Source organism: Numenius arquata, chromosome W (genome assembly GCF_964106895.1).
Source record: "Numenius arquata chromosome W, bNumArq3.hap1.1, whole genome shotgun sequence".
Lineage (NCBI taxonomy): Eukaryota > Metazoa > Chordata > Aves > Charadriiformes > Scolopacidae > Numenius > Numenius arquata.
The window spans coordinates 20,498,650-20,642,828 of NC_133615.1; the positions used below are offsets into that span (position 1 = coordinate 20,498,650).

Below are 144,179 nucleotides of genomic sequence, written 5' to 3' on the forward strand. Positions count from 1 at the left end.
GAGGGCCACAGAGTGCTGGAGCACCTCTCCTATGAAGACAGGCTGGGAGAGTTGGGGGTTGTTCAGCCTGGAGAAGAGAAGGCTCTGGGGACACCTTATAGCAGCCTTCCAGTGTCTGAAGGGAGCCTACAAGAAAGCCTGAGAAGGACTTTTTACAGGGGCATGTAGTGATAGGATGAGGGTTAATGGCTTCAAACTGGAAAAGAGTAGATTTAGATTGGATATCAGGGTGGTGAGGCACTGGAACAGGTTGCCCAGAGAAGTCGTGGATGCCCCATCCCTGGAAGTGTTCAAGACCAGGCTGGATGGGGCTTTGAGCAACCTGGTCTAGTGGGAGGTGTCCCTGCCCATGGCAGGGGATTTGGAACTCAAAGATCTTTAAGGTCCCTTCCAACCTAAACCATTCTATGATTCTATGGTATTCAGCATTATTGTTTTGGCCTCTGCTTGCTTTATGCCTTGTTCTATCCTTTTACATACCAATTAGCTACAGCATAGGATCAACTGAACTAATACATACATAACCACCAAAGTTGTTAATCTCAGCAAGTTGTTCTTCAGTGCTGTCTTAACCAACTTCCTAATCATCCTTCCGTGTCTAGCAGCCATCCCCCCCAGTCAAAAAGTTTTTTCTCTGGGTATTTCATGCAGTATCTGAAGTGTACCTCAGATTTTATGTACATCCATTTCTATTCTCTGATCTTGGTCTGCATATGTACAGGAAATGGTGTTAACCAGTGTACATGTACCTTTGTTGAGGAATGAGCACATAATTTAATGCCATTCTGTTTTGCAGGGCTACCTAAGATGCTTGTTTTACCTCTAACTGTAAGGCTGAAACAGCATTACCCATCTCTTCCATTACAGTAGATATATTTACAATAGCCCTTTCTAATTGTGGTACTCCTAGCCAGAGGAGGAATGCTTGTGCAAACTGGTGGAAGCCAGTTTGTCAAATAACAAGTGGATTTTTCACAGAGCATTTTATACTTTGTTTGGTATGCTGGGGCAAGTTGTGCCCATCATTCTAGATGAGGTCTGGATGTATTCAAATGCCAAGAAAAGCAACCAACCCATCCTAATGTACAGGTGTTAGTCCAATTAACAGGCCTTATAGACCTTAGAGCCAAATATCCCTCATAATTCTTTATTCCTCAAGGTCTTATCATATAATAATTCTTATGCATTAGTATATGACCAGTAATAATATAAATCCAAATGCAAAATCCCAGAGCAAACAAAGCTACAATTTCTAAAAACAATCAACAGGTTCAGATGATAATAATAGTGTCATCAAAGTCTATTTGCAAAGTTATAGATTGTACTTCTGTTGACATTTGATCAAAGGAAGATCATCCAGCTCTGCTGTGATAGGTGATACACTCTGCATTGGGTCTGAAGATGGTGTGACCCTGTTACACTGGGAAACGTGGATCCAGTTGAGCAGCCCTTAATATAGACCTAGTCTCCTGGTTTCAAGGAGTGACAGATTGCAGTGGTGGGTTCTGGTAAAACTTCTGGTAAAGCTTCTTTCAGCTGTGTGTGGAAAGTCCTTAAACATTTCATCAGTACCTGACAATATTTTAGAAGAACATTATCTGTTTTAAGTTTTACTGTATGGGAGTTAAGGGTACTGTGTAAGGCATTCACATGGGTCTGCCCATTAAAATCTTGTGAGGTAGGGAATAGGCCCCTATTTTCTATTCACATTGCTTCTCTCATACATCAGTGGGAGAGGTAACACATCCAGACATTTCAGGACAGTTTCTGCAAAATTTTTGCCAATTTGGTTTTAAAATCAGGAGCTTTTCCTCTCTACAGCCCCACTGGATTGGTGGTGATGGGCAAAATGACATTTTGGTTCCATTTATAGGGCTGCACAAATTTTCTGCATTACTTGTCCAGTAAAATGGATCCCCTTATTGCTATCTAGTATTAGGGGAATACTAAACCCAGGAATTAGTTCTCTCAGCAATATTTTTGCAACAATTGTTTCATCTGCATGTTTACAAGGACAGGTCTCCATTCTGAGAACATATCTAAAATGATAAAGACATACTCAAAATTACAGCATTTAGGCATCTGAATAAATTTGCAAATTTACAAATGGTCCCGACAGTTTAAGGTGTGCAGCTATATTTGTCTTCTCCTTCTGTCATATTATTTTGTTGAAGAGATGTCCTAACAATATGAAGATTCAAGAATTTGAACAGTACTTTTTTTAGCGAGCTTCAGTCATTTACACCTCATTTCTGACAAAATGAAAGCCCCTTCCTGATTGTTCAAGCTATAGAACTATTTAACTAAATAAAAATGTGTGTGAATTATACAAATCTTAAATTTATGTGGACTACTTAAAAGAAAATGAAATAATATTTACAGTTCTTTAATTTTCCTTTTTCAGTATTAGCTGTATCTGCAGATATACCAACATTTTAATGATGTAGTCATTAGCTCAGTGACTTCACTAAAGCATTCTATTACTCCCATCCTATTCCAAAATAATGTTGAGAATAGACAAATAATTGAAAAATATGTGCACAAGAAAAATTTGGAGCAAACCAATCCTGTCATAGACCTGCAACCATCCCCCCTTTGCTGGTGTAGGCCACTGAATGGGTCACACAAGCAAAGGCAGGTATATCTGTTATTCTTCTTGCTGTACTCCCAAAGCCATTTTGCCTTCAGTTTGCAGGGAATTGTAAATCACTCCAGCCAGGCTCACAGCAGGGTATTTCCTGCCTCCTTGGGTAAAACTACTCCTTGTAGTACAATTAGTGTGAAGTGGTCAAGTGAACTAGAGCTTGAAACCAGGATGGGAGAGAAGAGGGTTTTTTTTAAGCAGTGGGAGAGTTTCCCTACCTCTTCTCAGGAATATCTCCTAGGGAGAAATCCCTGAGCACATCACAGGAGTGTGAGCAACTCCACCTTCTTCAGCCTTAAAAACGTAATCTCAATCAGTGCTGGTTGAATAGTTAGTTTAGCTCGTATTCAGTATGAACCAAAACTTTTAAAGCAAAGTTTCTGCTGCTTTGGTGAATGAGCCTGGTATCCCTGGCTCTCCGGTGAGAGGGTCAGCCCCTTCCCTCCGCCCCCATGCTGACCCCCACTCTGCACCGAGTGCTGCTGCCGAGGCTGCCTTTAGCGCTGACATTCAAGATGGGGGGGGGCGTGCAGGACTGCACCAAAACTTGTCGTTGTTGAGATGGACAAACGACACGGACAGCACTCTTCTGAAGTTCAAGCAGTAACAGACTAACCTTTATTGCCACACGTACTTTCTTATATATTCTTTCTTAACACGTGTTCTTTTACTATTGGTTACATATTGTCATAACAATATATCATTGGTTAACTTTTGCAAACATCAAAGCTACTCCTTATCTTGTCAGTCTCCAGCTGGGTCCTTAAAGTTGTTTACTTCTCAGGATGTTTTCTACTCCCTTCTTTCTCAAGGATATACTTCAATATCTGCAAGGTCAATTCCTGACTCCATACCCTCAATCAAGGTGTCCACGGACCCACCGTAGTCCCCCACAATTCCCCCTTTTTGTATTTGTGCCAAAAAGATTGCCTTCATCATCCACTGCAGGGCCCTTTGCAGCAAGGAGATGACACATGGCAACATTAATAGCACAATTACAACAATCAGTAAAATAACTAATCCTGTTCTTACTACCAACAACAACCATCCCGACAGTCCCCATCCACTAAACAGTCTGTTCAACCAATCCCATCCATTATCGACTTGCAGCTTTTGTACTCCTTCCTTCAACAACTGTATGCTTTTATGAATTGATTCAGAGTGATCTGACAAGTTCATGCAACACATTCCATCAATATCCTCGCATCCATGTCCTTGAGCTAATAACAAAAAAATCTATCGCCGCTCTATTTTGTAGCGTGGCATGCCTGAGTCTACATCTAATAGTAAATTGCTTGTATAATTAAAATATAAACAATAGTCCATTTTTATAGATCCCAAAAGCTCAAGCTCTTGAGGTTCCAAAGGCACTTTAGGCAAATAAGGCACCCATGCGTCCCATGTACTAACCAACGACTCGTTTTGAAAAGTTGCTTGTGCTTCATGTGGTACCGGCCACTTGTCCACTGGAACACCAACAAGGCATGTAGTAAACAGATTCTCTGGTGATGCAGTGGCCAGACATATGGAATCTTGGCCAGTCATGTTGGCTAGAGTGATCCATACGTTGGTCCTTGTCTGCGTTGGCACCCAAAATGCGTTGACTACGGCACACATCATGAGGAAAATAACACGTTCCGTGCAGGCATCCATTGCGGCCCGTGATCTGTGGAAACACAAGCATAACCTCTTCCCCAGGTTAATAGCTCATGCGGACCCATCCATTGACCCGTACATAGATCCCGCACTAACACCTTTGCCCCTGGACCCACCCCCTCCTGAGTTACCAGGGAATTGAAATGGCGAAGGATGGGTGGTGTTGGGGTCGGAGAATCATCAGAAACCTGTAAAAAATTTAAAACATACGTAGCTTTGGCCAATCGTGCATCAGGTGGTTCACCCAATATTCCCCCTTTTTGTTTTTGGAGGAAGCGCTTGAGTGTACCGTGGGCTCGTTCTACAATGCTTTGTCCTGTGGGAGACTGGGGAATTCCAGTAACATGGGATATCCCCCAAAGCTGCAAAAATAATGTGACTTTCTGAGACACGTAAGCCGGGCCATTGTCTGTCTTAACTTGTTGGGGAACACCTAAAATGGAAAATGCACGTTGCCAATGGCGGATGACATCATGTGCAGATTCACCAGTATGAGCAGTGGCCACAAGAGCTGATGAAAAAGTATCTATAGAGACATGCACATATTTCAAATGCCCAAATTCGGGTACGTGCGTAACATCGGTCTGCCAGATCTGCAAGGCACGGAGGCCGCGAGGGTTGGTGCCATAGTAAATAGGGACATGATGGCCCTGACAATCAGGGCATGCAGCAACAATGGCACGCGCCTCAGAATTGGAAATATGAAATTGGCGTTTCAGGGCCCGATAGCCCTGATGGTAAAAGCGATGTGAAGCTATTGCCTGTTTAATATCGGGAACAGGTCCCAATGCCATTGCGGACACCAAAGCATCTGCTTTTGCATTTCCTTCCACTATAAAGCCCGGTAACGTAGTGTGACTTTTAATATGTATGACATAATATTCATAGTAACGTTTCTGAATTTCCAACCATAATAGCTTCAGAACCCCAAACAGTGTTTCATTAGACACATGCCCTAACACAGCTTTATCCAATCGTTGTACCAGTCCAGCTACATAAGCAGAATCTGTTATGATGTTTACTGGGCCAGGGAAGCTTTGAAACACTATGGCCATCGCTCTAAGTTCAACCACTTGTGGTGAGCCTTCTTGATGTTCAATTTTATGCTGCCATTGTGGTCCATCTTTCCAAACGATGGCCGCTTTTCCTGTTTTCCCTGATCCATCCGTAAACACCGTGGGTCCCTCTACTGGATCCAATTGACTCAATTGTTTCTGACCAAATCTCACCTGACTTCCTAGTTTGACCAATGGATGTGAGGGCAAATGATAACTTATTTGCCCTGTATAATTCATCATGGCTGCTTGTAAGGCAGAGCTGTTGGCCATGCACCATTCAAAATAATCACCCCGTACTGGGAGTACAATTTTTTCTGGGTCTCTCACCATTAATTCCATACAGCGTGTCCTGATTTTTATAATTACTTGAGCCACCAGCTCAAAAAGGCCAGGGGCTGTCTTTTTTGTTTTATTTGGCAAGAAAACCCACTCCAAAACATGTAGAGAATCATCCCACTTCTCATGCCATTGTGCAGTCATGGCAAAGGGTACCAACTGGTCAATCAAAATGATTGCCTGGACAGGCACTGTCAGTTCAATTCTCCATACATGTTTGCTACTAATTGCTCGCTCAATGTCTGCAATTGCTTTTTGTGCACCTACCGTCAAGGTGCATGGGGCAGAAATATCTGTGTCTCCTTGCAGTAGTTCAAATAACGGTTGCAATTTAGAAGAAGGAAGCCCCACGTAGGGTCGAATCCAATTAATCATCCCTGCTAATTTTTGCACGTCATTTAATGTTTTCACTTCCACTTGCAATTGTATGGGTTGTGGCATCACCATTTGAGTTAAGACTTTCATACCTAAATAAAGCCATGGTTGCTGCCGTTGCACCTTTTCAGGCACAACAATCAGTCCATATTGGCACAGAGATTCCCGTGTTTTGTTCTCCATCTCAATTAACTCCTGTGGAGTTGCTGCAGCTAACAGAATGTCATCCATATAATGATAGCAATAACCTGATGGGAACAAAGCACGTACTGGACTCAATGCCTTTGCCACGAACCACTGGCAAATTGTGGGTGAATTTTTCATACCTTGCGGTAACACCTTCCAATGATATCTTTTTGCAGGTTCCATATTGTTTACGGATGGTACAGTAAAGGCAAATTTTTCCATATCTTGATCTGCTAAAGGAATCGTAAAGAAACAATCTTTCAAGTCCATTACAACAATTTCCCATTGCATCGGAATCATGGTGGGAGAGGGTAATCCAGGTTGTAAAGCTCCCATGGTTGCCATAACCTTATTAATCTTCCTCAAATCATGTAACAATCTCCATTTTCCAGATTTTTTCTTTATAACAAACACAGGGGTATTCCAAGGGCTGTGTGAGACCTCTATGTGTCCTGCAGCTAGCTGTTCTGCTACAAGAGACTGCAGGGCAGTGAGTTTTTCTTGACTGAGGGGCCACTGATCAACCCACACCGGTCTTTCAGTTAACCATCTTAATGCCAGAGTGGGTCGAGAAATGCCCTGCAATACAGTGACCCCTACTGAAAATCCATTGTTATCCGTACTCCCCATTGTCCTAAACAATCCCTTCCCCACAAATTTAATGGGGCCGAGGTCACATAAGGTCTCACCGTAGCCCTTTGACCTTCAGGATTAACAATCGTAATCGGTTTGGCTGATATTAGGCTAGTCGCAACTCCTCCAAGTCCTGCCACCCCCAAGGTGTTTGAGGCCAAAGGCCAAGTATTAGGCCATTCGCGCAGTGAAATGATAGTCACATCTGCCCCTGTATCGAGTAACCCAGTCAGTTTCACCTGATCGGGGGTAACGCTGTTCATCATGAGTATACAAATAATTTGCAGCCGTTTCTCTGACACTGTCTGAGACCAAAAAACAAGTGGTTTTCCTGTTGATCCAAATCTGCTGTCACAGCGAACAACCCGTTCAGTCCTGGGGACACAACTCATAAATGGCACAAGTTGAGCTAAGCGTGTTCCTTTTTCTATTGTTACCGGTGGGGTTACTGTTGATACTATAGCACAAATGTGTCCTGTATAATCGGCATCAATAACTCCCACATGCACCATGAGTCCTTGTAGGGTGGTACTTGATCTTCCTATTAGTAAAGTTTTTGGGTTTGTTTTTTTTTTTTAAAGAAAAAATAATATTTATTTGCAATACAAACAAAGTCCCAATATTGGATCAGTATATATAGAGTCACTAATTTTCCTTCATAACTCAGAAAGCAGAACCATTCCTCACTAACAAGCTCTCATTTGTACTAATCAGAAGATGCATCTTTTTTCTTTTTTTTTTTTTTTCCTTTAAAGAAGAAAAAATCCCTGAAAAAATAAATTCCTCCATGAGGTAAGATGCAATTAGGATATTCTCAGTTTTCTCACTCGCAACCGTACTTACTCTCATTCTCCTTTCCAATGACCCACGATCCCAACATTGTTGGAAACAAAACCCAACGAACAAACAAACAGAAAACAACCAGAAAACAAGAAAGAGAAGCTCATTCCAACATTCTGGTAACATCTTTAACAAAAAGAACAGTTTCAGGATGTGACAGCATCAAACATTCCTCCAGATGGAGATTTTTTTAATTATTTTTTTCTTTTTCTTGAAAAAAGTACAAAAAACTGGATATTTAGAAAAAATCCGTCTTTTTTTTTTTTTTTTTCCAGTTACATGAGAGTTAAAGTGGACGGGGAGGGGGGGAGAAAGGAGGGACTACATTGCAGCCAATAAAGAAATCGCCAAATCCGTTCTGCCCTCCTCCCAGAAATTATTACCACTTCCTCCCCCTCCCGGCTCGGGGACTCGGATTCTCAGGGACTACTTCCTCAAGCTCATTTTGTCCTGTCATAGGATCATCCTCATCAGCATTACTGTCCGAATCCTCTGGCAGAGGTGGATACAAAAAGGGGTTAAGCGATGGCCGTGCCCTTTGTTCTTCCACAATCGGCGGAGCAGAGGGTTGCACATACTGTCTTGACTTAGATACAGGGAGTCCTTCTTGCAGCCATATATATCCCAAATCTGCCGCTTGTTTATGTGAGCCTTTTGTAGCTTCTATCTGTTCTCGGGGCAGCACATACTTATACTTTTTCTCTTTTCCTTCCAATTTATTATCAGAAAGCCGCGCCCCCCCCCTCCCCCATCAGCACACCCCCGTCTTCTTTTTTGGTAACAGGGGGTTTTAGGACCGGGGGTTTTGGGATCGCAGATGGCTCCGCCCCTTCTTCTAAGTCCGGCCCGGAAGGATCAGGCGACTCATTTTTTCCCACCGTTTCTGCCTGCTCCCTCTGCTCTTTAAACCCTTTCAAAGTCTCTAGTAGCAAGCGCCACGTTGTTAGTAGTTCAGTCGCTTCCCTGGAGCCTCTCGTGGCTCCATCAAACAATTTATCACCCAAGTCCTTCCATTGAGATACACTAAATGCTGTGACAGTGGTAACTTCAAAGCCTTGTCTTTTGCCCCAGGGCAACATTTTCCGTAAAGACAACTTGGGGAGGTCCACGCCCCGCCGTTTCAAAAGCAACTTCCACGTAGAGAGTATGATACCCTCTTCTTCGGACAGGTTCCCTCCCATGTTCCCAGTAGCTCACCTTTCCAGGTGTCTTATTCACGATCCGGATCAACAGCAGCTCTCCCCGCCGCTCTCAGCTATACTGGGCTCCGTCTCCACAGGTATCTCCAGCCGTCCTTCTTCCATGCAACATCACGTCGGGGTCACCAGATGTCGTTGTTGAGACGGACAAACGACACGGACAGCACTCTTCTGAAGTTCAAGCAGTAACAGACTAACCTTTATTGCCACACGTACTTTCTTATATATTCTTTCTTAACACGTGTTCTTTTACTATTGGTTACATATTGTCATAACAATATATCATTGGTTAACTTTTGCAAACATCAAAGCTACTCCTTATCTTGTCAGTCTCCAGCTGGGTCCTTAAAGTTGTTTACTTCTCAGGATGTTTTCTACTCCCTTCTTTCTCAAGGATATACTTCAATATCTGCAAGGTCAATTCCTGACTCCATACCCTCAATCAAGGTGTCCACGGACCCACCATAGTCCCCCACAAAAACTGTAACCTGGCTGGTCCCTTTCCCGGATTGTTGTCGTTCTTAAGGGCAGAATCTTTTAAGGACCCCAGAAGGATCCCAGCTCCTTAGGGGAGGAAAAGGTTAAAAAAGAACCACAGAATCAATCATATATCTCCTTGGATAAGGGATTTACCTGAGCATCCTTGGAGACAAGGATCTCTTGTGCCACTGGCAATCAAACTGGCTGACCCTGGATGTACTGTCCAGCTATCTCATGTTTACAAACACGAGTGTAGATAGATACACGCAGATCACTCATGATTTATCTTTATACACAAAAGTTCATTAAATTCATAATTGCAGGATTTCATCTATCATAGCAGTCTCTCAGGGCAGGAAAGATGGTATGAAATTCATTGTGGTTCGTGCCCTCAGGTAGCATGTCCACCTCGAAGAGTTTGCTGGACACCACTTGATGAAGTTAGCTCAGGTTTCATCACTACTACATTATCCTGAAAAACACTTTTTAAACACTGTTAGTATTATATAGCAATTAACATCACACAACTCAAAATTGAGTATTCTCACCACGGGTTAAATTTCCTTGAGGTACACATTGAACTTCTCTATTCTTCCGCATCACCCACCAAGTACATCCAGGTCCTTGAGCAAAAACAGTCCCACAAATGGGTTTGCCTTTGCCTGAAGCAGGAAAACCCAAACAGTTTTCCCTAAGGTATTCCTTTCACGCACCACAGAGACTTTATCCCCTTCTACATTATGTAAAAGGTCTGATTGAGCAGGACCAGCCCTGGTGTTAACTAACCAGGTAGCTTGTGCTAAAGGCTTCTCCCAGTTTTTAAAGGATTGACCACCCATTGCTTTCAGGGTAGTTTTTAACAGTCCATTGTATCGTTCAATTTTTCCAGAAGCTGGTGCATGATAGGGGATATGATATACCCACTCAATGCCATGTTCTTTGGCCCAATTACTTATAAGATTGTTTTTGAAATGAGTCCCATTGTCTGACTCAATTCTCTCTGGAGTACCATGTCGCCACAAGACTTGCTTTTCAAGGCCCAGGATGGTATTTTGGGCAGTGGCATGGGGCACGGCATAGGTTTCCAACCATCCGGTGCTTCCTTCCACCATTGTAAGCACATAAAGCTTACCCTGGCGGGTTTGAGGGAGTGTGATATAGTCAATTTGCCAAGCCTCTCCGTACCTGTATTTCAACCACCGACCTCCATGCCACAAAGGCTTTAACCTTTTAGCTTGCTTGATTTCGGTGCGTGTTTCACAATCGTGGATAACCCGTGCAACAGTGTCCATGGTTAAATCCACCCCTCGGTCATGAGCCCATTTGTATGTTGCATCTCTTCCTTGATGACCCGAAGTGCCATGGGCCCACCCAGCTAAAAACAGTTCACCTTTATGTTCCCAATATGTCTGTCTGAAAAATCTTAGCTGCTTGGTCCACTTGCTGATTGTTTCGATGTTCCTCAGTGGCTCGACTCATAGGTACGTGGGCATCTACACGGCACACTTTCACGACTACTTTCTCTAGCTGGTCAGCAATATCTTGCCATAATTCAGCAGCCCAAATGGGTTTACCCTTGTGCTGCCAGTTGCTCTGCTTCCATTCTTTTAACCATCCCCACAGAGCATTTGCCACCATCCATGAATCAGTACAGAGATAGAGTATTGGCCACTTTTCTCGTTCAGCAATGTCTAGGGCCAGCTGGATAGCTTTTACCTCTGCAAATTGACTCGATTCACCCTCTCCTTCAGTAGCTTCTGCAACTCGTCATGTAGGACTCCATACAGCAGCTTTCCATCTTCGATGCTTTCCTACAATACGACAAGATCCATCAGTGAACAGAGCATACTGTTTCTCATTATCTGAGAGTTCATTATATGGTGGGGCTTCCTCAGCACGTGTTACCACCTCCTCTGGTGGCATTGTGAAATCTCCGCCTTTGGGCCAGTTTGTGATCACTTCTACAGTTCCTGGACGATTTGGATTTCCTATTCGAGCTCACTGTGTAATTAAGGCAACCCACTTACTCCAGGTAGCATCGGTGGCATGATGTGTAGAAGGAACTTTACCTTTGAACATCCAACCCAACACTGGCAATCGGGGTGCCAGGAGGAGCTGTACTTCAGTACCAATTACTTCTGAAGCAGCTCTAACTCCTTCATATGCTGCCAAGATTTCTTTCTCAGTTGGGGTATAGTTGGCCTCGGAGCCTTTATAGCCTCGACTCCAAAATCCCAGGGGTCGACCTCGAGTTTCCCCTGGTCCTTTCTGCCATAGGGTCCAGGTAGGGCCATTATCTCCAGCTGCAGCGTACAGCACATTTTTAATGTCCTGTCCTCTTTGGACTGGTCCAAGTGCTACTGCACGCACAATCTCTTGTTTAAAATTTACTCAAAGGCTTGTCGTTGCTCAGGACCCTACGTAAACTCATTTTTCTTTCGAGTCACTTCATAGAGAGGTTTCACAATCTGACTATAACCTGGAATATGCATTCTCCAGAAACTCACAACGCCTAAGAAGGCTTGTGTTTCCTTTTTGTTAGTAGGTGGGGACATAGCTGTTATTTTATTAATCACCTCCATCGGGATCTGGCGACACCCATCTTGCCACTTAATTCCCAAGAACTGGATGTCTCGTGCAGGTCCCTTGACCTTACCTCTTTTCATAGAATAGAATCATAGAATCATAGAATCATCCAGGTTGGAAGAGACCCTTGGGATCATCGAGTCCAACCATCTACCCTACACTACAAAGTTCTCCCCTATATCATATCCCCCAACACCACATCTAAACGTCTCTTAAACACATCCAGGGATGGTGACTCAACCACCTCCCTGGGCAGCCTATTCCAATGCCCGACCACTCTTTCTGTGAAAAATTCTTTCCTAATCTTCAGTCTAAACCTACCCTGCTGGAGCTTGAAGCCATTCCCTCTCGTTCTGTCATTAATTACCTGTGCGAAGAGACCAGCACCAACCTCTCTACAGTGTCCTTTCAAGTAGTTGTAGAGAGTGATGAGGTCTCCCCTCAGCCTCCTCTTCCTCATACTAAACAGTCCCAGCTCCTTCAACCGCTCTTCATAAGATTTGTTTTCCAGGCCCTTCACCAGCTTCGTTGCCCTCCTCTGCACTCGCTCCAGCACCTCGAGATCTCTCTTGTATTGAGGTGCCCAAAACTGGACACAATACTTGAGGTGTGGCCTCACCAGTGCTGAGTACAGGGGCACAATCACCTCCCTACTTCTGCTGGTGGGTTTTTCACAGCAAAACCTGCTTTCAGAAGCATTTCAATTACTTTCTTACCTTTCTTGAAAGCTTCTTTTGCTGTATTACCCCACACAATGATGTCATCAATGTATTGCAGGTGTTCTGGAGCTCCACCCTTCTCCAGCGCAGTCTGGATCAGTCCATGGCAAAAAGTAGGGCTGCGCTTCCACCCCTGGAGCAGTCAATTCCAGGTATATTGGACACCCCTCCAGGTGAAAGCAAACTGTGGCCTGCACTCTGCTGCCAAAGGAATAGAGAAAAAAGCATTAGCAATGTCAATTGTAGCATACCACTTGGCTGCCTTTGATTCCAGTTCATATTGGAGTTCTAGCATGTCTGGCACAGCAGCACTCAGTGGGGGTGTAACTTCATTCAGGCCACAATAGTCTACTGTTAGCCGCCAGTCTCCATCAGACTTTCGCACTGGCCATATAGGGCTGTTAAAGGGTGAGCGAGTCCTGCTGATCACTCCTTGGGTCTCCAACCGATGAATCAGGTTCTGAATGGGAATCAGGGAGTCTCGGTTGGTGTGATACTGTCGTCGATGCACTGTGGAAGTAGCAAGTGGTACCTGCTGTTCTTTAACTTTCAGCAGTTCTACCACAGAAGGGTCATCTGAAAGGCCAGGTAAGGTAGACAGCTGTGTAATACCCTCAGTCTCTACAGCTGCTATACCAAAAGCCCACCGATACCCTTTCGGGTCTTTGAAATGCCCTCTCTTGAGGTAGTCTATGCCAAGGATGCACGAAACATCTGGGCCAGTCACAATAGGATGCTTCTGCCATTTATTCCCATTCAGGCTCACTTTGGCCTCCAGTACAGTCAGTTCTTGAGATCCTCCTGTCACTCCTGCAATAGTGACTGATTCTGTCCCTCTATGATTCGATGGCATTAGGGTACACTGTGCACCAGTGTCCACCAGGGCTCTATACTTTCGTGGCTCTAATGTGCCAGGCCATCGAATCTACACAGTCCAATAAACTCGGTTATCCCTCTCCTCCTCCTGGCTGGAGGCAGGGCAACCCTAATGTTAAGGACAGCATCTCCAATTCCAAGGTGAGTTCCTGTCTGGACAGGGGCAGTGCATACTCTGAACTGGAGCAGCCATATTCATGTAACCATCCTTTCTTCTGTTTGCTTTACCTTGCAACTCAAGCACTCGTGACTGTAGGGCTGGAGTAGGTTTTTTATCCCATCTCCTCATGTCCTCTCCATAATTGCAGAGGCAAAGCCACAGGAAACCTCGGAGCGAGTCCTGTTTCCCTTTGGTTGGTCTCATAGGAGGGCGTTTTTTCTTAATGGCTGCAACTTTGGTCTTAGCCACACCTTGCGTTTGAGCAGGAATTTGAGCCTGAGCTGCAACTTGGGTCTGAGCTGGGGAAGAGTAGGATTCTTTCCCAATCTCAGAAAGTTTTTCAAGCAGTTTGTGAAAAATTGTCTCATTTTGCTCAACTATTGCCTTGGTCATTTTCTCCATTGTCTCATTCTGTGTTTTAGCTATGTTCTCTATTGTTTCAGTCATTGTCTTAGTTTGTGTCTTGCTTATATTCTCTATTGCCTCAGTCTGTGTCTTATTTTGTTCAGCCATCTTCTCAGTTTGTTCAGCCACTCTCTTAGTCAGGTTTTCTATTGCTGCAACACTGATGGGACGAGATAGACTATCTTCATACTGTCGTACCCTATCAGCGACCTCATTTACAGTTGGTGTATCGGTATCAGATCCTCCCCAGACCATTGTTGACAAAGTGTGGGAATACACTGATGGTGCACTCTGCACAAACTTTCTCAACAAAGATCATTTGCACGGCATTTCATCAGGGTCTATAATCAATTGCCAGTTGCCATAAATCACTTCTCGAACAGCCAGTTCTCTCAGGTACTTAATACCTTTCTCCATGCTGGTCCATTTGCTTGGACGGCATTGGATATCATCCTTAAAGGAATACCTGCCCTTTACGGCTGATAGCAGTCGCCTCCGGAGACTGAGAGTGTTTGTCTTTCTCCCAATTGCTTTATCAATACCTCCCTCTTTGGCCAGATTTCCCAGCTGGTTGGCCTCTCTACCATCTAAGTCTATGGAATTAGCTCCATTGTCCCAGCATCGGAGCAACCAAAAGAAAAGAGGCTCCCCATCATGACAAGTAAAATCCTTCCTCAGATTTCGCAAATCCTTTAAGGACAAAGAGTTAATAATTACATCTACATCTGAGGCATCATCCTGTATTGACGCTGGCTGAGAAGGACCCTCTCCCCTATCTACCTGAGAAGGAGCTGCCCATTCTGTTGACTCTGCTGTCAGAGGGTGCTTTCCTTTACACTAGAAGGACCCTCTCCTTGATTTTCATCAGAGGAACCCTCTCCCATGCTCTCTGTCTTGGGCACGTCTTTGTCGTAAGGGGCAGGGGACCGAGCTGACCTCTTTTTCTGCTTCCTGGTCACCAGAGCAACTTGTGCTGGTTCTGCTGGCGCTGGGGTAGCGGCAGCGGCAGTGTTCGGTTTGGGAGCTGGAGCAGTGACAGGGCTGGCTGTTGGGGCTGGAGCAGCCGGTGCAGCTGCGGGCGGGGGAGGGGCTGGCGATAGAGATGTGGGGGGTGAGGGCGGTGGAGTCGCTTTTACCGCCGGCTGCTGAGTGACCGGGGCCGGGGCCCGGCTGGGGCCGAAGCCGGGGCCGAAGCCGGTGCTGGTGGAGGTGCGGGCCTGGCCGGTGCCGGAGCCGGAGCTGGTGGGGGAGCAGCCGATGCCGCTGGGGCCGGTGTCGGCGTGGCCAGGGGCGTTGATTCCGCCGGGGCCGGAGCCTTGGCTTGTGCCGGTGGCTGTGGGGGAGCAGCCGATGCCATTGGCACTGGTGTCGGCGTGGCCTTGGCCTTTGCCGCTGGCTTGGCTTGGGCCAGGGCCGGGGCTTGGGCTGGAGCCAGAGCCGTAGCTGGGGTTGGTTCTGTTTGTGTCTGCACTGAGACTCTCCATGGGGCTGGGGCAGCAACTGTTTGCGTCCCTGCTGTGACTGTCGCTGGGGCTGGGGCAGCAACTGTTTGTGTCTCTGCTGTGGCTTTTGCTGGGGCCGTTGTCTGAGTCTCTGCTATCTCTGATTCCACCCGTGTCTGAGTAGCAATACTGCATGTCACATAATGCTCACTTCTGCACCGATACTTAATAGTAAATACTGCCTGCATTACATTCAGTAAAATCGACAGCACTATCATGATTAAGTGACAGTAACAATAATCACAATAATTCTCCAAAGAGCCCACGGGTTTTCCATCCCCTAATTCCGTTGGTATTACTGTGGGATAATCACTAGAAGGCACAGTAAACTTTCCCCAGCTAATTAACAACAGAATCCATCACGTGATGCCCAAGATATGCAGGTATCATAGTAATCCAACTGATCACATTATACATCTGAAGGCAAATCCACACGAACATAGCATGCTTGACCCACCGCATCCAAACACAAAAAACAAATAAACCCTTCAATATATTTGGCCAGTTAAGCACCACTACATCAATTAACTTCATACAAAGCTCTCTAAAAATACCATATACAATATTCTGTAGGAATGACATGATGTAAGCTGTTGGTTCTCCCTGAGCAAGCTGGAATTCAAACTATTCAGGCAATCTTATCAGAGCTCGGGTCATGCCATAGTCGAGCCCCACATTGGGCGCCAATAAATCTGTCGTGGTTTCGGCCGAATTTACCAAAACCAGACTGACAGATGGCCCTTTGTCACGGACGGAGTGATTAACTTCACTAGTTAGAGTGAAGTAGTGAAATGTTTATTAAGGTGAAACAGTGATTTAACAAAATCAGTAGTAAGTGTGATAAAACCAGTAGTAAATGTGATAGTGTTTTACGAGACTTGATGGCAAGGTACACTCTATTATTTACTGCGTAGAGGACAGGGTCAAACAAGCTGTCAGGGAGACCCTCCCATTGAGTCACGAGGTTCAGAAAGGACCCCCTTGCTTTCTAAACTACTTCTCAGAGAGGAGTCTAGGTGCGGCTGGATCCAATCCTAGTCCCAGACTTGGTCAACGGTTTATGTCTAAAGGATTATATATGCGCAATCAATCCTTTATATTACTTAGCTAAGATGTCAAAGTTTAGCATGCTATTAGTCACTTACCGAGAATCTGTTGCAGCAAGGAATCTCTCAACCTCGAGGAGTAGAACCTTAAGCGAGCGTCCTCACAAAAGGGGAGATCCTGGCGTGCAGCCCGCTGCCATGCAGGAGAGCTCAAAGGGCTCTTGGGCTGTCCACTATTTATACAGTAAGATAATTGACCTATAGTCATATTCTCATGGGAACAAAATTTCTAGGTCCCCACTCCAGACAGTATTTTGACTGTTGCCAGCCATCCCCCAAAGTCCAAGTGCAAGTTATCACAACTGATGTTGTGATGGCCATGGTGGCCAAGGCCCGAGCAGGAGGTGGGGGTGGGGGGGGAGCGGGGGGGGGGAGCAAAACAGGGAGAGCACACCGCCACACCCTCCCCCCCCTCCCCCCCTCAAAAGAGAGGAGAGAAAGAGATAAGGAGATTTAGAAGTTTAGAATGAACTAAACTACTTTAATGAAGAATTAATATTAAAATAAAAATAAAGAAGAAAATAATGAAATAGATACAATATATACAAAACCGTATCAAGCTCTCAGGATGACAGTCACGTCACCGGCAGGCACTGGGGAAGTCCCAGACTGAACTCAGTGACGAATGGGAACCAGATTCCAGCTCTGGAGTCAGGAACACATGGATCGGGATCAAAGGCAGATGAACAGACAGAGTCCTCTCTGGACGTCGGCCATCGAAGAAAGAGAGTTGACCCTTTGATCCCTCAGCTTTTATACTGAGCATGGGGCAGATGGGATGGAATACCCCAGTTGGTCAGGTTTGGGTCACCTGTCCTGTCCACTCCTCCCCACAGATGTGACCCCTCTATGTTTTTTCCATTTCCGACCCTCTAAGGGGGCAAATAACGAAATTGGCTGACCTTGGTTGTTATAGCAATAAGTATAAGCAAGGGCCTCTCTGCATACTGTTCCTTGGCATGGAGCACAAACATTGGTCTTATCATTCTGAGAACGAGCAGTTTTCTCCACAATATACCATTAATTTCAGACAGTTAGAAGAGGCCTAGCTAAGATGTAAAATTATAGAACAGAAAATTGGTTCTGTTTTACTTCAAACTCCTCTGCGATGGAGACCGGCTCCAGGGCAGGTAAGACTGCACTCAGAGAGGGGATCTGTAGCTAAAAAGGCCGACGGAAAGCTCTTTTGGGGGCTTTTTTTGACGCCGGGCAAAGCCTCCTCCTCGTGCGGGGGGCTGACAGCCGGTGGGTGGGCTGCTGACTAAGGCTGGGCGGAGCCAGCGCCTCCCGCAGTTCATCACACCGCCAGCTTATAAGGAGCCCCAGGGAGAGCAGAGGCTAGCTTCTGCCCACGAGCAGAAACCAGTGCTTGGGTGTGTGTCCTGGTCAGTGCCTCACGTGGCGGAAACTTGTACGGCCAGGTCCTGGGCCTCTGCCATTGTACAAGGTAAGTTCAGTTCCTTTTAGTAGTCAGACGACTAGCACATTCATTCCAACTGACCCTTCCACTGTCTCTTGCTTGCAGACATCCAGCTATGGTTAGAACTAGGTCAAAGGCTATGGTTAAGAAAGCTGTGGGCACCCAGACAGAGGCCCCACACAAACACGTGGGTGTCCAGGCCTCTGGCTGCAGGGAGTGCCGGGGCCTGGCCCTTGCCATGGAGGGGAGTGGGGACAACACCTGTGTCAGATGTGAACAGGTGAATGATCTCCTCAGCCTGGTGGTTGAGCTGAAGGAGGAAGTGGAAAGGTTGAGGACTATCAGGGAGTGCGAGAGGGAGATCGACTGGTGGGCCCACTCCCTGAGAGTAAGGGAACATGTTGAGGCCTCACACACACCAGAGGACCCCCTCCCCACTTCTCACCCGGCATTAGAAGGGGATCTCAGAGAAGAGGGGGAATGGAAACAGGTCCCTGCTAGGCGAAGCAGGCAAATCCCCTCCCTCCCCCTCCCACCTCCCCAGTTACCCCTGCAGAACCAGTACGGAATCTTGCAGGAGGAATTGGCTGTTGGAGAGGAGGGTGGTACATTTAGGCAGGAAGTGCCAGAAAGACCAAGTCGCCGTAGACCTGGCATCACAACTAGTTCCAAAAAGAAAAGCAGAAGGGTCATCGTTGTGGGTGACTCTCTATTGAAGGGGGCGGAGGGACCAATATGCCGTCCTGACCCGCTTCACAGGGAAGTCTGCTGCCTCCCTGGGGCACGGGTCAGGGATGTGTTGGACAAAGTTCCTACTCTAGTCAACCCTTCTGATTATTACCCCCTGTTAGTATTTCAGGTGGGCAGTGATGATGTGGGAAGAAGGAGCCCAAAATCAATTAAAAGAGATTTTAAAGCCTTGGGAAGGGTGCTTAAGGGATCGGGAACGCAAGTTGTGTTCTCCTCTATCCCATCAGTGGCTATTATGAGTGAGGAAATTAATAGGAAGAGACAGCAGGTCAATTCGTGGCTTCGGGACTGGTGTTATCGACAGGGCTTTGGGTTTTTTAATCATAGGTTGCCATATGAGACACCTGGCATGCTGGTGGCAGGTGGGATGTGCCTGTCCCAGAGGGGGAAAAGAATTTTGGGACAGGAATTAGCAGGACTCATTAACAGGGCTTTAAACTAGATATGAGGGGGGAGGGGGGGATAACTGGGCCTGTTAGGACTAAACTCAAGGGAAACACGCCAGGGCTTGAGGGATGGTGGACTAGCAAGGACTCTTACTCTACCAATTCATTTCAGAGAAGTGATAGACACCTAGAAATTATGGAAACACCTGAGAGGGGCCTGGTAGGAAATGGGGCCCACACTCACAAAAAGATGTTGAAACCATTAGATCGTCTGAAGTGCATCTATACCAATGCACGCAGTATGAACAACAAACAGGGGGAGCTTGAAGCCATGATGCACCAGGAAAACTATGACATAGTGGCTATCACAGAAACGTGGTGGGATGCCTCACATGACTGGAGTGCCACAATCGAAGGCTACAAGCTCTTCAGGAGGGATAGACAGGAAAGGAGAGGTGGTGGAGTGGCTGTGTATGTTAGTGAATGCTATGAGAGCTCAGAAATTAAGTGTAGTGATAACAGGGTCGAGAGTGTTTGGATTAGGATAAGGGCAAATAAAGGTGATATCGCTGTGGGAGTCTGCTATAGACCTCCTAACCAAAGCAGTGAGGTGGATGAAGCCTTCTATAAGCAACTGGGAGAAATATCGCAGTTGTTTCCCATTGTTCTTGGGGGGGACTTTAACCTCCCCGATATCTGCTGGGAATACAACACGGCAGACAGGGAACAATCCAGGAGGTTCCTGGAATGTGTGGAGGATAACTTCCTCATGCAGCTGGTAAGTGAGCCGACCAGGGAAAGTGCCCTCCTAGACCTGCTCCTTGTGAACAGGGAAGAACTTGTGGGGGAAGTAAAGGTTGGAGGCCGTCTAGGGCACAGTGATCATGAGATGATTGAGTTCTCTATCCTTGGAGAAACAAGGAGAAGGGTTACCAAAACTGCCACCTTAGACTTCTGGAGGGCAAACTTTGACCTGTTCAGAAGACTGCTAGACAAAATCCCTTGGGAGGATGCCCTTAAGGATACGGGAGTGCAGGAAGGATGGACATACTTCAAGATAGAAGTCTTAAAAGCACAGGATCAGGCTGTCCCCGTGTGTCGAAAAACAAGTAGGCGGGGTAGGAGGCCAGCCTGGCTAAATAGGGATCTCTTGCTGGATCTCAAAAACAAAAGGAGAGTCTACAACCTTTGGAAGAGGGGGCAGGCCTCTCACGAAAACTATAAAGAGGTAGTGAAGCTATGCAGGGAGAAAATTAGGAGAGCCAAAGCGCAGCTAGAGCTCAATCTAGCTACAGCTGTTAAGGATAATAAAAAATGTTTCTATAAATTCATTAACAACAAAAGGAGGATTAGGGAAAATCTCCCTCCTTTATTGGATGCAGAGGGAAACATAGTCACCAAGGACGAGGAAAAGGCTGAGGTGCTCAACGCCTACTTTGCGTCAGTCTTTAGCAGTGGAACTAGCTGTTCCCTGGACACCCAGCCTCATGAGCTAGGAGACAGGGAGGGGAAGCAGAATGAGGGCATCACAATTAAAGAGGAAGAGATCAGTGACCTGCTACGCCGTTTGGATGCACACAAGTCTATGGGACCGGATGGGTTACACCCAAGAGTGCTGAAAGAGTTGGCAGACATGCTCGCCAAACCGCTTTCCATCATTTACAGGAAGTCATGGCTAACTGGGGAGGTCCCAATGGACTGGAGGGTGGCAAATGTAACACCCATCTACAAGAAAGGCAAAAAGGAGGATCCAGGAAACTATAGACCTGTCAGTCTAACCTCAATACCAGGGAAGGTCATGGAGCAGGTCATCTTGAGTGCCATCAAAACCCACATAATGGGCAACCAGGGGATCAGGCCTAGTCAGCATGGGTTTATAGAAGGCAGGTCCTGCCAGACGAACCTGATCTCCTTCTATGACAAGATAACCAGATTATTGGATGAGGGAAAGGCTGTTGATATTGTATACCTGGACTTTCGAAAAGCATTCGATACTGTCCCCCATACAATTCTTGTGGAAAAACTGGCTTCACACGGCCTGGATGAGCATACGATCCGCTGGGTCAAGCAATGGCTGACTGGAAGGTCCCAAAGAGTGGTGCTCAATGGATTTAAATCCAGCTGGCGGCCGGTCACAAGTGGTGTGCCTCAGGGCTCAGTGTTAGGACCATTTCTGTTTAATGTCTTTATTGATGATCTTGACAAGGACATAGGGTGTATCATCAGCAAGTTTGCAGATGACACCAAGTTAAGCAGGAGTGTTGATTCCCAGGAGGATAGGGAAGCTCTACAGAGAGACCTAGATAGATTGGATCATTGGGCCAAAATCAATGGCATGAGTTTCAACAAGGGCAAGTGCCAGGTTCTGCACTTGGGCCACAACAACCCCGTGCATTGCTACAGGCTTGGGGAAGTGTGGTTGGAAAGCTGCCTGGAAGAAAGAGACCTGGGGGTTCTAATTGACAAGCGGCTGAATATGAGCCGGCAGTGTGCCCAGGTGGCCAAGAAAGCCAACGGCATCCTGGCTTGTATTAGAAATAGCGTGACCAGCAGAAGTAGGGACGTGATTGTGCCCCTGTACTCAGCACTGGTGAGGCCACACCTCGAGTATTGTGTCCAGTTTTGGGCACCTCAATACAAGAGAGATCTCGAGGTGCTGGAGCGAGTGCAGAGGAGGGCAACGAAGCTGGTGAAGGGCCTGGAGAATAAATCTTATGAAGAGCGGTTGAAGGAGCTGGGACTGTTTAGTATGAGGAAGAGGAGGCTGAGGGGAGACCTCATCACTCTCTACAACTACTTGAAAGGACACTGTAGAGAGGTTGGTGCTGGTCTCTTCGCACAGGTAATTAATGACAGAACGAGAGGGAATGGCTTCAAGCTCCAGCAGGGTAGGTTTAGACTGAAGATTAGGAAAGAATTTTTCACAGAAAGAGTGGTCGGGCATTGGAATAGGCTGCCCAGGGAGGTGGTTGAGTCACCATCCCTGGATGTGTTTAAGAGATGTTTAGATGTGGTGTTGGGGGATATGATATAGGGGAGAACTTTGTAGTGTAGGGTAGATGGTTGGACTCGATGATCCCAAGGGTCTCTTCCAACCTGGATGATTCTATGTTTCTATGATTCTAAACCGGGACACCAGGACAACCAATTCCTCATCCACTGAACAGTCCACCCATCAACTCCATCTCTCTCCAATTTAGAGACAAGGATTTTGGGGGAGACAGTGTCAAAGGCCTTAGAGAAGTCTGGATAGATGATATCCGTAGCTCTTCCCTTGTCCACTGATATAGTCACTCCACCATAGAAGGCCACTGGATTGGTCAGGCAGGACTTGCCCTTGGCGAAGCCATGCTGGCTGTCTCAAATCACCTCCCTGTCCTCCCTGTGCCTTAGCTTCTAGGAGGATCTGTTCCATGATCTTCCCAGGCACAGAGATGAGGTTGACAGGTCGGTAGTTCCCAGGGTCCTCCTTTCTACCTTTTTTAAAAATGGGTGCAATGTTTCCCTTTTTCCAGTCACCGGGGACTTCACCTGACTGCCATGACTTTTCAAATATCATGGAGAGTGACTTGGCAACTACATCAGCCAGTTCCCTCAGAACCCTGTCATCTTGTCAGGTCCCATAGACTTCTGTATGTTCAGGTTCCTCAGGTGGTCATGAACCTGATCTTCTCTTTTAGTGGGAGGGACTTTGTTCCCCCAGTCCCTGCCTTGCAGTCCATCCACTTGAGAGGTGTGGGAAGAGAGATTGCCAGTGAAGACTGAGGCAAAAAAAGTGGTTGAATACTTCAGCCTTCTCCTCTGTTGTTACTAGTTTGCCAGTCGCTGCGCCTTAGCCTTCCTGACCCCATCCCTACACACCCGGGCAGCATCCCTATACTCTTCCCAGGATACCTGCCCTTTAGTTTGACCAGCAGGTCTCAACTCAGCCATGCTAGTCTCTTGCCTTCCTTTCCTGATGTCTTACACCTGGGGATTGAGAGTTCTTGCACTCTATGGGAAACATTCTTAAAGATATGCCAGCTATGTTCTGCTCCCTTGTCCCTGAGGGCAATTTCCCAGGGGGTCCCATTGACTAACTCCTTGAAGACCTGGAAGTTTTTTTTCCTAAAGTTCAGGGTCCTGACTTTACTCTTCCCCTGACCCATATCCCTCAGGACTGCAAACTCCACCAGTGCATGATCGCTGCAGCCCAGGCTGCCTCCCATCTTGATGTCACTGATGAGCTCGCTTGCATTGGTGACCAATAGGTCCAGTATTGCATCTCCTTTAGTAAGGCTGTCTATTACCTGGCCTAAGAAGTTATCCTCAATGCATTCCAGGAGTCTCCTGGATTGCCTATAGCTCACCATGCTACTTTTCCTTGTGTAACAGATCTTCTCACATTCCAGGGACCAGTATGCAGAGAGCTTAGCCTCTGGGCCTCTGCCTGCTTTACAGCCAGTATAGCATGGCTCAATAATTGTGGTGTTCTGTTGCTTTCAGTAGACCCTGAATATACTCTTTCAAGTGAATGTTACACATTTTGTTTGCAAACTCTAATGATTTGGGCATAATTGCAAAAGGAGCAGTCCCTTCCTCATATAGGGGTTCTGTACCTACCATTCCCTGCTCGCAACAACAGTTGTTAAGGAGCAGCCAAGTCCTGTGGACTTTGCTTTAGGGGCATCTCACCTCTTGCAGCTTGCTAGGGCTTCTGCTTTTCCCAGATCTGAGCATAAATTCCCAATAGACACAGCTATGGTCAACCATCAATAAATCAACAAAGAAGGAAGAACAGTGCTTTTACAGTGTCATGGACCATGCAGCCACTCGCGCAGTTCTTGCCCTTCCCCCAGAAGAGCAGGGAGAAGAGGGAGAAAAGGAGGGGAAAGGGAAAGGAAAAAAACCACCTTGTGGGTTGTGATAAAAACAGTTTAATAGAACAATAACAGAAAAGGAAAATAACAATAGCAACAATAAAATAATAATAATAATAATAATAATGACACAAATCACTCTCACCAGTCAGTGAATTGGTATCTTCCTGAGCAGTGATCACAAGTTGTGTGTGTCCCCCCCCTGTCCTGGCTAACTCCATTTATATACTGAGCATGATGTCTATGGTACAGAATATTCCATTGGCCATTCCATCGTTCTGTCTATGCTCCTTATCAGCTTCTATGGGAAGCTGAAAAAAGTCCTTGAAAAATATAAACATCACCTGGCAACAACTATAACTATGCATTGTTGACGTTCCTTTCGTACCAAATCTGAAACACAGCAACCACTAGAAAAAAAATATAAATTAACTCTTCCCAGCTGAAACCAGGACATACCACATACGCATATAAACATGGACAGGAAAAATGTCCTGATCCTCCTCTTACTCTCTGGTGAATCAGACTCAGTGCTGGCCAGCAGATCTCATGCATTCATTCGCAAACATCTCAGATAGATAGATTTTGGAATCCTTGGCTTATACTCACAAACAAGATGCCAGATACTTCAGTATATCTGCATACTGTTCACCTGGCACCCTGAAACAAGTGTTAATTTTAACCAACTGGGTTACAATCCCAGTTGCTTGTTTGCAAATGCTACAACGCTCTGCATCTGACCATGCTATGAGGATATACTCTTATTTTTGGGAAACACTGATTTCTCTCACATCACACAGACCCCACATACACTTGACACAATCATACCTAATACAGAGTTCCATGCAAACACTTGTTCCTGTTTATATGTCCTCACCACAAACAAAACAAAATTCTGTGCAAATAACTGTACTCAGCCTATGAATAGACAGGGTCTCAAACAAGCATGCCATGGGCTGGGGTCCAACTCAGATTGTCAAAACACAGTATGTGAAAAGGCTTGGGTTGCATGCTCAATACACAACAAAAAAAATTCCCACAAATGCATTCAGCATGCAAAAGAATAGGATTCCCTGCAAACATTAAAAAAGGAGAGTTCAATACCACTGATACTTAATATACAGAAGAACAAGATTGCTCAGCATCAGGCAGACACTCTTACCTTTGTGACCTTTGGTTAAGAATTCAGGCATTTAGGGGTAAGGTAGCAAGAACAGAACCACACCACTCAGTGGCATGAGATTTGTTGAGTGTGATGAGTATAGTGGGGGGATAGTGATTTCTAGCCTAAGATTTCTCTTCTATGATGTGCTTGTACTTCACACTTGCACCAGTCTAGGCCGCTCCCTCTCTGGTCCAGTTTAGATAGGCACCATGGACTGTGGGGAACTAGACACCCATTCTGATTACTCGATTTGTCTGGATCCTTGTTGGTGGCCCTGCCATTATGTGTAATACACTATGGGCTCAGATTTCTGTGTGGTGTTGGACCTCTGTGTATTGATGTACCCCATAAGGGCCTATAGTCTTCACTGTTTATTGCTTTTGAACTTAGGTGTTTGGCCTAAGCTGCTGGTGGCCTCATTGGCTGCATCACCCCACACCAATATCTTTGATTTACTCCATATCTATGGCCAATTAGCAGTTGTTTACCTGGATTGCTGTCTGGTCTCCTGCCCTAAATGTGCTCTAAGGATGTAAAGTTATTAAGAGTTTATCTGGGCTGCTTTGTTTCTTTCCTCTGCATGCCTAAACTGTTAGAGCAGAGCAGATATAGCCCAGAGATTTTGAGTAAGTCTTTTCCATAACAGTTACAGAATATTTGAGGTTGATAGGCACCTCTGGAGTTCGTCTAGTCCGATCCTCCCTGCTCAAAGCAGGGCTAAATAGAGCAGGTTTCCCAGGACTGTGTCCAGTTGGGTTTTGAATATCTCCAAGGATGGAAACTCCACAACCACTCTGGGCAACCCGTTCCAATGCTTGACTGTCCTCGTGGTGAAAAAGTTTTTTCTTGTATTCAGTCTGAACCTTTGTTGTTTCAATGTATGCCTGTTAGCTCTCATACTCCCACCATGCACCACTGTGAGGAGCCTGGCTCCATCTTCTTGATGATCTCCTCATGGATATTGGCAGGCTGCTGTTAGGGCCCCCTGAAGCCTTCTCTTTTCCAGCCTGAACAAGCTCTGTTCCCTCAGCCTCTCCTCATAGGGCAAGTGCTCCAGCCCCCTGACCATCTTCTGCTGAACTCACTCCAGTTTGTCAATGCCTTTCTTGCATTGGGGGGGGCGATTTGGGCCCAAAACTGAATGTTTGTCGTGGTTTAGCCTCAGACAGCAACAAAGAACCACACAGCTGCTCTCTCACCCCCCCACAGCCGTGGAGGAGAATCGGAAGAAAAAGGCAAAACTCGTGGGTTGAGACAAAAGCAGTTTAATAGAACAGCAAAGGGAAGAAGAAAACAGCAACAATAACACTGATAGAGGAATGTGCAAACGTGATTACTGTACCACCACTCACGAACTGGACCAGGATGCCCCAGCCCACTCCCAAGCAGCGACTTCCTGCCCCCTCCCCCGGCCAGCTCCTGGCTATAGACTGGGCATGGCGTCACATGGTATGGAATACCTGTGTCCCCTGCCAGATCCTGGGGAAAATTAGCCCTATCCCCACTGGAACGAGGACAACATGGTAGTCTAGAGGTGGTCTAATGAGTGTTGAGTAGAGAGGAAGAATAATTTCCTGCAATTTACTGCTTATGTTCCTTTTAATCCAGCCCAGGATGTTGTCTGCCTTTGCTTGCCAGGGCATACTGCTGGTTCATGTTCAGCATTGCTGTCTGCCAAGCCCCCCCCAGGGCCTTTTCAGCAGAGCTGCTCACCAGCTGGTTGCCAGGGTTTCTTCCTTTGAAGAAGCATTGACACGGATTTAAACAACAGTGGAAGAAAACCTATTGCATGCCAATAACTATCCAGTTGGAGAAGCACATGAAGCCTCTGCTCAAACATATTTAAGAAAGAAATCGGCAGCTATGGACAGTTGTATACCCTCTTGGGGGGGACTCTGTGCCAAAAGGGGGGATACATACACCCCTGAAGGGATTGTGACCTGTGGGTGACCCACAGCAAAGCAGGTATGCTAATAGAGTGACAGGAAGAAACTCTTATGCATATGACCTCAACCTACTATGCTGCTTATTGACTCTCTACTCCCTAGTGTCAACTTTCTGTAATTTAGCCATGGGTTACACCTGGACTGTCTCCAAGTGCATTATCTAAGGAAATTAGCCAGAAGATATAAGACATGCAAAACAGTAGGAGAGAGAGATGCTGATTTGCTGTGAAGGTGTGCCAGTACATATTGTGTATTTCAAGTAGATCTACAAAAAGATTGGGCTGCTTAACAAAGGTCACCAATGGAGGTGATGTTTTCTAACAGAGTAATGGTTTGCCAAAGGAAGCATTAACAAGTGCTCAGCACTAAAGAAAGGTGCTTGATCAGAAGTTACCAGCTAGTAGCACTAAACTGGCAAAATTAAAAGCTATGTGCCAAGCTGCCTGTGATGCTAGAACAGTCAGTGAGTTTAAAGGTGACTGCCATGGACTGGGATCCCAAAACCTGGGATGATGAACTTAAGGACTCTGATGATGAATAAAAGCAGAGTCCTATCAGGCAGCCCCAGTTACAGCAATTAGGCAGACCTATGATAATTGAAGTACCATTCTCTAGAATGTGACCACACAGAATGTGTCCTTTACTCAGAGCAAGATTAAGGATATATAGAAAACTTACAGTCACTTCTATGAGGAAACACCCTTGTAGTGGCTATGGATGTGCTGGGAAACTGGATCCAGCAGGATACAGCTGATGGCTCGAGAGCAGGTTTCTGGGGAGTTTGGTGCCTATGCCACTTGTAAACATTCCCTTGTGAAACAGAGGTGGACTTTGGGCTTGGCCAATATTGAGCAATAGCCCAATCCTGTTGATCCCATGAATGTGATATCCCTGTGGAGGGACTAAGAAGGGGGTAATTGTGCAGAAAATCCTGTTGCCAGAGGTCAGTGTTCACAAAGGAGACAGAGGAGTCCTGGAAAGACTTTATTCAAATAAAGGGAGAGTCCACTGGGGCATATCCCTGTGGGGTCTCAAATTGCTGGAGGACGCAGCCTCCGTTTTATCCTAATTCCCCAGCTGCATGTAACCCTCTTCATTTCCCCATTGGCTGAGGTACTTGGAAGGTACAGACTTCCCGATCTGCCTATTACATAACAGTTTAACTTTTGCGGTTTTTCAGTTGTCTAACTTTTGCATTTTCAGTTAATTCCCCTATTTTTCGGTTATCTCACTCCTGCAGCTTCAATTAACTCTCCCATTTTTCGGTTATCTCACTCCTGCAATTTCAGTTAACTTCCCCGTTTGCGAAGACACTCTTATTCCTATCTTATCAGTCTTTAGATCAAGAGCTACTGCTTGCTTACTTGTCTTGGTAACTGCTTAAATTATTTCTTTGTGACAAATGCCTTTAAGAAGTAAAAAAAATATTGCTTAACTGTTCCAGAGGCACTTCAAATCTTGCATATGCTCTGTATTCTACTACTTCAGCTTATTAATGTTTTTCTCTGCTTTGAGACAATCTGGAACAGCATTCTATAACTTGCTGTACTCAGTCCAAGAAGGCTAATTGGAGATGATCTCTCTAATAAAGATTAAAGCTAGCCTCACATTATGATATTGATATTCACTTAAATGCTCTTCTAATTTATCTTTTTTTCTTTGGAAACGGACTTCTTAATAAGCATAATTTAAACGCCAGTCTGGCAATTCCAGTGGTCAAAATTGTAGGTATCTTGACAGCTGATTTAAGATACAATCTATAATAAGCCCAGGGGAAAAAAAAAAGTAAGCTATCAGTGAATAATTGTGTGGTAAAAAAACAATCAACAAAATAAAATTTCCTTAGCTTAGGCTTTGATACTAGTAATTTTATTTACAATGCTTAAGCTGTAACTTCAGTTGGTGAGATCAAACATATTTATTCTCTGTACGACTTGCTATTTAGGATTTATTCGTGTCATTTTTATCAATTTTGATCCAGTCTGTGTGTGAAATCCTTTGTTACAGAGATGGTCATCTGTGGAGGCTTGCAAAGATTTTTGTCTTCACCGCTTTTCGTTAGCTACTACTTTGTGTTATAGCATTGGACAACCTTTCTATGGTGGTAGATATATGGTATCAAGTTCCTCTCAAGTCTATTGGTGCTGTTTCTTCTGTTGGCAAGACTTTATTGCTAAGGAAGGCCTATTCCTTTCCTGAGCGGAAATTGCTCATACGTTTTCTTTCTTCTCTCTTTTGCTCTCTGATTTGCACCTGAATCGTGTTTTTTAAAACTTAAAGCTAGAGCAAAACAGAATAGAAATTGGGACTTCCAATTGGAAGAAAATGTGAACATTAATGGGGGGTGACTTAATTCTAGATCTGTTTCTTTTTTTAAGAATAAAGGAACTTGTGGAGATTGGCTATGTCAGGTGCAGGATTCTTTCAGTTCCTTTTTCCTCAGATAGAGGGGGAGATGTGGGCAGGCAATGAAGGGACCTTTTATCCTGTATCTTAGATTGGCTTCTTTGTTGACTGCATGCTAGCTGTATATCAAGATGTCAATAAGTACAGGTTTAATGTTTTAAGGGATAAGACAGGCACTGCCTCCAGCTGCTCCAGCTCAGGACTTCCTCCTACCTGGTGGCTGGAGCCCAGCCCATTGTTCCCAGGGACCAGGGGACTCTGCCCAGGCTGAGGGACGCAGCTGCCACTTTCCTGTTTGCAGGTTCAACCAGTAGCAAAGCTGAACACATATCCCAGAAACACAGACACACACAGACACAGGATACATGCAGGACACTGACATGGCCAGTTACGCAGACTCCCACAGGCAAGATGCTGCCTTCAAGAGCGCCTACATATAGGACTTGCATAAAATGTAAGCACAGGCAGCCAAGTCCCCTTCCTCCTTTTTGACTGTCAGTGATAGGAGTTCATTAGTGAAGGCACACAACACTCTAGATTCACAAGCACATGCGCACTTGCAGATCCCCCGATTACTGGCACAGCTCCTCTGTCCGTCCCGTACCCCTGCTTTGATCCCAGGCCCTCTTACCTGCTTCATGAGTCCCCTACTCACTGGCTAGTCCAGCTTGATGCTCACTAGCAAAAATGCATGCACTCTCACACACTCATTCCACATGCACTCCACACTCACAAGTCCCCCTGGGCAGACCAGCATGGACCCTTGCCTGCCTGATACCCCTGCCCAGACCCAGGGCTTCCTACTAGCCATCTAATCCAGCTTGAAGTTTGCTAGCAAATGCACATGCACGCACCATCCACACCAGTTTTGGGGAAGATACAGACGCTTTGCCTGTACCCAACTGCCAGTGCTGAGCCCCTCACTCATCTCACTCACTCTGGTCCCTCCCAGTAGCTGTTTTTCAGGACACTGAATGGGAAATTCTAATTTTAACAGTTCAGCAGTGGTAATTTGTGACTGAGGAATGATCTGGCATGGAGAGCAAGAAGGCCCAACTACAAGAAGGGGTTAATCTGGCTGAAAGCAGGAATGCCAGAGACAAAATGACTCCTTGCAAGGGACTGAAGTTTCCCTTGGTGATGAGGTAAGAAACAACTGCAGCATTGTCTTGTAGCCATCCTGGAATGGGAGCTCAGGGGCCCAAGCTCAGGGGCCACCTCTGGGCTGCTGCTGGGGGATTGACCCAGGGCCAGTCTGAGGTGCCCCATGTAACAGCTCAGGGGATTGGTTCTGCTGCAAGTGTATATATGGAATCTGCTCGTGACACATCTTTGCAGACTCCTTGTAGAACTGCTTATTAGGCCCCTGCCTAATGCATTGTTCATTAACACTGTTCCCACCCCAGTGGCTGGCAGCCAAGATTGCCACTCACTCTAGCAGCTGGCATTGAGCCTCCCACTCGCTACAGTAGCTAAAAGCACAGGTCTGGGGCACCTACACCCCTAGTCGGACTTCCCCAGTAGCCCACTCAGTCCTCTCATGCCAGTTCCCCCCAATAACTGGCACTGTGGGCACAAAGTCTGTAGGACTCTCCCTAGAGAGCTGTGGCCCCTCCAACTACTAATGCCGAGACCCTCACTCACTCCAGTAGCTGACACCATAGACGCAGGGTGCCCCCACCCCCAGTCTGACTCCAGTAGCTGGCACCAAATCCACTCACAGAGTGAGACCACCAATAGCTGGCACTTAGTCCTTAAAGCACACATACACATGGGATAGAGTGAGATGAAGCAAAGAGATAGTTAAGAAAGGGTTTAAATAAAAGCTAGGACAGACTGCACTGTGATGATCAGGAGCAGGGTCAGCCAGACAAAGGCCCAGACCCTTTTATATGCCTGTCTCCCTGCCCCCACTCTTCCCCCTGCACATCCCTTCATGGGTTTGCACAGCTCTGTCGATTCCCTCACCCCTCCCAGGCCGGGATCCTCCCTAGTTTACAATCTTATCAGCTGCAAAATCCAGGTTGATCTTCCTGGAAGTGGTGCCTGTAGTTTCTTGACTAGTTTCATCAATTAGTGTGACTGGTGAGGTTTGTTTCTTGTTACTGTCTCTGTGTTTGTTTTGTCAGGTCTCTGCCTCTGTATATTTTGTTTCTGGTTTCCCCATTTTTCCCTTAGTTTCCCAGTTGACCAGGTCTCCAATCAGATAGCCTTCCTGGAATAAACCTCCTCACACTCTCACATTCTCTCATTAATTAGTGGAACTGACTAGGTTTGATTTTTCTCGCTGCCTCCCTTAGCATTTGTCGGTCAGATTTGTGTCCCCATATGTTCATATTTATGGCTGCCTCCTTTTATTTTCACTTGTTGCATTGAAAAAGGTCCTTGACCAGATAACCTTAAAGGAGCAGACATTCTCCTTCCACATACCCTTACATAATGGTATTTGAAATAAGAAATTTTTTTTGGCATTCATTTTAATAATTAGATTACCTAAATTATTTTCTGAAGTTGTTATGTGAATTTAAGGCTGCTAAAATGCTTTTTACCTGTTGTAAATACATATTAAATGGGGTAGAGTTTAACTGCAGGGGCATTTGAATAATTTGTTTTCAGTAAGTTGTTAAATTTGTAAATATAACAAATTCTTATCTTTTTATTCCTAAAGATATTTTTTCAAGCACTATACAAAGATGTAGAGATGTTTCTCAGATAAATCACCTTTTTCTAAACTTAACCTCTACAGTTTCAGCAGTTTATTTCATTTACTGCCGCACATAATGAATGTGCTTTTGAACATTTACAGCAAGAGTCAGTCTGCTACTGATTAATATTACTGGAATTAGTACCCTTTTTCACTACAGAAATTTATATCCTGGTTACAGCAAAAATAAGTTTAGAAACAGTGGGGAAAATGAAGTCTGGCATGTGATTTGCTTCTATAGTGTGTGCCTTAATGACTCAAATACAGTTTGATTTCAATTCAGTGCCATTTGTATGTTCAGTTCCTTATAGTTTCATATACATCTATGAAATTAATAATATAATGTTTTCTATATTGTATGTGGGATCATCAGTAGACTCCGATTTCAGTTTGCCTTCCTGAAAATTTCTAGGTTTTGTTCAGTTTTTCTGTCTGGCTTAAACCTATGTGTAAACGATCAATGAACCCTTAAAATGGAAGAAGGCTCAGAGGAGATGGGCAAGGGTGATGTGCTCATGAAGCTCAGAAAAGAATGTAGAAAGTGTAAAAGAAGCTGAACTTAGCTCTACGCAGAGGGAAACGGGGCTGTGGTGGTGGTGTGTTGGTATGTTCTTTGTTTTAGATAAACAGCTATATCATTTGAGTGGGTGAACTGGTTGTGTAAATGGCCTTCCCTGAGTTAATAGAGAGTATTATCTTCCTGATCCAGCCAGACCAGTGGGCAGGGTGGGAGTGGGGGGTGCAGGGATGGGGATGTATACATGGCTCAGCCCAACATCCAGTATAAAAACTGAGCAAACAGCAAAATTAACTTTTCAGAGAGCAATGGTCTTGATCTGGCTTCAACCCACGTATTCCTTCCCAGTGACTGGGGAGACACAGCACTGTGATGGTGTGCATATAGAGACCGATAATGGAAATCACATTTGTATTGTGATCCAACTGTTTATTTCAATTACTATATTGTGCTTGTGTTGTGATTTCAGTATATTGCTGCATCAATGTTAAATCGAAATCCCATATAATGCCAAATATCTTCAAATAAGTAAATTTGATATTAAACATTAAAACCTCCTCTTGGGGAATATCTAAAAGAACCTAGTCAAGGAGTATTGGACTATGACACTATGAGGGTCTTGTTCAAATAATTCAGCATTTTATTGGTCAAAAATACATATCTTTTTGCAATTTTTTTCTTTTATTAACAAATTTGACTTTCCCCCCCCCCTTAAGTTGTGAGGAACCATGAGTTGTAAGCCATTCAGTAGTGGCACCAAGTTTGATCTTTGGCTAGCTGTGATTCTGTTGTAAAAACAATGTTGCTATCGGTTGCCATGGACATGGATGTGATGTCACAAGCATAGACCAATATAAAGTTCCCTCTTGGTGACAATATTATTGGAGTTTCAATAGAATTTCAATAATGTTTTATACTAGTTGGGGTCAGAAACATGACTGCTGCAGTTAGTAGGTGTCATGGTATCCCTGCCATAACCAGGACATTATCCACCCCTTATTCTATACCATCTATGTCATTCCCAGATCTTACACTTTCCAATTAATCACCACCACTGTTACTGTAAAATCCAGTTGAAAGAAAACCCTCTAAGACTTGTTTGAAGTTTTAGAAGGCAGGCATTCTTTATTACAGCGCTGGATGCATGGGGGATCACTCCTCCTAGCATGCATGCCGTATGTTATACAAAACACAGCTTTTATTAGGCTATCACATACATATACATATAATTTCTCTGAATGGTTATACATATTCATTTAGATTCTCAGAATTAATTTACATAGTCCCCTCCTATAAAACGTGGTCAAGTCTTGGTGGTCCCTCTGGTGGTCTTCAGTGGCCGTAGACCCCAAAATCTGTGGTGACCGCTCGGTGAACTCAGTCTGTCTAGCCATATATGGTTCTTCTTTGGCTTGCAATATGTTTCAGTTCCCATTCCTAAGCTCCTGTTTCTGAGTTCCTGTCTTGCTCTACTAACTTGAACAATGCTCTAATTTTGTTGATTCTGTATCAACTCCCCCCTTTTCTTGAGAATTTGGGCTTACAAACCCAATGTCTCAATACCCAAAATTGATTCTCATACACATTTGACTGCAACTACAACATTGGTTCATAATACAAGCTAAAATACAAATACAAATTATAACTATTACAATCACAGAAGATTTTTTAACCATGTTCAGTTAGGTAGCTATGAGGTTAATTTGTGCCATAGTTCTTCGAATCCCCATGACGTATCATCTTTGGCTACTTCGTGCAAGATTTTAGTCTGTTTCTAAATTTCTGCCAGATCTGCGGAAATCCTGCTGCTCTGGTCTACATACATGCAACAGCTCATGTTGATTACTGTACAGACACCTCCCTGGAATGGTCCTTTCCATTTTTCAGTCAGTGGTTCTGAATCCCAGGATTTGATGTAGACCCAATCTCCAGGCTGGAACGGGTGTGCAGGGGTATCGAGCTCCAAAGGTCTGTCTGTTGCCACGTATTTCTGAAGTTCCTGTAGAGTTTTTCCTAAGGATAGCAGATAGCTATTTACATCCATTCCTCCCCTGATATGAGTGATACCCGGTATATGCAGAGCTTGGTAAGGCCGTCCATACATTAACTCATATGGACTCATATTGTTTTACAATATCTGCAATAAAATGAAACCCTTGATCTGATGACATTCCTAAAAGAACACAGAATCTTGGAATAATTTCTTTTAGCAATACTTTAACTACTTCTCTTGCTTTATTGGTGCAACAGGGAAAGGTTTCTGGCCATCCTGTAAAAGTATCTATTAAAACTAGGATATATCAATACCCCTCTTTCCTTGGTAATTCGGTAAAATCTATTTGCCAATAGTCCCCTGGAGAATTCCCTCCTTTTGTTACCCCAAATACTAATTCATTACTGGTATTAGGATTATTCCTGCGGCACTACTTTTCCCTGTTTTTCATATTTCTATACACATACATCTATAATTCCATTAGTCTATGGGCCATCACTCTAAAATGTCCATTGAGTTTATTTAATTCATGACTTTGGGCTCCATCTGCTAGAACAGTCTCTCAGGGCAGGAGAGATGGTATGTGATCCTGGACTGCTGCATGTTGTATTCGGAGCTCACGGCTGGTGTCTCTAGCATAGTCCATGCCCATGGTCTGCAGGTTGAAGATGTCGATCTTGAGGAAGTTGCTGGGCGCCAGTCGCTGAGGCCAGTTCTGGTCCCATCACTGCTGCATTTGGTTTCATGAAAGACCATCTGTCATTAGTTTGGGTGGTTCTTACTGTATTGCCATTGATACAGCATATAGCAATAGCTATCGTGATGACATACAGTGTCAGGGTTATTTACCAATTAACATCATACAGTTTGATTTATTGGCTATTCTCACCCAAAATCAGATCCACATGAGGTACACATGGGACCTCCCCATCCTTCTGCATCACCCACCAAGTGCACCCAGGTCCTTGAAATACCCTTTCCTGAGGTAGTCTATGCTGAAGATGCATAGGGCTTCTGGGCCAGTCACAATGGGGTGCTTTTGCCACTCGTTTCCAATTAGGCTCACTTCAGCTTCCAATACAGTCAATTCTTGGGATTCCCCTCTCACTCCAGAAATACAAATGGGTTTTGCCCCTTTATAGCTTGATGGTATTAGGGTACACTGTGCACCCCTGTCCACTAGAACCTTATACTCCTGTGGGTCTGATGTGCCAGGCCATCAAATCCACACAGTCCAATAAAACTGGTTGTCCCTTTCCTCCACCTGGCTGGAGGCAGGGTCCCTCTAATCCTGGTCGCAGTATCTGTTACTCACTTCTTGCAGAAATCACTTGGAAGTTCCTTCAAGAAGATTGGAAGTAAGATCAGAACTGACGTGCGGAAAGCAGACTCCACAACCTGTGGGGTTGTAAAGTAGGTATGTTTATTCAGCGCCAGGCAGCACGGGGGGTCACCCCACCAAAATCGTGCGCACCCACCGCGGCAGTTAGCTTAGGATTTATACAATCAGATCTTACATATTCAAGGGGCGCCTATACATATCCATAACCTTTCCCTGAAAAGGCGGTCTTTATTACAATGAGTTACGAGAAATCATTTCCATGGTCTCCGCCTTTAACTCCTCCCCGTTGCACATGCGCAGTGTCTCCTGGTGGTCGTGGGCCGGGGTCTCGGGGATGAAGGTCTTCCTTGCTGTGTACCTCTCGCTTTTAATGTTAATGTGTTGCTCCAGGCCACGGGGTTGGGAAACCAGATGATCACTCTGTATACCAATTGTTCCCTTATCTCCCATCGAGGCTTACGTGACCACTTTATGGTTTCAACACATCCTTTCTTTTGCCTAAATACCTTATCAATGGCTTAAGGCGATGGATACACAGCTTAAGCCAAGCAATGGCCCTGCCATTAACCCTTGAGTGTTATCTCCCTTATCAGGCCTTCTATTCTGTCTGAGGAACTGCCCGCTGGAAACTGGAGGGGCACTTTTCCTGGAAGGATCCCCTTTTGTGATTGTTCTTCCTTGCAACTAACTCACTCGTGCCTCTAGGGTCGGGGTAGGTTGTCCATCTCCATGTTCACGCAGGTAGAACCACAGGGTGCCTCGTGGTGTGTACCCTCTGTATTCTCTCTCCTGAGCAGAGAAATGCCTACTCTTAATAGCTGAGATACTGGCCCATACAGGTGGGGAGTAGGACATGTTCTCTTTGAGTTGCTGGACTTTCCGGGGCAGTTTCTCCACAGCCAAGAAAAGAGGGGAAGAGAGACTTTCTTTGTATCGCTGGAGTTGGGCAGCCACCTTATCTACTGTTGGTCCCTGTTTGCCTTTCTGTTCCATCACTGCCAATGAGTTGGCATACAATGATGGTGCGCTCTGTACTAACGTCTGCCACGGGCCTTGTGCATTGGACTTCATCAGGATCTGTGGGTAACTGTGCATTGTCCAAGTCATAAAAAAACTTCTCCCACACAGCTAATTCCCTCAGGTACTGGATACCTCTTTCCATGGTGGTCCACTTGCTCGGATGACATACATCATCTTCACTGAAGGGGTACCTTTCCCTTAGGCCTGACAGGAGTTGCCTCCAGAGGCTGAGGGCTTGTGTCTTTTTCCCAGTTGCCTTGTCAATGCCCCCTTCCCTAGACAGGGATCCCAGCTGCCTGGCTTCCCTGCCCTCTAATTCCAATCTACTGGCCCCATTATCCCAGCATCGGAGCAGCGAGGTGACAATGTGCTCACCTGGAAGTCGGCTGAAATGTTTTCGCATATCCTGCAGCTCACTCTGGGATAGGGATCAAGTGGTTCTCCATCTTCCTCCTGTTCTCGTGATGGCCCTGGTTCATTGTCATCCCTTACTAAGCAAACTGATTTCTTGGTGTATTTCTTCTTCTGGATAGGGGCAACTGATACTAGCACAGGTTGGTTTTCTGGTTCAGCTGCAGTGCCTGTCGCAGGGGTTGGAGTAGCTGTGGTGCCTGTCGGTCTAGTTTCTGTCTCTTTCCCCTGAGGGTGTTGCATAATATCAAGCAGTGTTTGGTACATACTGGCCAGAGATAGGTTGTGCCTCTGGAATAGCCAAAGCATTTTCTTTTCAAATATTCACTTTATCAGGCTCCTGTAGTTGTTCAGGGATAAAGTCCCAAACCACTGGAGGTGAGAAATTCTCTAGATACCTGCCCATCTTCTCCCACATGTTGTGCCACCCATGACTATCCATCCTTGGGGCAGATCTCTGGGTGTAGTCTTAAATAGTTGTTTAACTCTAAACAAGACCTGAAATACATTCAGGAGACATAGCAATCGGAACATGCTGGTTTGAACATTCTCAAAAAGAATGTGAAAATTCTCAAAAGCTGTTGTACCTGGCCCAAAGGAGAAAAGGGAGTCGAAAGAGCTGGGGTAAGTATCCCCCTCTGTTTCCCCTATAGATTGGGTGCAATTATTAAATGCCAAGAGATGGTGCCCGAGGTATAGGCAAGACAGCAATATTGCATAAACATACTGACATAACTGCATAAACCGCATGTTATCATATCATAAATGGATATTACACACAGGGCTGCAAAATGATAATCCTGATCCCTCTCCCAGAGGTGATAAACGTCAGTGGTTCAGTGGTAGAATTTTCGCCTGCCATGCAGGAGGCCCGGGTTTTTCATCCGAGTCCGCCCCCTGCGTTGATTCTGGCCAAGAAGGACCCTCTCCTGGATCTGCTTTAGAAGGACCTTCTCCTGCATCTTCATCAGAAGAATCCTCTCCCATGCTACCTGGCTTGAGCTGGTCTTTTTTGTAAGGGAGAGGGAAACGAGCTGACCTTTTCTGCTTCCTGGTCACCAAGGCAACTTGTGTTGGTTCTGTTTGTACCAGTTCTGATGGAATTTGAGTAGCAGCGGTAGTTATTGTCAAAGCAGCTGAAGTAGTGACAATGCTTATTGTCTAGGCTTGAGCAGCTGATTCCAGTACGGGTAGGGGAGGGGCTTGCGATCCAGGTAGGGGTGTGTGGCTGGTGCTGGTACGGGCAGCAGAGTAACTTTTACCGCAGGCTGCTGAGTGACTGGTGCTAGGATGGGCAGGGGCGTGGCCTGTGCAGGTGGGGGTGTGGCCTGTGCCGGTAAGGACAGGGGCGCGGCTTCCACTGGTACGGGCGGGGGCGTGGCCAGTGCCCGTGCCTGTGTGGGAGTGGCTGGTGCTGTAAGGGGCGGTGGAGTAGCTTGGAGAGTGGCTTGTTCCTGTATGGGTTTTGGATTAGCCCATGGGATTTGAGTAGCAGCAGCAGTCACAATACTCATTCCTGCACCGATGTTTAACCCAAACCCACCCCTGCAACACATTCAGGAAAACCAACAACAAAATCACGATTTTATGAAAGTAACATTTGTTTTCTAAACAGGCCAAAAGGTTTCCATCCCCTAGATCTGATGGTGTCACTTTGGCATAAGCATTAAAGGGAGAAGTAAACTTTCCCCAGGTAAAACCGAAATTGTAATTAGTAATAGAAACCATCACGTGATGCCCATGATATGCAGGTAGAACTGTTATCCAAGCAATCATATTACACGTCTGAATGCCGATCCACACCAAAATAGCACGTTTAAACCACCACATACAAACACAAAGAGCAAATAAACCATTCAAGATATTTGGCACGTTAAACAGCATTGCATCAATTAAATTCAAACAAAGCTCTCTGAAGGCACAATATATCATTTTGCTCAAGAACAACATGATGTGAGCTGTCTGTTCTCTCTGAGCAAGCTGGAATTCAAACTATTCAGGCAATCTATCAGAACCCTGGTCGAGCCCCACTTGTGCCCCACATTGAGTGCCAGTAAATCTGTCATGGTTTGGGCTGGATTGGCCAATGACGAGACGACAGATGCTCTCCCTCACCTCTTGCTCCGAGGAGAGGAGGGAGAGAGATAAAGAGATTTATGAGTTTAGAAGGAACTAAACTACTTCAGTGAAATATTAATAATAAAATACAAAGAAAATAATGAAAAAGATACAATATATACAAAACCATATCAAGCCCCCAGGATGATAATCCTGTCACCGGCAGGCACTAGGAAAGTCCCAGACTGGACTCAGCGATGGACGGGAACTGGATTCCGGATCTGGATTCAGGAATGCACGGATCAGGATCAAAGTAGATGAACATAAAGAGTCCTCCTTGGACGCCACTCTGGCCATTAAAGAAAGAGGCCTGACCCTTTGATCATTTTGATTTGTTATAGCAATAAGTATAAGCAAGAGCCTCTCTGCATACCATTCCTTGGCATTAACTATAAACATAGGTCTTATCAATCTGAGAGCAAACAGTTTTCTGCACAATATGCTGTTAATTTCAGAGAGTTAGAAGAGGCTTAGCTGAAAGTAAAATTACTGAACAGAAAGTTGCTTCTGTTTTATCTCAAACCAGGACACATAACTGCTTAAACAGTGATGTTACCATATCATAAGTTTATATTACACAGGACTGCAAAATGATAATCCTGATCCCTCTCCCAGAGGTGATAAACAGCATCGCAGGGAGTACATAGACCATGTAAGAATTTGCATAACACAGCCATGCAAACAAACAAAGCAACATTGTGACCAGCAACTATTTAACTAATATAATAAATGCATATAACAAATTCATTTTAACACGCTCTGTCACATTCAGTGCAGAGCTAGTAGTGCTTAGAGAGTGCTTTCTTTGAAGTGTCTGATTATTGGAACAAAGCTGCTGTTCTGGGTAATTAATGTGAGAATATGACATCTTTCAGAGGGATGTTGTGTCTTTATTTACAGAGTCAAATTACCTCTCTTGCTTATCTTCTCTCCCATTTATGGCATCTTATGAAATGTGGTGTGTGAGTTTTTTATTTATTTTTGAGATGAAGCTTTTTTCTGTCCTTTTTGTGAAAGCCTGGAAAGAAAAATCAGAAAGACCTTGTGTCAGCCTGATGGTAATCCTCCACTATGTGTCCAGTTCTGGGCTCCCCAGTTCAAGAAGGACAGGGAACTGCTGGAGAGGGTACAGCAGAGGGCTACAAAGATGATTAGGGGCCTAGAACATCTTTCTCATGAGGAAAGGCTGAGAGACTTGGGTCTTTTTAGTCTGGAGAAGAGAAGACTGAGGGGAGATCTGATCAACGCCTATAAATACTTAAAGGGTGGGTGTCAAGAGGATGGGGCCACTCTTTTTTCAGTGGTGCCCAGTGACAGGACAAGAGGTAATGGGCACAAACTTGAATGTAAGAAGTTCTGATGCACGGAAACAGACTCTACAACTCCCGAAGAGTTATAAAGCAGGCATGTTTATTGCAGCGCCGGGTGCAAGGGGGATCGCTCCTCCAAACTTGCACACAGTATCCTAAAACAAGCGTCTATTTAGAATACAAAATCATACATATTCATTAGTATGGGCTGAGTTATTACAATTAGTTCTAAGAGTGGGCATCGTTATTATAATTATTTCCGGAGAGTCATTATCATAAGTCTCCTCCTCTTGCCGCATGCACACTGTAATCTGGTGGTCGTGGGCCTGGGTCTTCTGGAGGAAGGCTTGTAGTCTTCTTTGCCGTGTACTTTTCACCTTTGGCTTAGAATGCTGAGCTGGCTGGACTCCAAACTGCTGAACTGGTCCCTACCAGATGGTTAATTTACAAAGACAATTGTGTTCCTCCTTTGTGTGTAGGTTGTTCCCATTATTTTATATGATGTGCTCACAGCTCAAGGCTACTTCAGACATCTGCTGAGCTGCACTAGATTGCACTAACAACATTTAACTGTTTATTCCCCAAATCAGTTCCATCTGAACATGAGGAGGAACTTCTTTACTTTGAGGGTGGCAGAGCCCCGGAACAGGCTGCCCAGAGAGGTGGTGGAGTCTCCTTCTCTGGAGACATTCAAAACCCGCCTGGACACATTCCTGTGCAACCTGCTCTAGGTGGACCTGCTTTGGCAGGGGGATCGGACTAGATGATCTCCAGAGGTCCCTTCCAACCCCATATGATTCTGTGATTCTGTAATGTTACTGAGAGAAGAAAATTTCATTTTTCACTTGACTTCCAGTTATAAAGGCAGTGGTCTTATAAAAGACCAAATGTTTGTTAAGTAGTTAAATGAACGCATGTGATTTAAAAGCTTATTTTCCACTGAAGGTCACTTAAACCCCAGTAACTTAAGTGTTACTCAGTTCCACAGTTTCATAAGTAAACCTCCATACACTCTTAGGAATTAATATTCTGAATAAATGAGAAACATTTTTTTTCTTCGGAAAATTAAAAAGTGAAATTAAATTGGAATGATTAGGGAAGGGACAACTAGAAATGGAAGTTTTTTAAAAAAATAACTTGTTTGAGTGTAGGATGTGTGGGGTTCTGGGGTTTTTGTTTTGACTTGATTTTGTGTGGGTTTTTTTTAACATGTTTAGGATTTAATAACCTAAGCTGTTTTACTTTGGAAACTTCCATTTTGGAAAAGGAAAATGTTGAGGACTTCAAAAGGTCTATAACAATATTTTAAATAGGTTGTATCTTTTTAATTTTTCAGAGCTGTACTGGTCAGTAATGATGTCTGTCTCTTGTGTCCTTGTATTTTGAAAATGATCTTGCATAATATGGCTTCAAAATTTGGTCATGTGTTTTTTGGATGTTGTTTTAGCTTTGACTGTAATACATATTGTGGTATTTGACAGTTTAGTTGAGTTGAGGTATAGTCTTCATACAGTTGAATTTTTATTTCTTCCCTGTATTGGGTTTACGTGGTAAGGTTGGAGGGGTGCTCTGAAGGGGAAATTTAAATTGTAACTGCTCAGCAGTGGTAATTTGTGACAGAGGAATGATCTGGCATGGAGGGCAAGAAGGCCCAACTACAAGAAGGGGTTAAACTGTCTGGAAGCAGGAATGCCAGAGACAGAATGACTCCCTGTAAGGGATCAAAGTTTCTCTTTGGGATAACAAACAGCCACAGCATTGTCTTGTAGACATCCTGGAATGTGAGGGATCACTCAGGGGCCACCTTTGGGCAGCAGAGCTGTTGCTGGGGGATGGACCCAGGGCCAGGCTGAGTAACATGTAACAGGTCAGGGGATTGGTGCTGGTGCAAATGTATATAAGGAATCAGCTCATGACCCATCTTTGCAGACTCCTTGTAGAACTACTTATGGTGGTAGGACTCTGTCCAGTGCATTGTTCATTAATATTTTTTTAATATCTATTTAAGCACAAACATATTTATTTGCTTTAAGGGGTACAATAAAAATTCCTTAACACCATTGTGAGAAGAGGCCAGAAGCTGCCCCGTGACAGTCACAGCTTGCTTCAGCCAGCTTGGCAACAGATCCACCTTAGGTGAAAGCTGATGGTGCATTTGTGAAAACATATTTAAGAAAGAGAAAAACGTTGCACAGCAGAGTGAGGAGTGAGGACAAAAGTGTGAGAAACACTGTGCAGAAAATCCCCTAGCCAGAGGTCGATGTTCACAAAGGAGACAGAGGAGTCCTGCAGAGACTTTATTCAAATAAAGGGAGAGTACACTGGGGCATTCCCCTGTGGGGTCTCTCAATTTTCCGGAGGATGCAGCCTCCATTTTATCCTAATTTCCTGGCCGCATGTAACCCTCTTCCTTTCCCCATTGGCTGAGGTACTTGGAAGGTACAGACTTCCCCCGATCCGCTTATTAACTAAAAATTTAACTTTTGCAGTTTTATAATTGTCCAACTTTTGCATTTTCAGTTAATTCCCCTATTTTTTGGTTATCTCAGTCCTTCAGCTTCAATTAACTCTCCTATTCTTTTGGCTATCTCCAGTAATTTCATTTAACTTCCCTGTTTGTGGAGACCCTCTTATCCGTATTTTATCACCTGTTTGTGAAGACACTCTTATCCCTGTCTTATCAATCCCTCCTCTTTTTTTATTTTAATATTTGTCTTCACAAAGTTTAGCCACAATTAATTGGATCTTTTCTTCTTGACTTATTTTTGGTTTTGGAACTATTTGCAGAGACATCATCTTTTGTCCCCTTATAGCTAATTCTGGGTCAGTGGGCACAGCTACTACTTGCATCTTTCTGACTACATGCTGAATGAGCTGCATAAAACAAGGTATCATACATGGTGCAGAAATCAGAGCTGCTACTGCACAAAGAGAGAAAAACAACATGCATTTAATCCATGGTCCACCAGGCAACCACAAGAACATGTCTAATTCCCATCCTTTCCAGGTTTGAACTGGCACATGAGCTAGTTTTCTCATTCCTGTTGTTATCTGTTTTACTACCTTCCTGTTATCATCGATTTGTAAGCAACAGTTGGATTCATTTAATTTTCCACAAACTCCCCCTTCTTCTGCTAGTAAATAATCTAGGACCATTCGGTGTTGGAAAATTGCATTCCTCATTTGAGAAGATTGGTCTGCAAGAAGGTCAAGAGCCTCAGCTGTCTGGTTAATTATAATTTCAAAAAGGGCTTGCAGTCTAATTATCCTATTTAAATTATAAATGGGGTCTCTTGCTCCAGAAATCACCTCGTGGGGATTCCAAGTTGCTGGTCCATAATACTGTATAATTTGTTCAGGTGGCCATTGGTCTTTTCCCCATGATTGGGAACTACCTTTAGTTAGGGATTTATCAATTGATCATCATTCTCTTATCAAATCATCATACACATTAACCCCTAACTCGTTTCCTTGAACTTGTGGTAATAAGAAAAATAATGGTCTAATATATCCTATATAACATATCCCTGACCAATTTGCAGGTAACCTTCGGTAGGCATGTTGCCCACAAATCCAATAATGACCCTTCAAAGCCCAAGTCCCATTAGCCAGTGGGCCTTCCCATGTCTCATTATCACGTGGTATTTCATAGTATAGAGTATCTTTTGATCCCAACGGTCCTCCTGCTATACTTAAATCACCATAGGAATCGCAATAATCACATTCAAAGGCTCCCGCATCTGGGTGCCATTTACAGTTACACCCCCTATCATTCTTAGTTCGATTTGTAGCTGACCAAAATTTTCTAAAATAGGTTCTAGTTCCATTTGAGTTTTGCCAGGCCCATTGATAAACCCTTATTACATGATTTTTGCTAATGGTATTGTCCCGCTGACAAGCCAGGAATAAGGAATCTCTAAACCCCCATTTTCGCGTAATTTCTCTCGCAACTGCTTTACATCTGCTGTGCCAAGGTTCTTTGAAAGAGCACTTTACCCAGGTGCCATCTATAAGCTTTACATGTGTTTGGTTCCATCTTCCTTGGTATCTAAAGCAATTATAAGATCTACAATAAAGATCATAACAATCCATTCCTGGTGACAAAGTTCACTCACATTCGCTTTTCCCTACATATTTCCCTCCTGGCTTGGTTCTATTCAGACAGTAATTTCCTTTTCCTGGGTACTGTATTTTCCATGCACCTCCTTCTTCCTTCCAGAAACCAGTTCCATTATGCATTATACTTAAGTCACTCACCCACCATTTAGGCTGGACAGGCTGGGCTACCCACAGCCAATCTTCAGCTCCTCCTGAACTTCCACAGACCCAGCAATTACTGAGGTTGAAAGCTTTGGCTACCTCTTCCCCTAGAATCAAAAATTGGTTTTCCCATCCCAGACTTTGATTTTGCCAATAATACAGAAACATGATCATTACTAAAAATTTCATCTTGAGCTTATTATCTTTCTACGCTTGATGTGGCAAGTGAATATACAGAAACAATTCAGTTAGTGTCTGCTCACCACTTGCTGGAAGTTCAAATAAGGGAACTCCTTTCCTTATGGATCTATACCGTGGATCATTTGGGTAAACACATGGAACTCTTCCCGAGGTCTACCCGATGGCTACTAGTCTGATCCACTCCTAAATTTCAATTTTCCACTTTTTCAAATCAAGGTCTAGTATGGCATGTGCTTCCACTGCTCAATGCCTACTGGGTTGCAGCCAGTAGCAGAGTTCAGAATTTCTTGTTGTGGCAAACACAGAGGTCAATCCAGTCTTGCCCTTGATTTTAACTTATCAAATGCTACTAATAGGGTCTTTTTCTATGGAAGGTTAGCCGCAGTTTCCCCTCCTCTTCCTCTAGCTCCGAAGTCCAGTTTTCCGGGGCCTTGGATGTCTTGACTCGAGTATGATGAGTCCACCCGTGTTTGGCTGTCTTAACTGCTGTTTCTGTGGTTAATAACACTTGGTACGGTCCCTGCCACTTTGCCATGAGTGGTCCTTCTTTCCACTCTTTAATTAGGACCCAATCTCCCGGTTGGATGCTGTGGACAGCAAAGTCCAAAGGCAGGGTCTGTGCCAGCTGGGCTTCCTGTCGAAGAGATTTCACAAGAGACAGTATCCTGGCCACATATTGTTTCAAGTATACATCACTTATTTCTACCTCCCCACTAGGTTGAGAGTTAGCAGGGTAAGGGATTCCAAACATTAATTCAAAGGGGGATAATTGAATATCTCCTCTGGGTTTGGCCCGTATTCTAGGTAAAGCTAATGGTAGAAGATGTATCCATGGCATTTTGGTTTCCAAAACTAATTTTAGAAGATGCTTCTTAATTTCCCCATTCATCTTCTCTACTTTCCCTGAACTCTGAGGATGCCATGGAGTATGTAAATCCCATTGTATTCCTAAGGCCACCATAACCCCTTGAAGAATTTTTCCAGTAAAATGAGTTCCTCTGTCTGAATCTATTGTCTCCACTATTCCATACCTAGGAATTACTTGTTCCAAAAGTACTTTACTAACTGATCCTGCAGTTGCTGAAGCAACTGGAAATGCTTCTGGCCACCCGGTTAGCTGGCATACTATTACCAAAAGTAATAGTATTAAATTAAAATTAAATTAAAATTTAATTAAATCTTCCTGCTCGGGGCATTTCAGTAAAATCCACCTGACATCGTTGGAATGGGCGTACAGCCCAAGGTTGCCCTCCTCTAGCAGCTTCCCTTGTAACCCAATTATTGACCTTAGCACAAATTAAGCAACCCTCAATTGCTCCTTTTGCTAAAACAAAAAGACCCAAGGCAGCATACATTTTGAGGAAGGCTTCTGCTAATCTTCGAGAACCCCAATGACTCCCCTCATGTAAAAAAAATGTTTTAATATTTGCAGGGCCAAGGCCTTCGGTACCCATTGTTTACTGTTCTTTGTAAACCAATTATTCTCTCTTTTTTTCTGCTCCACTATTTTTAATTCTCTCCAGCTCCTCTGGTGGAAAACACATCTTCTCTGGCAGTGGTGGAGTCACTGGGAGCAAAGGGAGGATCCTAGATACTTCTGGCAAAAGTGCTGCTTTCCAGCTTCTTCATCTGCCAATCGATTACCTATTGTCTCTTCTGAGTATCCTGTCTGATGTCCCCTGGGATGTATTATAGCCACTTTCTTTGGTAAATTCACCACCTCCAATAGGCAAGTAATTAAACCTTCATGAGCTAATGTTTTTCCTCTACAGGTTAATAACCCTCTTTCCTCCCATAATTTTCCAAATGCATGAGCCACCCCGTATGCATATTTTGAATCTGTAGATATGTTTACTGTTTTTCCTTGATACAATTCACAGGCTCGTATTAATGCATACAATTCTGCAGTCTGTGCTGACCATGTGGAGGGTAGCTTCCCTCCTTCTTGCAGTTCTCTTCCTTTTACCACAGCATATCCTGTAACTCTTTTTCCTTCTATTACCCTTGAGGACCTGTCAATAAACACATTTTCCCCATTTGGCCAAGGTGTATCCCTTAGTTCTTCCCTAGCCCGAGTTTGAAGATCTATTACTTGAATACAGTCATGAATTTCCTCCGGATCTCCTCCCTCAGGACCAGCTAAACAGGAGGCCGGATTAAACCCTTCCCCGCTTCTTAATTCTAAATCCTCTTGTTCCAGTAAACAAGTTTCGTATTGTAATAACCTAGCACTGGTCATCCATTTAGAAGCTCTTTCAGTTAACAAAGCTTTAATTTGGTGTGGTACTTCAACAATGAGAGCTCCTCCTGCTGTCAGTTTTTGAGCCTCGGTTACCATTAAAGCTGTAACTGCACAATTTTGTAAACAATGGGGCCACCCCCTGGCTACAGGATCTAACATTTTAGAAAAATAGGCCACTGGTCTTCGACTGCCCCCGTGTTCTTGCACTAGAATCCCTTTAGCATGGGATATATATACATATAATTCAACTTCTTTTTCCCGGTCTGGAAAGGCTAGAGCCGGAGCTTTGGTTAACTTGTTCTTTAACATTTCAAAGCTCTGCTTCCCTTCTGGTGTCCATACTACAACATTGGGGCTGTCTTGCATTAAGAGATCATACAGGGGTCTGGCTAAAGCAGAAAAGTCCTCAATCCAGATCCTGCAATATCCTATTAGTCCCAAAAATTGTTGCAGCTCCTTTTTAGTCTTAGGTAATGGCACCTCTACAACCCCTCGAAATCTTTTTGGATCAATACACCACAAACCTTCAGTCAAAGTATGTCCGCAATATTTAACTTTCTGTTCCACTAGTTGTGCCTTCTTTTCAGATACTCTAAGCCCTTTCTTAGCTAGAAAATTAAGCAATTCCACAGTGGTCTCTTCCACTGCCTCCTCTTGTTCTCCCATCAGGAGTAAATCATCTACATATTGTAACAACCTAATCCCTGGGGGCGGAGTAAATTCTCTCATTATTTCTTGTAAAGCTTGCCTGAACAGAACCGGTGCTTCTGTGTATCCCTGTGGAAGGACTGTCCACGTCAATTGTTGCTTCACTGTTTTCCCTGCTTCTTCCTGTTCCCACTCAAAGGCAAAATATTGTTTACTACCCTCTGTAAGTGGGCATCCCCAAAAAGCATCTTTTCAGTCAAGCACTGAATAATAGTGGTGCGAGGAGGGAATTTGGTTCAGGATAGTATAAGGATCTGGAACCGTAGGATGCCTTGGTTTAATAATCTTATTCATTATTTTTAAGTCTTGTACCATTCTATAGGTTCTGTCCGGTTTCTTAACTGGCAGGATGGGAGTATTATAGGGAGACATACACAGCTCCAAACGACCTGCCTTTAGTAAGGACTCAATAATGGGTTGCAGTCCCTTTCTTCCATCTCTTGAAATAGGGTATTGCTTTTTAGAGACCACTTGCCCAGGCTATTTCAAAGTAACCTGAAGAGGTTTCATATCTAATTTTCCATATTTCCCTGGGACTGCCCACACCTCTGGGTTTATTTTAGCATAAGCTTTATCAGACAATTTGCACAAAGTCGCAACAGTACTCGCTTCTTCGTCACCCTTTATGATATTAATCTGCATCCCCAGTTTAGCCATCAGGTCCCTCCCCAATAAATTGCAATCACAATTAGGAACAAACAAAAATTCATGCATCTCAAACTTATCTCCTATATCTATTAATAGCGGCTGGATGAAATGTACCTGCTCATCCTTTCCACTTACTCCTCGGATAATTAGAGATTCTCTTGACAACTGTCCCCCCTTTGGCACAAAGTTTAAAGTAGATCGAGAGGCTCCAGTTTCCACTAAAAAGTGTACCTCCTCTCGATTTGGACCCACCCGACAGGTTATCAAGGGCTCCAAGGTGGTGGGTCCCTGGAATAGTGGGAGCCCCTGACACCCCTAGCAATCCATTTCCATCAACCAGTGGATTTCCTCCTCATTAGAATCCACCTGCCTCCGCGGACACTCTCTCTTCCAATGTCCTTCTTTCTTACAAATAGCACACTGATTTATTCCCAACCGAAGCCTGGGCTGACCTGAACTCTTGCCTCCTGGGTTTTAGGCACCCTTGGTGCTTCATATTGTGTTCCCCTTCTAGTTCTAGATGGGGGCATAATCTCTTGCTCATCCTTCCCTCCACTCTTGTCCTCTTTAAGAGGAGCTGTAGGGATGGTTTCTCCCTGATTTCTCTCTTGATCTGGGATTTGGGGGTATAAAGGCCCAGCAGCTACTCCTGGGTCCCCTGGGGGACCTGGAGGGGCTCGGTGATAGGGTGGGGGAAGACACTGAAGAACATCCCATGTCTCCTTCTCTGTCCCCTTTCCCCCCCATTTCCCGACTCTCCCTTATTTCTTCTCCCTCTGACCACATAAATTCCTGTCGGCGGCGCTCTTAACCATATTTCCCCACATGCTTTTTCAAGGAGTCCTTTCTCAGAATCATTCAAGTACAAGCATAAACATTGACAAAGACTAACATCATCTGACCCAAGAGGAGGCCATCTAAAACCTTTTTGCAAATTATATTCAGGCCAGATAAAATAATAAAACTTTACCATTGTTTCCTTAGTTACTTCTGGGTGAATGTGTAGATCTCCCCAAGATCTTAACATTCTCCCCAAGGGACTTTCCAGGGGTATTTCGGGATCGTCATCCCGGTTGTTGAGACCCATTCTCGACTTTCCCTTACTGCCCTCCCTGGGCATCCTCCCTCTTTTACTCCCCAAATTTCCCATAGTACTCACCGGTGAGGTTTCCAACGGTCTATTCCTGCAGACCTCTTCACAGACCCCTGCGGTCCTTTGCTCATCTGTCTCCTGAACAGTCTCGGGTACCCAATCAGTCATCCAGTGCTGGCAGCCGTCGAAGGGAACTGATCACCAAAATTCTGGTGAGGTGCGCCATCAGCTCTGTTCGTTGTCCGCCATCCCTGGAAGGTGGAAGGATCCCGGACGAGCCTCCATTTGTGCAGAAAGAGTCCTGCAGAGACTTTATTTGAATAAAGGGAGAGTACACTGGGGCACTGGTGAGGCCACAACTGGAATACTGCATCCAGTTCTGGGCTCCCCAATTCAAGAGGGATAGGGAACTACTGGAAAGAGTCCAGCGAAGGGCAACGAGGATGATTCAAGGATTGGAGCATCTCCCTTATGAAGAAAGGCTGAGAGAGCTGGGACTCTAGCCTGGAGAAGAGAAGGCTGAGGGGAGACCTTATCAATGCTTATAAGTATCTAAAGGGTGGGTTGAAGGAGGATGGAGCCAGACTCTTTTCCGTGGTTGCCAGTGAGAGGACGAGGGGCAACGGGCACAAGCTGGAACATAGGAGGTTCCACTCAAATATGAAAAGAAACTTCTTTACGGTGAGGGTGACAGAGCACTGCAACAGGCTGCCCAGAGAGGTTGTGGAGTCCCCTTCTTTGGAGATTTTCAAGACCTGCATGGATGCAGTCCTGAGTAACATGCTCTGACATGCTCTGGGCAATCCTGCTTCGGCAGGGGAGTTGGACTAGATGATCTTTATGGTCCCTTCCAACTCTAAAAAATTCAGTGAAATTCAGTGAAATTCCCCTGTGGGGTCTCTCAGTTTTCCAGAGGATGCAGCCTCCATTTTATCCTAATTTCCTGGCCGCATGTAACCCTCTTCCTTTCCCCATTGGCTGAGGTACTTGGAAGGTACAGACTTCCCGATCCACCTATTACATAAAAATTTAACTTTTGCAGTTTTATAATTGTCCAACTTTTGCATTTTCAGTTAATTCCCCTATTTTTTGGTTATCTCAGTCCTTCAGCTTCAATTAACTCTCCTATTCTTTTGGCTATCTCACTCCGGTAATTTCATTTAACTTCCCTGTTTGTGGAGACCCTCTTATCTGTATTTTATCACCTGTTTGTGAAGACACTCTTATCCCTGTCTTATCAACACCAAAGTCAGAAAAGAAGGAGGGGGAGGAGGTGCTCCAGGCGTCGATTCCCCTGAATTCTGTGGAAGTTTTAGAAGAGATCACTGTGAAGCAGATTGTTTCCCTGCAGCCTGTAAAGGAGACCACTGCAAAACAGATATCCACAGTGCAGCCTGTGGAAGACCCCATGCTAGAGCAGGTGGATATTTCCTGAAGGAACTGCAGCCCATGGAGAGCCTATGCTGGAGCAGGGGAAATGTGTGAGAAGGAAGGAGCAGTGGAGAGGAACTCTTATGGACTGACCTAAATACCCTTTCTCTGTGAGAGAGCCACTGGCTCTTACCTAGATGTCATTGGTGCTTCGAGTGCAACTGATTGAAGGCAGGATTTTTAAATAACATTCTGTTTGGGCCTAATTCTTTCTCTTTGTAAATCAATGATAATTTTACCACAAATTTCAATGCAAACAATGAATTATTCTTGGAATGGATTTTTCTAATCCCTAATGTTATTATCATCTTCATTTTATTTTTTGTTTAATCCATGCTTAAGATTTAAAATTCTTCAATGCTGCTGTTCTTTTTAGTGTTTCCTTAAATAATATATATTTCTCTAGTCATCTGTTTTGTGGGGATTCTCATTATTTATAATGCACGTTGTAAGAAATCTTCAATGTCTCCACAGTTCTTAGGAATCTTGGATGAGAGACATTGCCCTGTCACTGGAAGGTTCTTATTAACATACTTTCACTTTTTCAGTTAAAAGAAAACACACACACACAATTATCTAATACTTCTTTTGATGCAAGTCTAAATCCATGAGCTACTTTTTGCTTTTTGTTTATATGAAGTCCTAGAAAGCTCAGTCAGTTTTGTGTATGGTATCTTTACCTGTTCAATAAAGTTTTTATGTGATTTCTTAATTAGTATTTTTATAAAATCATAGAACATTTTAGATTGGAAGGGACCTTAAAGATCATCGAGTTCCAACCCCTCTGCCATGGGCAGGGACACCTCGCACTAGACTAGGCTTTGCTCAAAGCCCTATCCAGCTTAATCTTAAACACTTCCAGGGATGAGGCCTCAACAACTTCCCTGGGCATCCTGTTCCAGTGCCTTTTGTATCTATGTATTATGACTTAAGAAGTCCTTGGTTTGTTTTGTGTTTGTTTTTGAGGAAGGTGAGAAAGGCATGTATTGGAGACTAAGCATAGCATGTTAGATTTCTTCAAGTTATGTATGTGTTGTTTCTGGAAGTGAAAAAAGTCTGTCTGAAGCCTGGACCTAGATTTCCTTTTCCTCTCTTTTAAGGACTTTTAGTTTTAAAGACTAAAACAATGGATATGGCACAGACAAGGTGTCTGTGATGCTGAAATGGAAGCTATACCCACTGGAGGTTCCTATAGAGCTGTAGTACAAATAACTCCTAGCTGCCCTCCTCTGCCTGTCAGGAACTCTGATGAACAGCAGCTGAAATCACTATTGCTTTTTCTCTGCAGGAGTAAAAAAAAAAACCACAAAAACCCACAAACAAAAACCTCCAAATTAAAAACCCAACAACCATTTCTGTGGCTTTGCACAGAGTTTTAGTGCAGCAGTGTAATTTAAGACTCTCTGCCCGAGTTCACTAAATTTGGTTCAAGTTCTATTTTATGAGTTGAGTTATTTTTAAATTATTATTGGTATTGACATACTTTATAGCATTTTTTTTAATCATCATTTTATATAACAAAATATAAGTTTTGACAGGTATCCCTCCCCCCCTTATATTTGGTAGTAAACCACAGGCTAAAATTATATTTTTCTCATGGATATGTGTCACAGAAGTGTAAGACCAACAAAATATGTTCCAAAAATCAGGTTTAATGGTGTCATGAAAAGGTAGAATGGTAAAATTTAACAGTGATCTTATGCTACAAACACTTCAGCAGACTTCAGGATGTCAGTTGAGAACTAATACTACATGGTGTGTACTAAATCTAAGTTTAGAATGATGACTTACTTAATATACACAAACCACTCACCTAAAAGACAAGGACACTCAATCCCAGGGAAGTTACTTTGGGCGACGTCTTGACCCAAAGGGAGGGCTTCCGAACACAGACTTGCTACTCCGAGGAGAACCACTCAAAGGGGGTCTCCAGCGGGGGCCCCATTTTATAGCCTGGTCAGATCTGAACTGTGGTCATCTATTGGTCATGGTCATGTATGGCTTTCATTGACTGAGGGGTCTCCTAGGTAGGGTCATTGGCTGAGGTGGTCTCTAGGGCTCCGGTATCTGAGGTATGTGGCTGGGGTTGTTTGCATATGTGACCAGCAGCTCATGTGCTTCCCGCCAAAATTAGGCACCACGCCCCTGTACCGCACCATTAGACTTGCGTGTGTGTGTGTGTCTGTGTGCTCCTGCCACAGTATGCGATTAGACTTGAAATGCATGAGATGGTCTTATGACACTGCATTTTAAAACATTAGACAAGGTTCAGAATAGCTGCAGGTAAAAACTGTACCCTCTGAGCTAGGTAAACTTGGTTGCTCTCAGAAACATCTAGAGGATAAGCTGCATTCTTACAGGTTTTTCTTATTTCTATGCTGTATATAATTATCATTGTTGACAGACCTCTGTTGTAATTATGTCATCATTTGAGTTTTTTTACTCTGAGCAAAATGCATTGGGTAAAACTAAAATGTCTCACTAGTCTCAATGTGACAAGGGTCACAGTTATGAATATTTTTAATGTCTATTACCTTTTTAGGAAAGACATTTGGGGCAGAAGTAATTTTGCATAATTTTAGATGTATTTAATGAAGATTTCTATACTGGAGATAGCTATCTTATGCTTCTCTAGGGAAGAGAAATGGGCACTTTGCATTGCACCCTAAAAGTGTCTTTTTCTCTCCATTGACTAAAAGGTGCACTAGGATGAGGATCTCAGTTGAAGATATGTTGGAAATGTCTAGTCTGCAAAGGTATCATATATCTGACCAATTGCAGGCTACTGCAATGGGATAATATCTCTTTGTCATTTTACACTGCCGCATCCTACCACAATATCTCTACCACAATTGAGGCCTTGGTGAAAGTTAGTTGCTTTGATGTGCATCTTGTCTGCATTGTCTAGATGTCTGTCCAGTCCATAGAAGCACCTCTTGGACTAGTCTGAGAAAGTGGATTCTTTCCCAGAGAATTTGGCCATAGAACTGTAAACTGCAATTCTCAAAGGAATTGTGGTCCCATGTCTGAATCAATGGTGCTGGTAGAAATCAATTTTCGTTGGAAGGTTATGTTGTTGTGCCGGTTGTCCTCTGACTTCAGAGCTGATGAAGCCAAAACTTTGTCTGTTGGAGAAGCAAGGGTGCCTTTTGCTACTCTGGGGTTGTTTATTGACTCCACATTGTAGGGTTTTTTTGTTTGACTGTTTGTTTTGTTTGACTGCTTGTTTTGTTTGTGGTTGTGTTTTGGTTTTGGTTTTTTTTTTTAATAACATCACTCTTAATTTCTTTCCAGTCCTGGTAGACAAAATGTCTATAGAATAAGTGGCCTACACACCAGAACTTTTCATGAACCATTTGGTCATACCATTTGAGGTGGAGGTGAATGAAGAGCCAGCAAATGACGATATGAATGAATCAGTGGAAGCTGACTTGGAGCACTCACAGATAGAAGAGAAACGACAATCTGTGATCTGCTATTCAAGGCTCAGAAACAGCAACCAAGGGGTACCATCTGGGCAGGAAGAGGAAGGGATGCTAGCTCGATCAGCCATTACTGAGAGTGATTTCCACAATCACATGGACATGGTGGAAGGGGATGTTATAGCCACAGCACAGGATGGCTATAATGTAGATGATATAGTACAGGAGAATGAGGATGAGAGTATATATGCAGTGCAGTACAGGCCTGAGTCTGAGGAGTACACAGAAAATGCTGAAGCAGAGCACACTGAGGCTGTTCATAATCAAACACTGCCTGATCATGTCCATTTCCACTCCAGTGAACGTGAGGAAGCCATGAATGCAGTGTACTCAGGTTATGTCTACGCTCACCAGCCCCTCCACCAAGGAGAGGATGAGCGGTATGCTGAGCCCTATGCTGACTATAGGCAGCAGGAGCATGTGTATGAGGAGATAGGGGATGTGATGGTTGTTGATGTTAGGGAGGGGCTTCAGCTCTATGAGTGGGAAAGGGAGGAAGCTGACAACTATCGAAAGGAAGCTCTTGGTGCCCGCCTTCACCATTATGATGAACGATCTGATGGAGAGTCAGACAGCCCTGAGAAAGAGGCAGAGTTTGCTCCATATCCAAGAATGGACAGCTATGAACAAGAGGAAGATATTGATCAGATTGTGGCAGAGGTGAAACAGAGTATGAGCTCTCAGAGCTTGGGCAAGGCTGCTGAAGACATGCTAGAGTCAGAACAGAGGTTGGAGCATGCTCATGCTCTCTCTGGCAGGGGGCACGAAAGCAATGGTCAACTGTCAGCTGGTTCTAGGGCCACAGCCAACTCAGGGGAGTCAGTACAGAGGTGCAGAAAGGACAAAAGGAATGCAATATCACTGGCCATTAAAGATATTAAAGAAGCTATTGAGGAAGTGAAGACAAGGACTGTTCCTTCTCCTTATACCCCTCATGAACCAAAAGAACCTATTTGGGTGATGAGGCAGGACATTAGCCCAAGCAGGGACTGTGATGATCAGAGGCCACTAGATGGAGATGTAAGTATACAGAGCTATAGGCTCACATGCATGTTACAATTAAAGGAACAGGGACTGTGTAATACACATTACAGTGAAACTGAGAGGGTTATACTCTTCTGTGACTCATTTTATTCCTGAGTGAAGTATGTAATGCTGTATCTATTTTAAATTTTTATTCAAAAGGATGCAAAAGGAGTATACATAAGTGTTGTCAGTGCACCAAATTTTCCTTTATGAAACACAGCTGAATTCATTAGAGTTGTACTAGAGATTAATTTGACACAGAAAGATCTACTGACTTTTTTTCTGAAACAAATCTTGCTACATTTTTTTTTCCTAACATCCACTGGATAATTAGAATAACTACCAAATAATTTACCTTACGGTATAGAACCTTGGGTGTTCCTGTTAATTCTGGACTTGTCAGTTTTGTTTTCTGTCAGATAATAATGCTAACAGTTTATAGGAAAAACTTGTTAATTTTATTTACTATTTCTATAAAGGTAATGTGACAGATGCAGATCTGAAAAGATTTAGGCTCAACTGCTTGCAGTCTCTAGAGATTTGCTATGAATCCTATTATATTATATTATATTATATTATATTATATTATATTATATTAATTTCAGTCAGAAAGGACATAAAATGATCATCTAGTCCAACTGCATGACCTCTTAACTTAAGGGCTGACCAAAAGTTAAAGCATGCTGTTAAGGGCAATGTCCAAATGCCTCTTAAACGCTGACAGGCTTGGGGCATCGACCACCTCTCTAGGAAGCCTGTTCCACTGTTTGACAACCCTCTCGGTAGAGAAATGCTTCCTAATGTCTAGTCTGAACCTCTCCTGACGCAGCTTTGAACCATTCCCATGCGTCCTGTTGCTGGGTACCAGGGAGAAGAGATCAGCACCTCCCTCTCCACTTCCCCTCCTCAGGAAGCTGTAGAGAGCAATGAGGTCACCCCTCAGCCTCCTTTTCTCCAAACTAGACAAACCCAGCGTCCTCAGATGCTTCCTCATAGGGCATACCTTCCAGCTCCTTCACCAGCTTTGTTGCCCTCCTCTGGACACATTCAAGGACCTTAACATCCAGCTTAAATTGTGGACCCGAGAACTGCACACAGGACTCAAGGTGAGGCTGCAGCAACGCTAAATACAGTGGGATAATCACCTCTCTTGACCAGCTGGTTATGCTATGTTTGATGCACCCCAGGGTGCGGTGTGCCCTCTTGTCTGCCAGGGCACACTGCTGACTCATATTGAGCTTACATTCAACCAGCACCCCCAGATCCCTTTCTGCAGGGCCGCTCTCCAGCCACTCCTCTCCCAATTTATACTTGTATCCGGCATTACTGCGTCCCAGGTGCAGAATCCGGCATTTGTCCTTGTTAAATTTCATGCCACTGATGATTGCCCAATGCTCCAATCTATCCAGATCCCTCTGCAAGGCCTCTTGTACCTCAAGAGAGTCAACAGCACCTCCCAGTTTAGTATCATCAGCAAACTTACTAATGGTGCATTCAACTCCTTCATCCAGATCGTTGATAAATATAATGAACAGAACTGGCCCTAGAATTGAGCCCTGAGGAACACTGCTGGTGACCGGTTGCCAGCCAGATGCAGCCCCGTTCACTACAACCCTTTGAGCCCTGCCGTTCAGCCAGTTCCTTAACCAGTGCACCGTGTATCTGCTCATCTCACAGTTGAACAACTTGTCCAGAAGGATGCTGTGAGGGACAGTATCAGAGGTTGGAAGTGACCACTGGAGATTGTCTCATTCAACCCCTCCGCTCAAAGCAGGGCCAACTAGAATGGGTTGCCCAGGATATTGTCCAGTCGGGTTTCGAATATCTCGAAGGATACAGACTCCACTATCTGTTCCAGCATTCAATGACCCTCATGGTGTATTAAAAAAAAATAATAATAGAATTGTGGAATTTCCTGTGTTTCATTTTGTGCCCATTGCCTCTTGTGCTGTCACAGGGCACCACTGAGAAGAGTCTGGCTCTGTCATCTTGACACCCTCCCATCAGCTAGTTAAATACAGATTGATAAGATCACCCTGATCTTTCTTCTCCAGTATGAACAGTCCCAGCTCTTTCATCCCCTCCATGCATGAGAGATGCTTCAGTCCCTTAATTGACTTCATGGTCCTTTGCTTGACTGGCTCCAGTACATCCATGTCTTTCTTGTGTTGGGGAGCCCAGAACTGGACACAGGACTCTGGGTGTGGCCTCACCAGTGCTGAGTAGAGGGGAAGGATCATCTCCCTCAACCTGCTGGTGACACTCTTCCTAATGCATCTTAGGATGCTGTTGGCTGCCTTTGCTGTGCAGGCACATTACTGGCTCATGGTCAACTTAGTGTCCATCAGGACCCCCAGGTCTTTTTCTCTCAAGCTGCTTTCCAGCTGCATGGCCCACAGCATGTATTGGTGTCTGGGGTTGTTCCTCCCCAGGTGCAGGACTTGGCATTTCCATTTGCTGACCTTCATGAGGTTCCTGTTGGCCCATTTCTCAGTTTGTCACGGTCTGGATGGCAGCACAACCCTCTGGAGTATCAGCCATTTCTCCCAGTTTCGTATCATCTGTTTTAAAATACAATATCAGTTCATTTTGCATAGCAGCAAGAGTAATGGCATCAAGAAACTGACACTGTATGGCAAAGGCTATGCAGCTGCAGTTAGGTTAGATATTCTGTGCATAAAACTGGAGAAATGCAGTTCATGCCCTCTGGAATAATGGTGATGGACCAGCATGACCAGTCAGCGAAGTTGGTGGCACGTCTGTGAAAACATTTAAGGACAAAAATGCCAGACGATGAGCAGAGGAGTGAGGGGAAAAAATAAGTGAGAAACAGTAGTATGAACACCAAGGTCAGAGAAGAAGGAGCAGGAGGAGTTTCTCCAGGCACCAGAGCAGATATTCCTCTGCAGCCTGTGGAAGAGACCACGCCAGAGCCGATATCCACACTGGGGCCTGTGGAGGACCCCACGTCGGAGCAGGTGGATGTTTCCGGAAGGAACTGAGGCCTGTGGAAAACCCGCACTAGAGCAGATTTTTCCTGACAGGAACTGCAGCTTGTGGAGAGGACCTACGCTGGAGCAGGGGAAAAGTGTGAGGAGGAGGGAGCGGCAGAGAGGAACTGACCTAAATCCCCCATTTCCCATCCGCCCTGCGTTGCATGCGGTGTGGAGTCAGGAATGAAGGAGTGAAGTTGAGCCCAGGAAAAAGGAGTGGGGAGAAAGTGGGGAGAAGGTGTGGTTTTGTCTTTGTTTCTCCCTATCCAAATCTATTTTAATTGGCAAAAAATAAAGGAATTTTCTTCAAGTAAAGTCTGTTTTGCCTGTGACAGTAAACGGTAAGTGATCTTCCTGTCTTTATCTTGACCCATGAGCTCCATCTTCTTTCCCTGTTCTGTTGAGGAAGGGGGAGTGAGAGAGCGGCTGGGTGGGTGGGTGACAGCTGACTGAGATCAACCCACCACAGTTGTCTGCCACTGAGGGGCAGCTATTAATTTTTCAACGTCCTTAATTTAATAGATTATTGACAAAGAAAAAAAGTTTTCTGTGATGATTTAGCTGTTTAGATAAGTCTCAACATCCCAATAAACCGTGTGTGATCATTGCAATGAAAAGGAAGGGCTATAACACTTCAGGAAGTGTTTGTCATGTTTTGGTGTTTTCCTCATTTCTTATTCCCACTGCCAAACCAGAGATATTTCTACATTGATCACTCAAATGATGTAATTTTATTTTCTTGCCTTGTCTAGCCTGTATCTCCTGATTCCTCTTCACCCTGGGGTGCTGAACCAAGTAGGCAACATCATCAGGATGTCTGCAGTACAGCAGAGAAAATAAGCAGAGCTAATAAAGAGGTAGTGCAATCTTTTTAAAAGCCACCATCTTGTCTGTATTGCTTATGCCTTTCTATTTTCTTTACCTCTTTGTACATGTGTAATCTCCTCTCTTGTACCAAAACAGCAACAAAAAGAAAAAGCTGGTTCGACATTTTTCCTTTGTGCTTGCCTTCCTGTCTGACTGAATGCATAACATGCTGTATGTATGCAATGACCATTTGTGATGGCATTCCTTACTCTGTGTTTGGCCACAGCAACACTTGTTTAACAGGCTAGAGGGCATTGATTTATTGAGGAACAGCTGTCAACGTCACCTCTGTATTCAGGGCAAGAGGAGCTAGCTATCTCTGCAGAATATCTTGCCATAAAGAAAATATCTGGGCTCTTTGAAAGCAAGCTATACGCTTCATTTTTTTTTGTCAAGGCCTGTACCTGACAGGTTTCCACACTGCAGCAGTTCCACTGAGATGAGATAAGAAATGTTTCTCATCTCACTGATATGAGAATTTTTTTTTTCAAACTGCAATGTTAGATTTGTTAACAGAGATCTGTAAGCAAGCAGACACATTTGCTGATAGATAACTTGTGCTTAGCTACCAGCTAACTGCATGATATCTTCTACAAATGAATAAACCAATCATCTACTGTAACCAGAAATATTGGTTGAAATTTAAACAAGACTTAGTCCATTCTTTTTTTTTTTCTTCTTTATCATCTGGGGGGGGAAGCTTGTAGCCTGTGTATATATACTAATTTAAATCTATGCTTGCATTTAGAAGGGGATGGAAGCTTTCAGAAGACTTAGGAATTTTGTCCTTCATTTATCTTGCACCAAAGCCTTCGACAGTATTGGACTGTGTCATTATGATTTCATCTACAATATTCTTTAGCTTGCTAAAGCCTCTGACTTTATTCGGTTTACAGATGCAGTTGCTTTGTGACAACTCTAAAGGCTGACAGTTGTTAGATATAATTAATCTTACTCAAAGGAAAAAACGAACACCATTTTAGTTTTCAATATGTGATCACATACCAGTGTCCACCAGGGCTCTATACTTTTGTGGCTCTAATGTGCCAGGCCATCGAATCCACACAGTCCAATAAACTCGGTTATCCCTCTCCTCCTCCTGGCTGGAGGCAGGGCACCTCTAATGTCTATAATTAGCAGATGAGTTTCTACGTGGACCGGAGAACCGCCCCCTACGAACTGGAGCAGCAGTCCTCCTGGAATGATTCTGTCTTCTATCTGCTTTACCTTGCAACTCACTTACTCGTGCCTGTAGGGCCGAGGTAGGTTTTTTATCCCACTTCCTCATGTCCTCTCCATAGTCACAGAGGCAAAACCACAGGATATTTCGTAGTGTGTTCTGTCTCCTCTGAGTCGGTCTCATAGGAGGGTGTCTTCTCCTGACAGCTGCAACATTGGTCCATGGAGGGGAAGAATAGGATCTTTCCTCCATCCTAGACAGTTTATCAAACAGTTTATCAAACAGTTTCTCATTTTTCTCAATCATTTTCTCAGTTTTATCAGTCAGTTTCTCTACAGCTGCTACAGTTAGGGGACGAGAGAGACTGTCATCATACTGTTGCATTCTGCTAGCCACTTCACTTACAGTTAATGATGAATCATCATCAACTCCTGCCCATATCAGTACCAACAAAGTGTGGGAATACATTGGTGGTGCACTCCGTGAAAACTTCCGCAACATAGGTTGTCTGCATGGCATCTCATCAGGATTTACAGTTTTATCCCAGTCACCATAAATCACCTCTTTCACAGCCAATTCTCTCAGGTACTTAATACCTTTCTCTATGTTGGTCCATTTACTTGGGGAGCATTCAATATCATCCTTAAAGGGGTATCTGTCCTTTACAGCTGATAAGAGTCGTCTCCAGAGACTGAGAGTCTGTGACTTTTCCCCAAGAGCTTTATCTATACTGGCCTCTTTGGACAGGTTTCCTAACTGCTTAGCTTCTGCACCGTCTAATTCCATGCAACCAGCTCCATTATCCCAGCATCGGAGCAACCAGGAGACAAGTGTCTCACCATCATTACGGCTAAAATCCTTTCTTATATTCCGCAAATCCTTCATAGAGAAGGATTTAATGATTATCTCTGTGTCTGAGTCCTCCTCCCTTGCTGGCACAGGAGCCTCTCCCTTATCAGCTCTAGAAGAACCCTCCTCTGCATCTCCGTCAGAAAAGTCCTCTCCCCTGCTGTCTGGCCTTACTTGCTGTTTGTCACTAGGGACAGAGGGCTGAGCTGACCTCCTCCGTTTCCTTCTGGTCACCGGAGCAACTTGTACCGGTGCGGATGGAGTCCGAGTAAGGTCAGTGTCAGTGCATATCGCATTTTTGCGCCAAGATTTAAAGAGAAACCACCCCTGCAGCCCATGCAGCAAAATTGACACTAAAATAATGATTTTAAAAATGCAGCTGTCATTCACACTATTCAAAGGGGCTGCATCCTCTGTCTCTGATGATGACATATTCGCATAAGCAGTAAAGGGTGAAGTAAACATTCCCAAGGTAAAATTCGAAGTATAATTAGCAACAGAATTCAGTACAAAATGCCCGAGGAATCTAGGTAAAGAAACCAGCCATTCAATCACGGTATGGATCAGGATCAAACACAATACCAGAATACCACGTTTGAACCACCGCATACAGACACAAAGAGCAAGTAAATTATACAACACATAAGGCAAATTATACAGTGCCGAATCAAGTAATCTGGACGAAATCCCCATCAAGATATGATACAATATCCTGTCTAAAAACATGATGTGAGCTGTCTGTTTTAATCCCGGAGAAAGCTGGAATTCAAACTATTTAGACAATCTACCAGAGCTCTAGTCGTACCACAGTCGAGCCCCACGTTGGGCGCCAATAAATCTGTCGTGGTTTTGACCAGATTAACCAATCAGAGCGACAGATGGCCCCTCCCCCCCCCCTAAGGAAAAGAGAGGAGAGGAAGAGATAAAAAAAGATTTATGAGTTTAGAAAAAACTAAACTACTTTAATGAAAATATTAATAAATAATGAAATAATAAATAATAAAATAAAAAAGAAAAGAGAAAAAAAAAAATATATATACAGTATATACAAAACCGTATCAAGCTCCCAGGGTGATGATCACGTCACCGGCAGGCACAAGGGAAAAGTCCCAGGCTGGACTCGGTGATGGACAGGAGCTGGATTCCGGATCTGGAGTCAGGATTGCTCGGATCGGGATCAAAGGCAGACGAACAGACAGGGTCCTCCTCAGATGTCGGCCATTGAAGGAAGAGAGATGACCCTTTGATCCCTCAGCTTTTATACTGAGCATGATGCAGATGGGATGGAATACCCTGTTGGTCAGTTTTGGGTCACCTGTCCTGTCCGCTCCTCCCTACAGGTGTGACCCCTCTACGCTTTTCCGCTTCTGACCCTCCAACGGGGCAAATAACAAATTTACCTGACCTTGGTTGTTATAGCAATAAGTATAAGCAAGGGCCTCTCTGCATACCATTCCTTGGTATTATCAGGTCTTATCACTATGAGAGCGAGCAGTTTCTGAACAATATGCCGTTAATTTCAGAGTTTAGTTAGTTAGAAGAGGCCCAGCTAACAAGGAAAAATTACTGAACAGAAAATTAGTTCTGTTTTACCTCAAACCAGGACACCTTGTTATTACTTTAGTTTTATCAGTGTTTCTTGACATGGATAATGAATGAAAAAAATTGTCTGTGTAGAGCCTTTGTAATAAAAACATTAATTTGATGTTAGTTTACACAGCTTTATCCTGAAATGAAGTTTTATTGGCTAGTCAGATTACTGAATATCTGTCAAGCCTGTAATTATATACATAAAATTTGGTTAGGCCTTGAGTATTTTAAAAAAAAATTATATGTATGCTTTGAAAAGGATACTTATATGGATAAGCTGCCTCTGATTTTTTGGAAGCGTACAGTTGTTTTGTTCTCTAGGCCTGTCAGAATCCAGCTAATTGAATCTCTGCTAGCATCACAGTAGCAGCAATTTCATGCAATTATTGAAGTGGGTGTAGGTGGCGCAGTAAAAATAAAGTCATCAGAACAGATTGAATAGCCAAAGAACAGCCACTCCTGATTTGAAAATAAATGCTTGTGTCCTCTCAGCACTTGATTTCCCTTAAGCATTTTGACAGCAGGTGGTCATTACTTAGTCACAAATTTTTGTCTGCTGATATCGTCTCTGAGAAGAATCATAGAATCATTTAGGCTGGATAAGACCTTTAAGATCATTGAGTCCAACCATAAACCTAACACTGCCAAATCCACCACAAGAGCTTTCATGATTTTGTTGGACAACTCAGCAACTCTCATTCATGAGAAAAGGCCAAGTATTTTAAGGTTCTCTAGGCTCTGTTTTCTGTTTCGTGCGCCTTTTGGTTTTCTGCCACCAATTATTTTACAGTGAGGACAGTGTAGTAGGATGAAAAATATTACTTATTCCTCACATCCTTGTAACAATAAATGGAAAAGACTCACTGGATTAGTCATTTACCTGTTACATAAGTGTGCACTTCCCAAGTGATTGATTTGTCACAAGCGTACAGAACCTGTTAAACTGCCTATCATAAAGGAAAACAACTTGGTATATATGTGAATATGTAAATGCAACTGAACCTCTTCTGAGACACTTGACTTTATCCTGATCATACATGGATCTTGTATTTTTTTTTATATATATATATATATATAAAAATATGAGTCGCTCCAAATTCAATGCATTGTAGAATGAGGTTCAGGTTTGTCAACATCTTGTAATGCTTGGCTTATCCAAAACTTTTATTTCAGAAAGGTTTAATAGCAGCATATGCTTTAGTATACCTATTACCATGTTTTCTTATACAAAGTTATCTTTAGTAAATTCTCCCATATCTATATATTGTTGAATGTAACAAAATGGTGAGTCTCCCTGAAGTTATCATTTCTAGATGTTTATATTGTTACCACAGAGTCTTTAATAGAAAATTACAATTGGAAATGAGGTATTATTTTAGTCTGTGTGTTTACAAATGTAGGACGAACGTTTTGGGTTTTTTTTCCATTAGTCCAACTTTCATGAAAGTAAGTGAGACTTACTTTGATTCTTTACTTGATTAAACAAACAAGGAATAAATGCCTTGCTTGCAGTTTTAATTGTCTAAATCATGCACTTTTATATGCGCTTTTGTGCTTGTTACAGCATAAACATAATCAGTGTAGGACTGTTATTAAATGCATTTACTCCAGCGGACATAGGTGGCTACATAGCCTGTCAAGAACAATCCTAATAACTAATTAAATTTGGTTCATAATTAACAGAGCGGGTCAATGCTTTTTGTCATGAATAATAGTATTGGTCCATTTTAAATATCTCCATATGTATTTATTTGGAAAATGTCTTTGAGAGATTATGTATTTTTCTGTTTGTTAAAGAGAACACAGCATTAATTAGTAGTCAGGAAGCATGTTGCCAAACACCAAGAGCTAAATCAAAATAACGCACTGTGTGCTGCCTGCTTGATGAACATGTTAACAGAATATACCGTATCTAGGGATAATAACCCTCTAATAATTGGTCAGACTTTTAATTTAAAAGTAAATATTTTCCTAATAAACTCTCACCATCTTTTGCTAATAACTATTACTGTGATTTCATTTTTATGGAGAAAATTTTAATGTGTATTTAAGCATACTTTGTTCTGTTTGAAATCCCATTTGTCTTGATTGCAGTCCAGAAAAAGCTTGGCTTCATTTCCAACATATGTTGAAGGTAAGATATATTTCATAACTTAATTTTTTTTCATGTATAGAACTTTATTTTTATGTGCGGAACATAAAACTTGCTAAGGTTGCATGAACTGATTTAGATTAAAGTGTGTCCAGCCTGGAACTTGAATTAAACCCTAGTAGGCTTTTTTGGAAGTTCAGTAAAATCTCTCTCTTATTTTGTATCATTTTAGTGATGGCTCCTGCCACCTTTCTACTGGGTTGTTATCGATATCATTTAAATAACTGATAAAAAAAATAACACCGTGGAATTCATAATGTATGCGAATGTGTGTAGAGAGTAATTTGTTGTCTGATAAGGAAAAGGGGTCAGACAAAACAGTCAAAATCTCCACAAAACTGAGATTTAATTGGCAGGCAAGTAGGACGAAACTTGCACTGATTTTCAGGTACTTATCCTCTGATTAAATAACCCTTATGCTTTATAGAATGGCAAAAAAACCCCCACAAAACTGATGTCATATTTAATTTGGAATGTCTTTGAATTCCTTGATTGCTTTACAGTGTACTGTCTTTAGACTGTACATTTTAGCATTGGTTTAGTCTTAAAAAGGATATGTTATATATTTTGGAACCTGTGACCAGCTGAACTGGTGTGAATTACATAGATTGCTTTGAAACTAGCTGAGGTTTGGAAATTCAAGCCAATGAAGGATCTGTCTCTGGTAGACAGCCCTCTCTCTGTCACGGACCATTTTAAAGTGTGACCCTGCCCCCCAACAAATAAAAAAAATCTCTTAGCATTCTCTGAGATATTGGTCCAGTGGGCAGTTGCTTAAAACACTGAACACGCTATTTTTATGCAGGTAATTGATAGTCTGAGAAAAACTTTCACCTGCACTACACTTTTTTTCAACAGATAATTTCATACTCTAACATAATGTACAGAGGGGGGCTTGTGAAGAACAATACTGTTGTTCTGCAAGTGTGTTCACATCTCATAAAAATAAAACGGGTTCCTCTCTCCTTTTGAATATGCTTCCTCTCTTATCTGTACCTCTTTTACCCTATGTTTAAGATTTTGTGTTTTGACCAAGAACTATGCTGTAAAGGGTTTGGTAATGGAAGTGGTGATATACATAGAGTAACAAATATCGGTAATTAAAATACTGTATCGTTTCAGGGCTTGAGCAATAATATGCCAATATGTAGCACTTGTAGATGCTATGTGGTTGGTTGGAAGTGTTTGGTAAGATGCTGATGCTGTCAGGCCTGGAACAGGCACCAAGGTAGTGATATCAGGATGCTTGCTCTGTCCCATCTGGGTGTTCCCCTGATTGATAGCCAGGGAAAGCACTCCAACCCCCCCTAGTCATCCTGATCATGGAAGCAGGTTTGACATGTGATCAGAACAACAGGTTTTGTTCTTTGTCCTGATTTAGACTGCAGTGACTGATCAAGCACAGGGTTGCCCAATGGGGGCCCACAAACACCACAGATCACATGATTTACATACTTTTTTATCCTTTTTCCTGCTGCTTGGCCCTCCTTTTTGTCACCCTTGTATCTCCCTTTCTAATATCCATGCCCGGACTTCGGGCCCCTCACCCACACCTTGAGTCTTTCCAGATGTGGCTCTCCTACTTGCCAGCTAGTCCAGCTTGATGTTTGCTAGCAAATTACACACACACACACACACACACAGAGTATTAAAATACATTAGGGAAATATAAACACACCCCGATTCCTCCAGTTGCTGACACCTAAACCGATGGGCCCTGTGGCTTGTGGCCCCTTCTCCAGTTGCTAGCACTTAGACCTTGCAGCGCTCACATAGGATAGAGGGTGAGAGCACACAGAAAAATTAATTAAGGAAAAGGATTTAATAAGAAGACAGGACAGACTGTCTGTCCTGATCAGGCACAAGGCTCAGTCCAACAGGTATACTGACCGGCAGCCTGCTTGCATGCGACTGGCCTCTTCTATCCCCCCTTTCCTCCATTTTCCCATGCTTGTACTTTTCCCCCTTCTGCCATGATCCCTCCCATTCTCCACCCTGGTCTCCTCCCAAATAAAGAGCCCACCCCTAATTACTTTTTCCCCGCTGGTCCATTTTGCTACATCCATACCTAAATTTCGTATTTCTGATACCAGTCCCTAGACACTCTCAGCCTTATATGCTACAGTTACCCAGGCACTGCTGGCCTTGCAAGGTTCCACTCCTCCAAAGGCCCCCAATGCTCCCTGTCAGGTGTCTGTGAAGTCTCACGTAGCTCCCCCTTAACCAGCAGTGCAATCCAGCCATCCCTCATTACGCTGCCTGTAACTATTGGCAGCTTCTCACTCTGTTACCTGTCACATCCGGGAATTTCTCATGTCACAGCCAGTAGTTTTCCACATCCCGTTCAATTAGCTGAACCTTGGGCCACAGCCTAATCAGTGGCCCAATCATTTGCCTGCAGCTCTAATAATATAAATTCCGTTCCTTTGGGTTTCATTCTTGAAAGTGACCAGTGACCATAATTACTTTCATTTTTGGGTGTCCATTTATGTAGTATCTGAACAGCTTGAGCACACTCAAGGTACCTCAAAATCAGCAGTCATAAACTTTCATCTATAAAGAAGCCATAAATTGGAAAGCTTCATGATAAAGTATGTGTATATTATGAGTGTGATTAAGATTTAGCTCTAGCTACTAATTTTTTTATTAACTTAATAATAACATATTCTTTTGGGGGTAAAGTTCTCAGTCCTTGTTACTGTCATCTTTGGTGAATTAGAAGAAATTGGCATTTTTGTGTTATGTTCAACTTCGGGCTTTAGCACCTCTTAAATCTCAGGCTAACTCTTGAGTTGACTAAAAGCTCTGTTCTAAAAGGATCAGGTTTTGGTCCTAACAAAACAGAGAGCAAAACCAGTTTATACTTCTTGATAAAATATAGACAATTTTACCAGTTCTCTCAAATGATGATTATCTGTACATTTTCACTGGCCTTGAACATAGATTTTTTTTTTTCTTACTTGTAGCAAAACAAGAAGCTTCTTGCATAAACCTTCCTTTTTCTCAGATCATGAGAATTTTAACATAGAGAAAAGCCCTGTCTTCTGCAGATATAATCCCCAAACACCTGAAAACCTGTATATTGTATACATGTTTCTCTGTACTGACTTGTGAGGTGATAAATACTTCATTGACTTTTAACTTTGCACAGAAGCTGATGAGAGCTGAAGTTGTTAAGTATCTTGCAGGACTAAGTAGCTTTTTCCAAACGCGAGCGCCCTTGCTCTGAATATTTACCATCAAAATCTTTTTGTTTAACACTTCGCCCCCCCCCCCCACCCCCCACCCCAATACAATACCCTTGTTGGGAATGAGTGTGATTTTGATAATATTGGTCTCCTCTATTATGGGGGGAGGGGTAACATAATTGTAAAGCACTCTTGAGGAGATTCCACTACCTGTTTAAAGTGCTGAGAGAACAATTTAAATATTCTTGTTTCTATGTAAGAACAAAACTAAAGAGGTCATTTTGCTCCAGAGCGAGCCCTGCCTTATAGGAGAATGCTCTGTTGTAAGAAATTAAATTAGCAATTAGTTTCTGCTGGAGAGATGTTGAGAAGACATGCTCGGTGTTTTGTATGCCTTGATTAAAAGTATTGGTTGTCATGTCATCATGCTAAAGTAAAGCAGTTCAGAAGAGCATTTACAGCTCTTAAGTACAGGCTGAAGTAGTCAGAACATTATTTTTTTGACATGGTTTAATGTGATTTTTCCCCCCTGTATTTGTAGTTCCTGGACCTTGTGATCCTGAAGACTTGATTGATGGAATAATTTTTGCTGCCAATTACCTCGGCTCCACTCAACTCCTTTCTGACAAAACTCCCTCCAAGAATGTGAGAATGATGCAGGCACAAGAGGCTGTCAGCAGAATCAAGGTGAGGGCTGACTCTTGATGTTTCTCAAGCTGGTGTTTTAAAGCTGCAGATGTGAACTTCTTGCACACTTAAGTCTTTTCATGTTGGGTTCTCTGTGGTTTCTGAAACATTAAGTGACTAATCTTTCATTTTGCAAGATAAACCACTTATTTAATGCTGCTTTTGGAACAAGGGTGAAAGGAAAAAAAGTTCCAGATAATTCTAATTCGTACAGTACAACTTCTGCTCTATTCTGTTAGCTGAAGATCTATCATTGTCAGGCCCTAAATGAGACAAAGACATATGATTCAAAGGCTCTAGGCAAGTAATAGCTCAAAGAGGCTGAGCTGTGCCTGCTAGCCAGTTTTATTAGCTCGCCTGATAACAAACCAAGGGCAGATGTAGACATACTACTTACAAAACATCATCTCCTTCAAACAGATACAAGCATAAACCTGACACCATCTGCGCCTCCCCCCCCCCCCAAGGGCGTGCCCCCACACTCTCCAGTGGACCTGGCTTAGCAGGATAATGGACAAGAAAAGCCTGAACCTTAGCTGGGGTATGCACCTCTGATGCAGGCTCCCAGGAATGGTCCTCCGGGCCATACCCTGCCCAATCAATCAAATACTGCAGGGTACCCCAGGGTATCCTGGGATCCAAAATAGCCCAAACATGATATTCTCTCTGGCCCTGGACCGTAATTGGAGGCAGAGGTCAAGGTTGCCGCTAGAAGGACTCTGGGTGAATGGGTTTTAATGGGGAGATGTGAACAGCAGAGTGAATCTTGAGAGCACGTGGAAGCTGCAGACAAAACGCGACCAGACTAACCTGGGCCACGATTTTATATAGTCCAAGATAACGGTAGTCTAAATTAGAAAAAAAAAACACACCAAATGAACATGAAGAAGCAAATATATATGCCACGACTGCTCAAGGGAGACCGCTCAAGGGAGTCCTCAGGGGTGTAAAAGTCAGTTCTTCGCCGGCCGAGGAGGGAGACAAGGCTGCTTAGTATAGAATCAAATAGACCAATCAAATTACAAATTACCGATCAAGTAGACCAATCAAATTACTCATGTTAAGGGGTGGGCTAATCAGTTACTATTGCTCATGCAATCAGTATGTAATTGTCCCATGCAGGATCAGTACATGCTTGTCCCGTGCAGATGGTTTGGATGTATGTGTCAGTGGTGTGTTAATCTTCGTTGTTCTAAACCAATGTCCCGTGCAGGTTTGGGGGGGGGTGGGTGGGTGTGTGCGTGTGTTATACTGGATTCTTGTCTGTTGCTGTTCTGGCCGTAGTTATATGCCTGGGTTTTTTTGAAAGGTTTTATCATGGGTATGGGGTGTTCTCAGCTGGTGAGAGCCAGCTTAGGTTGGGTCTTCAGGTCACATTGACCCTGAGGTAAATAAATGCTCATAGTCTCAGGTAGTGTTCGTACTTCTAAGGAAGTCGTATTGCAGTTAGCATCTTGCCTTTCACAGGGAAAACCCCCTGGACAGCTTCCAGAATAGTGGGGTGGTCAGGGGGAATGAAAACCATACTGCACATAAAAAGGGGTCTGCTGCATGGAAGAGCGGACACTGCTGTTATAGGCAAATTCTGCCAACGGTAACACAGAGACCCAGTCATCCTGATAGTAATGAATATAATAAGGGAGATACCGCTGCAGGATCTGGTTCACCCTCTCCGTCTGACCATTAGACTGTGGGTGATATAGGTAGGAAAGACAGAGTTGCACCCCCAGCAGGCCCATAAGCCGCCTCCAGAACTGGGCAGTCAACTGGGCCCCTTGATCCATCACCATGCTATCCGGCAGGCCATGGCAGCAAAACACATGCTGCAGAAACAAACACTCAGTCTGAGGGGCTGTGGGCAGTTTCTTTAGAGAAACAATAATAGCAGCCTTCGTAAACAAGTCCACCACCACAAGCACCTCTGTCTGCCCCAAGACACAGGCAAGTTCACAATAAAATCCATTGAAATAATTTGCCATGGCCACTCAGGAGTTGGTAAGGGATGTAGTAGACCCTGCAGCCTCTGTGTTGGTTTCTTGGCCTGGACATTGACATTGCAAGCAGGAACACAGCTCATGACATCTGCCTGCACAATAGGCCACCAGTATATCTGCGTGACTCGATGCAGAGTCTTCCGATGACCACCATGCCCTGCTGTCAGCATGTGATGACATTGCTGAAGGAACTGTGTGTGCAGTGGGCCAGCAGGGATATACGGCTGCTCATCATGATACAGACAACCATCCTTCTCCTGCAGGTTCTGTGAAGTATCCCCTGCCTGAAGCTGCATGACCAAAGAATCACCAGCCATTGCCTGATGCACAGAACTTAAAAAGGCATGGGCCAGCATGGATGCAACAACATTTTGCAGAGAGAAAAAATTACAAGGGGGTGGATCTGCCTCAGCAGCTCCTTCTGGGGCTTCCTGACATGACAGGGTATCCACCCTACCATTCTGTTTGCCCAATCTGTAGGTGATATTAAACAGAAACCGAGAAAAAAGTTGCCCAACAAGTCAACTGGGGAGAGAGGCACTTCAGGTTCCTAAAACATTCCAGGTTTCAGTAGTCAATCCGTACCAAAGGGGGCTCGGCAGGACCCACGAGAAGGTGCCTCCACTCAGCAAACACCTCATGGATGGCCAACGACTCTCCCAGATATCATAATTCCCCTCTGTAGCAGTCAACTGGCAGAAGAAATAGGCACAAGGATGAAGCCGTCCATCTGACGGACCACGCTAAGAAAGTACCACCCCAATAGCAGGGGGTCAGAAGGACGACTGGTATCTGGGTGGGCCAAAACCTGGGCTGTCGTAAATGCCTGCTTTGAGTCATCAAAGGCCCCCCAAACCTCAGGCATCCACTAAAAAGGGACACGCTTACGAGTCAGTGCTGTGAGCAGAGCAACCTTTTGAGCAAAGTTCCGAATAAAACGCTGATAAAAATTGGCAAAGCTCAAAAAGCGCTGCACGTCACACACCATTGAGGGAGCCTGCCAATGAAGAACAGTGTTGATCTTCATGTCCGTGCTCGTGCCTCAGAGCCCATCGAGTACTGTGGGTTAACAGGATGTTGAACAGATTGTGGAAGAAGCAAAGACCAGAACAAGGAATAGAATAAGCAGGAATACTAACAAAAGACAACCCGTAAACAGCGCCTAACGACCCTACTGATTAGAGAAAAATCCACCTGTCTGGCAGTTGGGGGTTGCAAGAAGGTGTCGTCGATTGGGCAAGAAGATAACACTGATGGACTTAGTGATCTGAAAGACTATATAAGCTGAGTGTTGGTTGCAATAAAGGATTCTGGTTGCAGCCCCGACCTGAGTCCGTGCTCTTCATACGCTACAGAGTACCCCGAGACATCCATACACTGTTGGAAGAAGGCATGCTTCTCCAGCTTGGCATAAAGGAGATGGCGGTAAAGGTGGGAGAGAACCTCCCAAACATGAACAATACGTTCCTCCCATGTGGTCAAGTAAACTAAAATGTCATCCAGATATGCAATGACATAACTGTCCAACAAATCACAGAAGACATCATTCACAAAGCGCTGAAAGGTGGCAGGGGTGCTACACAGGCCAACAGGTATCACGCGGTACTCAAAATGGCTGTACTTGCAAACAAAGGCAGTTTTCTACTCATCTCCCCAACGCACACAAGTAAGATTATAAACTTCCTCTCAGATCCAGTTTAGTAAACCAACACGTCCACTGCAAACACTCCGGTTGCAAAACAGCTCAGGAATGAGGGGCAAGGGTTACCAGTTCTTGATGGTAATATTATTAAATCCCCAGTAGTCCACACATGGCCTCAAGTCTCCATCTTTCTCCATACAGCTATGGCATCATAAAATTCAAAACATGGGTTACTTTCCCCCAAGGTTAAATCTCCTTGAGGTACACGTTGGATTTCCCCATCCTTCTGCATTACCTACCCAAGTGCACTTGGGTCCCTGAGCAAAAGGAGTAACCCATGCTGTCTTTCCCAGCTCAGGATGGTGTTTTGAGTGGTGGTATGGGTTACAACAATTAACAGGTGTATCCATTACAATTTCCACCCCATCCCCAGTAGTCCACACATGGCCTCAAGTCTCCATTCTTCTTCTTTACAAAAAAAACAGAGGCACCAAGGGGTGAAGTGGAGCATCGAATAAAACCCTGGGCTAAGCCATCCTCGCTATAAGCCTTCAAGGCCACCACCTCCGTCCGTGACAGAGGATAGATATGACCCAAGGGGAGAGGAGCGTCTGGTAACAGTGCGATAGAACAATCATACACCCAATGGGGGGCGGAGGGCAAGGTCGCTACTTGCTTTTGCCCGGTCTGCCCTACTGCCAAGCAGAGAGAGCCACCCAGGGGGAGCAGGGTCCCGAAGCCGGAGCAGAACCAGGCAAGAGCAGGAACTACGCCCCTTCAGACGCACATTATTAAACCTGCAATTTGCAGCCTGCAAATCTGCCAGCGCCAACCCCCGGGCAACCTCTCTACAAACATCGCTGGCCAGGCCATGAATATAGAGGGGTAACAAAGGGTCATCCCCCAATCCAGCTCCAAAGACACACAGATCGGCATAGAATCATTTAGGTTGGAAAAGACCTTTAAGATCATTGAGTCCAACCGTAAACCTAACACTGCCAAGTCCACCACTAAACCATGTCCCTAAGCACTACATCTACACATTGTCATCTACCTTGACTTCAGCAAGGCTTTTGACACAGTCTTCCATAACATCCTCGTTGGGAAACTAAGGAAGTGTGGGCTGGATGAGGGGACAGTGAGGTGGATTGAGAACTGACTGTGTGACAGGACCCAAAGGGTAATGATTAATGGAGCAGGTTCAAGCTGGAGGCCTGTAACCAGTGGTGTCCCCCAGGGGTCAATACTTGGTCCAGTCCCATTCAACATATTCATCAGCGGCCTGGACGAGGGGACAGAGTGTATCCTCAGCAAGTTTGCTGATGATACCAAACTGGGAGGGGTGGCTGACACCCCGGAGGGCCGTGCTGCCATCCAGCGAGACCTGGACAGGCTGGAGAGCTGGGCAAGGAAGAACCTCATGAGGTTCAACAGGGAAAAGTGTAGGGTCCTGCACCTGGGGAAGAAGAATGTCAGGCACCAATACAGGTTAGGTGTGGACCTGCTGGAGTCAAGTTCCAAAGAGAAAGATCTGGGGGTCCTGGTAGACAGCAAAATGACAATGAGCAAGCAGTGTGCTCTTGTGGCCAGGAAGGCCAATGGAATCCTGGGCTGCATAGGGAAGAGTGTGGCCAGTAGGCCGAGGGAAGTCATTCTCCCCCTCTCCTCTGCACTGGTGAGGCCACAACTGGAATACTGCATCCAGTTCTGGGCTCCCCAATTCAAGAGGGACAGGGAACTACTGGAAAGAGTCCAGCGAAGGGCAACGAGGATGATTCAAGGATTGGAGCATCTCCCTTATGAAGAAAGGCTGAGAGAGCTGGGACTCTAGCCTGGAGAAGAGAAGGCTGAGGGGACACCTTATCAATGCTTATAAGTATCTAAAGGGTGGGTTGAAGGAGGATGGAGCCAGACTCTTTTCCGTGGTTGCCAATGAGAGGACGAGGGGCAACGGGCACAAGTTGGAACATAGGAGGTTCCACTCAAATATGAGAAGAAACTTCTTCATGGTGAGGGTGACAGAGCACTGGAACAGGTTGCCCAGGGAGGTTGTGGAGTCCCCTTCTTTGGAGATTTTCAAGACCCGCCTGGATGCAATCCTGAGTAACATGCTCTAACATGCTCTGGGCAATCCTGCTTCGGCAGGGGAGTTGGACTAGATGATCTTTATGGTCCCTTCCAACTCTAAAAATTCAGTGAAAATTCAGTGAAATACACGTCTTTTAAATACCTCCAGGGATGGTGACCCCACCACTTCCCTGGGCAGCCCGTTCCAATGCTTGACAACCCTTTAGGTGAAGAAATTTTTCCTAATATCCAATCTAAACCTCCTCTGGCGCAACTTGAGGCCGTTTCCTCTCGTCCTATCGCTTGTTACTTGGGAGAGGAGACCGACCCCCCGCCTCCCTACAACCTCCTTTCAGGTAGTTGTAGCAACCGATAAGGTCTCCCCTGAGCCTCCTTTTCTCTAGGCTAAATAATCCCAGTTGCCTCAGCCGCTCCTCACAGGACTTGTTCTCTAGACCCTTCACCAGCTTCGTTGTCCTGCTTTAGACGCGCTCCAGCACCTCAATGTCTTTCTTGTAGTGAGGGGGCCCACAGCTGGACACAGTACTCGAGGTGCAGCCTCACCAGTGCCGAGTACAAAGGGATGATTGCTTCCCTAGTCCTGCTCGCCACACTATTTCTGATACAAGCCAAAATGCTGTTGGCCTTCGTGGCCACCTGGGCACACTGCTGGCTCATGTTCAGCTGACAGTCGACCAACACCCCCAGGTCCTTTTCCGCCAGGCAGCTCTCCAGCTACTCTTCCCCAAGCCTGTAGCGCTGCATGGGATCGTTGTGACCCAAGTGCAGGGCCCGGCACTTGGCCTTGTTGAATCTCATCCCATTGGCCTCAGCCCATCGATCCAACCTGTCCAGATCCCTCTCTAGAGCCATCTTACCTTCAAGCAGGTCGATGTCGGAGTGGGAGACGGACCCGGAGTAACGATGAGTCTCAATATGAGTATGGTCGTTCTCACTTTATTCAAGTTCTCACAGAGTATATAAAGACAGACAAGCAGAGCACGCGCTAGCGACAGCTATACGATTGGCTTACAGTCTCTGTTCACGCGCCTAGAGCGCTCACACAATTAGTGCAGACCTCTTGTCCACGTGCAGCAGATGTTTCTCTATCTCCCGGAGGCAGTACCACTTATCTTTGTTTATCGTGTAGCTACTTCTTCATACTTCTGTTTTTTAAGGAGAGTTCACAGCCTCCTCCGGGCTTTCATCCCTATCAAAGACTGGGTTGCTCATTGTAATCAAGTCGTGCCCTTTTTCACTCAGCCATTCCTCCACAGGTCGACACTCCCGCCCAACTTGGTGTCATCTGCAAACTTACTGAGGGTGCACTCGATCCCCTCGTACAGGTCATTGATAAAGATGTTAAACAGAACTGGCCTCAATACTGGGGAACACCACTTGTGACTGGCCACCAACTGGATTTAACTCCGTTCAACACAACTCTTTGGGCCCGGCCATCCAGCCAGGTTTTTACCCAGCAAAGAGTACGCCCATTCGAGCCATGAGCAGCCAGTTTCTCCAGGAGAATGCTGTGGGAAATGGTGTCAAAGGCTTTACTGAAGTCCAGGTAAACAACATCCACAGCCTTTCCTTTGACCACTAAGTGGGTCACCTTGTCACAGAAGGAGATTGGGTTAGTCAAGCAGGACTTGCCTTTAATAAACCCATGCTGACTGGGCCTGATCACCTGGTTGTCCTGTACATGCCACGTGATGGCACTCAGGAAGATCTGCTCCATAACCTTCCCCGGCACCGAGGTCAGACTGACAGGCCTGTAGTTCCCCGGATCCTCCTTCCGGCCCTTCTTGTAGATGGGCATCACATTTGCTAGCCTCCAGTCCACTGGGACCTCCCTGCTTAGCTAGGACTAGTACTGCTGATAAATGGTGGAAAGTGGCTTGGTGAGCACTTACGCCAGCTCCCTTAATAACCTTTGGGTGTATCCCATCCAGCTCCATAGACTTGTGTGTGTCTAAGTGGTGTAGCAGGTCGCTAACCATTTCCCCTTGGATTATGGATTCTGCTCCCCGTCCCTGTCTTCCAGCTCGGGGGCTGGGTACCCAAAGAACAATTGGTCTTACTATGAAAGATTGAGGCAAAGAAGTCATGAAGTACCTCAGCCTTTTCCTCATCCTTGGTCGCTATGTTTCCCCCCGCATCCAATAAAGGATGGAGTTTCTCCTTAGCCCTCCTTTTGTTGCCAATGTATTTATAGGAACATTTTTTATTGTCTTTTGCGGCAGTAACCAGATTAAGTTCTGGTTGGGCTTTGGCCCTTCTAATTTCCCCCCTCCATAACCTCACGACATCCTTGTAGTCCTCCTGAGTTGCCTGGCCCTTCTTCCAAAGGTCATAAACTCTGTTTTTCCCTGCGTTCCAGCCAGAGCTCTTGGTTTAGCCAGGCCGGTCATCTTCCCTGCTGGCTCGTCTTTCGGCACGTGGGGATGGCCTGCTCCTGTGCCTTTAAGGTTTCCTTCTTGAAGAATGTCTAGCCTTCCTGGACTCCTTTTCCCTTCAGGACTGCCTCCCAAGGGACTCTGTCAACCAGTCCCCTGAACAGACCAGAGTCTGCCCTCTGGAAGGTCAAGTTGACAGTCCCACTAACCCCCCTCTTTACTTCTCTGAGAATCAAAAACTCTATTATTTCATGATTGCTTGGCCAAACACGGCCTCCAGCCATCACATCACCCACAAGTCCTTCTCCGTTCGCAAACAACGGGTCCAGCGGGGAACCTTCCCTAGTTGGCTCACTCACCAACTGTGTCAGGAAGTTATCTTACACACACTCCAGGAACCTCCTAGACTGTTTCCTCTCCGCTGTATTGTATTTCCAGAAGACATCTGGTAAGTTGAAGTTCCCCATGAGAACAAGGGCTAGCGATCGTGAGACTTCTCCCAGCGGCTTATAGAATAGTTCATCTGCCTCTTGATCCTGGTTGGGTGGTCTACAACAGACTCCCTCCATGATATCTGCCTTGTTGGCCTTCCCCCTGATTCTTAACCATAAACACTCGACCCTATCATCACCATCGTCAAGCTCTAGACAGTCAAAACACTCCCTAACGTACAGGGCTACCCCACCGCCTCGCCTTCCTTGCCTATCCCTTCTGAAGAGTTTATAGCCATCCATTGCAGCACTCCAGTTGTGCGAGTCATCCCACCATGTTTCCGTGATTGCAACTATATCAGAGTTTTCCAGCTGCACAACTCCTCTCGTTTGTTGCCCATGCTGCATGCATTGGTGTAGATGCACTTCAGTTGGGCTATTGATCCCGCCACCTTTTTAGGGGAAGAAGCCCTAATTCCTATGTGACTGTTCTCAGGCACTTCCGCTTCTCCATCCCCTACTTCCACTGAGATGGCAGACCAAGGGACCTTGCTAGCACACTGTCCCTCAAACATTGGCATGCCACCCCCAGGCTTATCTCTAGCGAGATAAGCTCCAGAAATCCATGGTGTACTCTCTGCCACATTCTGTCCCCTCTGGTGCAGACTGAGCAGAGGGTTAGAAAACGAGGCTGAAGGACGAGTTCCCCAAAGAAATCCATCATCCTCGCAAGCAAGGAGGTAGAATCATCCACAACCCCATCTCCTTGAGCATGCAAAGACCTAGCCCACTGCAAGGCCTTGCCCCCCAAATGGGACAAAATAAAGCTGGCCTTTGCACCATCACTGGGAAAAGCACTACCCCAACCCTCCAAGAAAACTGCCATAAGAAATGCAAAGAGAGAAGGGAGGGTTCCGTATCCCCAGTAAATGGTGAGGGAGAGAACAAGCAGACATAGGGGGAAAACCATCACCATGCAAAAGGAATAGTAGTAGGGGGAGAACAGGGAGGTGAAGCAGAGCCTGCCCTTTCTAGAACCTCCATATGGCAACGAAGATGCTCTATTGAGGCTTGAGTCTTCTCCCGTATCTCACCCAGTAACCACCTCAGTTCCTATGAATACTGCGACTTGAGCTGTTGTATCTGTTCCGTGCAACACTGCAGAGCTTTAACAGCATCCACTCCAGACACACCTGTGGGGGCTTGGGAACCAGACTTGGTATTCCCAGCGGGGCGGGTCTCTCTAAGGTCTTTAAGCTAGTTGTCAGGACAGGCCCAGGACGAGAGACAAAACTTTAGGATTCGAAGGCTCTAGCAGGCAATAGCTCGAAGAGGCTGAGCTCTGCCTGCTAGACAGTTTTATTAGCTCTCCTGATAACACAACAACAGCAGCTGAAGACATAGTATTTACAAAACCTCATCTCGTAGTAGTTATTAGTACAGTCTTTGCTTTTCTTCATTAAATTGCCTTTATCTTGACCCATGAGTTTTTCGTCTTATATTCTCCCTCTGTCCCCCCAAGGAGGAGGAGTGAGAGAGCGGCCTGGTGGGCACCTGGTTGCCAGCCAAGGTCAACCCTCCACACTCATTTCACAAATTAAAGTTCTACTGTGTGCACCCTATTAAATGAGTAGGCATGCACATGGTTGTAGCAAATTTACTTTGGAGTTGAGATCCATGTAATTGCATTTCTGTTTTGGTAAAGCCCTAGGATGTACATAGGAACTTTCTGAATCCATGAGTGAATTTCAGAAGATCACTTCTTTATTGGAATGAACTTCAGGGCGTGTAATGCCACTACACATTTGTTTGACAGTTACTTCTTTTCTGCTTCTAGGTGAAACTTGCTTATAAAGCCCTGGGCCGTAGGGTCTCCAATAAGGCTTTTGATATGGTCCCTCACAGCATCCTTCTGGACAAGTTGTCCAACTGCAAAGAACTGGCTGAACAGCAGGGCTCAAAGGGTTGTAGTGAACGGGGCTGCATCTGGCTGGCAACCGGTCACCAGCAGGGGCTCAATTCTAGGGCCAGTTCTGTTCATTATATTTATCAACGATCTGGATGAAGGAGTTGAATGCACCATTAGTAAGTTTGCTGATGATACTAAACTGGGAGGTGCTGTTGACTCTCTTGAGGTACAAGAGGCCTTGCAGAGGGATCTGGATAGATTGGAGCATTGGGCAATCATCAGTGGCATGAAATTTAACAAGGACAAATGCCGGATTCTGCACCTGGGACGCAGTAATGCCGGATACAAGTATAAATTGGGAGAGGAGTGGCTGGAGAGCGGCCCTGCAGAAAGGGATCTGGGGGTGCTGGTTGAATGTAAGCTCAATATGAGTCAGCAGTGTGCCCTGGCAGACAAGAGGGCACACCGCACCCTGGGGTGCATCAAACATAGCATAACCAGCTGGTCAAGAGAGGTGATTATCCCACTGTATTTAGCGTTGCTGCAGCCTCACCTTGAGTCCTGTGTGCAGTTCTCGGGTCCACAATTTAAGCTGGATGTTAAGGTCCTTGAATGTGTCCAGAGGAGGGCAACAAAGCTGGTGAAGGAGCTGGAAGGTATGCCCTATGAGGAAGCATCTGAGGACGCTGGGTTTGTCTAGTTTGGAGAAAAGGAGGCTGAGGGGTGACCTCATTGCTCTCTACAGCTTCCTGAGGAGGGGAAGTGGAGAGGGAGGTGCTGATCTCTTCTCCCTGGTACCCAGCAACAGGACGCATGGGAATGGTTCAAAGCTGCGTCAGGAGAGGTTCAGACTAGACATTAGGAAGCATTTCTCTACCGAGAGGGTTGTCAAACAGTGGAACAGGCTTCCTAGAGAGGTGGTCGATGCCCCAAGCCTGTCAGCGTTTAAGAGGCATTTGGACATTGCCCTTAACAGCATGCTTTAACTTTTGGTCAGCCCTTAAGAGGTCATGCAGTTGGACTAGATGATTATTGTAGGTCCCTTCCAACTCTAACTATTCCATTCTGTTCTGATTTTTAGAGTCAGGTTTATAAAGTTCTTCTTTTTAATGGCCTCCTTAAAAGAAGCTTTGTGTCCTGCACAAGAATCATAAAATAATCACAAATCGCAGAATGCTTGAGGTTGGAAGGGACTTCTGGAGGTCATCTATTCCAACCCCCCTGCTTAAAGTAGGGTCCGCTAGAGCAGGTTGTGCAGGACTGTGTCCAGTCGGGTTTTGAATATCTCCAAGGACAGAGATTCCACAACCTCTCTGAGCAACCTGTTCCAGTATTCAACCACACCCTCACAATAAAAAAGTGTGTTCTTAGGTTAAAGTGGAATGTTCTGTGTTTCCGTTTGTGCTCATTACCTCTTGTCCTATCACTGGGCACTACTTGAAAGAGCCTGGCTCCATCTTCTTTACACTCTCCCATCAGGTATTTATATGTATCTGTAAGATCCCCCTGATCCTTCTCTTCTCTAGGATGAATAGTCCCAGCTCTCTCAGCCTCTCCACATATGTCAGATGTTCCAGTCCCTGAATCATCTTTGTGGCCCTTCTCTGGACTCTCTCCACTATGTCCATGTCTCTCTTGTACTGGGGAGCCTAGAACTGGACACAGGATTCCAGGTGTGGCCTCGCCAGTGATGAGTAGAGGTGAAAGGATCACCTCCCTCGACCTGCTGGCAACACCCATGCTAATACAGCCCAGTAGGGGGTTGGCCTTCCTTGTCGCAAGGGTACACCGCTGCCTCATGGTCAACTTGTTGTCCATTAAGACCCCCAGATCCTTTTCATGAGGTTCCTCTCTGCCCATTTCTCCAGCCTTTTGGAGTCCCTCTGAATGGCAGCACACTCATCTGGTGTATCAGCCACTCTTTCCAGTTTTGTAGCATCTACGAACTTGCTGAGGGTACACTCTGTCCTGTCGTCTAGGTCATTAATGAAGATGTTAAACAGTACTGGAGCCAGTATCAACCTCTTTGCCACACCGCTGTTAACCGGCCTCCAGATAGACTTGGTGATGCTGATCACAACCCTTTGAGCCTGTCACTTCAGACAGCTTCCAGTCCACCCAAATGTCCACTTATCTAGTCAATCATAGAATCATAGAATTGTCTAGGTTGGAAGGGACCTTTAAGATCATCTAGTCCAACCATCAATCTAACTCTGATGATAAAAAACCATCACTAAACCATGTCCCTAAGCACTATGTCAACCCGTCTTTTAAATACCTCCAGGGATGGTGACCCCACCACTTCCCTGGACAGCCCGTTCCAATGCTTAATAACCCTTTCAGTGTAAAAATTTTTCCTAATATCTAATCTGAACCTCCCCTGGCGCAACTTGAGGCCGTTTCCTCTTGTCCTATCGCCTGTGACTTGGGAGAAGAGACCGACCCCCACCTTGCTACAACCTCCTTTCAGGTAGTTGTAGAGAGCAATAAGGTCTCCCCTCAGCCTCCTTTTCTCTAGGCTGAACACCCCCAGCTCCCTCAGCCTCTCCTCATAAGACTTATTCTCCAGACCCCTCACCAGCTTCGTTGCCCTTCTCTGGACCCGCTCCAGCACCTCAATGTCTTTTTTTGTGGTAAGGGGCCCAAAACTGGACACAGTACTCGAGGTGGGGCCTCACCAGTGCCGAGTACAAAGGGATGATTGCTTCCCTAGTCCTGCTCGCCACACTATTTCTGATACAGGCCAGGATGCTGTTGGCCTTCGTGGCCACCTGGGCACACTGCTGGCTCATGTTCAGCCGACAGTCGACCAACACCCCCAGGTCCTTTTCCGCCAGGCAGCTCTCCAGCCACTCTTCCCCAAGCCTGTAGCGCTGCATGGGGTTGTCGTGACCCAAGTGCAGGACCCAGCACTTGGCCTTGTTGAAACTCATACCACTGGCCTCAGCCCATCAATCCAGCCTGTCCAGATCCTTCTGCAAAGCCTTTCTACCCTCCCAGCAGATCAACACTCCCACCTAACTTGGTGTCGTCTGCAAACTTAGTGAGGGTGCACTTGATCCCCTCGTCCAGATCATTGATAAAGATGTTAAAGAGAACTGGCCCCAATACTGAGCCCTGGGGGACACCACTCGTGACCAGCCGCCAACTGGATTTAACTCCATTCACCGGTCGGTACTTCATCAGTTTGTCAATGAGGATGTTATGGGAGATGGTGTCAAATGTCTTACTAAAGTCAAGATAAACTACAGCCACTGCTCTCCCCTCATCCACCAAGCCAGTCACCTCATCATAGAAGGCTATCAGGTTGGTCAGACGTGATTTCCCCTTCATAAATCCATGCTGACTACTCCCAATCACCTTCTTGTCCTTCATGAGCCTGGAAGTGGTCTCCAGGATTAGTTGCTCCATCACCTTCCCAGGGATCAAGGCGAGGCTGAACAGGCCTTTAGTTCCCTGGATCCTTGTTCTCGCCCTACTTGAAGACAGGAGTGACATCTGCTTTACTCCAGTCCTCAGGAACCTCTCCCGATTGCCATGGCCTTTCAAAGATAATTGAGAATGGCCTTGCAATGACAACAACCAGCTCCCTCGGCACTCGTGGGTGCATCATATCAGGCCCCATGGACTTGTGTTTGTCCAGTTTGTTTAAATATTCCTTAATCTGATCCTCCTCCACCAACAGCAAGTCTGCCTTGCCCTGGACTTCCCCACTCGTTTCAGGGACATGGGATTCACAGAATCACAGAATGGCATGGGTTGGAAGGGACCTTTGGAGATAATCTAGTCCAATCCCCCTGCCAAAGCAGGTTCAGCTTGAGCAGGTTAGAAAGGAATGCATCCAGGCAGGTTTTGAATACCTCCAGAGAAGGAGACTCCACCGCCTCTCTGGGCAGCCTGTTCCAGTGCTCTGTCACCCTCAAAGTAAAGAAGTTTTTCCTCCTGTTCAGATGGAATTTCCTGTGCTCCAGTTTATGCCCATTGCCTTGGGCACCACTGAAAGGAGTCTGATCCCATCCTCTTGACACCCGCCCTTTAGATATTGATAAGCATTGATGAGATCCCCTCTCAGTCTTCTCTTCTCCAGGCTAAACAGACCCAGGTCTCTCAGCCTTTCCTCAGCAGAGAGATGCCCCAGTCCCTTGACCATCTTTGTTGCCCTCCGCTGGACTCTCTCCAGCAGTTGCTTGTCTTTCTTGAACTGGGGAGCCCAGAACCGGATACAGTACTCCAGATGCGGCCTCATCAGGGCAGAGTAGAGGGGGGAGGATGACCCCCCTGGACCTGCTGGCCACGCTGCTTTTAATGCACCCCAGGATGCCATTGGCCTTCTTGGCCACAAGGGCACATTGCTGCCTCATGGTCAACTTGCTGTCCACCAGGACTCCCAGGTCCCTCTCTGCAGAGCTGCTCTCCAGCAGGATAACTCCTAACCTGTACTGGTGGATGGGGTTATTCCTCCCTAGGTGCAGGATCTTACACTTGCCCTTGTTGAAATTCATTAGGTTCCTCTCCGCCCGACTCTTTAGCCTGTCCAGGTCTCGCTGAATGGCGACACAGCCTTCTGGTGTGTCAGCCACTCCTCCCAGTTTTGTGTCATCAGCAAACCTGCTGAGGGTACACTCTGTCCCCTCATCCAGGTCGTTGATGAATACGTTGAACAAGACCGGACCCAGTACTGACCCCTGGGGAACACCGCTAGTTACAGGCCTCCAACTAGACTCTGCGCCGCTGATTGCAACCCTCTGAGCTCTGCCATTCAGCCAGTTCTCAACCCACCTCACTGTCCACTCATCTAAGCCACACTTCCTAAGCTTACCTATGAGGATGTTATCAGAGACAGCGTCAAAAGCCTTGCTACGTCAAAAGCCTTGCTTGACGTCAAGGTAGACAACGTCCACTGCTCTGCCCTCATCTACCCAGCCAGTCATTCCATCATAGAAGGCTATCAGATTGGTCAAGCATGATTCACCCTTGGTGAATCCGTGCTGACCACTCCCGATAACCTTCTTTTCCTCCACATGCTTAGAGATGACATCCAGAATGAGCTGTTCCATCACCTTTCCAGGGGTGGAGGTGAGGCTGACCGGCCTGTAGTTTCCTGGGTCCTCCTTCTTGCCCTTTTTGAAGACTGGCGTGACATTGGGTTTCCTCCAGTCCTCAGACACCTCTCTCCTGTTCTCCGTGACCTTTCAAAGATGAAGGAGAGCGGCTTCGCAATAACATCTGCCAGCTCCCTCAGCACTCGCGGGTGCATCCCATCAGGGCCCATGGATTTGTGGGTGTCGACTTTGCCTGAATGACCTCTCTAACCCGATTGTCCTCAACCAAGGGAAAGTCTTCCTTTGTCCAGATTCTCTCTCTGGACCTCAAGGGTCTGGGATTCCTGAGGGCCGGCCTTAGCAGTAAAGACTGAAGCAAAGAAGGCATTCAGTAACTCTGCCTTCTCTGCATCCTCCGTCACCAGGCCACCTACCTCATTCAGCAGCGGGCCCACATTTTCCCTAGTCTTCCTTTTTCTACTGATGTACTTGAAGAAGCCCCTCTTATTGTCTTTGACATCCCTTGCCAGTTTTAATTCCAAGCAGGCCTTAGCCTTCCTCATTGCGTCCCTGTATACTCTGATGACGTTCCTATATACGTCCTAAATGGCCGGTCCCCTTTTCCACGTTCTATAAACTTCCTTCTTCCATCCGAGTTTTACTAGAAGCTCCTTGCTCATCCATGCAGTTCTCCTGCCTCCTTTGCCTGATTTCTTACTCATAGAGATGCACCAATCTTGATCTTGGAGGAAGTGGTGTTTGAATATTAACCAGCTCTCTCTCACCCCGCTTCCTTCTAGAGCCTTAGCCCATGGGATTCCTCCAAGTAGGTCTTTGAAGAGGCCAAAGTCAACTCTCCTGAAGTCCTGGGTTGTAATTTTACTTTTTGCCCTGCTTCTTCCACGCAGGATCCCGAACTCTACCCTCTCATGGTCACTGCAGCCAAGGCTACCCTCGACCTTCACATCCCCAACTAGTCCTTCTTTGTTTGTTAATGTCCTTAATAACATGCTTTAACTTTTGGTCAGCCCTGAAGCGGTCAGGCAGTTGGTCAGGGGAGGAGAGCAAAAAAACTATTTGGGGCCAAATACTCCAAAGCATAGTTCTGGCTGGTTACCCTGTATGTATCGCAGTGTATGAACAAATTGCCACAGCGTGCAGAGCCAACAGATGGGTATACTGTAAGAGAGCAGTAGCCCTGAATGCTTGGCAATTACTCTGGAAAATGTCCCTGTCCTGCATGAACTTGATCACTGAAAAACATATTTATCAAACAGGCAATAGTCAGAAGCACAGTCCCTGATGATGTGATTCTAGGCCCTAACATTGGCAAACAAGCACTTAAACACCATTTTATAGTTTCTAGACTTTGCTAACCAGAAATATCCGTGTTTTTCAATATATTGGGTGTAGGTGGCAAGGTTTGGCGTGGGGGTGGGTGGGGCTACAGCCAAGGCTAACCTCAACCTTCACATCCCCAACCAGTCCTTCTTTGTTAGCACAAGGTCCGGCAGTGCACCTCTCCTTGTTGGTTCCTCTACCGCCTTTGTCAAAAAGTTATCATCAATGCTCTGCAGAAATCTCCAGGACTGCACGTGCCTGGCTGTGTTGTCTTTCCAGCAAATATCAGGGTAGTTGAAGTCCCCCATGAGAACCAGGGCCTGTGATCGTGAGGCTGTCTGTAGAAGCTGTCTGTAGAAGGCCTCATCAATTTCCTCATCCCAATCTGGTGGTCTATAGTAAACACCCACTACAGTGTCACCCACATTAGCCTGCCCCTTAATTCTCACCTGTAAGCTCTCAACACGTTCTTCATCCGCTCCTAGGTGGAGTTTGATACATTCCAGTTTCTCTCTCACGTAGAGAGTAATTCCACCACCTCACCCCACTGGCCTGTCTTTCCTAAAAAGTACATAGCCATCCATGACAGCATTCCAGTCATACGAGCTATCCTACCATGTCTCTGTAATTGCAATGAGATCATGGCCCTGCAACCGCACACAGATCTCTAGTTCTTCCTGCTTATTCCTCGTGCTGCGTGCATTGGTGTACAGGCATTTCAGAGAGGTAGTCAAGCATGCAGGTTCCCCTGGAGGGGTGCAAGAGGATCCACCATAGCCATTCACACCCTTGAGGTGGCTGGCCTTCTGGTTCTCATCTTGGGAGCCAGCTAAGGAACATTTGTTGATGCCCCTAGTTGGATACGATGGCATGAGCATTGCCATTTTGGACCCCACCCACCGAGTCCTTCAGTTTAAAGCCCGCCTCACCAAGTTGGCCAGCCTGTTGCCCTTGCCTCTTCTAGACAGGCGGATTCCATCCCTCTCTAACAGGTTATATTCATCAAAGAATGTCCCATTGTCATAAAAGCACCAGCCACATAGCCAGGAGTTGATATGCATTATCCGTCCATTTCTTGCTGCCCCTTTCCTCTAACTGGTAAAATGGAGGAAACAATAACTTGGGCACCATTTTTTTTTCACTTGCACCCCCAGGGCTTTATAGTCTTCCTTGATTCTGCCCAGGTTCCAGCTTGCGGTGTCATTCATGCCCACAAGAAAGAGTAAGAGTGGATAGTAGTCCGTGTTCTTGACAAGTTGTGGCATCCTCTCGACAACATCTCGGACCAAGACTTGAAGGCAAGTTTTACCAGTAAAGACCAAGGCAAAGAAGCCATTGAGTACTTCAGCCTTCTCCATGTTCTTTGTGACCAGGTCCCCATTCCCATTCAGCAGAGGGCCCACATTTTCCCTAGTCTTCCTTTTGCTGCTGATATACGTGTAGAAACCTTTCTTGTTGCCTTTCATGTCCCTCACCAGATTCAACTCCAGGTGGGCTTTGGCTTTCCTAACCCCATCCCTGCTCACTTGGATAGTGTCTCTATATTCCTCCCAGGTCACTTTTCCCTGCTTTTACCTCCTGTATGCTTCCTTTTTATGTCTGAGTTTAGTCAGGAGCTCTTTGTTCATCCATGCAGTCCTCCTGCTGCCTTTGCTTGATTACCTGCTCTTTGAGATGGACTGTTCTTGAGGTTGGAGGAAGTGATCCTTGAAAATCAGCCAGTTCTCTTGGACCCCTCTTCTCCCCAGGACCATCTCCCGTTGGATGCTTCCATGCATATTCCTAAACAGGCTTTGGCCTGCTCTCCTGAATTCCAGGGTTGTGATCTTGCTTAATGCCTTGTTTCCCTCCTCTCGGGATCCTGAACTCTGCCATCTCATGATCATTGCAGCCAAGGCTGCCCCCGACCTTCACATCCCTGACCAGTTCTTCCTTGTTTGTAAGTATGAGGTCCAGCAGAGCACCTCTACATCGGGTCCTCGATCACCTGCATCAGGAAGTTGTCATCAGTGCACTCCAGAAACCTCCTGGATTGCTTGTGGCCTGCTGTGTTGTCCCTCCAACAGATATTGGGGTGGTTCCAGTCCCCTATGAGGACCAGAGCCTGCAAACGTGAGGCTTCTTCCAGTTGTCTGAAGAAGGCCTCATCTACTTCTTCCTGATCAGACACCCACCACAGTGCTGTCCACATCGGTCTGCCTGCTAATCATGACCCATAAGCTCTCAGCTGGCTCATCACCCATCCCTACTCAGGGCTCCATTGAAACAGAAAACAGAGGAATTAACCATGACAGGGACGTATATCTCAACCTTGGAGGGGAGGAAAGAAAACAAAGACTTGCCCAATTAGCGGAGGCGGGCCCCAGCCTTGAAGGAACACTTCGCAAGCAAATGGGAACATCCTGATTGATAACAGGAGAAAATAACCAGAGACTTTACGACCCCTGCCAGACCACGCAGAAGACAAGCGGAACATCCTGATCAATTACAGGGAGATAGCAAGAGACTTTTACGGCCTCTATCACCAAAACAATCGAGTCGGTTCAGTGATCGTGGAACTTACTCCCTAAGACGCCCCCCCCAAAGAAAAACATCAGGAGAAGATACGCACATGCCTGAAGGATGAGACTTATTATAATGAGGCTCCGGAAATAATTAACATAGTCACACCTATTGTTAGAACTAATTGTATTAGCCCATCCCATAGTTTGCATATGTATGATTTACCTTATAAATAACTACGGGTTTAGCCTAAGGGTGTGCAAGTTTGGAGGAGCGATCCCCCTTGCACCCGGCGCCGCAATAAACATACCTGCTTTATAACTCTCTGCGAGTTGTAAGGTTTGTTTCCGCGCATCACCATGCATTCCCGTTGCTCTCTCACATAAAGGGCAACTCTCCCTCCTCACCTTTCTGGTCTATCCTTCCTAAAGAGCCCGTATCCATCCACTGCAGCACTCCAGTCGTGTGAGCTATCCCACCATGTCTCCATCATCCCAGTGAGTTCATAATCCTGTAACTGCACACAGAACTCTGGTAATTTCTCCTGTTTGTTCCCCATGCTGCATGCATGAGTGTACAGACACTTCAGAGAGGCACCCAGCTGTGCCGATTTCCCAGAAAGGGTATGAGAGCTTTCCTCACAGTTCTGTCTGGTAGGCGCTTTCTTTTTTTATGTGGATACCCTTGGGGTGGCCCTCCTTCAGCCCTGTTTTGTTGATTACAAGGTCCCTTCTGTTCACATTACCCCACATGCTTTGTTTGCCAACCTGGGCCACTCCTTCCTCAGGTGACTGTTGGTCACTCTCTCCCTTCCCCATCCTTCCTAGTTTACCCCAGGTTGACCAGCTTATTGGCAAAACAGCTTCAGGTGGATCCCATCTCTTCCAAGGAATCTTCAATCCTCAGAGAGGGTCCCATGGTCATAAAAACTAAAACCCTGTTGCTGACACCAGCTGTGCAACCTATTGTTGACCTGCAGGATCCATCCAAGTCCTCCTCAAGCCCTTCCCCCTCACCAGCAAGATAGAGGAGAACACCACCTGGGCCTCTATGCCCTTGACCATTGCCCCCAGAGCCACATAGTCATGCTTAATACTTTCCAGGTCGCCCCTGGCAGTGTCATCGGTGCCCACATGGAAGAGCAGCAGGGGTTAATAGAGCCTGTCAAGCCTTGACTGTCTTGCAGCAGCATCCTGGATCCAAGCCCCCAGCAAGCAGCAAACCTCCTTAGATGACAAGTCAGGTTGGCAGATGGGGATCTCCATCCCCTGCAGCAGGGGGTCTCCCACTACTATCACTTGCCGCTTCCTCCTGTTTTTCCTGCATGTCTCAGGTACAACTGGCTTGAGTGCTTTGTTGGACAAAGCTCCCAGGCCCTTGTCAGCTATGAGGGCACTGACTCTGTCCTGTGATTGCAAAATTTTGAGATGGAGCAGGAGTCTTCCTCCTGGTGCCAGAAGTCACAAGCTTCCAGCCTTTGCTATCATGGAAGTCTCAGAGATCTGGTTGACCTCTTTCTTGTCATCTCTGATGCTGCGCAGACTTTTGACCTCCTCCTGCAGCTTCTTGGTGACACAGATCTTCAATGAGCACACAACTCCTGCGGACTAGAAGACTGTATCCCAATGCCCCAGCCTCAGCAAGAGGCCCCAGGTACCCCCTGAAGAGCTGCATTCTCCTTGTGGAGCTCTGTCTGGGTCAAAACCTCTGACGTTACAGGGTCAGTTGTTCCAACGGCTGCTAGGGACCATGCCCTGCGGTGTATCACCACCGTTGCTGAGGAAGTATATTCTGTTCTGAGCAGAGTTGCTGGTCCCCTTCTTTGTGTCCTTCTGTGCAAACTGCTGCATATGATGGCTGTTTCTGTTGGCAGCGCTCTGCAGCACAGATTTAATTTAGGTTGGAAAGGACCTCTGGAAGTCTCTGGTCCAACCTCCTGCTCAAAGCAGGGCCAACTTAGAACAGGTTGCTCAGGACCTTTTCCAGTCATGTTTTGGGATCTCCGTGCTTGGAGATATCCACAACCTCTCTGGGCCCCTGTTCCAGTGTCTGACCACCCTCACGATGAAAAATGTTTTCCTCATATCTAATTGCAGTTTCCCATGTTCCAACTTGTTCCAGTCACTTCTCATCCTATCCCTGTGCACCTCTGAGAAGCATGGCTCTGTCTTCTGGCTGGTCAAGCACTGGAACAGCCTGCCCAGGGAGGTGGTGGAGTCACCATCCCTGGAGGTATTTAAGAAACGTGTAGACGTGGCTCTTCAGGGCATGCTCTAGTGCCCGGGATTGTTGGTTTGTGGTGGGGTGTTGTGTGTGGGGTTTAGTTGATGGATGCTGCTTGCTTTTTTTTTTTTTTTTTTTTTTGGGGGGGGTGTTGTTGTTTGTTTGGTTTTGTGTTGTGTTTTTTTGTTTGTTTGTGTGTTTTTGTGTTTTTTTTTGTTTTTTTTTGTTTTTTTTTGTTTTTTTTTTTAATGTGGTTGGACTCGATGATCTCAAAGGTCCCTTCCAACCACTAAGATTCTGTGATTCTGTGATTCTGTGATTCTCTACACCCTCCCATTAGCTATCTGTGGACAGTAATAAGATCTCCCCCGAGCCTTCTCTTCTTAAGGCTGAACAAAACCAGCTCTCTCTGCCTTTCTTTGTACATCATACATACCAGGGCCCTAATCATGTTGGTGGCCTCTGCTGGACTTGCTCCAGTGTGTCCATGTCTTTCTTGTACTGGGGGGCCCAAAACTGGACATGGTACTCCATATGCAGTCTCACAAGTGCCAAAAAGAGGGGGCAGACTAATTTCCTTTGCCTTGCTGGTGCCCCTCTTGCTAAGCCTAGCATAGCAAGCCTAGCATGGGGTAGGCTGCCTTTGCCGCAAGGGCTCACTGCTGCCTCATCATCCACTTGTCCACCAGGACCCCCAGGTCCTTTTCTGCAAAGCTGCTTTCTAGCCAGTTGGCTCCAACCTGTCCTGTTGAATGGGGTTATTCCTCTCCAGGTGCAGGACTTGCTTTTGCCTTTGTTGAACTTCATGAAATTTGCCAGTTCATTTCTCCAGCACCAATATTCCTGTTGCCTAGCTGCTTTGTGGAATGTTTCTTAAAGCATACAACTCTTAAAAGTATTCAAACAATAATTGTGCTTTCAGCTATATCATTTAAATATATACCTGCCAAAATACAGAAGGAGGGCACTTGGAAAAGAAACAGGGTTATAGGGTTGCATACTGGAGATTATGGTTTAGGTCAAGTAGAACATTCACTCTGAATTCCTTAAGTCCCTTTGGAACGTTATTCATATTTCAGTCTCCCAAGGATAATGTTTCCTGCAAAACTGGTGAATGCTTTTTAGAGGCTACTTCTACACTGACATGAAAAATCCTACGGCATATTTTTGCATTTACTTAAAACTGCCATGCCGTACAGCTGAGCATAATGAACGCTAGTGATGTTTGTATACCTTTGTAGAGGGCCTCTATGCAAAATTCTAAATTGCTGCCATTTTGGAGCAAATGGGACATCATCAACCTTTGAACCAACAAAATGCTTTTCAAGCCTTTCGTTTAGAAATACTGTGATGTCATAAAACCAGCTTTATCTGTTATGCAACCTCCTCCATGCAATGCAGTTTGGAAATGCTGCTCTAAAATCGTGACAGACTCTGAGGCCACATTTCTGGACTATGTTTCCTTCAGATTTTATTCATGAAATTTCATTTAATGGATGGGATAGCACAATGGAGCTTTTTTTTTTAAACAGTCTGTAATGCAGTCAGAAATATTCAAAAAACATTTTTCATGGACTGTATACAAAAGGTAAGAGCCTGCAGGTTACAGTTTGGGAGTACCTGCTCTAGATGAAGTAGCTTCTGGGTTAACTCAGGTTTGCTCATGATTTAAAACTAGGCCAGAACCTTTGGAACATTTGGATTCCACCCTCTTATCTTGTTCTTGTAAGGTTATTTCAAATCATTGCTGTGACAGTTGTGCAAACCTCCCTATTTACAGAATCACAGAATCACAGAATCTTAGTGGTTGGAAGGGACCTTTGAGATCATCGAGTCCAACCACATTAAAAAAAAAAAAACAAAAACACACAAACAAACAAAAAAACACAACACAAAACCAAACAAACAACAACACCCCCCCCCAAAAAAAAAAAAAAAAGCAGCATCCATCAACTAAACCCCACACACAACACCCCACCACAAACCAACAATCCCGGGCACTAGAGCATGCCCTGAAGAGCCACGTCTACACGTTTCTTAAATACCTCCAGGGATGGTGACTCCACCACCTCCCTGGGCAGGCTGTTCCAGTGCTTGACCACTCTCTCAGTAAAGTAATTCTTCCTAATATCTAATCTAAACCTCCCTTGCCGCAGCTTCATACCATTTCCTCTGGTCCTGTCGTTATTCCCTTGGGAGAAGAGGCCAACCCCCGCCTCTCTACAGTTTCCTTTCAGGTAGTTGTAGAGGGCAATGAGGTCTCCCCTCAGCCTCCTCTTCTCCAAACTAAACATGCCCAGTTCCCTCAGCCTCTCCTCATAGGACTTGTTCTCCAGACCCCTCACCAGCTTGGTGGCTCTCCTCTGGACACGCTCCAGCACTTCAATGTCTTTCCTGTAGTGAGGGGCCCAAAACTGAACACAGTACTCGAGGTGAGGCCTCACCAGTGCCGAGTACAGAGGCACGATGACTTCCCTGCTCCTGCTGGCCACGCTATTCCTGATACAGGCCAGGATGCCGTTGGCCTTCTTGGCCGCCTGGGCACACTGCTGGCTCATGTTAAGCCGGCTGTCCACTAACACTCCCAGGTCCTTTTCTGCCGGGCAGCTTTCCAGCCGCTCTTCCCCAAGCCTGTAGCGTTGCTTGGGGTTGTTGTGGCCGAAATGCAGAACCCGGCACTTGGCCTTATTAAACCTCATCCCATTGGCCTTGGCCCATTGGTCCAACCTGTCCAGGTCCCTCTGTAGAGCCTGCCGACCCTCAAGCAGATCAACACTCCCACCTAGCTTGGTGTCATCCGCAAACTTACTGAGGGTGCACTCAATCCCCTTATCTAGATCATCAATGAAGATATTGAACAAGACTGGCCCCAAAACTGAGCCCTGAGGGACACCACTGATGACCGGCCGCCAACCAGATTTTGCTCCATTAATCACAACTCGCTGAGCACGGCCATCCAGCCAGTTTTTTATCCAGCGGAGGGTACACTTGTCTATGCCATGATTCTCCAGTTTCTCCAGGAGAATGCCGTGAGGGACGGTGTCAAAGGCCTTACCAAAGTCCAGGTAGACAACATCCACAGCCTTCCCCTCATCGAGAAAGCGGGTCACATGGTCATAGAAAGAGATCAAGTTGGTCAGGCAGGACCTCCCTCTCATAAACCCATGCTGGCTGGCCCTGATCCCTTGGCTGCCCTGCACGTGCCTTGAGAGCTCACTCAGGATGATCCTCTCCATGATCTTTCCCGGTACCGAGGTCAGGCTGACAGGCCTGTAGTTTCCAGGATCCTCCTTCCGGCCCTTCTTGTAGATGGGCGTCACATTGGCCACCCTCCAGTCATCTGGCACCTCTCCTGTTGACCAGGATTGTTGATAAATAATGGAGAGAGGCTTGGTGAGCTCTCTTGCCAGCTCCCTGAGAACCTTTGGGTGAATGCCATCCGGCCCCATAGACTTATGCGTGTCCAGGTGCATAAGCAAATCATTAACTACTTCCTCATGGATTACAGGGGAGTTGTTCTGTTCTCCTGTTTAGTCTGGTAAGAGACTGAGGTTGTGCTTGTTTTCCAAAACCAAAAGACTTATTTGAAAACTTCACCAATAATAAACATCTTAGTTAATCTAAAAACTGATGTAAATTGATTTGTTTTGGATGAAAGCCGCTCTTGGTAACTTTCATCTCCTGCAAATATGGTGCAAAGTATTTGGTGATAGCTTAGCAGATTTGTTTTCAGTGTTTGTACTCAGTCTGTTAGCTTATCAAACTGTTATATGTTGTACAGTACTTTCTGAAAAATCCAAATGTGATATTGGATTAGTTTAAAATTAGGTCAGTTGTCAGTATCATTTCCCACTGTCCTAGTGCTTACCCTATTCTCTTTCATGAGCTTTCATACAGGGTGCTTGTTCCTTTTGTTCTTACTTTAATAGAATACATGAAACAAAAAAAAGAACAGTTCTTTTGTCTTGTGGCTGCAAACATTGTCTGAACCTTCCACAATGATGTAAACTTAGTTTATCATAACAGATTTACTGTGGTTTGAGAGTATGTGCTTAGGGAGTTGGACTCAATGATCCTTATGGGTACCTTCCAACTTGAGATATTCCCTGATTATGATTTTAAAGCAAAAATGACTTGATGGTGTGGTAGGATTTGTCAGATCATGCCTCTTGCATAGACAGTTGCTTTCACGGCTTACTTTCCTTTGTTAGATGGTTACAAATATCAACTTCTTTCATGACATTTCTTTGCAGCATGAATTATTTCTTAAACATGAGTAGCTGTTCTATACCATTATGTTAGTTTTATGAAATATTAGAAATTCATTCACTAAGAGGCTGAAGTAAATCTGCAGTCTGATGCTGTTCCCATTGAATTTGAGAGCAGAGCCCTGAATGAAGTGCATAATAGGGTATTTTGAGTCACCTTTGACATGGTGTCTGCACTTTGGAGTTCTAGCTCATGATTTTTTTCCTTTCTATTTTTGACATGTGCTTTTCTTTCTTTTTGTGTGTGAGATCCATCACTGTGTATAGTGTCTAGTTTTGTCTGGAAAAGAATCTGATTTTGGGGAACAGTTAGAATTGCTTATCTGGGGAGTTTAAAAAAAATAAAAATAAATCCTACCAGTGTGCGCAGAAGCTGTTGTTCAGGATATGTATGTTATTTCTTGATGTCAGTGTCAATTAATTTAATGGAGAGCCTTCAGTATGAACCAGTTCCAATTGCTTTTGCAGTAGCCTGGTGATAGCAAACTATAGCATATTTCTCTATCTGAAAAAGATTATTAGAAATGTGAAAATGTTTGGGTTTATTTGTAAATAAGAAACAGAATCTAATGTTTCAGTGGCTGCTTTCACACTGGTTTAAGGTAAATCTGGAAGACTTAAGTTGTGAGCATGAACATAAAATGTTGAGTGCATCCGTGATTCAGACTTTCTGTTTGCAGTTCATAATACTAATTAGTCTTAAATCTTTATCTATGAAGTGCTACCCTGTAGTCTTGTAATACTGTATTTCCATTGGTAGTTTTGTGTTGAGTTTGCAAGGCCTCAGGACTGAAGTTTGTCAGGCCTGCTCTGTCTGAACTTTTCTTGATCTGCCCATAGCTTTGTTTTAACTTGGTTTAGCTGTGTAGTGATTTAACCCCAGCCAGCAACTAGGACCACACAGCTGCTCGCTCACCCCCCCTTGGTGGGATGGGGGAGAGAATCAGAAGAGTAAAAGTGAGGAAAAACTCATGGGTTGAGAAAAAGACAGTTAAATAGGTAGAGCAAAAGCTGCACACACAAGCAAAGCAAAACAAGGACTTCATTCACTGCTTCCCATTGGCAGGCAGGTGTTCAGCCATCTCTAGGAAGCAGGGCTCCATTACACATAATGGCTACTTGGGAAGACAAATGCCATAACTCTGAATGTCCCCCTCTTCCTTCTTCTTCCCCCAGATTTATATACTGAGCATGATGTCATATGGCATGGAATATCCTGCCCAGAGAAGTTGTGGATGCCCCATCCCTGGAGGTGTTCCCCCAGGCTGGATGGGGCTTTGAGCAATCTGGTCTAGTGGGAGGTGTCCTTGCCCATGGCAGGAGGTTGGAACTCGATGATCTTTAAGGTCCCTTCCGACCCGAACCATTCTGTGATTCTATGATCCCTTTGGTCAGTTGGGGTCAGCTGTCTCAGCTGTGTCGCCTCCCAGCTTTTTGTGCGCTCCCAGCCTACTCGCTGGCAGGGTGATATGAGGAGCAGAAAAGACCTTGACTGCTTAGCAACAACCAAAAACATTAGTGTGCTACCAACACTATTCTCATCCCAAATCCAAAACATAGCACTACACCAGCTGCTAGAAAGAAAGTCAACCCCATCCCAGCCGAAACCATGACAAGCTATAACAGCAATTTTTATAATTGATCAGTTGTCTATGGATAATATTATTTTATTTTCTTTATCTTTGTATGGTGCCACCATGGTTTTATGATTCTAACATAATAATGTAGTGTAGAGAAATACAGGCCTGATATGGTAGCAGGGGGCTTGAGAATTGGAGACACAGGATGCGGTGTAGAGGAGTACAGGCATGGAATGGTAAGAATGCACAGGCTTTTGGCACCGGAGACCCCGTGGCTATAAACTCACCAGCGGTCAGTTAAAGAAATGCAGACCTGGAGCTGCACAAAACTCCAGGGTAACAGAAAATATTGAAATAGTACCTAGCATCTGTAGAAAGCCACCATATATAGTAAATTCGAATGTAACCTAGAGCTGCAGACCAATGAAGAAAGATTGTAAAAGCATGTTAGCAAACATATACATATTACCCCAAGTGGATCCTGGAGTGAAGAAGAGGCGGCCAACATGAACATCATATTCTTCCTGGTGAAGGGCTCCAGATGCTGACAAACTGCTGTAGCACATCCCTTCTTCCCCCCGAATGAAACCACAAACTTTAGGCCCAAGAGGAGCAGTGGAAGGGTGGACACAACACCAGGAACAGGGGTAGAAACTAAGGAGCGGGTGCATAACAATTTCAACTTTACTATTATTCTTTCTTTTTCTGTAATAATTAGATCTGGACTAATAATGGTTAGACTGTTAAGACTTCAATTATACTAACAATATAATCTTGAATATATATATATTTTTTGAAAAGGTGTGCTTCCTCTTCGACTGTAAACAATATTTTGAGCATAAAAGACCTTGGCATAATAGGCCCTTGCCCCCTCACAGAACACCTGTTAACTTAATTAGCTAAGAAAATATGTTCATCTTGGAAGTAAAAAGGATATCAGCCGGTAGGGTGAATCTTGCATTTCTTCAATAAGCAGGTCCATAAGTTCAGGTCTTTAGAGTCCTTGGGTTTATATTTAAACCACCTGCAAAGCAATAGAATGGCAATGATGCTTATTTTCAATCATTGTCACAGTAATAGTACATAAGAGGTTTTCATGGGATTAGGATGAAATATCTTTGAGTATAGAGCTGTTAGAGTTACAGTAATACTGCTTCATGATAAGAGACAATTTCACATGATTATGAAGTATATTATCTTCCTCATTTTTGGAAAAATGTGATGTTATAGAAATATCCTTATGAAGGTGTCACAGAAAAACCTGGTCTCCAAATGTATGGGTATATTTGCATGGGAGGAGATGTAGTTGGGGGCAGAAGGGTTCAGTCAGATATAACTTCTATTTTTTTTCCAGGAAAATTTAACGTATTTCTGTGTTTGGGATTAAAGATTGTATGCTTTGGGATTTATGATTCCATGTGTGTGTGAAACCATTAAGCAATTTGTATTTAAAAATCCTTAAATCTGAGAAAGTTGGAATAATAATGGGTGGGATTCTTTTCGTGCATCTTATGCTGACTTTACCTTGGAGGAGCCACTCTCAATTTGTACTGCTGTAAATGAGGAAAGGCTCTTGGAGAGTGGGGGAGGAAACTGTTTCTTCAGAGTAATGTTTAAATGGGGAAAAAAATCCTTTTATATACTCTCTTGGTGCAGATCTCTCTTCATTTTTTAAAAACTGTTAAACGTGAAGCTTTTTTTTTTCCTAATCCAAAAAGAAGAGGAGGAAATTAATCTAAGCAGAGTCTAATCCAGAACAACTAATAGATTGAACCCTGGCATTAGTGTATAGATTCCTGTTTGACTTAAGAGTATTTGCAAGTTCTTCTCTAACTATTTTTCATCTCTGTTTATTACATGCTAAACAGATGGCCCAGATAGCCAAAGGCAGGAAGAAGGTGCAGTGCAACCACCATCAGCTTGATGTTATGTCTGTTCTTTTGTTTGCTTTGTTGGATTTTTTTTGCCTTTTTATTTGGTGCTTTTCTTTTCTGCATCCAGCAAGTTTTTTTAGGTTTATTTCTGAGCTACCATATCAGTTAACATTTCTCAGAAATCAATTGCCTGTTTGGCCATCATTAGCCATTGCTTATCATTAGCCATTTTGTGTTAGAAATAGGAAAATATTTGACTTATCAAAGGGATACAGGTAGTACCAAAAATGCATACCAAAGAAATAGGACTGATGTGTCAAAGATTTTATTCTGTAAACTGGCAAAGTAACATAAAAAAGTGCTTTTTTTATTCCTCTATAGAGTTTTGCTTGATTCACAGCTGTGTCAAATAAAGGAAAAAAGTATAGACACACAATTATATGATGACTGACTCATATTTTAGTAATATGTTATGATTATGGAGTTCTTAAACAGTTATCAGATTTTTTAAAAGGCACTTAAAATTGCAAGCATTTGCTTTTTGTTTACAAAGGTACAGCTTCTGGAGGGAGTTAGCATGTTAATAGTATGTTGTCTGACAGTGAAGACCCTCTTGCCAGACCTGCACTATAAGTTATTTAAAACTGCACCTGTGATACACAGTTTTCCATTATTCTTAGCAGTCACTGTTGTTAAGCCCTGTATGGGAAGGGAGGTCAGAGAGGTTTTTATGGGATTAAAAATTTTACAAATTGCATCTAACCCACTTCCATATCTAGTACAGGGTTTCCATATCTTTTTGTTTATCTTTAGCTTCTGCAAACTAATACTTTGTTTTGAATTGCTGTTCTGGTGACTGTGTCTTGTTTGTGATCTAATATCATTACTAAGTGTGTTACCTAATGTTATTGACTCTATTCCATTTATTTGCAGGCTCCAGAAGGTGAATCTCAACCTGTGACTGAAGTGGACCTCTTCATTTCTACACAGAGAATAAAAGTATTGAATGGCGACACACAGGTATGGACAAAGAAGCACCTTTGCCAGGTCAGGCCTTGTCAGTGTCACAATAATAGTCCTTTGAATCAGACCTTCGTCTGCCTGCCAAAATTTGACTTTCAGGGCGTACTGGCTCTTATAGTTCCCTCCAAGACTTCCTGGTCAGAAATCTATGCTCAAGAACCAGGTCACACATGGAATTAATCAGAGTTGTCTGACTGATTTGGCAGGTATGCTAATTGCAGTCAGCCCAAAAGATAAGAAGCTCCATATGCACTCCATATGCAGTCTCACAAGTGCCAAAAAGAGGGGGCAGAATAATTTTCCTCAGTCTTCCTTTTTCTACTGATGTACTTGAAGAAGCCCCTCTTATTGTCTTTGACATCCCTTGCCAGTTTTTTATTCTAAGTGGGCCTTAGCCTTCCTCATTGCATCCCTGCATACTCTGACAACATACCTATATTCCTCCCAAGTGGCCAGTCCCTTTTTCCACATTCTATAAACTTCCTTCTTCCATCCGAGTTTTACCAGAAGCTCCTTGCTCATCCATGCAGATTTCCTGTCTCATTTGCTTGATTTCCTGCTTCTAGGGATGCTCCAATCTTGATCTTGGAGGAAGTGGTGTTTGAATATTAACCAGCTCTCTCTCACCCCGCTTCCTTCTAGAGCCTTAGCCCATGGGATTCCTCCAAGTAGGTCTTTGAAGAGGCCAAAGTCAACTCTCCTGAAGTCCTGGGTTGTAATTCTACTTTTTGCCCTGCTTCTTCCACGCAGGATCCTGAACTCCACCCTCTCATGGTCACTGCAGCCAAGGCTGCCCCTGACCTTCACATCCCCAAGTAGTCCTTCTTTTTTAGCACAAGGTCCAGGAGTGCACTTCTCCTTGTTGGCTCTTCCACCACCTGTGTCAAGAAGTTATCATCAGTGCTCTGCAGAAATCTCCAGGACTGTGCGTGCCTGGCTGTGTTGTCTTTCCATCAAATGTCAGGGTAGTTGAAGTCCCCCATGAGAACCAGGGCCTGTGTTCATCAGGCTATTTCCAGCTGTCTGTACAAGGCCTTGTGTGAGCCAATGCAGACAGGACGCAGGAACAACCACAAAACCATGGATTAAGGGCAAAGAACAAATTTAATCTCAATACCTCATGGATCAGGGAACCTCTGAAGCAGCACCTGGGCAGAGGCAGGCAAGCAGGGGACGCAGGCACCGCGGAGCGAGAGTCCTTATTAGCAAGAGAGTGCGAGAGTGAGAGAGCTCCCACTTGCTGTTTGGGCCTGTATTTCAAAGATTCTGGCAGGCGGAGTTTTCTGCTGCGCTTTGATCTCTTCAACAGCAGGGCAGGCGTGTTCGATAAGGTGCCCCTGAGTCCATCCCAGGCCTATGTCATCTAAGTGCAGATGTCCTGCTTGTTGAGCACACAGAACTAAGCAACAATTAGTGTGATAGATGTGTTTTCCAGCACCCCACATGCGAGTCACTTGAGCATATTTACAGTCCTCCTCGCCAATCTTCCGTTACTTTCCCACATTCCACCCCCTCGCTCAAGAGACCGCTTCTGCTGGGATTGACAAAGCTGGAGATGTTCATTTAGGCTTGCAGGGTGTAGTACAGACTAACTTACAGAGGCATGCAATAAACATATATAGAAAAAGGAATAAACATATCTCTACAATAATGCTTTGAATCAGGTATCCTGTTCCTCCTATCCAGGAATTAAACCCCTCAACCAGCCAGGCACCACCAGTAGGTTGTTCCGTTTGATGTATTCAGTCCTGGAGAATGTTGGATGCTGTGCTTTGGGCTGGCTGTTTCAGCAGTTATGTTGAAGCAACGTGTTTTCAAAGTCGAAGCAGCGTTTCTGGTGTCCAGGGAGGAAATCGTCTACCGTCAGTCAATTTGTAATGTTCATTGGCACATAGCCGTTACCTACTCAGAAAAGACAGCAATGAGACATTAATATCAAAGTCACTTAGCACAGTATAATTCTATAATACAGCTGCTGGTGTTGATGCACCACTGAAACAAGTTGTCTACAGATCTGCAGCTGTTAATCTTCCCTTAGTATAAAATGCAGACAAGTTAGTTGCAGTAGAGGCTAACCAAATCTAAGTGTTTACATGTTGATTTTGCAGAGATGTATCCAGGGCATGTGCTTGTAGTACCAGACTACAAAGCATGATGAGCCAACCTGTGACAGGGGAGGAAAACAGCAGTGGCATCTCCTTCCAGTGATACATACATGCTGCTTCAGCTCCTTCGGCTACTATTACTGTGGGTTTGATAACCTGTTGTGGGGTAATTGCCCACACGGATTGTAGAGCTATGGCTTGTGCTTTTTCAGATTGAACTTCAATTCGATGTTGGGTTTGCAACACTAATATGCTCAAGAACCAGGTCACACATGGAATTAATCAGAGTTGTCTGACTGATTTGGGAGGTATGCTAATTGCAGTCAGCCCAAAAGATAAGAAGCTTTGTTCACATTATACAGCATTCTAGGCAGTCTAGTACCATAATATAATAAGTATCAATTGTCCCTAGGCAAGCCTAAAGTATTTGGTTGTGATAACTAATTTGAAGTCCTTCATCCTCAGCATGGTGTGTGTTCAGGCCAAGATATCCAAGTCTTTGTTTTCTTTTCCACAGTAACTTTCATTTTAAAAATGTGCTTTTTTTTTTATTTGCTTTTTTTTTGGAAGTGAGGCTGTTGGTTCCTCTTGGCACCTCCTTTCATAGAGAAGACTTTTTTCCTTTTTGTAGGCATTTACTTAATAAAGGTGTCATACTGCCATTAATCTCTTTATAAAACACCAAAAGTGCAATAAGAATTTGCTTAAAATGGTGTCTGATACAATTTTTTATATCCTCCAGGAAACTATAATGGATCATCCACTGAGGACCATTTCTTACATTGCAGATATAGGGAATATAGTTGTTCTGATGGCTCGTAGACGAATGCCGCGATCAAATTCCCGGGACAATGTGGAAGCATCTCACCCCTCCCAAGATGGAAAAAGACAATACAAAATGATTTGCCATGTCTTCGAGTCTGAGGATGTAAGGATTTTTTTTAATGTTCTGATTTTTTTAGGAGGTAAAATGTGAGCACATCTTGACAGGCTTGAAAGTCTATAGCCAATGGTCCTGTTTGGCTTGTTTGTTAATTGCATAAAAATATTTCATCGAAGTAGCTTTCTCTTTGCATGATGGAACTCTGTGTTTTAGTTGCAAAGTCAATATTTATAGAACTTCCTTTTTTTCAAGTAAGTTTAATACTTTCCTAGACACAGTGAGGGGCAGTGAGGGGCAGATTCTAAAAGAACACTGTTGCCACAGTTTACATGTGCTCAGGATCTGTGAGAGTGAGCATCCATCAAAGAAGTTTATTTTCATAGGGAGCTTCCATTCCCTAATGTTGCCACAAGGATCGGTGATATATGCCATAAAGGGGCGCTTTGGGTGGGTTTTTTTGTTTGTTTAGGTTTTCTTTTGATATGATGATGGAGTTCAGAAAGAGTAGCTGAAATTATTCCCCTCCCAAAAAAACGCCCAAGCAATAATGTTGGTAATTACAATAGTGTCCTTTGTAATTACAAAGTCTCTTTATAATACCTTGGTTGCTGTTTAAATCAAGTGATGGTCATCTTCCTCTTCATTGTTATCAATTTGGGGCAAATGCCCTCTCAGACAGTTGTGGGTGTCCCATTCACACAGACTCTTACGCCCACCCACTGTGGTGGGTTCACCTTGACTGGCTGTCAGGTACCCACCAACCCATTCTCTCACTTTCCCTCCTCGGTGGAACAGGGGGGAATATAAGATGAAAAACTCATGGGTCGAGATAAAGGCAGTTTAGTGAAGAAAAGCAAAGGTCAAGCGCAGAAGCAAAGCAAAGCCAAAAGATTTATTCTCTACTTCCTATCAGCAGGCAATGTCCAGCCACTTCCTGGGAAGTAGGGCCTTAGTATGTGCAGTGGTTGCTTCAGAAGACAAATGCCTGAATAATGAATGCCTCCCCTCCTCCTCCTTTCTCTCAGCTTTTATTGCTGAGCACGACATCATATGGTATGGAATAGCCCTTTGATCAGTTTGGGTTAGCTATGTCCCCTCCCAAGCTCTTGCCCACCCCCAGGCTAATGGCCTTTGGGGACAGGAAGGGTTGGAGAGACAGCCTTGATGCTGTGGGAGCACTGCTCAGCAGTAGCCAAAACACTGATGTGTTATCAACACCTTTCTAGCTGCAAATACAGCACTATGAGGGCTTCTATGGGGAAAGTTAACTCCATCCCAGCCAGATCAAATACACCCACTCACATTAGCATCTTATCGTCTGTTGTTCCCAGGCGATTTTACCAAGTGTGGATGCGCAAGACTGAGTTGTCTGTTATCAAACCTGATGTCTGGTCCTCACTAATTAAAACTCAAACATTTTGAGAAAGAAATATCAATGCACATAACTTGTTGATTTTATGTATTTATTTTTTTTAAAAAAAACAACCTAAACTAAATTAGCAAGGGGCAAAAATACATAGACAAATATATCAAAATGAAGTTGGGAGATCATGCAATCATAGAATGGTTTGGTTTAGACAGGACCTTAAAGATCACCTAGTTCCAATCCCCCTGCCGTGGGCAGGTACACCTCCCACTAGACCAGGTTGCTCAAAGGCCCATCCAGCCTGGTCTTGAACACTTCCAGGGATGGGGCATCCACAACTTCCCTGGGCAACCTGTTCCAGTGCCTCACCACCCTCATAGTGAAAAATTTCTTCCTGATATCTAATCTAAATCTACCCTCTTCCAGTTTGAAGCCATTAGCCCTCATCCTATCACTACATGCCTTTGTAAAAAGTCCCTCTCCAACATTCTTGTAGACACCCTTCAGATACTGGAAGGCTTCTATAAGGTCTCCCCAGAGCCTTCTCTACTCTAGGCTGAAAAACCCCAACTGTCTCAGCCTCTCTTCATAGGAGAGGTGCGCCAGCCCTCTGATCATCTTCATGGCCCTCCTCTGGACCCTCTCCAACAGGTCCGTGTCCTTTTTGTGCTAAGGACTCCAAAGCTGGATGCAGTACTCCAGGTGGGGTCTCATGAGAGCAGAGTAGAGGGGCAGAATCACCTCCCTTGACCTGCTGGCCATGCTTCTTTTGATGCAGCCCAGGATGCGGTTGGCTTTCTGGGCTGCCAGTGCGCACTGCTGGCTCATGTTGAGCTTCTCATTCACCAACACCCCCAAGTCCTTCTCCTCAGGGCTGTTCTCAATCCATTCTCCACCCAGTCTGATATAGAGTTGTCAATCTTATAATCAGGTTAGTCCCAAATAAAATGATCTCACATGGTGCTAATTGACAAACCAGCAAATCTCATTTATTGCTCAGCCCTCCAGATAACAGGATATTATTTCTCCATGGTGACCACTATGCCCATCAGATAGTTCTTGTAGAGGGAGAGAAATCACTCCTATGTGAAAATTAATGCTTAAGAGTACAGCAGTCATGCCAGTTAAGGCATCCTGCCCAAATTACAGATGGTGAGGTAATAGCCTATTTCTACTTCTATGATTCTTGTGCCTTGCACCTCACTTAGACTTCAAAAGGACTTTGCAGTACAATTCAGAGTATATTAAACTAATTAATAAAAATTTAAGTGAAAATATTAATTTCTCACTAATGCCTTAAAAATATTTGTAAGGGCTTCCAGATGGGAAAGTTTCCTTTAAGAAGTGTTTGGTTTTATGTATTTGGGAATCTGTTCTGAAGGCACCATGTTCATATAAATTCTGTGGTTGCAGTTACATATGCAACCTAATGCTGGGATTCTCAGTGTTTTTGCTTTACCTTTTTAGTAGTCCTCTACCAAACCAAATTTTACAGAAAACCTTAAAGATTGATTTTTATGCAAAATATCATATAAGCCACTCTTCTTGTAATGCCCTTAATGAAATTGGTATGCAAATAGAAAGACTAGACTATGTTTTTTGTTGTTTTGGGGTGTTTTGGTTTTTGTTTGTTGGTTGGGTTTTTTTGGGGGGGGTGGGTCAGGCACATCACTACATCACTAGTGATTACATCACCTGATGTACTACCCAGTTTGAGGCTGTTGCTTCTGTATTTCAAATCACACATTTTGTATGTTACTGGACTCTCTCTCACTGGCCACTTCAAAAAGCAAAGATCAAATTGTCAGATGACAGAGGCAGTGGTTTCTTTTCTTTCAGAATATGATAGCCTTCCTGGATCTGTTTCTCAGTATTTTCTTGGCTATTGAAAATGTGTGCTTCCATTAGAGGATTGTTGTCATTACCTTCTGTGATTTGGTCAGATGTTTTCATATTTGTGTCGGACATGATCCTTCCTGTGCCAGAAAATATTATCCTGGAAAGTACAACAGGTCTGTAGGTCTAAAAAGAAGCATTGACTTAATAGTCTGAATATATTCTGAGGATTTTCAGGACATGAGCATTCCTCAGTCATAGAGTAGTTCAAAAATAGCTTATAAATATTGTAAAAAAATCCGAATGAGTAGGAAAAAATATAACTCAGAAGGCGTTAAGATAAAAACGTATCTGTTAGTAGCAAAGAGATTTCCACTGTAAAGAGCCTGTAAATCCAATGGAGTAGAAGAGCCTCTTTTATATATAAAATCTCACATATTTCACTGTCATCTTTTCTTCTTCTGGGACGCTGGGTATCTAGAAGAATTTATCCAGTTAAGCTGATTGTGATACGTCTTAAGCCTTCAAATGGGTGATGGCCAAAATGTGTCCCTGCTTGGAACTGTCCTTATCTTAAAAAAAAATGCCACGACAACAGATTTTCCAAGTGTAGTTGGCACTGGATATTCAGAACAGCTCAGCTCCTAAAACATGGCCAAATGCTGGGTGTCTAAATGGCAGTTGATCTCTTCTTGGATGTCCATCTTGGTGTATGCACCTGAATGTACAAGTCCATATTTATCTCCTTTCTTGCAGATAGCGTGCTGAGCTAATGAATTGCAGTGCACTCATCTTCTTGCCATCAAATTGTTTTGATTTGGAAGTTTGCAAAATAATGGAAGTGCAGACTGTGTGTGCTGTTGACCTTTTCAGTGCCAGCGATCATGTTTTTGTCATCAACAGATTTAGAGCTAGTTTGAGTGGATATAAGATGCAAACAGTTTTTATTTTGGGATTGGGAACCTTTTCCTTACTGGGGCCTGAATTGGACTGCACATAAAAAAACAGCTTAGCTGTGTTCCTGCATCCTCAGCACACCCCCACACCATACAGAGTCCTCCCATCCCCTTTCCCTTCCCCCTAACCAGAACTACTCTCCAGAGGGCAGTTTCATTCCACACTGTGACCCCTACACTCCACAGTGCTTCCTGCGCCCAGCACTCTGGTTATGCACAGCACTGTTCCACACAGTTTCCTGCACTGCTCCCATCAGCTCTGCACTCATACCATGTTGATTTCCACTTGTAAACAATATGTATATCATTCCAAGTTTACCTCAATCACCTCACAACAAAGGATTCCACCAGTCTGCTATTTTCAGCTACTTCCTTGCCTTGCATGGCACAGAGATCAGAGCTTTCCCTTTACACGCCTTTGTTTTTCTACCCATCCCTGCCTTTACCACCAGTAGCAGGTGGTAGGAGCTAGAATCATAGAATGGTTTGGGTTGGAAGGGACCTTTAAAGATCATTTAGTCCAACCCCCCCTGCCACGGGCAGGGACATCTTTCAGTAGATTAGCTTGCTCAAAGCCCCTTCTAACCTGACTTTGAACACTTCCAGTGACTGACACCCTTCCTCCTGACACCCTGCCCCTTGACCAATCTCAGCAGCATAGACAGACTACCGACACCATGTCCTTGACCAGTATCGGCAGTGTAGAAAGACTGCCAACACCCTGCCCCCGACCGACATCAGCAGCATAGGCAGGATGCCACCCACATTATTCACGTAAGATATGATTCTCTCAAATCACACTGCCATTGGTGGAGCCATGGGATGGTGCGACTCTTACCCACATTCAAAAGGCATTTGCACAATTGGCTGTTGCTGCCAGATGACCTGGACACCAAGTGTCCCTGGCAGACCACCAGAGCCATGCCATCACTTATGATCCCATGTTTGGTGTTTGCTATTAGTGATCGGGTGAGTCGCCGTAATGACACGTTGTTGCTCATCTTTCCTACTGCCTCAGTAAAGCTATGTTTTATAACATGTTGTCAGACTCCATTAACATTTGGATCACAGGCATCCACAACTTCTCTGGGCAACCTGTTCCAGTGTCTCACCACCCTCATCATAAAAAATTTCTTCCTTATATCTAATATAAAACTACCCTCTCTCAGTTTAAAACTGTTTCCCCCTGTCCTGTCACTACAGTCCTTGGTAAAAAGTCTCTCTCCATCTTTTTTATAAGCCTCCTTTAAGTACTGAAAGGCCACAATAAGGTCTCCCCAGAGCCTTCTCTTCTCCAGGTTGAACAACCCCAACTCTCTCAGCCTTTCCTCATAGGGGAGGTGCGTCAGCCCCCTGATCATTTTTGTGGTCCTCCTCTGGACCTGCTCTAACAGGTCCATGTTTGCCTTGTGCTGGGGACCCCGGATCTGGATGCAGTACTCTAGGTGCGGGTCTCACCAGAGCGGAGTAGAGGGGCAGAATCGCCTCCTTTGACCTGCTGGCCATGCTTCTTTTGATGCAGCCCAGGATACAGTTGGCTTTCTGGGCTGCAAGCACACATTGCCAACTCATGTCCAATTTTTCATCCATCAGTATCCCCAAGTCCTTCTCTGAAGGGATGCTCTCAATCAGTTCAGCAGCCAGTCTGTATTGATACTGGGGATTGCCCTGACCCAGGTGCAGGACACTACACTTTGCCTTGTTGAACCTCACGAGGTTCTCATGGGTCCACTCCTCAAGCCTGTCAATGTCCCTCTGAATAGCATCCCTTCCCTCTAGTTTATCAATGGCGCCACTCAGTTTGCTGTCATCTGCAAACTTGCTGAGGGTGCACTCGATCCCACTGTCTATGTCATTGATGAAGATACTGAACAGTACTGGTCCCAGTATGGACCCTTGAGGGACACCACTTGGTACTGGTTTCCACTTGGTTTGCCATTGACTGTAACTCTTTGGACATGGCTATCCAGCCAGTTCCTTATCCATCTAACAGTCCATCCGTCAAACCCATATCTCTCCAATTTAGCAGCAAGAATGTTACGGGGGATAGCATAAAAGCCTTACAGAAGTCCAGGTAGATGACATCCATAGGTCTTCCCTTGCCCACTGATGCAGTCCCTCCATTGTAGAAGGCCACTGGATTAGTCAGGCATGATTTGCCCTTGGTGAAGCCCTGCTGGCTGTCTCTAATCACCTCCCTCTCTTCCATATGTTTCAGAATAACTTCCAGGAGGATCTGTTTCATGATCTTACTGGGCACAGAGGTGAGGCTGATTGGTTGGTAATTCTTTCTACCCTTTTTAAAAATGGGTGCAATATTCCCTTTTCTCCAGTCACTAGAACAGCTCACAGAGAGTAATGAAGCAGTGAGTGAAAGCTATGGAGCATCCAGTAGTTTTAGGAGCAGAGCAGCCAAGAGCAGGCTACAGGCACAGGAGAGAGCCATATAGACTAGGCAGAGTGGGCTGGAAGCCCACTGAACTTAATTCATGAAATTCAACAAGGACCAATGACAAGTCCTGCACCTAGGGAGGAAGAAACCCTGGCAACAAAGCAGGCTGGGGACTGACTAGCTGGAGAGTAGCTCTCCTGAAAAGGCCCTGGGGGGGCTTGGCAGACAGCAATGCTGAACATGAGCCTGCAGTTTGCCCTGGCAAGCAAAGGTGGACAACAGCATCCTGGGCTGGATTAAAAGGAGCATAAGCAATAAATTGCAGGAAATGATTCTTCTTCTCTACTCAACACTCATTAGACCACCTCTAGAATACCACATCCAATTTTGGGCCCCCAACCTCCCCCCAGTACAAGAAAGGCATTGACAAACTGGAGTGAGTTCAGCAGAAGGCCATCAAGATGGTCAGGGGGCTGGAGTACTTGCCCTATGAGGAGAGGCTGAGGGAACAGGGCTTGTTCAGGCTGGAAAAGAGAAGGCTTCAGGGGGCCCTAACAGCAGCCTGCCAATATCCATGAGGAGATTAAGAAGATGGAGCCAGGCTCCTCGCAGTGGTGCATGGTGGGAGTATGAGAGCTAACAGACATACATTGAAACAATAAAGGACTGGATACAAGAAAAAACTTTTTCATCATGAGGACAGTCAAGCATTGGAACAGGCTGCCCAGAGAGGTTATGTAGTCTGTCCTTGAAGATTTTTCAATATCTGACTAAAAACCCTGAGTAACCTGGTCTAACCTCATAGCTGATTGCTTTGAACAGGAGATTGGACAAGAGACCCTTTGAGGTCCCTTCCAACCTGAATGATTCTATGATCGTGGGCTGCTTCCAGTCACATTAGGGACTGGATCTGCTCAATGGGCCAGTTGTTTCCAACCTTTTCATATTTTATCTGACAGTAACTTTTATCATTTTAAAGGAAAGCATGGGCAAGAAGAAAGAGTAGGAAATACCATAGCATCATAGCATAGCTGAGGTGGGACAGCGCCTCCAGAGATCATCTAGTTGAACCCCTCCTGCTCAAGCAAGGTCCACTAGAACAATTTACACAGGACTGTGTCCAGTTGGGTTTTGAATATCTCCAAGGACAGAGATTCCACAACCTCTCTGAGCAACCTCTTTGGGCATTCAACCACATCCTCACAGTAAAAAAGTGTGTTCTTAGGTTTAAGTGGAATTTTCAGTTTTTCCATTTGTGCCCATTACCTCTTGTCCTGTCACTGGGCACCACTGAAAAGAGCCTGGCTCCATCTTTACACCCACCCATCAGGTATTTATGTTTCTGTTAGATCCCTAACGAGTTTTCTCTTCTCTAGGATGAACAGTCCCGGCTCTCTCAGCCTCTCCACATATGTTAGATGTTCCAGTCCCTGAGTCATCTTTGTGGCCCTTCTCTGGACTCTCTCCAGTATGTCCATGCCTCTCTTGCACTGGGGAGCTGTCCTGGTTCCAGCGGGGATAGGGTTAATTTTCCCCAGGCTCTGGCAGGGACACAGGTATTACATATCATGTGAAGCCATACCCAGTCTATAGCGGAGTTGGCCGGGGGAGGGGGCAGGAAGTCGCAGCTTGGGAGCGGGCTGGGGCGTCCTGGGTAGAGTGACCATGTGGGTTTTTGTTGCACGGTTTTTTGTTGCCATCTGAGGCCAAACCACAATAGTCCTTTTTGGCGCCCAACATGGGACTGGAAGGGTTGAGATAACGACAGATTTGACCTGAGCGTGTTAAAACAAATCTGTTATATACATTTATTATATTAGTTAAATAGTCGCTGGTCACCATGTTGCTTCGTTTGTTCTCATGGCTGTGTTATGTAAATTCTTATATGCTCTGTGTACTCCCCGTGATGATGTTTATCACCTCTGAGAGAGGGATCAGGATCATAATTTTGCTGTCCTGTGTGTTATCAACTTATGATCTGATAACATCACTACTCAGGCAGTTATGTTGGGGTGTTTATATGGCATTGCTGTCCTGCCCATACCTCGGGCACTGTCTTTTGGAATTTATTAATAATCACAATCTATGGGGGAAACAGAGGGGGCTACTTTCTCCAGCTCTTTCGCCTCCATTTTCTCCTATACAGAAGAAGAAATACACCAAGAAATCAGTTTGCTTAGTGAGGGATGACGATGAACCAGGGCCATCACGAGAACAGGAGGAAGATGGAGAACCCAGAGATAATCACCCAATCCCTATCCCAGAGTGAGCTGTGGGATATGCAAAAGCATTTCAGCCGACTTCCAGGCAAGCACATTGTCACCTCGCTGCTCTGATGCTGGGATAACGGGACCAGTAGATTGGAATTAGAGGGCAGGGAAGCCAAGCAGATGGGATCCCTGTCGAGGGAAGGGGGCATTGACAAGGCGATTGGGAAAAAAAAACAAGCCCTCAGCCTCTGGAGGCAACTCCTGTCAGGCATGAGGGAAAGGTACCCCTTCAGTGAAGATGATGTATGTCATCCAAGCAAGTGGACCACCATGGAAAGAGGTATCCAGTACCTGAGGGAATTAGCCATGTGGGAGACAGTTTATTATGACCCAGACAATGCACAGTTACCCACAGATCCTGATGAGGTCCAATGCACAAAGCCCACGTGGCAGACGTTAGTACAGAGCGCACCATCGTCATATGCCAACTCACTGGCAGTAATGGAATGGAAAGGCAAAGAGGGACCAACGGTGGATAAGGTGGCTGCCCAATTCTGGCAATATGAAGAAAGTCTCTCTTCCCCCCTCATCTCAGCTGTGGAGAAACTGTCTCGGAAGGTCCAGCAACTCAAAGAGAATATACATGTCCTATTCCCCACCTGTACAGGCCAGTATCTCAGCTATTAGGAGCAAGCGTTTCTCCACTCAAGAGAGACAATACAGAGGGTACACACCATGAGGCACCCTGTGGTTCTGCCTGCATGACCATAGAGAGGACATGAGGAAGTGGGATGGACAAGCTACTTCAATCCTATGGGCACTGGTACAGGAATTGCACAGAATCGCAGAATGACAGAATCTTCATGGTTGGAAGGGACCTTTGAGATCATCGAGTCCAACCATACACACACACCACAAAAGGGGATCCCTCCAGGAAGAGTGCCCCTCCAGTTTCCAGCAGGCAGTTCAGGCAGTTCCCCAGACAGAGTAGAAGGCCTGATCTTACTTCTGATCCTCTTGAAGGAATTTCCAAGTGATTTCTGCAAGAAGTCAGTAACGGATACTATGACCAGGATTAGAGGGACCCTGCCTCCAGCCAGGTGGAGGAAAGGGACAACTGGGTTTATTGGACAGTGTAGATTCAGCTGTGGCTGGTGGACAGCCTGACACATCAGGCCCACAGGAGTATAAGGTTCTAGTGGACACGGGCGCACAGTGTACCCTAATACCATCAAGCTATAGAAGGGAAGAACCCATTTGTATTTCTGGAGTGGCAGGGAGATCCCAAGAGTTGACTGTATTGGAAGAAGAATGAACCTAACAGGGAATGAGTGGCAAAAGCACCCCATTGTGTCTGCATCAGAGGCTCCATGCATCCTTGGTATAGATTACCTCAGGAGAGGGTATTTTAAGGACGCAAAAGGGTACCGGTGGGCTTTTGGCATAGCTGCAGTGGAGATGGAGGAAATTAAGCAGTTGTCTACCTTGCCCGGTCTCTTGGAGGACCTTTCTATTGTGGGGTTGCTGAGGGTTGAAGAACAACAGGTGCTGATTGCTAATTCCACAGTGCATCGGCGGCAATATCACACTAACCGAGACTCTCTGATTCCCATCCATAAGCTGATTTGTCAACTGGAAAGCCAAGGAGTGATCAGCAAGACCTGCTCACCCATATGGCCAGTGCAAAAATCTAATAGAGAGTGGAGGCTAACTGTAGACTATCATGGCCTGAATGAAGTCACACCACCGCTGAGTGCTGCTATGCTGGACATGCTAGAACTTCAGGCAATCTATCAGAGCTCTGGTCAAGCTCCTTTCATGCCCCACGTTGGGCGCCAATAAATCTGTCATGGTTTAGGACGAATTGGCCTATGATGGCAACAGATGCTCTCCCCCCACTTTCTCGCTCCCAGGAGAAAAGGGGAAGAGATAAAGAGATTTACAAGTTTAGAATGAACTAAACTACTTTAATGAAATATTAATAATAAAATAAAAAGGAAATAATGAAATAGATACAACATATACAAAAATGTATCAAGCTCCCAGGATGATGTCATTGGCAGGCACTGGGGAAGTCCCAGACTGGACGCAGCGATGGATGGGAACTGGATTCCCGCTCTGGAGTCAGGAACACACGGATCAGGATCAAAGGCAGATGAACAGACAGGGTCCTCCTCAGACGTCGGCCATTGCAGGAAGAGGACTGACCCTTTGATCCCTCAGCTTTTATACTGGGCATGGGGCAGATGGGATGGAATACCTCTGTTGGTCAGTTTTGGGACACCTGTCCTGTCCGCTTCTCCCCACAGGATGGACCCCTCTACCCTTTTCCATTTCCAACCCTCCAAAGGGGCAAATAACAAAATTAGCTGACCTTGGTTGTTATAGCAATAAGTATAAGCAAGAACAACTCTGTATACCGTTTCTTGGCATGAAGTACAAACATTGGTCTTATCACTCTAAAAGCAAACAGTTTTCTGCACAATATGCAGTTAATTTTCAGAGAGTTAGAAGAGGCCTAGCTAAGACATAAAATTACTGAACAGAAAGTTGGTTCTGTTTTACCTCAAACTGGGACAAGGATGATGGCTGAAATATAAATATGGGGATGCCTGGTAGACTGATTATATCACACTCCCACAAACACCGAGGCAAGCGCCATGTGCTCACAATGGTGAAAACAACCACCAGATGGCTAGAAACATACCCTGTGCCCCATTTCTACCTCCTGGAACACTGTCCTGGGCCTTGAAAAGCAAGTCCTGTGGCAACATGGCATCCCAGAGAGAATTGAGTCGGACAATGGGACTCATTTCCAAAACAGCCTCATAGACACCTGGTCCTAAGAGCATGGCATCAAGTGGGTATATCACATCCCCTGTCACACACCAGCCTCTGGGAAGATAGAACGATACAATGGACTGTTAAAAACTACACTGAGAGCAATGGGCGGTGGGACTTTAAAACATTGGGATACACATTTAGCAAAGGCTACCTGGCTAGTTAACACCAGGGGGTCTACCAACCGAGCTGGCCCTGCCCAATCAAAACTTCTGTGTACTGTAGAAGGGGACAAAGTCCCCGTAGTGCACATGAAGAATATGTTAGGGAAGACAGTCTGGGTTAGTCCTGACTCAGGCAAAGGCAAACCCATCCGTGGGATTGCCTTTGCTCAAGGACCTGTGTGTACTTGGTGGGTGATGCAGAAGGATGGGGAAGTTCGATGTGTACTTCATGGGGACCTGATTTTGAGTGAGATAGTCAATGAATCAAATTGTATGATATTAATGGCTAAATAACCCTGCCACTGTACATCCTCATTTCTATAATTGCTATCAGTTGTACTACAGTAAGAATCACCCAGACTAATGACAGATGGACTTTGATGAAAAAAAATCAAGTAAAGTGCAACGGTGATGGGATCAGAACTGACCTCAGCAGCTGGCACCCAGCAACTTCCTCGAGATCGACATCTTCAACCCATGGACCGTGGGCATGAGCCGCACTGGATACATCAATCACAAGCTCCGAGAATATAACATGCAACAGTCCAGCACCACACACCACCTCGCCTGCCCTGAGAGACTGTTCTAACAGATGGAGCCCAAAGTCATGGATTAAATGAACTCAATGGACATTTTGGAGGGATGGCCCATAGGCCATTATATCTGCATGAAAATATATGTACATATATATATCTATGACAGGGGAAAGTGGTGGCAATTAATTGGGAACTGTAAGATTATGACGTAGATGGTATAGAATAAGGGGTGTATAATGTCCTGGTTCCAGCGGGGATAGTGTTAATTTTCCCCAGGCTCTGGCAGGGACACAGGTATTCCATACCATGTGATGGCATGCCCAGTCTATAGCCGGGAGCTGGCCAGGGGAGGGGCAGGAAGTTGCCACTTGAGAGCTGACTGGTGCGCACTGGTGCATCCTGGTCTGGTTAGTGAGCAGCGGTACAGTAATCGCGTTTGTACATTCCTCTATCAGTGTTATTGTTGTTTTCCTCTTCCTTTTGCTGTTCTTTTAAATTGCCTTTGTCTTAACCCATGAGTTTTTGCCTTTTTCTTCCGATCCCCCCTCCATGGCCGGGGAGGGGCTTGAGAGTGCGGCCGCATGGTTCTTTGTTGCTGTCTGAGGCCAAACCGCGACAGGAGCCCAGAACTGGACACAGGACTCCAGTGCTGAGTAGAGAGGAAGGATCACCTCCCTCGACCTGCTGTCAATACTCCTCTTAATGCAGTCCAAGATACTTTTGCCTTCTTTTAAAGACCTTCTTATTATCTTTTAAAATGCTGTCATGTGTTTTCTAGAAGGTATGTTTATTTTTAATTGATGGCTTGCCTTTGTGCAAGAAGAGAAAACTAGCACAGGCAAGATCACAAGTTCTCCCTCCGGAGTCTCAGTTTCAGCTAGTACAATGGGTATACCTCTATGTTAGCAGCAGTTAGCTGTGAAAGGAAGGCTTTACTTGTGTTTCTTATGTGTAGTTACTTGTTCAGCAGGGTTCACTGCATGGATGAATATGTTGACATTCTGTTTTACTTTTTTAATTATTTCTTTAGGTTCACTTTTTAAAAAATTTATTACAGTTCCTTAACTTGTAGGCATGAACCATTTTGCAGCATGTTTATAACAGAGAAAGTGTCAGTGAATGAAACCATCGGAATATTTGATGTTCTTCTTTTCTTCTTTGGGAATTATTACAGGCACAGCTGATTGCACAGTCTATAGGTCAAGCATTTAGCGTGGCCTACCAGGAATTTCTGAGGGCAAATGGAATCAATCCAGAAGACCTAAACCAGAAGGAATATAGCGACTTGCTCAATACCCAGGACATGTACAATGATGATCTGATTCATTTTTCCAAATCTGAAAACTGCAAAGATGTATGTCTGCTTTTTTTCCATAACACCATTAAGCTCATGTATCCTGAGTTCAGGCCTGTACTGGCAACAATTAGAAAGCTATTAGTGCTTCCAATAAATAACCTCACTGAGGTAATTTCTGTCCTTCCCAGTAGGTTTATCCGGTGGGCAATTCTGTTTTAAGAGCAAGAGTGTATCCTAAATTTTTCAATAGTTGAATGATTTACTGTCTCTGTGTGTTCTTTTTATGAAACAATTTTCACATTTGAGACATTACATGTCAGTGAAGTGAATATACAGTAGACAGTATAAAATTTTTGGAGGCACTGAGGTTGATAAGAGTAGTTGACCCCAGATTTTAAAAGGCTATATATTTGATGCTGGTTTTATTAATAAAGATGAAGTCGTGTAACACTGCAACACATGAATAATTGTTTCCGAAAACACAGTCACAAATACTTTAAATCCCTCCCTGACATAGTTCTGTCCACCAAAGTCCATCATGCCAGGGTTTCTTCTATACCAGCTCCCTCCAGCCATATGAACAGATGATTTCTATTGGGGGAGAGGGTTAATTAAACAAAATCTCTAGTTTTAATGTTATTTGATGGTTGAAGGCATTTAAAGTGTGTTAAACTATATAACCTATTGTCTTTTGCCTTTGAATAAGAAAGGCATTTTGCAAATGAGAAACCTGTGTTTGTTTATATGGAAACATATGAGGGGTGGGATCATCAATTCCATAGATGAGAAAAAAGCTTTTGCTTGAAACTCTCTTTCTTATGATTCAGGTTTACATTGAAAAGCAAAAGGGAGAAATTCTAGGTGTAGTGATTGTGGAATCTGGCTGGGGCTCCATTTTGCCTACGGTTATCATAGCCAACATGATGCATGGAGGACCAGCAGAGAAGTCTGGAAAACTGAATATAGGGGACCAGATCATGTCAATTAATGGGACCAGTTTGGTTGGCTTACCACTCTCAACATGCCAGAGCATTATAAAGGTACAGAGAATATTCCTGGCTATTACATGTTTTAAAACCTTTATTGGAGTAGTGGGAGAGCAAAAAAGTATAGAACTATTCGTTGTTTGTTAACTCTGATCTTGTGCATTTTATAGCAGTTTCCTTTTGATGACCTTAAAGCAGAGGGCAAATTCTGTTTTACCTATTTTCTGAGCCCTAAGAAGGGAGCTACGCAACTTGAGTGTATTGGAAAGTATAGTGTTTCTTTGAACTTGGCTAAATGGTGGGATTTTTTTAATTGGAAGAACTTTCTTTTAATTGACATGAGAGCATGTAAATGCAAAAAGCAGGCAAGTCAACTGGAAATGAAGATCCTCTGGGGTAGATGCAACATACAACAGAATGGGTATTTCAACATCAGTGTTACAGGAGGGGGAAAGATGCAACTTTTGAGAATGTTGCAAATTCAGCTAAATTGTCTTCTGGGCTACCTATTAAAAAAGTCAATCAGCACAGAACTGCTGCATATTGTAGCATGTTGACATGCAATGTAATACTACATATGACTATAGAAATCCTTCTATGTCCCTACTGGGTAGTGGTATTCTGCATTAAAAAATGTTTGTTTAGTAATTCACAAAATAAGTATGTCTTTGTTGCCCATGGATTCCTTTCTTAATGCTTGAACTAAAAAATTCGCTATACAGATCTGATATTCTGGTTTCTGAAAATGTAAACACCGTGCACAGACAAGTAATAGATATTTAAGTCTCTGAGACCAACCATTCTGGATTCAGTGAATTCAAATGATATCTTGTGAATGCAGCATATTAAAACCTTTTTAACATCACTCTTTTTTATTTTTTCCTGAAACAGGAAAAACCCTTAAGTATCTCTATGCCAACTTCAGTGGAACAAAGCTCACCATCCTTCACGTTATCAGCTTTGTCATACTTGTTTTCAATACCATATCAGTTTTATTTCTAAAACTGATGTATGCTTTTCTCATATAGATGGACTTTTGCTGTGATGCATTAAGAATCTTCTGTACTTTCTCAAAATGAAAACAATAAAAAGCTAGCTTTGCTGTCATCTGCCTTTAAAAGGCCTTTATACACCTTTTTCATGGATACATGAGGCTGCTAGCCGTTTATCTTTCTGTTAAGAAAGTAGTCAATGCATTTGCAGGTCTTTATAGCCATGCTTCTAGAACTGTTTATGTAACATTTTTGGATAAAACAAATGAACCCCCAAATAAAACATCAGTCACTCAAGTACATATTTCAATGTTACAGAAATATCCTAAGATTGTCATCTTTTTTATTATGCTATAAGGACTCCTATGAAAAAAAAAGCATTTTAGATAGATGAGGAGAGTATCTCGCAAGTACTTCACATAAGGTTATTTTTAAATTAGAGATGTAAGCCTTGCTGGATGCAAGTCGCCTGGATGCAGTCCTGAGTAATGTGCTCTAGGCCATCCTGCTTTAGCCGGGGAGTTGGACTAGATGATCTCTAGAGGTCCCTTCCAACTCTGAGAATTCCGTGATTCCGTGCTACTAATTGACTATAAACCATTTACAGACTGACAGATCTAGGAAGAAACTTTCTATATGTGATAGTTATTCCCTAATTGTATTATGCTACTTATGTCTTTTTCAGAAGCATCTTGTGCTACTATCAGACACATTCAGGGAATTAGAAGGCAGTTCAAAGCATTGACTTTTCATCCCAGCAGAATGTCAGTTTCAAGTCAGTACCAAGTCTAGAGTTAGGCTCAACAAAATCAGCAGCAGTAAACTGCATGTAGAGACATCAGTATATTACCTTAGCTGTAATAGGAGTTATTTTTCTGAATGAAATCCTAATCTTATTGAAGTCAGTTGCAGGCAACCCACTGTTTTCAATGGGATCCATATTTGACTTCATTCATATGAAAGAAATTCAAAAGCAGGCGTTGGAATTGATAAATGTTAGCATGATTGAAGCTTGAAGCATTCAAGCTTCTCTACATAGCATCTTTTTCCCATATGGGTTCTGTTTATTGAAGGTTAAATGTGTGTAAATGCAACATTTAAGAGTAATGTATGTTCAGTTCTATATGTTGTATAGAAAAAAGTAATCTAACATTGGAGTTGGATTTATCTGCAAGAAACATCTCTGAACGCTTGAATATGTGTAACAGTAAGATTCTACAATTATCTCCACTTTTATGTTTGGGTTTTCCTTCTTCATTTAGTTCTTCTGGTAGCAAAGATTTAATGGTGAATGTGATAAATCCAGTTTAGAAGGGAGGGGTAATGTAAATGTGAATATTGCTTATACGTGACATTTGCATTACAGAATTGAATATAACTACACCAGGAAAGCCACTTATTTGTAACTATCTTAGCTGCATACTTTAAATTTAATTTCCCAGCCAGAATGCTTGGCAGTTTTCTGGTCAACTGCATAGACCTGCTTTTTATTTCTTTTGCTTCCTTTAGAACAATAATTTCTGTTCTCAAATGAAGAAATTGCCAACAGGAAGCTAGATTTCTTAAAACAACTCCATCAGCTTCTTGACAAGAAGAGGTTTATACTGCATCATTCAATTCACTGAGCATCCTGTTGCTTGTATCTGGTATTCAGGAATCCTGTTTCATAATGATACATTCAAAGAACTGCTTATTTCACCCCATCTTTTTCAGCATTTTTCATGGTGATGGTTATTTTTTGCAGGGTTTGAAAAATCAAGCCCAAGTTAAACTGAATGTAGTTAGATGTCCTCCAGTAACCACAGTCTTGATCAGGAGACCTGACCTCAGATACCAGTTAGGCTTCAGTGTACAGAATGGAATTGTAAGTAGCTTCCAGATCTTCTGGTGATGCTTTTACATATGTAATGAATTGGGTTTTTTCCCCTCACTGCAGCAGGGGCTGGTCAAAGTTATTAATCTGTTATTAAGTTATTAATTATTTTTAAACATTTAATTAACAATTATTTTTTTAACTTAACAAAGTTATTAATTTTTTTTTTCCAAGTCAAAAGTAGGAAAATAAACTTTATTTCATAGCTTTAGAATCAATCAGAGAAGTAAAAAGGCTGGTTTAGGTTAAAGAAACAAAAGTGTATGGAGAAGGCTGCTTTCAGTCTGTATCATTTGTGTCTCTGACCAAACCATTGTATATGGTCTCAAAAGAAAGAGTCTGTCTTTGATTCTCTTTTAATGCAAGGCTTATGCACGTTGAACTTTTTGTAAACTATGGTTCTTCATACACTCTTAAATTTTCAAACCATGAAGTAACAAGTATAACACGGATAGCTTTTGGTGGATGTTTTCTTTTGCTTTTGGAAGCAAATGTGTAGTACTCAATTGCTAATAAATATTACTTTGAATCAATGATCCACTACATTTTAGACCTTGTTGCAAACACATGTATTTAAATACTGAATTATCATTTTTGGTCAAAAGCCTCTGTTCCATATAAAAACTGTGATAATTTTGTCCTTTCCCTTCCAGATCTGTAGCCTTATGAGAGGAGGTATAGCAGAGCGAGGAGGAGTGCGAGTTGGCCATCGTATCATTGAAATCAATGGGCAGAGTGTTGTAGCAACAGCTCATGAGAAAATCATTCACATTCTCTCAAATGCTGTTGGTGAGGTAGGAGCAAACAGTGTGCCTAGATAGTATTGCATATTTCATCATCATTGCCTCTTTAGGGTTGTTACTGTTCAAACATAAATACTAGAAGTGAGAGTGAGATCCACCAAGGTTTTTCTTATTATTGAAGTGCCCACAACTTTAGATAAAGTTGAGATGATTGGTAGATACTCAACACCTTAGAGAATCCTTTTTCCCCAGACCTTAGTATGGATATGAAAATTCTCAGGCTTTCCCTTTCCCTTCAGTCCTATGTTACCTCAGCTTTTTTCTTCCCTAGTACTCCCTAGGCTATGGACACTCATGTTTTTGGTAACGTGCCTAATAGGAGTATTGATTAACATGTCTTATTACCTTCTAGATTCATATGAAGACCATGCCAGCTGCTATGTACAGACTGTTGACTGCGCAAGAACAACCAGTTTATATCTAAGGCTGACACCTCACCTTCACAACATGCATGAAGGATAGTTTTCCTCATTACTGTCTCTGTTTCTAGTACTGCATTTGTGTCTGCAGATAAATTTTTCTCTCTCTCCTCAACATTTGCTGTGTATAGAGGGGAAGGGAAAATACAGCCATGAGACTTTTTGGTTGCATCTCTATACAAGTAAAGCTTTATGCAATTCCACACACAGAGTAAATAGCAGCAGCAGTGTCCATGGTAAGATTCACAAAAAGAAGACTTACGTGCCTATCAAGAATGAGTAACTGATGCTGTCATAAACCCCATTGTTCAAATGCACACCCTTTAATTTCTGTTCTTTGCCCCAAAATGTGCTCAGTGACTTGGTACAGACAATGCAATTTGACATGTTTCAGCAAATAATTCAGGAGATGCGATTTTTTTTGCAGTTAGGTCCCTTGGTTTCTGATTTTTAAAATACTTATTTTTCAAATGCAATGTGTCTTTTATATGCCCATTTCAGAGGTTAAATGAGGGGGGAGGGGAGTGATCTCTAAATATCCAGCAAGAGTAATGTTGAGGGGCTCTGCTGAGAAGCTATACATTCTAAGCTCTTAATTACAGATTTGGTGCACACAACTGTGCGCTTGTGTATAATGTAATTTTTAAATTGTGCTTGATATTTATGAAGCTTGAAAATAATAGGTCTGCACACTAAGTAATTTTGTTACACTGAGCCAGTTTAAAAGTATTTTTTGTTGAAAGATGCCTAGTTTTATTGACATTTTTCTTTAGACATAGATAAATGGATGAAGTAAAGATAAGGTGGGGAAAATATTTATTTATTTTGTTATATAAGTTAATTTGTGATTTATTTTTTCATATGACATTTAAAGGATGTGTGAGAACTATATGGCTTTGTATGAAGAAGAAATGTATAGGTGTATGAAATGCAGGATTTGACTGGTCTATAACTTATATCAGGGACAAAGGGGAAAAACAGTAAAAGAATAAAGCAGCTGATGGCTTTTTTTCCTCAAGGAGAAAGCATTCCATTTTGTGTAGCTACATTCTGTCCGTACTGCATACTGCTGTTTACACTAAATTTGAACCATATATTTAGACCAGGCTGATGCCTTGAATTTTCTGAAAGCAACAGTTTCTGTGGTGGTTTATTATGATATAAGGCTCAGTGTGATTAAAAACAAGACCAGAACACATATGGGGAAAAAAAAAATCCCATCCTTTTTGTTTGAAAATGGTGTGATGCTTATAGCCATTAGTGTGGAATGGAACAATTAGTGTGGAATGGACTGTGCAGTGCATTGTGTTTGTAGACTAGTAATGATACCTGGACTTTATTCCAGAGATTTCATGGGGGTGTGTGTACACATGCACACTTCTTTTGAGAGCCATGAAAACTGTTTTTATCTAGAACTTGGTTTCCATCTGTGGTCAGAGGTTTATTTTGCCTTTCAGAAACCACAGACATACATGGGCTGAACAGAGAGAGAGAGAGGGAAAATAGGCTTTATATTTCAATGGGCAGTAAGGGAGATAATGGAACTGAGCATAAGCTATTGTATTAAGTGAATACATTTTAGTTTGAAAGAAACGTACAGTGACTTGATTTACTGCAGTTCTTGTTGCATAATTTAATCTTGATCTCTGGAATAGCAGATTTTGCAAGCAAATGATGTTAATATTCCAGGTTAGTATTTACCTCTGCTGTCAGACTGATGTAAATAGATTATGAATGACTTGTGATTAGAGTTTTTCATTGTAGACATCTGGCTTATGGAGATAATTTGAAAATTTTCATAACTTCTTATAAATATAATAATCTGTCTAAATATGGTTTATAACCATATAATATTTAATACGTTATATACAGTGCAGCCTTTCCATAAGTTGCCTGAGGAAACTCAACATTCTTGAAGACAGTTATCACACTTGTGATTACTGGAGTGTTTTACACCCTCAACTTCACCTGTTGTTTTTGTGGTTCTGTCTAACTCATGTTGAGGGGTCATCCCCTTGACTTCAGTGGGAGATAAAGAAACCTAAGCACACAAAAAATTGAATCATTAAAAACAAGGCTGTTTTCCTGCAATCAAGCTTATACCTAGTTCTAAGCACCTGAGTACCTAACCCACTGACTTCATGGTGAACAGATGCTTAAAACTAAGCATGTGAATGCTTGTAGGATTGGAGCCTAGTGAAGAATATTCATTGTTCCAATTAATTGTAATACGTGTATAAGATTTATACACTGGGAAGTTTCCAGTGTGCACTCCTGATAAGTCTTGTAAACAATCCCATCATTTTAGTTTGCAAAAGTAAAGATAGCTGCAAGAAAAATGAGCTCAAAAAGAAGACTTAGCAATTTTGTACGGTAGTGCAGTAGTTTATTAGATTAGATGTGTGAATTCTCCATGGATTCAACAGAATAAACTGCCATTTTACATTCCTTCTTCTGTAAAAGGTCTGAAAAGCTTTTTCCCTCTTCTCTATTCCACATATTCTTACTAATGCTTCAGTGTTTACATTAAGAATGAAAAACCCTTTTTATTTTTATTAGCAAGTTCCCCACTTGTTTTGATTTGAGATTTGGTTGGAATTTCCAGATTTGGGTTTTTTTTGTGTGTTGTTTCATTAATTTTCTAAATGAAATTAGTTTCTGAAGATGGCAATGTGCATGAGATCTCTTGTACATATTTTGTGCAGTGCCTAGACTCTCTTGTATTATTGTTCTGTAAAAAGATTGAATATGAATTATTATAAAGTATTGGGAAAAGTATAGTATTGTATTTGTAACAATATTGTTCTTTGTAAACACTGAACTTGGTGATCTCTCCCTTTATATTTATATATATATGAGTCTAGAATGTGAGCCTGCACATCTGAATGTAATTCCTCTGATGTTTTTTGTCACATCTGACCCTTTCTCTGTAATGGAGCTGCAATGGTTTCACTGAGGGATGGAGGGTAGAGTGGGTTGAGGGAGAGTTGCTATCTATTTTGTTGTGATCTATTTACTGTGCTACATTCCTTTATTTAGCAGAGCTCTAATGTCTATAAGAATTGCAACAATAAAATACAGAACAAAAATACTTCAGACAAGGCTGAGAGTTTGCTGATAATAATTTAGGGAGTGGCTTGCCAAAACTGAATGAATGCATGCTAAGAAGGTGTTCAAATTTCTCTTCTTCCACTTAGTTTGCAGTAATGTATATGTGCATCTGCAGAATCAAACACATAATACTAACTATGTATTTAAAACAGCATTGTTTTAGAGTAATAAGTGACACAACTGCTCCTAAATTATATCAATTACTTAGCTAAGGTTGTGTCCCAGCTTTCATTTATAATTCTTGCCACATGTGGATCTTTCCATAAATATGTTCACTAAATATGCAATGCATATGGCAGAAATGTTATTTCACTGTCTAACCTTAAATATGTTTTTCACTTATAAAACAGTGTGGTGGGTTGACCCCAGCCAGCAGCAAAACACCCACCCAGACTCTTGCTCATTCCTCTCTCTTGTGGGATGGGGAGAAAACAGAAGGAAGTCAAGAAGACTCAGGGACTGAGAGAATAACAATTTAATAGGGAAAGCAAAAGCTGCACACGCAAGCAAAGCAAATAGAGGAATTCATTCACTACTTCAGCAGGCAGATGTCCAGCCACTTCCTGGAAAGCAGGGCCTCAGTATGTGTAACAATTGCTTGGGAAGACAAATGCCATAACACCAAATGTCCCCCCCTTCCCTGAGCTTTTATTGCTGAGCATAATGTGATAGCCCTTTGGTCAGTTTGGGTCAGCTGTCCCAGCTGTGTTCCCTCCCAACCTCTTGCCCACTCCCAGTCTACTTGCTGGGGACAGGGGAGGAGAAAAATAGAGAAAACCTTGATGCTGTGCAAGCACTGCTCAACAACAGCCAAAACACTGCTGTGTTATCAATCAACACTGTTATAGCCACAAATGCAAAGCATAGCACCATACAGGCTTCTATGAAGAACGTTAACTCCATCCCATACAGACCCAGTACAAACAGCTTCTTTCCTATATTACTAATTAATAATTAGCAGCTTTCTATGATGGCGTGACTGCATCAGAGGATAAGGGAAGAGCTACGGATTTCATTTACCTGGACTTGACACTGAACCCCACAATGTTCTTGTTGCTAAACTAGCGAGATATGGGTTTGATGGATGGACTGTTAGATGGATAAGGCTGTTGTTGGTGAATTGGCTGTTGTCATAGTTTAGCCCCAGCTGGCAACAAAGAACCACTTGGTTGTTTGCTCACTCCCCCACCGCAGGGGGAAAATCAGAAGAAAAAGGCAAAACTAGTGGGTTGAGATAAAGGCAGTTTAACAGAACAGCAAAGGAAGGAGGAAAACAACAATAATACTGGTAGACAAATATACAAAGCACAATTAATGTACAGCTGCTCACTGACTGGAAACCAAAGGCCAGAGGCAATTCCCGCCAACTCCAGCTACCTCTCACAGCTATATACTGGGCATGGCATCACATGGTATTGAATACCAACCTGGCTATGCCCCCCTGTGTACTGACCTGGCTCCTTGCGAAAATTAACCCTATTCCCACCAGAACCAGGACATTATCCACCCCTTATTCTATAATATATACTTCATGCCCAGATCTTACACTTTCCAATGAATCACCACCATTTTTCCCTGTCTTTGATATATATATATATACACACATACATACAGACATCATTCCCTTAGTCTATGGGCCACCCCTCTAAAATATCTGTTGAGTTCATTTAATACATGACTTTTGAGCTCCATCTGTTAGAACAGTCTCTCAGGGCAGGAGAGATGGTGTGTGATCCTGGACTGCTGGATGCTGTATTTGGAGCTCGCGGCTGGTGTATCAGCAAACTTGCTGAGGGTACACTCTGTCCCCTCATCCAGGTTGTTGATGAATACATTGAACAAGACCGGACCCAGTACTGACCCCTGGGGAACACCGCTAGTTACAGGCCTCCAACTAGACTCTGCGCCGCTGATCGCAACCCTCTGAGCTCTGCCATTCAGCCAGTTCTCAACCCACCTCACTGTCCACTCATCTAAGCCACACTTCCTAAGCTTACCTATGAGGATGTTATCAGAGACAGCGTCAAAAGCCTTGCTACGTCAAAAGCCTTGCTTGACGTCAAGGTAGACAACGTCCACTGCTCTGCCCTCATCTACCCAGCCAGTCATTCCATCATAGAAGGCTATCAGATTGGTCAAGCATGATTCACCCTTGGTGAATCCGTGCTGACCACTCCCAATAACCTTCTTTTCCTCCACATGCTTAGAGATGACATCCAGAATGAGCTGTTCCATCACCTTTCCAGGGGTGGAGGTGAGGCTGACCGGCCTGTAGTTTCCTGGGTCCTCCTTCTTGCCCTTTTTGAAGACTGGCGTGACATTGGGTTTCCTCCAGTCCTCAGACACCTCTCTCCTGTTCTCCGTGACCTTTCAAAGATGAAGGAGAGCAGCTTCGCAATAACATCTGCCAGCTCCCTCAGCACTCGCGGGTGCATCCCATCAGGGCCCATGGATTTGTGGATGTCAAGTTTGCCTAAATGATCTCTAACATGATCCTCCTCACTTCAGACTTAGCAGCCAGATACACCTGCTGCTTGTTTTGATGTTCTTCAGTGGCTAGACTCTTGGGTACGTGGGCATCTACGTGACGTACTTTTACAATCAGATTCTCTAGGCAGACAGTAATATCTTTCCACAGTGGGGCAGCCCAGATGGGTTTGCCTCTGTGCTGCCAGTTGCTCTGCTTCCACTGCTGTAGCTACCCCCATAGACCATTTGCCACCATCCACGAGTCATTATAAAGTGCTAGCCCTTTTTCTCCTTCAGCGATGTCTAAAGCCAGCTGAATGGCTTTCACCTCTGCAAACTGGCTTGAATCACCTTGTCCTTCAGTGGCTTCTGTGACTCATCACGTAGGACTCCACACGGCAGCTTTCCACCTTTGACGTTTTCCTACAACATGACAGGACCCATCAGTGAATAGGGCATATTTCTTCTCATTTTCTGGTAGTTTATTATACAGTGGGGCCTCTTCTGCAGGTGTCACCTCCTCCTCTGGTGATATTCCGAAATCTTTGCCTTCTGGCCAGTCCATGATCACTTCCAGAATTCCTGGGCTACTGGGGTTTCCCATTAGAACCCACTGTGAGATCAGTGAGACCGATTTACTACACAGAGTGTCAGTTGCATGATGTGTAGCAGGGACCCTTTATTTGAACATCCAGCCCAGCACCAGAAGTCAAGGTGCTAAAAGGAGCTCGAATTTCTGAAGCAGCTCGAACCCCTTCATATACTGCCAATATATCTTTTTCAGTTGGAGTATAGCAGGCCTCAGATCCTCTGTATCCCCGACTCTAAAACCCTAGGGGTCGATCTCAGGTCTCCCCTGGTGCTTTCTACCAGAGACACCAGGTCAGGCCGTTCTCCCCAGCTGTGGTGTAGAGCACATTTTTAACATCTTGTCCCGCCTGGACTGGCCCAAGTGCTACTGCATGAAATATTTCCTGTTTAATTTCTTCAAAGAATTGTCATTGCTCAGGGCATCATTTAAAGTCATTTTTCTTCCGGGTCACTTGACACAGAGGCCTTCAGCAAACCCGCAATAGAAGGGTCCTCCAAGAGACCGGGCAAGGTAGACAACTGCTTAATTTCCTCCATCTCCACTGCAGCTATGCCAAAAGCCCACTGGTACCCTTTTGCGTCCTTAAAATACCCTCTCCTGAGGTAATCTATACCAAGGATGCATGGAGCATCTGGACCAGTCACAATGGGGTGCTTTTGCCACTCGTTTCCAATTAGGCCCACTTCAGCTTCCAATACAGTCAATTCTTGGGATTCCCCTCTCACTCCAGAAATACAAATGGGTTTTGCCCCTTTATAGCTTGATGGTATTAGGGTACACTGTGCACCCCTGACCACTAGAACCTTATACTCCTGTGGGTCTGATGTGCCAGGCCATCAAATCCACACAGTCCAATAAAACTGGTTGTCCCTTTCCTCCACCTGGCTGGAGGCAGGGTCCCTCTAATCCTGGTCGCAGTATCTGTTACTCACTTCTTGCAGAAATCACTTGGAAGTTCCTTCAAGAAGATTGGAAGTAAGATCAGGCCTTCTATTCTGTCTGGGGAACTGCCCGCTGGAAACTGGAGGGGCACTTTTCCTGGAAGGATCCCCTTTTGTGATTGTTCTTCCTTGCAACTAACTCACTCGTGCTTCTAGGGTCGGGGTAGGTTGTCCATCTCCGTGCTCATGCAGGTAGAACCACAGGGTGCCTCGTGGTGTGTACCCTCTGTATTCTCTCTCCTGAGCAGAGAAATGCCTACTCTTAATAGCTGAGATACTGGCCCATACAGGTGGGGAGTAGGACATGTTCTCTTTGAGTTGCTGGACTTTCCGGGGCAGTTTCTCCACAGCCAAGAAAAGAGGGGAAGAGAGACTTTCTTTGTATCGCTGGAGTTGGGCAGCCACCTTATCTACTGTTGGTCCTTGTTTGCCTTTCTGTTCCATCACTGCCAATGAGTTGGCATACAATGATGGTGCGCTCTGTACTAACGTCTGCCACGGGCCTTGTGCATTGGACTTCATCAGGATCTGTGGGTAACTGTGCATTGTCCAAGTCATAAAAAAACTTCTCCCACACAGCTAATTCCCTCAGGTACTGGATACCTCTTTCCATGGTGGTCCACTTGCTCGGATGACATACATCATCTTCACTGAAGGGGTACCTTTCCCTCATGCCTGACAGGAGTTGCCTCCAGAGGCTGAGGGCTTGTGTCTTTTTCCCAGTTGCCTTGTCAATGCCCCCTTCCCTCGACAGGGATCCCATCTGCTTGGCTTCCCTGCCCTCTAATTCACAGAATCACAGAATCACAGAATATTTTTGGTTGGATGGGACCTTTGAGATCATTTAGTTCAACCAACAAAAAAAAAACCACCACCAAAAACAAACAAAAAAAAAAAACAACCCCAAAAAATCCCAGAACACCGAACACCAAACACCAAAACCAAACCAAAACAAACGCCCACAACCACACACCACACCACCCACAAATAGACACAAACCAACAATCTCGGGCACTAGAGCATGCCCTGAAGTGCCATGTCTACACATTTCTTAAATACCTCCAGGGATGGCGACTCCACCACCTCCCTGGGCAGGCTGTTCCAGTGCCTGACCACTCTCTCAGTAAAGTAATTCTTCCTGATATCTAATCTAAACCTCCCCTGCTGCAACTTCAGACCATTTCCTCTGGTCCCGAAGTTTTCCAATGTACTGGCCCCTTTATCCCAGCATCGGAGCAGCGAGGTGACAATGTGCTCGCCCGGATGGGGCCTGACATCTTTTTGCATATCCCGCAGCTCACTCTGGGATAGGGATTGGGTGATTATATCTGGGTTCTCCATCTTCCTCCCTGGTTCATTGTCATCCCTTACTAAGCAAACTGATTTCTTGGTGTATTTCTTCTTCTGTATGGGGACAACTGATACTAGCACAGGTTGGTTTTCTGGTTCAGCTGCAGTGCCTGCCAACGAGGTTTGAGTAGTTGTGGTGCCTGTTGAGGGGGCTGGAGTAGCTGCAGTGCCTGTCAGCCCTGTTTCCCTCTCTTTGCCCTTAGGGTGTTGCATAATATCGTGCAGTATTTGGTACATACTGGCCAGAGTGCAGCATAGTGAGGTAAGTTGTGCCTCTCTGGAATAGCCAAAGCATTTTCTTTTCAAATATTCACTTTATCAGGCTCCTGTAGTTGTTCAGGGATAAAGTCCCAAACCACTGGAGGTGAGAAATTCTCTAGATACCTGCCCATCTTCTCCCACATGTTGTGCCACCCATGACTATCCATCCTTGGGGCAGATCTCTGGGTGTAGTCTTAAATAGTTGTTTAACTCTAAACAAGACCTGAAATACATTCAGGAGACATAGCAATCGGAACATGCTGGTTTGAACATTCTCAAAAAGAATGTGAAAATTCTCAAAAGCTGTTGTACCTGGCCCAAAGGAGAAAAGGGAGTCGAAAGAGCTGGGGTAAGTATCCCCCTCTGTTTCCCCCATAGATTGGGTGCAATTATTAATAAATGACAAGAGATGGAGCCCAAGGTACGGGCAGAACAGTAATATTGCATAAACATACTGACAAAACTGCATAAACAGTGATATCATATCATAAGGTGATATTACACAGGGCTGCAAAATGATAATCCTGATCCCTCTCCCACAGGTGATAAACAGCATTGCAGGGAGTACATAGAGCATATAAGAACTTACATAACACAGCCATGCAAACAAACAAAGCAACATGGTAACCAGCAACTATTTAAATAATATAATAAATGCATTTAACAAATTCATTTTAACAGGCTCTGGTCAGATCTGTTGTTATCTCAACCCTTCGTGCCCCATGTTTGGTGCCAAAAAAGACTCTCATGGTTTAGCCCCAGATGGCAACAAAGAACTATGGGGTAGCTGGCTCACTCCCTCCCCCTTCTCCCCTGCTGGGAGAATCTGAAAAAAAAGGCAAAAGTCGTGGGTTGAGATAAAGGCAGTTTAACAGAATAGCAAAGGAAAGAGAACAACAATCCAAAGCCCAGCCCACTTCCAAGCCCGATTCCTCCCCCTTCCTGGCTAGCTCCACCAGCTATATACTGGGCATGGTGTCACATGGTATCCAATACATGTCTCATCCCATCCCCACCGGAACCAGGACAGCTGTATAGCCACATTCAAAGAGTTACAGTCAGTGGCTCAATGTCCAAGTGGAAATCAGTACGGAGTGGTCTCCCTCAAGAGTCCATATTGGGACCAATACTGTTTAATATCTTCATTAATGACATAGGCAGCAGGATCAAGTGTACCCTCAGCAAGTTTGTGGATGACACCAAGCTGAGTGGTGCCATTGATAAACCAGAGGGAAAGAATGCCATCCAGAGGGACTTTGACAGGCTTGAGGAGTGGACCCATAAGAACCAATGTGCAATGTGCGCTCGCAGCCCAGAAAGCCAACTGTATCCTTGGCTGCATCAAAAGAATCCTGGACAGCAGGTCGAAGGAGGCAATTCTGCCCCTCTACTCCACTCTGGTGAGACCCCACCTGGAGTACTGCATCCAGCTCTGGGGTCCCTAGTGTCCTGTTAGAGCGGGTCCAGAGGAGGGCCACAAAAATGATCAGAGGGATGGAACACCTCTCCTATGAAGAAAGGGTGAGAGATTTGGGGTTGTTCAGCCTGGAGACATCTCTTATTGCGGCCTTTCAATATATTAAGGGGGCTTATAAAAAAGATGGAGAGAGACTTTTTATCAAGGCCTGTAGTGACAGGATAGGGGGGTAACGTTTTTAAAATGAGAGTAGATTTAGAATAGATATGAGGATGATTTTTTTTTATGATGAGGGTGGTGAGACACTGGAACAGTTTGCCCCATCACTGAATGTTTTTAAGGTCTGTTTGGATGGACCTTTGAGCAACCTGATCTAGTGAAAGATGTCCCTGCCCATGAGATCTTTGAAGGTCCCTTCTAACCCAAACCGTTGTATGATTCTAATTCTTAAACCACTATTCTCTTTCCAAACTCATCAGTATGATATATTCTTAACACCTAATACAACTTGAATAAAAAACATCTAGTTGTAATATGTTTGTCCTTACAGCTTATCCTGAGACTGCCTGCATGAAGACTTGTCCCGGTTTGAGGTAAAACAGAACCAACTTTCTGTTCAGTAATTTTACTTCTTCATTAGGCCTCTTCTAACTCTCTGAAATTAACAGCATATTGTGCAGAAAACTGTTTGCTTTTAGAGTGATAAGATCAATGTTTGTACTTCATGCCAAGGAACAAGAGAGGCTCTTGCTTATACTTATTGCTATAACAACCAAGGTCAGCTAATTTTGTTATTTGCCCTGTTGGAGGGTCGGAAACAGAAAAGCATAGAGGGGTTCCACCTGCAGGGAGGAGCAGATAGGACAGGTGACCCAAATCTGACCAATGTGGGTATTCCATCCCATCTGCCCCATGCTCAGTATAAAAGCTGAGGGATCAAAGGGTCAGCTCTTTTTTCTTCAATGGCCAATGTCCAAGGAGGACCCTGTCTGTTCATCTGCCCTTAATTTTATTATTAATATTTCATTAAAGTAGTTTAGTTCCTTCTAAACTCGTAAATCTCTTTATCTCTCCTCCTCTTCTCTTGGGAGCGGGAAGTAGGGGGAGAGCATCTGTCGCCCATAATAGGCCAATTCAGCCTAAAGCACAATAGATTGAAAAATATTTTTTGTTATAGCTTGCCTTAAAAACATCATGGCAATAATGGAAAATTATTTATGCACAAAGATTCTGATATTATAAAAAATACACTCTTTTTAAAGCATAAGAAGAACATAGAGAACACCCACTGAATTTAAATTCAGGGGTAGATAGAATTCATGGAGCACGTACATCATAGCAGTGCAGGTTGAGAAATTAAAGGGATGGTTGGTGAATATTTCTTGCTCTGATGTCAACAGAACTTTTATAATTTCTTGTGCCTCATGAGAAGGAACATGAAGTATATCATGCAAGAGTCAACAGAGAAGTATTTCCTTATCAAAGTTTTCATAGAACGACAGGTTCTTTTAGGGGCAGACCAAATGTGGTAGTCCAATAGAGGTGAGGCTGCTGCAGCTTCAGGTCCAACCAGTAGAGAGGCTGAGCATATATTCCCAGTAGACACACAAATACACATATGCAATACATACACACACATACATATATATATATATATAGCCAGCCTCACAGATAGATAAACACAGACATACTCAGCACTCACACAAACACAAAAAGCACCAATGGCCTCATCCTGTTCCCCTCTCTAGTAGTTCAATATGAAGGTCCACTAGTGGGAATATATATATATATATTTACAATGTGGATCCCTCCAGTAGCTGGGCTCACACAGTCTGCCCAGTAGCTGCCCCTGGATCCCAGTCTCCCCAGTTGCTGGCACCTGGGCATACAAGCTCCCAAGGCTGCAGTCCCACTCCAGTTGCTGGTACAGACACACGCATGCACGTGCACACAAACACAGAGATTTCTGTAAGTTGGCCAGGACTCTCCTGGTCCCTCTGGTAGCTAGCTCCTCCTGTGGGCTTGCCCTTAGAGACACACACATGCCTGTCTCCCAGGCTATTTCACCTACTCACTGGCTAATCCAGCTTGATCTTCACTAGAACTCACACACTCACTCACACACACCAGTTGCTGACACCCAAGCACTCCAACTTCTGGTTTGACTCCAGTTGGTGGCACTAAGAGCCTCATACTCACACATGCACACAAAATTAAGAGCCCTCCCTCACTCAGGAAAAGAGTTAGAAAGGAATTTAATAAGAAGATAGGACAGATTGAGATGATCCGGTGCAGGGCATGGCCAGACAAATATACCGACCAGCCAACTATTTACACTCAACTGGCCCTTTTTATCCCCTTATACCTCTGTTTTCCCACACTTGTTCCTCCCTAAAACTACTTGATCCCTCTGTTGCCCAGCCTTTGTTGGCTCCTCTAAACATCCCATAGTAATTCTTGTGTGACCCCAAGATGCTTTTCCCGTGCATTCTATAATGTGTCCGACCTCCTAGCAGCAATCACCCTTAGTCCGAAAGGTTATCCGGAGAGCTGCTCCTGATGACTCATGGTGATGGGTTTCATACCTGGAGACTGGGGCTGAGGCTGTCTTGGGAGAGCTTTAGGAAAGACCTGGACAGGGGGTCCTTTCCTCTGAGTCTGTAATTTGGGGGAAGTGGTTGAGGCACCATCCCTGGAGGTATTTAAAAGACGGGTTGACATAGTGCTTAGGGACATGGTTTAGTGATGGTTTTTTATCATCAGAGTTAGATTGATGGTTGGACTAGATGATCTTAAAGGTCCCTTCCAACCTAGACAATTCTATGATTCTATGATTCTATGACTAGATAAGTGGACATTTGGGTGGACTGGAAGCTGTCTGAAGTGACAGGCTCAAAGGGTTGTGATCAGCATCACCAAGTCTATCTGGAGGCCGGTTAACTGCTGGAGAGAGTCCAGCGGAGGGCAACAAAGATGGTCAAGGGACTGGGGCATCTCTCTGCTGAGGAAAGGCTGAGAGACCTGGGTCTGTTTAGCCTGGAGAAGAGAAGACTGAGAGGGGATCTCATCAATGCTTATCAATATCTAAAGGGCGGGTGTCAAGAGGATGGGATCAGACTCCTTTCAGTGGTGCCCAAGGCAATGGGCATAAACTGGAGCACAGGAAATTCCATCTGAACAGGAGGAAAAACTTCTTTACTTTGAGGGTGACAGAGCACTGGAACAGGCTGCCCAGAGAGGCGGTGGAGTCTCCTTCTCTGGAGGTATTCAAAACCTGCCTGGATGCATTCCTTTCTAACCTGCTCAAGCTGAACCTGCTTTGGCAGGGGGATTGGACTAGATTATCTCCAAAGGTCCCTTCCAACCCATGCCATTCTGTGATTCTGTGAATCCCATGTCCCTGAAACGAGTGGGGAAGTCCAGGGCAAGGCAGACTTGCTGTTGGTGGAGGAGGATCAGATTAAGGAATATTTAAACAAACTGGACAAACACAAGTCCATGGGGCCTGATATGATGCACCCACGAGTGCCGAGGGAGCTGGTTGTTGTCATTGCAAGGCCATTCTCAATTATCTTTGAAAGGCCATGGCAATCGGGAGAGGTTCCTGAGGACTGGAGTAAAGCAGATGTCACTCCTGTCTTCAAGTAGGGCGAGAACAAGGATCCAGGGAACTAAAGGCCTGTTCAGCCTCGCCTTGATCCCTGGGAAGGTGATGGAGCAACTAATCCTGGAGACCACTTCCAGGCTCATGAAGGACAAGAAGGTGATTGGGAGTAGTCAGCATGGATTTATGAAGGGGAAATCACGTCTGACCAACCTGATAGCCTTCTATGATGAGGTGACTGGCTTGGTGGATGAGGGGAGAGCAGTGGCTGTAGTTTATCTTGACTTTAGTAAGACATTTGACACCATCTCCCATAACATCCTCATTGACAAACTGATGAAGTACCGACCGGTGAATGGAGTTAAATCCAGTTGGCGGCTGGTCACGAGTGGTGTCCCCCAGGGCTCAGTATTGGGGCCAGTTCTCTTTAACATCTTTATCAATGATCTGGATGAGGGGATCAAGTGCACCCTCACTAAGTTTGCAGACGACACCAAGTTAGGTGGGAGTGTTGATCTGCTGGGAGGGTAGAAAGGCTTTGCAGAAGGATCTGGACAGGCTGGATTGATGGGCTGAGGCCAGTGGTATGAGTTTCAACAAGGCCAAGTGCTGGGTCCTGCACTTGGGTCACGACAACCCCATGCAGCGCTACAGGCTTGGGGAAGAGTGGCTGGAGAGCTGCCTGGCGGAAAAGGACCTGGGGGTGTTGGTCGACTGTCGGCTGAACATGAGCCAGCAGTGTGCCCAGGTGGCCACGAAGGCCAACAGCATCCTGGCCTGTATCAGGAACAGCGTGGTGAGTAGGACCCGAGAGGTGATCGTCCCCCCGTACTCGGCACTGGTGAGGCCCCACCTCGAGTACTGTGTCCAGTTTTGGGCCCCTTACCACAAAAAAAGACATTGAGGTGCTGGAGCGGGTCCAGAGAAGGGCAACGAAGCTGGTGAGGGGTCTGGAGAATAAGTCTTATGAGGAGAGGCTGAGGGAGCTGGGGGTGTTCAGCCTAGAGAAAAGGAGGCTGAGGGGAGACCTTATTGCTCTCTACAACTACCTGAAAGGAGGTTGTAGCAAGGTGGGGGTCGGTCTCTTCTCCCAAGTCACAGGCGATAGGACAAGAGGAAACGGCCTCAAGTTGCGCCAGGGGAGGTTCAGATTAGATATTAGGAAAAATTTTTACACTGAAAGGGTTATTAAGCATTGGAACGGGCTGTCCAGGGAAGTGGTGGGGTCACCATCCCTGGAGGTATTTAAAAGACGGGTTGACATAGTGCTTAGGGACATGGTTTAGTGATGGTTTTTTATCATCAGAGTTAGATTGATGGTTGGACTAGATGATCTTAAAGGTCCCTTCCAACCTAGACAATTCTATGATTCTATGATTGACTAGATAAGTGGACATTTGGGTGGACTGGAAGCTGTCTGAAGTGACAGGCTCAAAGGGTTGTGATCAGCATCACCAAGTCTATCTGGAGGCCGGTTAACAGCGGTGTGGCAAAGAGGTTGATACTGGCTCCAGTACTGTTTAACATCTTCATTAATGACCTAGACGACAGGACAGAGTGTACCCTCAGCAAGTTCGTAGATGCTACAAAACTGGAAAGAGTGGCTGATACACCAGATGAGTGTGCTGCCATTCAGAGGGACTCCAAAAGGCTGGAGAAATGGGCAGAGAGGAACCTCATGAAAAGGATCTGGGGGTCTTAATGGACAACAAGTTGACCATGAGGCAGCGGTGTACCCTTGCGACAAGGAAGGCCAACCCCCTACTGGGCTGTATTAGCATGGGTGTTGCCAGCAGGTCGAGGGAGGTGATCCTTTCACCTCTACTCATCACTGGCGAGGCCACACCTGGAATCCTGTGTCCAGTTCTAGGCTCCCCAGTACAAGAGAGACATGGACATAGTGGAGAGAGTCCAGAGAAGGGCCACAAAGATGATTCAGGGACTGGAACATCTGACATATGTGGAGAGGCTGAGAGAGCTGGGACTATTCATCCTAGAGAAGAGAAGGATCAGGGGGATCTTACAGATACATATAAATACCTGATGGGAGAGTGTAAAGAAGATGGAGCCAGGCTCTTTCAAGTAGTGCCCAGTGATAGGACAAGAGGTAATGAGCACAAACGGAAACACAGAACATTCCACTTTAACCTAAGAACACACTTTTTTATTGTGAGGGTGTGGTTGAATACTGGAACAGGTTGCTCAGAGAGGTTGTGGAATCTCTGTCCTTGGAGATATTCAAAACCCGACTGGACACAGTCCTGCACAACCTGCTCTAGCGGACCCTACTTTAAGCAGGGGGGTTGGAATAGATGACCTCCAGAAGTCCCTTCCAACCTCAAGCATTCTGCGATTTGTGATTATTTTATGATTCTTGTGCAGGACACAAAGCTTCTTTTAAGGAGGCCATTAAAAAGAAGAACTTTATAAACCTGACTCTAAAAATCAGAACAGAATGGAATAGTTAGAGTTGGAAGGGACCTACAATAATCATCTAGTCCAACTGCATGACCTCTTAAGGGCTGACCAAAAGTTAAAGCATGCTGTTAAGGGCAATGTCCAAATGCCTCTTAAACGCTGACAGGCTTGGGGCATCGACCACCTCTCTAGGAAGCCTGTTCCACTGTTTGACAACCCTCTCGGTAGAGAAATGCTTCCTAATGTCTAGTCTGAACCTCTCCTGACGCAGCTTTGAACCATTCCCATGCGTCCTGTTGCTGGGTACCAGGGAGAAGAGATCAGCACCTCCCTCTCCACTTCCCCTCCTCAGGAAGCTGTAGAGAGCAATGAGGTCACCCCTCAGCCTCCTTTTCTCCAAACTAGACAAACCCAGCGTCCTCAGATGCTTCCTCATAGGGCATACCTTCCAGCTCCTTCACCAGCTTTGTTGCCCTCCTCTGGACACATTCAAGGACCTTAACATCCAGCTTAAATTGTGGACCCGAGAACTGCACACAGGACTCAAGGTGAGGCTGCAGCAACGCTAAATACAGTGGGATAATCACCTCTCTTGACCAGCTGGTTATGCTATGTTTGATGCACCCCAGGGTGCGGTGTGCCCTCTTGTCTGCCAGGGCACACTGCTGACTCATATTGAGCTTACATTCAACCAGCACCCCCAGATCCCTTTCTGCAGGGCCGCTCTCCAGCCACTCCTCTCCCAATTTATACTTGTATCCGGCATTACTGCGTCCCAGGTGCAGAATCCGGCATTTGTCCTTGTTAAATTTCATGCCACTGATGATTGCCCAATGCTCCAATCTATCCAGATCCCTCTGCAAGGCCTCTTGTACCTCAAGAGAGTCAACAGCACCTCCCAGTTTAGTATCATCAGCAAACTTACTAATGGTGCATTCAACTCCTTCATCCAGATCGTTGATAAATATAATGAACAGAACTGGCCCTAGAATTGAGCCCCTGCTGGTGACCGGTTGCCAGCCAGATGCAGCCCCGTTCACTACAACCCTTTGAGCCCTGCTGTTCAGCCAGTTCTTTGCAGTTGGACAACTTGTCCAGAAGGATGCTGTGAGGGACCATATCAAAAGCCTTATTGGAGACCCTACGGCCCAGGGCTTTATAAGCAAGTTTCACCTAGAAGCAGAAAAGAAGTAACTGTCAAACAAATGTGTAGTGGCATTACACGCCCTGAAGTTCATTCCAATAAAGAAGTGATCTTCTGAAATTCACTCATGGATTCAGAAAGTTCCTATGTACATCCTAGGGCTTTACCAAAACAGAAATGCAATTACATGGATCTCAACTCCAAAGTAAATTTGCTACAACCATGTGCATGCCTACTCATTTAATAGGGTGCACACAGTAGAACTTTAATTTGTGAAATGAGTGTGGAGGGTTGACCTTGGCTGGCAACCAGGTGCCCACCAGGCCGCTCTCTCACTCCTCCTCCTTGGGGGGACAGAGGGAGAATATAAGACGAAAAACTCATGGGTCAAGATAAAGGCAATTTAATGAAGAAAAGCAAAGACTGTACTAATAACTACTACGAGATGAGGTTTTGTAAATACTATGTCTTCAGCTGCTGTTGTTGTGTTATCAGGAGAGCTAATAAAACTGTCTAGCAGGCAGAGCTCAGCCTCTTCGAGCTATTGCCTGCTAGAGCCTTCGAATCCTAAAGTTTTGTCTCTCGTCCTGGGCCTGTCCTGACAACTAGCTTAAAGACCTTAGAGAGACCCGCCCCGCTGGGAATACCAAGTCTGGTTCCCAAGCCCCCACAGGTGTGTCTGGAGTGGATGCTGTTAAAGCTCTGCAGTGTTGCACGGAACAGATACAACAGCTCAAGTCGCAGTATTCATAGGAACTGAGGTGGTTACTGGGTGAGATACGGGAGAAGACTCAAGCCTCAATAGAGCATCTTCGTTGCCATATGGAGGTTCTAGAAAGGGCAGGCTCTGCTTCACCTCCCTGTTCTCCCCCTACTACTATTCCTTTTGCATGGTGATGGTTTTCCCCCTATGTCTGCTTGTTCTCTCCCTCACCATTTACTGGGGATACGGAACCCTCCCTTCTCTCTTTGCATTTCTTATGGCAGTTTTCTTGGAGGGTTGGGGTAGTGCTTTTCCCAGTGATGGTGCAAAGGCCAGCTTTATTTTGTCCCATTTGGGGGGCAAGGCCTTGCAGTGGGCTAGGTCTTTGCATGCTCAAGGAGATGGGGTTGTGGATGATTCTACCTCCTTGCTTGCGAGGATGATGGATTTCTTTGGGGAACTCGTCCTTCAGCCTCGTTTTCTAACCCTCTGCTCAGTCTGCACCAGAGGGGACAGAATGTGGCAGAGAGTACACCATGGATTTCTGGAGCTTATCTCGCTAGAGATAAGCCTGGGGGTGGCATGCCAATGTTTGAGGGACAGTGTGCTAGCAAGGTCCCTTGGTCTGCCATCTCAGTGGAAGTAGGGGATGGAGAAGCGGAAGTGCCTGAGAACAGTCACATAGGAATTAGGGCTTCTTCCCCTAAAAAGGTGGCGGGATCAATAGCCCAACTGAAGTGCATCTACACCAATGCATGCAGCATGGGCAACAAACGAGAGGAGTTGTGCAGCTGGAAAACTCTGATATAGTTGCAATCACGGAAACATGGTGGGATGACTCGCACAACTGGAGTGCTGCAATGGATGGCTATAAACTCTTCAGAAGGGATAGGCAAGGAAGGCGAGGCGGTGGGGTAGCCCTGTACGTTAGGGAGTGTTTTGACTGTCTAGAGCTTGACGATGGTGATGATAGGGTCGAGTGTTTATGGTTAAGAATCAGGGGGAAGGCCAACAAGGCAGATATCATGGAGGGAGTCTGTTGTAGACCACCCAACCAGGATCAAGAGGCAGATGAACTATTCTATAAGCCGCTGGGAGAAGTCTCACGATCGCTAGCCCTTGTTCTCATGGGGAACTTCAACTTACCAGATGTCTTCTGGAAATACAATACAGCGGAGAGGAAACAGTCTAGGAGGTTCCTGGAGTGTGTGTAAGATAACTTCCTGACACAGTTGGTGAGTGAGCCAACTAGGGAAGGTTCCCCGCTGGACCCGTTGTTTGCGAACGGAGAAGGACTTGTGGGTGATGTGATGGCTGGAGGCCGTGTTTGGCCAAGCAATCATGAAATAATAGAGTTTTTGATTCTCAGAGAAGTAAAGAGGGGGGTTAGTGGGACTGTCAACTTGACCTTCCAGAGGGCAGACTCTGGTCTGTTCAGGGGACTGGTTGACAGAGTCCCTTGGGAGGCAGTCCTGAAGGGAAAAGGAGTCCAGGAAGGCTAGACATTCTTCAAGAAGGAAACCTTAAAGGCACAGGAGCAGGCCATCCCCACGTGCCGAAAGACGAGCCAGCAGGGAAGATGACCGGCCTGGCTAAACCAAGAGCTCTGGCTGGAACGCAGGGAAAAACAGAGTTTATGACCTTTGGAAGAAGGGCCAGGCAACTCAGGAGGACTACAAGGATGTCGTGAGGTTATGGAGGGGGGAAATTAGAAGGGCCAAAGCCCAACCAGAACTTAATCTGGTTACTGCCGCAAAAGACAATAAAAAATGTTCCTATAAATACATTGGCAACAAAAGGAGGGCTAAGGAGAAACTCCATCCTTTATTGGATGCGGGGGGAAACATAGCGACCAAGGATGAGGAAAAGGCTGAGGTACTTCATGACTTCTTTGCCTCAGTCTTTCATAGTAAGACCAATTGTTCTTTGGGTACCCAGCCCCCGAGCTGGAAGACAGGGACGGGGAGCAGAATCCATAATCCAAGGGGAAATGGTTAGCGACCTGCTACACCACTTAGACACACACAAGTCTATGGAGCTGGATGGGATACACCCAAAGGTTATTAAGGGAGCTGGCGTAAGTGCTCACCAAGCCACTTTCCACCATTTATCAGCAGTACTAGTCCTAGCTAAGCAGGGAGGTCCCAGTGGACTGGAGGCTAGCAAATGTGATGCCCATCTACAAGAAGGGCCGGAAGGAGGATCCGGGGAACTACAGGCCTGTCAGTCTGACCTCGGTGCCGGGGAAGGTTATGGAGCAGATCTTCCTGAGTGCCATCACGTGGCATGTACAGGACAACCAGGTGATCAGGCCCAGTCAGCATGGGTTTATTAAAGGCAAGTCCTGCTTGACTAACCCAATCTCCTTCTGTGACAAGGTGACCCACTTAGTGGTCAAAGGAAAGGCTGTGGATGTTGTTTACCTGGACTTCAGTAAAGCCTTTGACACCATTTCCCACAGCATTCTCCTGGAGAAACTGGCTGCTCATGGCTCGAATGGGCGTACTCTTTGCTGGGTAAAAACCTGGCTGGATGGCCGGGCCCAAAGAGTTGTGTTGAACGGAGTTAAATCCAGTTGGTGGCCAGTCACAAGTGGTGTTCCCCAGTATTGAGGCCAGTTCTGTTTAACATCTTTATCAATGACCTGTACGAGGGGATCGAGTGCACCCTCAGTAAGTTTGCAGATGACACCAAGTTGGGCGGGAGTGTCGACCTGTGGAGGAATGGCTGAGTGAAAAAGGGCACGACTTGATTACAATGAGCAACCCAGTCTTTGATAGGGATGAAAGCCCGGAGGAGGCTGTGAACTCTCCTTAAAAAACAGAAGTATGAAGAAGTAGCTACACGATAAACAAAGATAAGTGGTACTGCCTCCGGGAGATAGAGAAACATCTGCTGCACGTGGACAAGAGGTCTGCACTAATTGTGTGAGCGCTCTAGGCGCGTGAACAGAGACTGTAAGCCAATCGTATAGCTGTCGCTAGCGCGTGCTCTGCTTGTCTGTCTTTATATACTCTGTGAGAACTTGAATAAAGTGAGAACGACCATACTCATATTGAGACTCATCGTTACTCCGGGTCCGTCTCCCACTCCGACATCGACCTGCTTGAAGGTAAGATGGCTCTAGAGAGGGATCTGGACAGGTTGGATCGATGGGCTGAGGCCAATGGGATGAGATTCAACAAGGCCAAGTGCCGGGCCCTGCACTTGGGTCACAACGATCCCATGCAGCGCTACAGGCTTGGGGAAGAGTAGCTGGAGAGCTGCCTGGCGGAAAAGGACCTGGGGGTGTTGGTCGACTGTCAGCTGAACATGAGCCAGCAGTGTGCCCAGGTGGCCACGAAGGCCAACAGCATTTTGGCTTGTATCAGAAATAGTGTGGCGAGCAGGACTAGGGAAGCAATCATCCCTTTGTACTCGGCACTGGTGAGGCTGCACCTCGAGTACTGTGTCCAGCTGTGGGCCCCCTCACTACAAGAAAGACATTGAGGTGCTGGAGCGCGTCTAAAGCAGGACAACGAAGCTGGTGAAGGGTCTAGAGAACAAGTCCTGTGAGGAGCGGCTGAGGCAACTGGGATTGTTTAGCCTAGAGAAAAGGAGGCTCAGGGGAGACCTTATCGGTCGCTACAACTACCTGAAAGGAGGTTGTAGGGAGGCGGGGGGTCGGTCTCCTCTCCCAAGTAACAAGCGATAGGACGAGAGGAAACGGCCTCAAGTTGCGCCAGAGGAGGTTTAGATTGGATATTAGGAAAAATTTCTTCACCTAAAGGGTTGTCAAGCATTGGAACGGGCTGCCCAGGGAAGTGGTGGGGTCACCGTCCCTGGAGGTATTTAAAAGACGTGTATTTCACTGAATTTTCACTGAATTTTTAGAGTTGGAAGGGACCATAAAGATCATCTAGTCCAACTCCCCTGCCGAAGCAGGATTGCCCAGAGCATGTTAGAGCATGTTACTCAGGATTGCATCCAGGCGGGTCTTGAAAATCTCCAAAGAAGGGGACTCCACAACCTCCCTGGGCAACCTGTTCCAGTGCTCTGTCACCCTCACCATGAAGAAGTTTCTTCTCATATTTGAGTGGAACCTCCTATGTTCCAACTTGTGCCCGTTGCCCCTCGTCCTCTCACTGGCAACCACGGAAAAGAGTCTGGCTCCATCCTCCTTCAACCCACCCTTTAGATACTTATAAGCATTGATAAGGTGTCCCCTCAGCCTTCTCTTCTCCAGGCTAGAGTCCCAGCTCTCTCAGCCTTTCTTCATAAGGGAGATGCTCCAATCCTTGAATCATCCTCGTTGCCCTTCGCTGGACTCTTTCCAGTAGTTCCCTGTCCCTCTTGAATTGGGGAGCCCAGAACTGGATGCAGTATTCCAGTTGTGGCCTCACCAGTGCAGAGGAGAGGGGGAGAATGACTTCCCTCGGCCTACTAGCCACACTCTTCCCTATGCAGCCCAGGATTCCATTGGCCTTCCTGGCCACAAGAGCACACTGCTTGCTCATTGTCATTTTGCTGTCTA

At 44.7% G+C, this 144,179-nt stretch overlaps 1 protein-coding gene across 1 annotated transcript; it reads left to right on the forward strand.

The window, feature by feature from the left end:
* The first annotated feature begins 55,038 nt into the window (after positions 1-55,038).
* LOC141476614 (amyloid-beta A4 precursor protein-binding family A member 1-like) lies at positions 55,039-121,661 on the forward strand. The gene is made up of 12 exons (XM_074165382.1): positions 55,039-56,193; positions 59,945-60,049; positions 65,773-65,812; positions 69,560-69,705; positions 98,969-98,998; positions 99,908-99,994; positions 102,845-103,030; positions 116,461-116,640; positions 117,411-117,623; positions 120,306-120,425; positions 121,088-121,228; positions 121,590-121,661. Exons 1-12 carry the CDS (start codon positions 55,039-55,041, stop codon positions 121,659-121,661), a joined length of 2,475 nt encoding a protein of 824 aa, XP_074021483.1.
* Positions 121,662-144,179: the final 22,518 nt, after the last annotated feature.

Bases quoted from the DNA above. Each gene is read 5' to 3' on its own strand.
- LOC141476614 (XM_074165382.1), top strand. From the start codon at position 55,039: ATGAACCATTTGGTCATACCATTTGAGGTGGAGGTGAATGAAGAGCCA. The intron at 56,194-59,944 runs GTAAGTATACAG...TGCCTTGTCTAG, and splicing joins AGAGGCCACTAGATGGAGAT to CCTGTATCTCCTGATTCCTC. The intron at 116,641-117,410 runs GTATGTCTGCTT...CTTATGATTCAG, and splicing joins AATCTGAAAACTGCAAAGAT to GTTTACATTGAAAAGCAAAA.